This window comes from Eriocheir sinensis, chromosome 53 (assembly GCF_024679095.1).
Source record: "Eriocheir sinensis breed Jianghai 21 chromosome 53, ASM2467909v1, whole genome shotgun sequence".
In the NCBI taxonomy this organism is placed as follows: Eukaryota; Metazoa; Arthropoda; class Malacostraca; order Decapoda; family Varunidae; genus Eriocheir; species Eriocheir sinensis.
The window spans coordinates 1,480,542-1,584,708 of NC_066561.1; the positions used below are offsets into that span (position 1 = coordinate 1,480,542).

The 104,167-nt window shown below is 45.6% G+C and overlaps 1 protein-coding gene, 1 long non-coding RNA gene and 1 other non-coding gene across 4 annotated transcripts; 2 read left to right on the top strand and 1 right to left on the bottom strand.

Moving 5' to 3' along the window:
* The first annotated feature begins 10,221 nt into the window (after nucleotides 1-10,221).
* Nucleotides 10,222-59,014, top strand: LOC126983106 (uncharacterized). The gene is made up of 6 exons (XM_050835605.1): nucleotides 10,222-10,265; nucleotides 17,027-17,456; nucleotides 43,955-44,332; nucleotides 50,528-50,889; nucleotides 57,105-58,099; nucleotides 58,965-59,014. Exons 1-6 carry the CDS (start codon nucleotides 10,222-10,224, stop codon nucleotides 59,012-59,014), a joined length of 2,259 nt encoding a protein of 752 aa, XP_050691562.1.
* Nucleotides 26,443-26,516, top strand: Trnav-uac (transfer RNA valine (anticodon UAC)). Its single transcript has one exon. It is a non-coding gene; the product is annotated as a tRNA-Val (tRNA).
* A 786-nt stretch (nucleotides 59,015-59,800) lies between the features above and the next one.
* On the bottom strand, nucleotides 59,801-65,224 carry LOC126983154 (uncharacterized). 2 transcript variants are annotated; one of them, XR_007735559.1, is made up of 3 exons: nucleotides 64,924-65,224; nucleotides 62,130-62,303; nucleotides 59,801-60,135 (listed from the first exon to the last, which is right to left on the bottom strand). It is a non-coding gene; the product is annotated as an uncharacterized LOC126983154 (long non-coding RNA). The 2 variants fall into 2 exon arrangements; XR_007735558.1 differs by lacking the exon at nucleotides 59,801-60,135 and adding an exon at nucleotides 61,515-61,907.
* Between the last annotated feature and the right edge of the window lie 38,943 nt (nucleotides 65,225-104,167).

The window sequence follows — 104,167 nt, forward strand, 5'->3', positions numbered from 1 at the left end:
CCTCTGATAGCCTTTCCATCTCCTGCTCGAAGGTCTGGCCAAAGACAATCACGTCGTCGAGGTAGATGAGTGCCGTCTTCCAGTGAAGACCCTCCAGCACCCTCTCCATCAGCCGCTGTCCGGCGCGTTGCACAGGCCAAAGGACCTTAAACTGCCACAGGCCTTGACCGTAGGAGAAGGCTGTTTTCTCTTTGTCCTGTTCCGCCATTTTGAATTGGTGATACCCAGACTTCATATCCAGTGTTTAAAAACACTTGAGCCCACCAAGGCGTCGAGCGTGTCGTCGATCCGTGGGAGTGGGTATGAATCCTTGATGGTGAGATCGTTGAGGGCTCGGTAGTCCACGCAGCACCTGAGGGAACCGTCCTTTTTCCTGACGAGCACTACAGCAGACGCCCACGGGCTGCTGGACCGCTCGATTAACCCCTGTTGCCGGAGATCATCCATTACCTCATTCATCTCCTTGCGACGGGCTGGTGCCATCCTTCGAGGAGCTTGTTTCACTGGGCGGTGGCTACCTGTGTCGATGTGGTGCTCTACCAGGTCCGTACACCCCAAGTCCAGGTCTCCTGTGGAAAACACATCTGCATTTCTCACGAGAAGCTCCCTGAGCTGTTCCACTTGGGGTTCCTTCTAGACACTTGAGCTCCTGTCAAACAGGTCGCGCAGGTAGTCAGGCAGCTCCTCCTGGGGCTTCGTCAGGTTCTCCTGCAGACACAAGTTCTTGGTTTCTGGTCGATCTCTTGGCACAACCCCACCATGGTCCCTTGTTTTATTTTCTTTGGGCTGAAGGAGACATTGGCCACGACGACAGGCACTTCCGCTGCAGCAGGGTCTACCAAAGTACTACCTACAATCACCCTGTTTTCTACCGGGCATCGACTTCCACTCTCTACCACACACAGGCTAGCTGGGGGCACCTGTAATTTGACAGGGTAACAGCATCTCCGACCTCGGAGGAATAATGGTGGTGCGCTTGACCGTCACTGGCAGGTCTTCCTTGTTCACAGTCGTCAGTGGCACCTCCTTCCTTACAGTCAGCTGCTTAGCGCGGAAGTCCAGCTCGCACCTGTGGGAGACAAGATAATCCATACCTAGGATGCAGGGGTCATCCATGTCGGCCACGTACACAGAGAGGAACTCTTCCTTTCCTCCGAGCTCAAACTTCACGTCCACTGGGCCTCTGAGCTCTGCGTAGTGTCCTGTGACTCCGCACAGTCGATGCGGCGTCTTAGGAAGCCGACGATGACTCACCACGTCAGGCCGCACCAATGTGCGTTCCGAGCCTGTGTCGACGACCACAGGCCACAACACTCCGTCAACCTTGCCCTCCACTTGGCAGCTTGTCATGGTGGTTCTCCTGCACACTGATATCTTCGGGGCATGTACAGGACAGACTGGTCGTTGCCCCCGTGAACCAGTCCTTCTTAGTTTCCCGAGTGGTGGTCCCTTGTTAGCACATTTTTCCGACACTAATTCTTACAGTGCCCATTTTATCAACAGTTCCAGCACTTGTGTCCTTACCTGGGCTTCTTCTTAGCTGCAACTTCATATTCCTTCTTCCTCTTATAGCATTCGTTCTCCTTGTGCCCAACCTTCTCGCAGTACCAGCACGTTCCTTGGAACCTGTCTGTGTCGCTGACAGCGCCCTTCCTTGCCCTAAGGCCAGAAGTCGAGTCGTCCCTGAAGCTTGACAAGCTAGACCTAACAAAGGACTCAAACACCATGGCACGTGCCAGAGCTTCCTGCATTGATGTTGGCTTAGCTTGGTTCACTTGTATCTTCAGCTGAGGGCTGTCCAGGGCATCGATGAATTGATCACGCAGCAAAACCGTCAGCAGGTCAGGGGTGGCACCTGGGTATGCCTTGTGCGCCATGCTCTCAAGGTCCTGAGCGAGTTCCTGAAGAGACTCGCCGTGCCTCCTGTTGTGGGTTCTGAACCTAACCCTGAAGAGCTCGTTCTGGTGCTTGGTCCCATATCGTTGCTCCAGCGCCTGTGCCAGCTAGCCCTCTGTAGCTGCCCTTTGTCATATTGTCGAGCTGAGCAAGGACCTCCAACGCCGCCCCTTTCAGGTTAGTGGCCAGCTGTACCGCGCACTCTTGGTCATCCCATCCGTTCCGAGCTGCCAACAGCTCAAACTGAGCGCGGTAAGCCTCCCAGGAGACCTTGCCATCAAACTCCTGAGGCTTCTTTCCAACAGGCGAACCCAGCAGACTCATGGGGCTGGCGGAACTTCTTGCGGGGATAAACTCAGGCGAAACAGGGCTCAAACTACCCCGGACTTGCGTAGGAGAAGCATTTTGGGTCCAACTAGCCCCTGCAGGCACTGGCTGTCCGTTTCCAGCCAAGCAGTCTTCAAGGGCCTTCACTCTGTCACTTACTTCTAATATTTCTTTGTGTGTCGTTTCACGTACCCCCTCCATCTCTTGTTGAAGATTTGTGTGTTCTTTCTCCACTTCTATCATGCGTTGTCCCAAGTTCGTGGTCACATCAGTTCTCTTCGCACTGACTCACTTCCATCTTGTACTGCTTTTAGCTGTAGCTGTAATCCTGTGAAGCGATCTTCTAGCTGTTCTTTGAGTTCTTTGAGTGTTCCTTCTTGTTGTTGTTGTGCTCTTTCTTGTTGTTCTTGAGTTCTTGGAGTGTTCCTTCTTGTTGTTCTTGAGTTCTTGGAGTGTTCTTTCTTGTTGTTGCTGTGCTCTTCTTGTTGTTCTTGGTGTGCTTTTTCTTGTTGTTCTTTGAGTTCTTGGAGTGTTCTTCTTGTTGTTGCTGTGCTCTTCTTGTTGTTCTTGAGTTCTTGGAGTGTTCTTCTTGTTGTTGCTGTGCTCTTCTTGTTTCTCCCCTGTAGTCTCAAGGCTTCCAAAGTTCAGTCAACATGTCGTCCCTCTGGGCAGCTTGGGAACGAGTCTCCATGGCGAAAAAAACAAATGGCTACACTCCTGACACCAGTGTTATGCCGGACGTGTTACTTGGGTTCCGTGTCGCCGTCAGGAGACTCCGTGGGAGGGAGATATGTAAACACTTGGCACAGCTTCTGTAGTTTAATATTCTTCTTTAGTAGTACGCTTCACTCGGACTCTTCACTTACCACTAGCTTTCTATGACTGGGACTGGCCCTCTCTCGCCCTCTTCTCCTATATATTATCCAGAACAGTACAGTCTAGAATATTACAGTATATTTCAGATCATACAAGAACATAGCAAAATATATACGAGTTGGCAACACTTCCCGCCTGGCGCCTGGCCGCGCCCGGGAGCCTTCTAGAGGCCTATGGTCGCCGGGGGAAGCTTCCAGCACAACATGTATATTAATATGTTAACACAAGGGAAAGAGCGAGAATTCACTGATATTAAGGGGAGGCAAGATGAACAATAGGACACACATCTTACCTAGCAGGCTGGCGAGAGAAGACTGGCCCCAAAGAAACTACATACAAAGAGATAGTGGTATGTAGTAATTCCTCGGGCGTGCGGAAGTAGCGCCTGTCTGTTGGGGCCCACCAAAAACGTAACTTATCAGGGGTTGCTTTACTATTTTTAAAGTACCTGTCAAGGCATCATATCCTGCCTTTACTTGTTCTTTTCATTATTGTAAAACTATTTACTTATGGGGTAAAGAAAACTATATTTGTTCTTATGTTTTATTAGGTATTATCTACACTATATCAATTTCTTATTTTAGAAAAAAAATAAGGTGTAGAAAGCAATTTCCTAAGGATATATATATATATATATATATATATATATATATATATATATATATATATATATATATATATATATATATATATATATATATATATATATATATATATGTGTGTGTGTGTGTGTGTGTGTGTAGCAAACGTATCCAGTGCTTTAAATACAAGCAAAGCATACAGCATTCTATGCATGCTAGATTACTATAATGCCTTTGCAACTGTGGTAACCCGGATGTCACACTGTTCCTGTGTCCCAGGGTAATGGGCTCCCCAACACCACAGGCTCAAGGGCCAATGTTACGGAGATGAGCACCGAGGCCACACGCTGCTACAGCGTATCCCCCCAACCGTACCTTTACCTTTTGCAACATGCTCTTAGCTGAGTAAAAATATCATACTAACTGTACAAGTGTCAGATAATGCCAAGCATTGCATACTGTTTGACAGGGCAGAGAACAAAGGCTTCTAAGCATTACAACTGAAATAAACAATGGGAGACACTCAAAGCTTGTTAACTGAACATGACCCGATTTATAACAGGCAAAACCAACAATGGTGCGTTATATACAATAAGAACTGTATAAAAATGTTGCAAGGCACATCAATATAAGAGCAAAGCATCATAAAACATGCTGAAATACATGACGGAGGACATCAAGAAGGTAACACATGAGTTGTCTTAAATGGAATGCAATAACTTGGTGGTCCTGGGAGACAGCCGAGCCTGGAGGTGAAAATGGGATGTAGGACACGGTATTATCTCACAAGCTCTGACCTTGGTGTTAGGGTCATGAAGATATTAAGCTCAGTAGGCACAACTATGCAGCGGAGGCACATATGATAAAAGCAAATGAGACAAAATAAGGCAACTCATAGTGTAAGAAAATAGCAGGAAAGTTATGCTGCAGTATGTGACACACCAAATTACAGGGCAGAGAGTGATATGTATTTCATAGGCTACATCAGTAAACATGTAGCATTTATTTCAGGAACCACACATTAAAGTTGGATGTAATAAAACATATGTTTTTAGCACACATTAAAGTTGGATGTAATAAAATCATTTGATATGAAACTCCTTGAACTGGCCAACCAAACAAACCACTCTCTGTCCACCCCCCCCCCCCCTCTCAAAAAAGCATTGTTTTTCACAAGGTTTATGAGGCATTAGTCAAGAATATCAACTGCCATTACATTTTGTCAAAAAAAATCAAACCTACGTGATTATGTATATCTTATAAAGCAGAAAAAAATTTGCAAGCTGTAATTCAAAGAAGATTACTCCTGGAATCCACATTAATGATGCCAGACACGTGATGATAGACACTTAGTGTGATGAAATTACTTGCTGTATTTCACATTATGAAACCAAGCCAAGTGTCACTGCAGCACATATTAGGTAAGGCAGACACCAAAAGCTTGTTACCTGAACAAGTTTAATATAACAGGCAAAATCCACAATAAAGTATTGCATACTGTTGGGTAGGGAAGAGAACAAATGCTTCCAAGCATTACACCTGAAATAAACAATGGCAGATATTCAAAGCTTGTGAGCTGAACAAGATCTGATTTATAACAGGCAAAACCAACAATAGTGCATTACATGCGATATCTGGCAGGGATTCTTGCACTACAACTGGAAAATGGCAGACACCTAAAGCTTGTTAACTGAACAAGATCTGATTTATTACAGGCAAAACCAACAATAGTGCATTACATGTGATATCTGGCAAGGAGATAAAAGATTCCGTGCATAACATCTGGAAAGTGGCAGACACCCAAAGCTTGTTAATTGAACAAGATCTGATTTATAACAGGCAAGACCAACAATAGTGCATTACATGTGATATCTGGCAGGGAAGATAAATGATTCCTTGCATTACAACTGGAAAGTGGCAGACACCCAAGACTTGTTAATTGAACAAGATCTGATTTATAACAGGCAAGCCCAACAATGGTGCATTACTTGCAATATTTGGCAAAGTATATGGAAAAAAAATTCTTGGCGTAACAAGAGTAATACTAAATGATGGCAAATCCCACAAAGTTTCTCTTCTTTTGACAAAGCCTGTGCTCTTTGCTGCAGGGCTGTCAGAGTCTGTTTGCTCCAGCCAACATGTACTGAAATACCCCTGAGTGATGAGTGAAGTGTTGAAACTGAGGGCAAGTGAAATACTGTGCTTAGAAATTTATTAGCATTTGGACTTTGGTAGTATAAGGCCAGAGCAAACCTCCTCTTGTAACCCATATCTCCTACTAGGCTTAGATCTTGGCATCTTGCAGCATGTTGAACCTGACCTTGGAAAAATCCATCCCTATTGATCTAAAAAACTGCTGGCTCTGGGCAAAAACTGCCCAGGAGTTGTAACAGCCTGGGCTTTGAGCTAACTTGCCTCCCGGCGTAGACGGCAGACTGTTGTGTGCAGCAATTTTCACTTTTCATGTCTGAAAATACATGCAAAAATATTTAATCACAATTCTAAATAATAAAATATGTGCATGTTATTGCATTATTTTCAGTGCTATAAGGACAGTGAATCTAAGCATTGACATTATGTCTGCACGCCAGCTTCGATGGAAGGCTTCACTTAGATTGCCTGACAAGAGTAATATTTTCAGGAGATGGGGGAGAGGATACAACTGGAGACTCTTGACGGATATAATGTCAAGATCTACAAGCACCCATTTACCATATATATCTTTGATGTTCAGCTCATACTAAAACATTTGTCAATGTGTTGCCACACTAAAAATCTAAAAATTCCCAGTTTCTGCAATGTTAGTCATACCTAAGCCCTGCTAAACCATCCAAGTGAATCAAGAATGAGTTCCGGAGGGCAGCATGAGGCAATACTAAATGGCGCCACTTTAAAAAAAAATGCCTGCATCATGACGGGTCTGGGCCGACCGCCAGGCGCCTGAAAAAAACCTACCGGCGCTATAGGCAGGTGGGAGAAAAAAAAAGAAGGATCACATCAGAAGAATGGACAAAGGTTTGTTAGTGGCACTTCAAGGTTATGCTACCTCTTCAAAGATTGGCCAGTCATGGTTTAAAGTGGAACAGGATAAACAAGAAACAGGCAGGTATCTGTGGACACTACTGTTACTATCAATTGCCAGCCTATGGCAAAATTTGAACCTATGCTATCAAAAACATAAGACCCATATGCTGATCACTCGACTAATCGTAACGGTACTACAGCCATAGAAACATAATAGAGTTTAAATATATCATTCAAAATGTCAACCTTTTTACATACCTTTTTTTTAAGATATGAAGCCTACTGGTGTAACAGTTAAATATTGAACTCAATTTGTATGCAGAGATGTGAGGTATGTTATTAAGCTGTAATGTTTCCAACACATTAGTTGTGATTAAAGCAACACGGAATAGTAACTAAAGAGGATAAATTATCACTGAGAACAAGAGGTTCCTTACTATATTGTGGTGAGCTTGATGGCCAAGTCGAGTTTCCTCCAACCCCATCAAGTTCACACCTGTTGAGAGGCAATTTTCTAATCAAAGTGAAAAATGGATGCAAATGGTCACTAAAATTAGTTATTATACTTGGTGTCACAAATTCGGGGAAAGAATTTAGGGAAGGACTCCCGGACTTGGCGTCACGGTTCCCGGACATTTCACCGACGGACATTTGGCCGACGGACATTTCACCGACGCACATTTGGCCGAAATGATATTTGGCCGATTGACATTTGGCCGAACGGACATTTGGCCGAACTGACATTTGGCCGACAGACATTTGGCCGAAGAGAAATGGAATTATTTTTTGTTTCTTTAATACATCTCTTGATTCAGCGCCACTAGGTTTTCAACTGTATACAATATTATATGTTATGCTAGATGAGAGCCATACTATTACCTTAGTGTACTGCATTGCCAAGAACAAAAAACAAACAACTTATGACTTGATTTTTAACACCCTGAAACAAGTGAGATTAGGTCTTGATCCTGTGTCAGTCACCATTGATTATGAAAGGCGGCTCTTAATATCATTTCTGTATGTTTCCCAAACACAAACATTTAGTTACTAAGGTTACTATCAGTGGCTAGGTTACTATCGGCGCTTAATGATCTTTAGTTTCGTTTGTAGAAATTCCTATGGCTGTGGTGCTGTGTGCCGCTGGCTTATCATGAGGACGAGAACTATTTGATTTTGTCTATTTAAGGGTTTTTTATTGATTAGGTGAATAGTAGATGCAAAGACAAGATTACCACTAGGACAACAACATTACAGCAACAATTAGTACAATTAATTACCATTGTTATTCATCCAGGTCTCACAAAATTACACGCAGTATTGTTGAACGTGGAATTGGACAACTCAAACACCGATTTCTTGCATGGTGAGGTACGATTGAACCCCCCTCAAGTGTGCAAAATCATTCATGTGTGTGGAATGCTGCACAATATTTTGGATAGGAATCTTCCCTCTCTCCTCTGGATGATGAGCAACCAATGGGTGCAGAAGGCACAAGTCCCAGTGCCATTAAATGATGCTGCAGAAGAACTGTAATGCGCCCAGTGGTCACCGTAATGAGGGTCGTGCCTATCGGGATGCATTCTGCACCTTGCATTTCAAGTAAGTTGAATCTTTGCAAAGAGAAACTGGTATTATGTTCTAATTTAATTAATTACTTATTGGAAGATCACTAATGAGATGAAGGTGGTAGTGGAGTGGGACGGATGGGTGAACAGGTGAGAGATGGAAAAATAGATATGATCGATAAAAATAGATAAATAAGTATACTTGCTTCACATTGATTGATTTATACATTTCTCTTAATGTCATCATTTCTCTTCTCAGCAATGAGGACTGATGGAACGATCCTCAACAGGCCCTCCTGGATACCTACCTTGGTAATGTTTCCTACCCTTTAATGCATTATGATAAATTTAAATTCCCATTAGCATAGTCTCTCATCTCTAACCACAATTTCCTGATTGGCCTTCTTATGTTTCTAAAAAGGAGACTTGAAAGCTTCACCATAGTATATCTTTCCACAGTCAAAATTCTAATTGTATAGTCAGAAACTATGCAAAAAAAGCAGTGTCGTGTATAAGTACAAATTACAGTACATATGAGAACTAAGCTTATAATAGTTTAATAATGTTAGAAATAACAGAAGTAGTATTTGGTTGTATGTTTAATTGTATTTTCTAGTTTAAATTTATAGTATTCATTTAAGCCTCATGGCCTCAATTTTCTTGGCAGCCTGTTCCTTTGGCCCCGCATAGCTGCCTCCTTGGCCCTCACCAGCGGACTCCTTGGCCCTCGCAGCAGACTCCTTGGCTCTCAGCGGACTCCTGTGCTCAGGGCAGCTGCCTCTTGGGCCCGTGCAGCAGATGCCACTGCCTGAGCAGCTGCCTTGAGTTCCTGGGCAGCCAGACTCTCTGCAGCTTCCCATTTGTCCCGTGGTGGGATCTTCTGAGGGGTGGATGAAGGGGAAGCACTTCTTCTGCAGATGCATCAACATATATTACAGTTGGTGCATCTGCAGATTCGTCAACTATTGATAACCACGGATCTGCTGTTAACCTGCCTGCTCACGTCCTCCCCTTTCTGCAAGCAATGGATTTAATCATTACATGGTGTACAAGCTTGGAAGATGCAAGGACACACCTGCCAGCATAGTGAAATCCTCTAGAATAGTCCTAGAATACTACTATTATATAATCTATACACTATATTACCTTACGATGAACACAATCTATCTTATATTCTTTACTAATTTTGCTGTGCCTTTGGCCGGCGCCTTGTAAAAAAAATTCAATTAATGAATGATATAAACTAAACTGACTGACAGTAATTTCCTTTCTTTTTTATTGAATGAAGCCTTAATCACAATGAATAGAAATATGAATATGGAAGTAATATTTTACCCAAAATGGTTATTTTAATAACATTGCTTTGATTGAAAAATAAGCATAAATTAGAATCTATGTTCTAGTATTTGGAATTAAAATTAAGAGGTTCAGAAATTAGGAGTTGAGCAAGAGAGGTAAAGCTGCAGAATGAGTATAGAATATAGAAGGGAAAAAGAGACAAAGAGGTAGGTGTCGTTGAGGTGGAGTGGAGTCAGTTTAAGGAAGCGGTAAAAGGGTAGAGCAGGGGAGTGATTCATATAAAATGAACACAGGAAAATAACTACTCACATGTCAGCACGCATCGCATGTCAGCACGCATGTGATCTTTTCAAGTTTTCCTATAAAATACCATTAAGCAATATTTTAATACCTTCAAAGCCTTACCTGGTATTGGCAGGACAGGAGAGATCTGGTAGAGTTGGAACACACAACGCCGAAGGCAGGTTGTACAGAGAATGGGGTCCAGGAGAGGAGAACCATGATGGTGTTTGGGGTCGCTGGAGGTATCACCAAGTGGGGAGCGAGCCGTTTGATGGAAAGGTGGCAGAGTCCATCTGTTCCATGACAGGTGAAGGTGGGGGCCTGGAGACGTCGGGGGAGGTCTCCAAGCTGGGAGGTTGAGGTGAGCGGAGATGGCCTCGCAGCCTTCTCCCGGATCTGACGACAGCATCCAGGGGTAGGCTGGGGTGTCGTGCAAGCTTACAGGGTTGTATGGGAAGCACTGTGCCGGGGCCCGGTGATAGTGATAGTGGTAAATTGGTAGAGTGCAGACGCTAGAACAAGGGTCTTGTTCCAAGATGGCTACCGTTATCTGATATAGGACGTGAGGCTGGTGACTGAGCTGGTGACTGTTTGTTTACAAATCAATTCTCGTTTCCAACGGAATGTATTTAATATTTTTTTCAAGAAATACTGTCATTCATTCCGTGTTATTTGGTCAAAAATTGTATTGTAAAATTATTAAATAAAAACAAAGAAAATGTAGAGTATAACTATGTTTTATTTAACTCATGATTCATGTCGAAATTTTGCTCGCTGTGCGTTCTAGCGAGACGAGCGACATCAACAGAGAATGGTCTAAGCACGATAAGTTACGACGGCCCTAACTCGTTGACCATAAGCTATGTATGATTTTGTGCTTAAGTAGCATCGGCCTTAGACACTTTCGTGCACTCATTGGGCTAAATGTACATTGTTATAATGTGTATTATTGTCTTCTTGTTCCTATATATTACCTACTGATAATGGAATTACATGTCAGGATTAATCATCAAATTACAAGGAAAAAAAGAATCATGTATGGAAATTGTGAACATTTAAGTTCATTAACAAACAAGGTTGTTATTCACAAAAAGGTTGGATACTTCAAATGTCAAAGATTTTTGGATATAACATCACCCCCTTCCTCCATATTGGTTCTTTAAAGCAAGGGTTGACTATACCTGATTATTATTTGCGACAGGTTTCATGACACTTTTTTTAAGTGCAAAGCATCTGGAAATCAATGATCATTATGGAATACTTATCATGAGTAGCTACTAAAACTTGACAACCTAGAAGGATGCACCATCAGACTGTATAGGATAGATATATTATAAGACATAGCTACATTGGTGGATCCATGGGGGGGCCCAGGGGGCCCGGGCCCCCCCAATGGTCCTGAGTGATACAGGAAAACTAGCTCAAAAGCGCTGTGGCTAAAATAATGCTTTGGCACAAAGTCCAGGCCGTTATACCCATTGATTTAGGTCACTCCACCAGTTTTTCAAGACCAGGACTGCCGAGAATGGCTAATCGGTAATGCTAATGCTCCTTCCACCCGCAAAAAGTCTGACGTCCTCCCAAAAACTCATTTCCTGGATCTGCACCCAAAGACATACCGTAACATGGTTCAGTGATCATGGACAAAAAAATGTTAAGACAATCAATATCCAATCATTTCAGGATACATAAATCAGCATCCATATGAAGGAATTCTACAACTTAAAAGTGATGTTGAGCAGGGCATGTGTTAAGTGACTTGCACAGTCTATTTTGTGAAGTCATAATTAGATTAATAACACAACAATCAACAAACACTAGATGAAGTATTCATACCAAAATCAGTACATGGAGCTGGTGCACTGCAATGGGGAGCACATTCCTGCAGCTCAGCAAGAGGGTTGGATGCTGCCATGTACTTCAGGGGGGGTGGCTAAATGTCTTCACCCTTGGCCCTTCAGCTGCCACATTCTCTTGGATGATATCGGATGTGTTCGGATCTGTTGGGATGTGGTTGTGTTAGATGTGGAATAACATACGACAGTGGAACATGGAAGGAAAAATGTCCACACGGTAAAATACAGAGATGAGGATTGCACTGCATTAGTTAAGTGATTACAAGATGTAAATTGAAATTCTTTGGATACTGAAAGGATGTACGGGGACAACTGGGTGAGAAGGGAGAGAGATGCAGATTTTGATGTTATATAGCTAGTTACACCAATGAAGACTTAGGACATACACATTCAGAAAGACCACAATTTTGGCTGCTAGACGGAAAAGCACTAGATGTCAAAGTGCCAGGACATTGAAGGAAGTAATAATAAGAAAAGCAATAATAATTAATGAGTATAAATATATTTCTGATATTTTTGTTTATCTTAATACTAGTATTGGAATTTTCAAACACTAATAATATAATAAATAAATATTGATAAATTAATGAAAATAAATACATTAATTGTACTAATACTACCACTAACAATATTAACAGCACTGCACCTAATAGACTGAGCAATAAACTGAGTCTGAAATATAACCATAATTAAACTGTCTCTGTCTGAGTGTTATGTGAAGCTTGCTCCATGCACCGTGATAGGAATGGCATAGATGCATGCAGGTTGCTGAGATACTTACAGTCACCAGCCACTTGTAGATATGGCACCAAAATGTGTTGGAAGCATTGGCGGCCAACTTCTATTTATTTAATTATTATTTTCTTTAAACAATGGAGACAGCTCAAGGGCAACAAAGCGTACTAGAAAAAAAGACCCACTACTCAGCGCTCCCAAACAGACAAAAGTAGAGTCTTGATACACTCTTCTTGAAGGTCAAATTATAGGCAGGAGGAAATGCAGACGATGGAAGGCTGTTCCAGAGTTTATCAGTGTAAGGGATGAAAGAGTGGAGATGCTGGTTAACTTTTGCATAAGATGTTTGGCAAGATAGAACATGCAGTAATTGACTTAAATTAGAAAAGTATAGATTTAGGAGGGAAATGGGCAGGCATTGGTTTAGTAATAGGGTGGTGGGGGAATGGAATAGACTCAGCAATCACATAGTGAGTGCAGGGACGATAGCTTGTTTTAAGAGTAGACTGGATAGCTACATGGACGAGGCTGACAGGTGGTAATGGGGAGGAATCTGGAGCTGCCGTGTGAAGGCCATTCGGCCTCTTGCAGTCTCCCCATGTTCATGTGTTTAAATCAAGTGCAGCGGCCAGCGGGGCCGCGGGAGGAGGGGAGTCATGCGGTTAGCAAGTTCAGAACAGCAGTCAGAGTGAAAATGATTAGAAATTTACTATATATATATATATATATATATATATATATATATATATATATATATATATATATATATATATATATATATATATATATATATATATATATATATATATTTTTTTTTTTAAACAAAGGAGACAGCTCAAGGACAAAAAAAAGTAAACAATAATAAAAAAAAAAAACCCAGCTACTCGCTGCTCACAAAAAGAATCTAAAGAGGTGGCCGAAAGAAAGGTCAATTTCGGGAGGAAAGGTGTCCTGATACCCTCCTCTTGAAAGAGTTCAAGTCGTAGGCAGGAGGAAAGACAGAAGAAGTAAGATTGTTCCAGAGTTTACCAGCGTGAGGGATGAAAGAGTGAAGATGCTGGTTAACTCTTGCATAAAGGGTTTGGACAGTATAGGGATAAGCATGAGTAGAAAGTCACGTGCAGCGGGGCCGCGGGAGGGGGTAAGGCATGCAGTTAGCAATTTCAGAAGAGCAGTCAGCATGAAAATATCGATAGAAGATAGAAAGAGAGGCAACATGGCGGCGGAAATTAAGAGGTAGAAGACTATCAGTAAGAGGAGGAGAACTGATGAGACTGATAGCCTTACGGCCGTACCATAAGGCAGCCCCTAAACCTTCCTCTTCCTCTTCCCTTAAACGGTGTCCCCTTTCTGCCGGATACTATAAAGTGATCTCGGCCCCTTCCTCCGTTAGGGCTTCTTCCGAGTTGGGTTGGTAGCCTCTGTAAACATCTCTACACGGAAATATTGATAATTGAACCATTTTACATATATTAGTGTAATCATACATATTTTTCAATGTATAATCACGAAGAAAATGGTTGATTGAAAGGCAAATATAGGTATAATTGGGAACATAGCGTGAGTGATAGGGTTGGCTTCCCTGCGCGGCCCGTATTTCCACTAGGCCTACGAGAGGGGCGGCCCAGGGGATTGGAAGTGACGTCAGCACCCCTTGGTTTCCACCTCTCTCCACGCACACAGCCAGGAGTCCACATGTGCCCGGCGTTATCACTTCTCTGCCCCTCGCTACCATCGCGTCAAGCAAGGAGCCGTTAGATATAAGTGCTCGAGCCCCATCGGAGCTATAGGAAAAGACTACCTAGCTCCTTGAGTTGACCAAGGAGGCTGTTGACACGGCAACTCGGCAAGGGTTAAAAATCATGATACAACCCTAAAGTCTTAAACAACATTTTAAATCATTTATTTAAAAAACTTTTGCAGATTCATATTAGATTAAATACGTTTTATTATAATTCCTGGATCATTTATTACTATATTAATGAGAGAAATGCAGAATTGACGCATAAAATATGCGAAGGGGCTCACGAAGATGTGCCCATCTCGACCCCTTGCCAGATTCCAACAATTTCGCCCCTCAACACCTTTCCTTCGCTTGCGGAGCGGGCCCCTCGAAGATTATGGTATGAGAAATTGGCCGAAGAGCTTCTATAGTCGAGGAGGCTGCCTTATGGTACAGCCGTTAGACTCCACTCTGTCCAAGAGAGCTGTGTGAGTGGAGCCCCCCCACAAGTGAGACGCATACTCCATACGAGGGCGGACAATGCCCCTGTATATGGATAGCAACTGTGCGGGGGAGAAGAACTGGCAGAGACGATACAGAACGCCCAACCTCGAGGAAGCTGATTTAGTGAGAGAGGAGATGTGAAGTTTCTAGTTAAGATTTTGAGTTAAGGATAGACCGAGGATGTTTAGTGTTGAAGATGGTGACAGCTGAGTGTTGTCGAAGAATAGGGGATAGGTGTTTGGAAGATTGTCGAGTTGATAGGTGGAGAAATTGAGTTTTTGAGGCATTGAAGGACACAAGGTTCCTTTTACCCCAATCGGAAATGATAGTAAGGTCTGAGGTTAAGCGTTCTGCAGCCTCCATCCTGGAGTCATGTAATTCCTGTTGAGAGGGTCTTCTGTTGAAAGAAGTTGAATAATGCAGAGTAGAGTCATCAGCCTATGAGTGGATAGGACAGTTTGTTATGGAAAGAAGATCATTGATGAATAACAGGAACAGAGTGGGTGATAGGACAGAGCCCTGTGGAACACCACTGTTAATAGGTTTATGAGAGGAACAGTGACCGTCTACCACCGCAGAGATAGAACGGCCGGAAAGGAAACTCGAAATAAAGGAACAGAAAGAAGGATAGAATCTGAAAGAGGGCAGTTTAGAAAGCAAAGACTTGTGCCAGACTCTATCGAAGGCTTTCGATATGTCTAGCGCAACTGAGAAAGTTTCACCGAAACGGCTAAGAGAGGATGACCAAGAATCAGTTAAGAGAGCAAGAAGATCGCCAGTAGAACGCCCCTTACGGAACCCATACTGGCGGTCAGATAGAAGATTAAAAGTGGAAAGGTGCTTTTGAATCTTCCGGTTAAGGATTGATTCAAAAGCTTTAGATAGACAGGAAAGTAAAGCTATAGGGCGGTAGTTTGAGGGATTGGAACGGTCACCCTTCTTAGGCACAGGCTGTACGAAGGCGTACTTCCAGCAGGAAGGAAAGGTAGATGTTGATAGGCAGAAGTGAAAGAATTTGACCAGGCAGGGTGTCAGCACGGAAGCACAGTTTTTAAGGACAAAAGGAGGCACTCCATCAGGTCCATAAGCCTTCTGAGAGTTGAGGCCAGAGAGGGCATAGAAGACATCATTAGGAAGAATCTTAATAACAATCATAAAGGAGTCGGAGGGGGGATGAGTAGGAGGAATATGCCCAGAATCGTCCAGAGTGGAGTTGTTACAGAAAATTTGAGCGAAGAGTTCAGCCTTAGAGATAGAAGAGACGGCAGTGCTGCCGTCTGAGTTAAGAAGAGGCGGGAAAGAGGAAGAAGTGAAATTGGAGGAAATATTTTTGGCTAAGTGCCAGAAGTCTCTGGAAGTATTAGAGAAAACAAGATGTTGACATTTGCTATGGATAAAGGAGTTTTTGGTAAGTCGAAGAATATATTTGGCACGATTCCGGGCTGAAATGTAAAGGTCATGGTTAGCAGGAGTTCGAAGGCTCTGGTACCTTTTGTGAGCTGCCTCTCTATCTTTGACAGCACGAGAACAAGCGTGATTAAACCAAGGCTTTTTAGCATTTTACACCACAGTTTTTTCACACTCTGCGAGTTTCGCCTCGCTAACTTGTCTAATACGCGTATCAAGCGGGTACTGAACAAGGGGGAGAGAAAGGCTCTCAGAGCTGCGACTGGTCGCTATTGATGTACAAAGACTACCTCTTAATAAATGATCCAGCTCTGGGCCAGGATGATTTACATGATTATGTCACTGAATTGAGAATGTGGAGATCCATTGGTCTTCTGTACCTAAAAGTTCCTTGCCAAATGATGTACTTGATACATATGAGCAGTGCTCACAAAATCATCCTGTTACAAAGAAATTATTACTTATTTATGCCACTTTGCCCATTCATCTGTGGTGCCGGACACACAGTGCCTCACCACCGTCTCCCAAGTGATTTTAACATACACTCCATGACTCCCTCTTCCTCGCCTCATGTGTAAGCCCCACAGCCCTGCCTCCTCTCCTTCCGTGTGGTGTCAGCCATACAGCCTCCCGTTCCTTCTCAGGATATGTCAGCTTCACATGCAGCTATTACCTCACTCCTATAATGTGTCAGCCTCACAGTCCCCTCCTCCCCCATAGCCCCTAAGGTAGCGTTAGCCCCACAGTCCATAGGGTGGTGTCAGCCCCATATACCATAAGGTGGTGTCAGCCCCATACATCATTGGGTGGTGTCAGCCCTATTCACCAAAAGGCGGTGTCAGCCTGAAGTCCAGTGGCCCCACAATTCTTAGGTTAGTGTCAGCCCCACAGTCGTAGGGTAGTGTCAGTCCCACTGTTCCCGCCCTCTCCCGTGGTGTGTCAGCCCCACAGCCCCCAACTCCATCCCGAGGTGTGTCAGCGAAACAGACCCACTCCCTCCCGCGTTGTGTCAGCCCCACAGCCCAGCTCCCTCCCGCGCTGTGTCAACCCCACAGCCCATCCCCTCCCGCGGTGTGTCAGCCTCACGGCGCCTCTTCCTCCCCAGTCTTCCGCGTCGCCGGAGAAGCTGCATGACCAGCTGCTTGGCCTCATCATCGAAAGGGACAACGTGAAGGAGGCGTCCCGCCTGCTGTGTAAGGGAGCCCCCATCGAGTCCGTCGCCAGTGGTGGCAACTCACCTCTCAGACTGGCCGTGATACTTGACCGCTGCCGCACGACCAACCTGCTGCTGGCGTGCGGCGCAATGCTTCCTGCCAACTTGCTGCAGGATGCCTGGCAGAGCCCTGACGTGACCTCCGGGGTGCTGGCCGCCCTCACCGCCGTGAGTACTTCCCTCGCTGTCCTGCTGGAGAGAGAGAGAGAGAGAGAGAGAGAGAGAGAGAGAGAGAGAGAGAGAGAGAGAGAGAGAGAGAGAGAGAGAGAGAGAGAGAGAGAGAGAGAGAGATTTGCACAGATTTATACAGAAATGCAGACCACAGAGACCCTATGGTCCAGACTAGGTCCTCTGTCCTTAAACCCAAGTGATTCTACATTAATCAGATGGCTCCAAAACTTTGCATTTCTACTTCAGTTAATATTAAGTTGAAGGAAGTGTCGGTCGAGCTTGTTTTTAAAGGAGTCGATCGTGTTACACCGGACCACTAAAGGTGGGAGCTTATTCCATTCTCGCATTACAACGTTGGTGAAGAAAAATTTGGTGCAGTCTGAATTTACTTGTTTACATTTCAGTTTTGTGCCATTATTCCTCGTTCGCAGTGTCATCGATCATACACAATTTTAATATGTCCACATTCGTAGACATTAAGTATTTAAAAAAAATCGATCAATTTTACACATAAACGAAGTTTCTCAAGAGAGAACATATTAAGGGTTTAGGACCTCTCGTCGTAAGATTTGTTGCGCAAGGAGGGGATCCTTTTTGTTGCCCGAAGTTGAACATCTTTTAATTTAGCAATGTCCTTTGCATGGTAGGGAGACCAAAACTATACCGCATATTCTAAATGGGGTCTGACTAAACTATTGTAAAGCGAGAGTATTATTTCTTTATTTTTTAATAAAAAGTTTATTTTAATGTCCTGTTCGCTTTATTTGCTGCATCAATGAATGCATTCACCAGTCATTCAGTGGGGGCATACGCCGGGGGGCGCGTCGCCTCACCAACCTTACGACGCCAAGCTCCATGCATGCTCCCTTCCCATCCTGAGTACATCCTGGCACAATATATCGACTTGCTCAAGCCACGATCTCCGTGGGCGTCCCCTTGGCCTCCTTCACTCAGGATTGTCTCATATAAAGACAACCCGATGACCACGTGCCCGTATAGTCGGAGCTGGCGTTGACGGACTAAAGAGGTAATTTATGTCGAATCAATCTCACGGAGTCGCCGGTTTGACACAAAGCCATTCCATCGATATCCTATGATTCTGCAAGACGCTTGTTCTCGTGCTGTCAAAGATAGAGAGGCAGCTCACAAAAGGTACCAGAGCCTTTGAACTAATGCTAACCATGAACTTTACATTTCTGCCCGGAAACGTGCCAAATCTATTCTACGACTAACCAAAAACTCTTTCATTAATAGAAAATGTCAAAACCTTGCTTTCTCTAGCTCTTCCCGTGACTTCTGGCATCTAGCCAAAAACATCTCCAACTTTTCTTCTTCATCTTTCCCTCCACTCCTCAGTCCTGACGGCAACACTGCCGTCTCATCTATCTCTAAGGCTGAACTCTTCTCTCAAACTTTTTCTAAAAACTTCACTCTGGACGATTCTGGACATATTCCTCCTAATCATCCCCCCTCTGACTCTTTTATGCCTGTTATTAAGATTCTTCAAAATTATGTTTTCTATGCCCTCTCTGTCCTCAATCCTCAGAAGGCTTAGGGACCTGATGGAGTGCCTCCTATTGTCCTTAAAAACTGTCCATACGTGCTGTCACCCTGCCTGGTCAAACTCTTTCGCCTTTGCCTGTCAACATCTACCTTTCCTTCCTGCTGGGAGTATGCCTTCATACAGCCTGTGCCTAAGAAGGGTGACTGCTCCAACCCCTCAAACTACCGTAATATAGCTTTACTTTCTTGTCTATCTAAAGCTTTTGAATCAATCCTTAACCGGAAGATTCAAAAGCACCTTTCCACTTCTGACCTTCTATCTGATCACCAGTACGGGTTCCGCAAAGGGCGTTCTACTGGTGATCTCCTTGCCTTCCGAACTGACTCTTGGACATTCTCTCTTAGCCGTTTCGGTGAAACCTTTGCTATTGCGCTGGACATATCAAAAGCTTTTGATAGGGTCTGACACAAATCTTTGCTTTCCAAACTACCCTCCTACGGTTTCTATCCTTCTCTCTGTACCTTTATCTCCAGTTTCCTTTCTGACCGTTCTATTTCTGCTGTGGTAGACGGTCACTGTTCTTCCCCTAAATCTATTAATAGTGGTGTCCCACAGGGTTCTGTCCTATCTCCTAATCTCTTTCTGTTGTTCATTGATGATCTTCTTTCCAAAACGAACTGTCCTATCCATTCTTACGCCGATGACTCCACTCTGCATTACTCAACAGGAACAACATCACAACAGGAACTTAACGATTCAAGGCTGGAGGCAACAGAAAGCATAGCCTCAGACCTTACTATTATTTCCTATTGGGGCAAGAGGAACCTGGTGTTCTTCAACGCCTCAAAAACACAGTTTCTCCACCTATCCACTCGACACAATCTTCCAAACAACTATCCCCTATTCTTTGACAACACTCAGCTATCACCTTCAACACTAAATATCCTCGGTCTATCCTTAACTCAAAATCTCAACTGGAAACTTCATATCTCATCTCTTACTAAATCAGCTTCCTCGAGGCTGGGCGTTCTGTACCGTCTCCGCCAGTTCTTCTCCCCCGCACAGTTGCTATCCATTTACAGGGGCCTTGTCCGCCCTCGTATGGAGTATGCATCTCACGTGTGGGGGGGCTCCACTCACACAGCTCTCCTTGACAGAGTGGAGCCAAAGGCTCTTCGTCTCATCAGCTCTCCTCCTCATACTGACAGTCTTCTACCTCTTAAATTCCGTCGCCATGTTGCCTCTCTTCTATCTTCTATCGATATGTTCATGCTGACTGCTCTTCTGAACTTGCTAACTGCATGCCTCCCCCCCTCCCGCGGCCCCGCTGCACACGACTTTCTACTCATGCTCATCCCTATACTGTCCAAACCCCTTATGCAAGAGTCAACCAGCATCTTCACTCTTTCATCCCTCACGCTGGTAAACTCTGGAACAATCTTCCTTCATCTGTATTTCCTCCTGCCTACGACTTAAACTCTTTCAAGAGGAGGATATCAGGACACCTCTCCTCCCGAAATTGACCTCTCTTTTTGGACACTCCTTTGACCTCCATTCAGGAGCAGTGAGTAGCGGGCTTTTTTTTTTCTTTACGCCCTTGAACTGTCTCCTTAGCTGTAAAAAAAAAAAAGGCATCAATCCGCCTCTCCAAGTCCCCATTTAGCGTCCATGTCTCACACCCATAGAGTAAGACAGGGAGCACCAGGGACTTGAAGATCCGGTCTTTGTCCTTCTGCACATGTTTCGACAACGTTATATACTCGTGTTGAGCGAGTCCATAACACCGTGGACCAAGCCAATCCGCCGTAAGACTTCCTGGTGAGACTCACCGTTGTTATGAACTACGCTACCAAGATACGTGGTTATGAACTACGCTACCAAGATACGTGAAACTTTATGAGATCTCAATGTCCTCGCCACACGTATTCACAGACTGCTCTGTTTCATCCAGCAAGCCTTCAAACACCTGTACCTTGGTCTTGGCCCAGGAGACCTGAAGTCCCAAGGTCTTCGCCTCCTCGTGCAGTGCATCGAGAGCCATCACCAAAACCTCCAGTGACTCCGCCAGGATAACTGCATCATCGGCAAAAACAAGATTTGTGACCCTGGTATTGCCAATGGATGCGGTGAAGGTTAATTGTATTTTATGGTAACAAGGGTTCTTACTGTGTTGGTTGCTGGGTTTGTAACTAGAACTCCATTCAAGGCGAGGCATTGAGATTAGAGATACTTGATCAAGTTGGCAGTAGGGTGCCGGCCTCCATGGCACTTACCTGGGAATAAAGCACTTCTTCGAGACGCCGTTTTGCTCGACCGTGACTGGTGGCAGCGGGAAACTACGGTATTACGGACTCTACGCCCGCACCCCGCCTACAAGAGGTGCCCCTGACGCTAACCTTCGGCGACGACACATCCCCGGCAGCATTCCGGGCGTTTCATGCTCACTACACCCTTGTTGAGGATGCCAACGTCTTGCAAGGGGTGAAAGTGTGGGATAAGCCGGACTACGGGGCTGTCATGCTACGCCTTCGTCCACGGGGACGGACGGCTGCCTACGTAGAGCAACAAGTGCAGCTGAACACAGAATGGGGGAAGGACGACGCCAACATACTGGACCGCCTGTCGTCGAGGTTCATTACCGCTGACGCTATCGAAATCAGGATTCTGCACTTCGACCTCCTCGATAGGCTCGGGACGGCTCGTTTCTTCTCCGTACTCAATGCAAATTCAGGGTACCACCCATGGACAAGAGGGACAGTGCTGTGTCTGCGTTCGTGGTGCCTCGGGGGCATTACGAGTGGGCAGGGAGGAACCCGTTCGGGTTAACAGTGGCTGGGTGTTCGTTCCAGCGGATGATGTTTACCATACATGGGGAAATGTGACTACATCGATGCCCTCTGCTACCTAGACGACATCCTGATCTGGGGCGAGATATGGACCAAACACAACGATGGACTACGTAAAGTCCTGGCCAAGATAAGGAATGCCGGGCTCAAGTTAGCACCTAGAAAGTGCCGTTTCGGAGTCCGTAGGGTAGAATATATTGGCGCAGTTATGGGTGATGGGATGCTTAGTATGAGTAAACAAAGAGTGAACGATCTGAAAACAGTTCCGAGGCCAACAACAATACGTGACCTCAGGAGGGCTCTCGGTGGGTTCTCATACGTGCAGCGCTGGTTACCAGGCATAGCAGAGACAGTTAAGCCGCTCTATAAAGCCCTGGACAAGAACCCTCACCAAAGACTGGTTTGGACTAAGGAGATGGGCACTTATTTCAGAATCTCAAGTCGTAGGTAGCACATGCAGCTTCTTTAAACCTCACGGAATACAAGAAGCGCTTCGTGCTTGTAACAGACGCAAGCGATGTTGGGACAGGTGCGATGCTTGCAAACAGATGGACGATTGCTTCCGGTTGCATTTTTCCACCATACCCTCACCCCGGCGGAGAGACGTTATTCAGCGACCGAAAAGGAATTTTTGGCGGTGATCGTTGCAATAAAAGGATTAAGGATTTACCTGTACTCCTCCCAGGTTTTTTTTTTTTTTTTTATTCACTGCGTATTGCGCCGGTAGGCTCTCTCACCGATGGGTCCTGATGGTCGGCCCAGCCCATTGTGGCGCAGGCGAGTGTTTATAGTGGCGTCGTCTTGTTTTGGCTCATACTGCCCCCCGTAGCTCATCTTTGAGCCTCTTTTTGGAGAGGTTGTCTAGAGTCCGGGTTGATAGATGGTCTTCAGGGCAGCATGTGAGTAGTCTTAGGCCACTCGGCGGTGACTGAAAAATCCCAGCTGTGTGGCGGCTAGGATTCAAACCCGCGTCCCTCCTGGATCTTCTGGACGCGGCGCGGGCACGCTAACCACTCAGCCACCGCCTCCCCATCTGATCACAGATTACCGGGCTCTCCGCTGGTTCAACTCTCTCGATGTAAGTGAAGAACGGGGTAGAAGAGGGAGATGTATCGATTTTCTACAACAGTTCGACATCACCCCGATACACAAGGCTGGCCGTAGTCCACCCATGTCTATAGCGGATTACCTGTGCAGAATAGCTTCAGGCGAAGAAAGAGAAGGAACTTCGGCTGGGGCGGTCAGCACTACAACTTGTCTCGACAGCATGTTCTGGGACGTGACAGATATTCTATATTTGATAGATGGATATGCATATTCGGGCTACCGTGCACTCTCTCCTCTGACAGAGGTATGCATTTTACCTCCGAGATGTTCCAGGCAGTTTGTCGCGAAGCACGTATCCAGCAGCGGCTTGGCTCACCCTACCACCCCAGCAGCCGGGCTCAGGTGGAGAGGCAGAACCAGTTGATGGATAACCTTCGGTGCCTATGTACGAACAACATCGACCAGTGGCCTGAAATGGTGCCCCATCTGCAGTTCAACCACAACTCCTCGACGGAAGAGTCACAACACCAGCTAGTGGGATGTGTTACGAGTGGGGTCCCACAAGGTTCGGTATTAGGTCCACTTTTGTTTATTATTTATATCAATGACTTAGATACAGGAATTAGTAGTGATGTTAGTAAATTTGCAGATGATACCAAGATCGGTAGAGTAATTGAGTCGGATCAGGACGCTAGTATTCTCCAAGGTGAACTCAACAGATTATATGACTGGGCGGATAAATGGCAGATGGAGTTCAATGTAGGGAAGTGCAGTATTCTGAGTGTAGGTAGGAACAACCCCTCACATAACTATTGCTTAAATGACACTCTCATAAGTAGGTCTGGGTGCGAGAGGGATTTAGGGGTCTTAGTGAGCTCTGATCTCCGTCCAAGGGCACAATGCATTCAAGCTAGAAATCGAGCTAATAGGGTACTGGGATTTATTTCAAGGAGCGTAAGCAACAGAAGCCCCGAAGTCTTCCTCAAACTATATTTAGCATTAGTTAGACCTCATCTTGACTATGCGGTTCAGTTCTGGTCACCTTACTATAGAATGGATATCAAAATGTTAGAATCGGTGCAGAGGAGAATGACTAAGATGATTCAGGGGTTGAGAAACTTGCCATACGAGGGAAGACTCAAACAGTTAAACTTGCATTCTCTTGAAAGGCGAAGGGTGCGTGGAGACATGATCGAGGTTTATAAATGGATGAAGGGCTTTAATAAGGGAGACATTCATAAGGTTTTGTTGGTAAGAGAACCGGGTAGGACACGAAGTAACGGGTTTAAACTGGATAAATTCAGATTCAACAGGGACATAGGCAAAAATTGGTTTACTAACAGGGTGGTGGATGAGTGGAATAGGCTTAGCAGTCATGTGGTGAGTGCCAATACAATTGTCACATTCAAAAATAGACTAGATAAATTCATGGAAAGCGATATTAGGTGGGGTTAGATACACGGGAGCTTAGGGTCAAAGGAGCTGCCACGTACAGGCCTACCGGCCTCTTGTAGACTCCTGCGTTCTTATGTTCTTATGTTCTAGTGTTTGGTATCCCCGCCAGATGACCGGAAGATGTAATCGATCGTGAAGTATGTCATGGTGACCCCGATTGTTACGTTCCAGACCGGAGTAATGCAGAGGCAGCGCGAAGACTAGTGCAAGAGAAAACGAGGAAAATCCAGAGGGCGGTGCGGACAGCGAAGGAAAGGATTGCCCTGGCACAAAGGAAGGTGGGAAAGCTCGTACGCCTCAAGCTCTCCAATGCAGAGCGACGCTTCAAGGGGGTAAGAAAATCGCCCCTTACCTGTCTTGCCGTTACCGCGTCATCAAGGTGTCGAGGGGAGGATGGTCTTATCAGGTCATCCCCGAGGACGAACCAAAGGGCCGAGTGAAAGTGTGTCACTACGACACAAAACCCTACTCCTGGGAGGCGCCATACGCCAAGACGCAACCTCCCCTCAGGGACGCTGGGGACGGCACACGCCCACCTCTTCGACGGTCGACACGAAACAGACAGCCTCCGGGAAGATTACAAGTCGATCCCCGCCGAACTGCGTATGGGTTCGAGCGGGAGGAACACTACGACGACGAGACTGATGAAGACGACGATGGGTATGACGTACATTATGTCAGCGATTGTGATAACTGAAGATTTTTGAGACGTGGGGAGTGAGGGTTGAATATTATGGTAACAAGGGTTCTTACTGTGTTGTTTGCTGGGTTTGTAACTTGAACTCCATTCGATCCGAGGCATTGAGATTAGAGATACTTGATCAAGTTGGCAGTAGGGTGCCGGCCTCAGGGTGCCGGCCTCCATAGTACTTACTTGGGAATAAAGCACTTCTTCGAGATATCGTTTTGCTCGACCTTGATTATGCCCCGCAATGACTCTGCCTAGTACCCAGTCCATACAAGTGTTGAAAAGTGATGGGAGAAGGACACAGCCCTGTCTCACTCCCGCATTCCCGGGACAGAAGGTCGACAAGCCTCCACCCCCACCCCCCCGCACACACACACACACACACACACACACACACACACACACACACACACACACACACACACACACACTTCACAGTACTCTCTGTCCCAGAATACAGACCAGATAGAATCCAATAGTCCTCGCTGATATCCCACGAAGTCGCAGGAGTTACCAGAGTGCCTCGCGATGCACTGAATCAAACGCATTCTTGAGATCGACCTAGGCTGCAAACATCGTCGGCCGAAACTCACGTCGGAGCTCCACCAGTACGCGAAGAGCTAGGATACGGTCAGTTGTTGACTTCCCAGGCGTGAAGTCGGACTGTTCAGGTAACTGCAGATTCAACCGCTGGCTGCGAATTCCTATCAGCAATAGATGGGCAAACACCTTGTCTGGCACTCAGAGCAGTGTACGTCCTGTCGGTCCCCTTTCCCTTTCCAGATAGGGGCGACCAACCCCCTCTTCCAGTTAGAGGAATGGTATCAGAGTGCCATACGGCAGTAAAGACCGCATGCAACCCGCGGATCATGGCTTACCTCCAGCTATGAGCAGCTCCGCACTAATGATACAGGTGCCAGGGGCCTTTCCACCCCTCATCTTTGCCACAGGCTCTCTGACCTCGGCCAGAGAGGGGTGGGTTTTCGTCGATGGGTGGATCAGCATTCGCCACCTGCAACCCAGCAACTGGAAGCTGCCCACGTGGAGGGTCCGCCGTGTACAACTGCTCAAAGTACTCAGCCAACGAGCCCTCTCCCCATCCATGTCCAACACGAGGTAGCCATCAGGTGTTCAGATAGCGCTCACCTGAGAAGAAGACTTGGAGCGGAGCTTCTTCAGGGCTCAGTAATCAGGTCAGAGGTCATTCGACCAAGCAGGGTGTCAGCACGGAGGCACGGACGCCCGCCAATGCACTCCTTGGCAGCTTGCAGAGTCTCACGTTTGAAGGTATCCCACAGTTCTACAGGGTCCTCCAGGGTGCTGAGCACATCGAACCGATATGGGACAGTCACTGCATACTCCTGAGCACATGCCAGATCCTTCAGCCTCTCGAGATGGAACACAGTCGTGTTGCATCTCGAGATTCTTCTTGACCTGACATGGGGCTTCGTGGTGCAGTGGTTAGCACACTCGGCTTACAACCGAGAGAGCCCGGGTTCGATTCCCGGGCGGAGTGGAAATTTGGGCGGCTTTTCCGATACCCTACGCCCCTGTCCACCCAGCAGTGAATGGGTACCAGGTATTAATCGAGGGTTGTGTCCCGTCTCCTGGGATCTGTTCCCTTCTCCTATAATTCCTTCCCCTCCTGTCTCTCTCCGGCATATGACCACAGATGTTGCGCCGACTAAACGTAACATTCCAAACATTCCATGGACCTGACATGAAGCTTGAATGTTGAAACAACAACCCTATGGTCAGTTGCAAAGAACTCAGCACTCCGGTAAACCGTGCAGTTTTGAAGGATCATCTAACAAGTACTTACGAGGATGTGGTGAATCTCCTTAGCCACCCCTCCGGCAACGCTATACCAAGTGCAGCGGTGCAGCTCTGGTCTCTGGTACCAGGAACCCGCAATTCTCAACATCCTGAATCTTGCAAGATTCAGGAGGAGAGATCTGTCAGTGCCAGTAGTAGCATTGAAGTCGATCAGGACAATGAGTGTGTCCCGGGGAGGGCACTGGTCTAATACGGAGTCGAGTTTGGCGTAGAAGACCTCCTTCTCTTCAGTTTCACGCATCTCAGTAGGAGCGTACACTGCACACCTACACACCTCGAACCTCTTTCTTCTCAATTTCTGCAACATTCGCGATCTTCGCTCTAATTTTCATTCTGTGGAACATCATCTCTCCTCCTCTAAACCTCACCTTCTCTTCCTTACCGAAACACAGGTTTCTGAGGCTTCTGACAGCAATCTCTACTCTGTTCCCTTCTACTATCTCTATCCTAAATTTCAATCCAAAGCTGGATGTTGCGCCTACGTGCGCAACGACATCACTTGCTCTCGTGCCCACAACCTTGACTCTTCTGAATTTTCTACCATCTGACTAAGACTTCATTGTCATTCTATTACTAAATACATCTGTGCTGTTTATCTCTCACCTAACTCTACCAACTATGTAAAATTCTTTGACTATTTGAATTCTAAAGTGGAGCACATCTTGATCCACTCTCCCTTCGCTGAAATCTCCATCCTAGGAGATTTCAATGTTCACCACCAGCTTTGGCTTTCATCCTCTTTCACTGACCATCCTGGTGAACAAGCCTACAACTTTGCTATCCTCAACGACCTAGAGCAGTTGGTCCAGCACCCTACACATATTCCCGACCGTCTTGGAGACCGGCCCAACATTCTAGACCTCTTCCTTACCTCAAACCCTTCTGCTTATTCTGTCAAACTGTTCTCTTCGTTGGGCTCCTCCGATCACAATCTTATTTCTGTATCCTGTCCTATCGCTCCTGTACACCCTCTGGACCCACCGAAGAGGCGATGCTTCTGGCATTTTGCTTCAGCTCGGTGGAACGACCTGAGGATGTACTTTTCCGATTTCCCTTGGAATGATTATTGCTTCCAGGATAGAGACCCCTCTGTGTGTGCTCAGCGCATCACAGAGGTGATTGTCTCTGGAATGGAGGCATACATTCCTCGTTCTTTCTCTACTCCTCACGCTAAAAAGCCTTGGTTTAATCATGCTTGTTCTCGTGCTGTCAATGATAGAGAGGTAGCTCACAAAAGGTACCAGAGCCTTCAAACTAATGCTAATTATGAACTTTACATTTCTGCCCGAAATCGTGCCAAATCTATTCTCCGACTAACCAAAAATTCTTTCATTAATAGAAAATGCCAAAACCTTGCTTTCTCTAACTCTTCCCGTGACTTCTGGCATCTAGCCAAAAACATCTCCTCCAACTTCACTTCTTCATCTTTCCCTGCATTCCTCAGTCCTGACGGCAACACTGCCGTGTCATCTATCTCTAAGGCTGAACTCTTCTCTCAAACTTTTTCTAAAAACTCCACTCTGGACGATTCTGGGCATATTCCTCCTACTCATCCCCCCTCTGACTCTTTTATGCCTGTTATAAAGATTCTTCAAAATGATGTTTTCTATGCCCTCTCTGGCCTCAATCCTCAGAAGGCTTATGGACCTGATGGAGTGCCTCCTATTGTCCTTAAAAACTGTGCCTCCGTGCTGTCACCCTGCCTGGTCAAACTCTTTCGACTCTGCCTGTCAACATCTACCTTTCCTTCTTGCTGGAAGTATGCCTTCATACAGCCTGTGCCTAAGAAGGGTGACCGCTCCAATCCCTCAAACTACCGTCCTATAGCTTTACTTTCTTGTCTATCTAAAGCTTTTGAATCAATCCTTAACCGGAAGATTCAAAAGCACCTTTCCACTTCTGACCTCCCATCTGATCGCCAGTATGGGTTCCGCAAGGGGCGTTCTATTGGTGATCTCCTAGCCTTCTTAACTGACTCTTGGTCATCCTCTCTTAGCCGTTTCGGTGAAACCTTTGCTATTGCGCTGGACATATCAAAAGCTTTTGATATGGTCTGGCACAAATCTTTGCTTTCCAAACTACCCTCCTACGGTTTCTATCCTTCTCTCTGTACCTTTATCTCCAGTTTCCTTTCTGACCGTTCTATTTCTGCCGTGGTAGACGGTCACTGTTCATCCCCTAAATCTATTAACAGTGGTGTCCCACAGGGTTCTGTCCTATCTCCCACTCTTTTTCTGTTGTTCATTGATGATCTTCTTTCCAAAACGAACAGTCCTATCCATTCCTACGCCGATGATTCCACTCTGCATTACTCAACTTCTTTTAATAGAAGACCCACCCTACAGGAACTTAACGACTCAAGGCTGGAGGCTGCAGAACGCTTAGCCTCAGACCTTACTATTATTTCGGATTGGGGCAAGAGGAACCTGGTGTCCTTCAACGCCTCAGAAACACAGTTTCTCCACCTATCCACTCGACACAATCTTCCAAACAACTATCCCCTATTCTTTGACAACACCCAGCTATCACCTTCCTCAACACTAAACATCCTCGGTCTATCCTTAACTCAAACTCTCAACTGGAAACTTCATATCTCATCTCTTACTAAATCAGCTTCCTCGAGGCTGGGCGTTCTGTACCGTCTCCGCCAGTTCTTCTCCCCTGCACAGTTGCTGTCCATATACAGGGGCCTTGTCCGCCCTCGTATGTACTATGCATCTCATGTGTGGGGGGGTCCACTCACACAGCTCTTCTGGACAGAGTGGAGGCTAAGGCTCTTCGTCTCATCAGCTCTCCTCCTCATACTGATAGTCTTCTACCTCTTAAATTCCGCCGCAATGTTGCCTCTCTTTCTATCTTCTATCGATATTTCCACGCTGACTGCTCTTCTGAACTTGCTAACTGCATGCCTCCCCCCCTCCCGCGGCCCCGCTGCACTCGACTTTCTACTCATGCTTATCCCTATACTGTCCAAGCAAGAGTTAACCAGCATCTTCACTCTTTCATCCCTCACGCTGGTAAACTCTGGAACAATCTTCCTTCATCTGTATTTCCTCCTGCCTACGACTTGAACTCTTTCAAGAGGAGGGTATCAGGACATCTCTCCTCCCGTATTTGATCTTGCTTTCGGCCACCTCTTTTGTTTCTTTTTTAGGAGCAGCGAGTAGCGGACTTTTTTTTATTATTGTTCTCTTATTTTGTGTGTGCCCTTGAGCTGTTTCCTTTGTTGTAAAAGCAAGAAACATGTAGCCCAATGTGTGCTTCAGCCTCACTCTCATTATTCGCTCATCAACCGGAGCAACCTCGACCAAAAATGGCAGCAGGACCGGGACTTTTATTTGTTTTAAAACATTGGAGAGCATTTAGGATTTCATCGGTACTTATTACAAAATTATCATATCGATGCATTGCGGTGAGAATTTGAGGTTCGACGCGACTTTGACGTCAAGGTCCTTGACGCATTGAACACTTCTGAGTTTAACGCCACGCATTTCGTAATCGAACCTCTTACTTCTTGTTCCAACTTGGAGGACCTGGCACTTATCTACATTAAGGGCATCTCCCAAGCTGAAATTTTATGCAAATCTTCTTGGAGGCTTTGTCTATCTTCGTCAGTGAGAACCGAGTTGCCAATATTTGTGTCGTCTGCAAATTTACTAATGAGATTATTGATTCAACGTCCACATCGTTGATGTAAATAATGAAGAGCACTTGACCAAGAGCCGAGCTCTGAGGGACGCCACGAGTGGCTGGCGGCCACTCTGAGTAAAATCCATCGAACACCACTCTTTGTTGTCTGTTGCTCAACCGATTCGCGATCCCTCTTTTTTACGGCAAAGGAGATGGTTCAAGGGCATACAAAAAAAACAATAATGAAAAAAATGCCGCCACTTATTGCTCCTAAAAATAGTACAGAGGAGTGGCCGAAAGACAGGTTAATTTCGGGAGGAGAGGTGTCCTAATACCCTCATCTTGAAAGAGTTCAAGTCGTAGGCAGGAGGAAATACAGATGAAGGGAGATTGTTCCAGAGTTTACCAGCGTGAGGGATGAAAGAGTGAAGATGCTGGGTAACTCTTGCATAAGGGGTTTGGACAGTATAGGGATGAGCTTGAGTAGAAAGTCGTGTGTGGCGGGGCCGCGGGAGGGGGGGTGGTATGCAGTTAGCAAGTTCAGAAGAGCAGTCAGCGTGAAAATATTGATAGAAGATAGAAAGAGAGGGAACATGGCGGCGGAATTAAGAGGTAGAAGACTATCAGTAAGAGGAGGAGAGCTGATGAGACGAAGAACCTTAGACTCCACTCTGTTCAGAAGAGCTGTGTGCGTGGAGTCCCCCCACTCGTGAGATGCATACTCCATACGAGGGCGAACAAGACCCCTGTATATGGATAGCAACTGTGAGGGGGAGAAGAACTGGCGGAGACGATACATAACGCCCAACCTCGAGGAAGCTGATTTAGTGAGAGAGGAGATGTGAAGTTTCCAGTTGAGATTTTGAGTTAAGGATAGACCGACGATATTTAATGTTTAAGAAGGTGACAGCTGAGTGTTGTCAAAGAATAGTGGATAGGTGTTTGGAAGATTGTGTCGAGTTGCTAGGTGGAGAAGTTGAGTTTTTGAAGCATTGAAGGACACAAGGTTCCTTTTACCCCTATCAGAAATTATAGCAAGGTCTTGGGTTAAGCGTTCTACAGCCTCCAGTCTGGAGTCAAGTAATTCCTGTTGAGAGGGTCTTCTATTGAAAGAAGTTGAATAATGCAGAGTGGAGTCGTCAGCGTATGAGTGGAAAGGACAGTTTGTTATGGAAAGATCATTGATGAATAACAGGAAGAGAGTGGGTGATAGGACAGAGCCCTGTGAAACACCACTGTTGATGATAGGTTTAGGGAAAAAAGCCGGAAAGGAAACTGGAGATAAAGGAACAGAGAGAGGAATATAATCCGAAAGAGGGCAGTTTAGAAAGTAGAGTTGTGCCATACTTTATCGAAAGCTTTCGATATGTCTAACGCTAATGAGAAAGTTTCACCGAAACGGCTAAGAGAGGATGACCAATAATCAGTTAAGAGAGTAAGAAGATCGCCAGTAGAACGCCCCTTGCGGAACCCATACTGGTGATCAGATAGAAGGTTAGAAGTGGAAAGGTGCTTTTGAATCTTCCGGTTAAGGATTGATTCAAAAGCTTTAAATAGACGGGAAAGTTAAGCTATATGGCGGTAGTTTAGGGTAGGCGGTGGCTGAGTGGTAGCGTGCTGGGCCCACATTCACCGCGTGATGGACGACGCGAGTTCGAATCCCCACGCTACCACCTCGGATTTTTCAATCACCGCCGAGTGGCTTAAAACTACCCACATGCTGTCCTGAAGACCACCCATCAACCCGGACTCTAGAGGAAACCGTCCAAGCGAATCAAGAACGAGTTCCGGGGGGCAGCATGAGCCAAGAGAAGATGGCGCCACTATAAACAATTGCCTGCGACATGACGAGCTGGGGGCGACTACCATCTAGGCCCCTCAAGAAAAGCCTACCGGCGCTATAGGTGTACACGTAAAAAAAGAAAAAAAAAGTTTGAGGGATTGGAACGGTCACCCTTCTTAGGCAGAGGCTGTATGAAAGCATACTTCCAGCAGGAAGGAAAGGTAGATGTTGACTGGCAAAGGTGAAGAGTCTGATCAAGCAGGGTGTCAGCACGGAGGCACAGTTTTTTTAAGGACAATAGGAGGCACTCCATCAGACCCAAAAGCCTTCTGAGGATTAAGGCCAGAGAGGGCATAGAAAACATCATTCGGAAGAATCTTATTAACAGGCATAAAGGAGTTAGAGGGGGGATGAGTAGGAGGAATATGCCCAGAATCGTCCAGAGTGGAATTTTTAGAGAAAGTTTGAGCGAGGCGTTCAGCCTTAGAGATAGATGAGACGACGGTGCTGCCGTCAGGGTAAGGAGAGAAGGGAAAGAGGAAGAAGTGATATTGAAGGAGATATTTTGGCTAGGTACCAGAAGTCCCGAGAAGAAATAGAAAAAACAAAGTTTTGACATTTGCTATGGATGAAAGAGGTTTTGGTAAGTCGAAGAATAAATTTGGCACGATTGCGGGCGGAAATGTAAAGATCATGGTTAGCGGGAGTTCGAAGGCTCTGGTACCTTTTGTGAACTGCCTCTCTATCTTTGACAGCACGAGAACAAGCGTGATTAAACTAAGGCTTTTTAGCATGAGGAGTAGAGAAAGTACGTGGTGTACTTGAGCGTCAATACCTAGTTGCTTTAATTTGTAAAATAATTTGTGATGTGGAACTTTGTCAAACGCTTTCTGGAAATCAAGATAGACTACGTCCAGTGACTTGGTTACGTCATAAACTGACAAGAGATCAATATAAAATTTCAATAGGTTTGATAGGCAGGGTCTCTTGTTACGGAGCCCATGTTGTGAATCATTAATTAATGAGTGTCTTTCAAGATAACTCACAATTTTGTCTCTAATTATGCTCTCGAGTAGCTTACCTACAACTAAAGTTAGACTAATGGACCTGTAATTCCGAGGTATTTTTTATCTCCTTTCTTAAAAATCGGTTTTACGTTAGTCTTTATACCATCCGAAGGGACGATGCCTTGTCACAAGAACATATTGAATACGGTTGTGAGAGAGGAGAGTCTTCGCTCTTTGTTTCTTTACGTAGTATGGGATATACTTTGTCAGTTCCGGGACTTTTATTTTTTTAAGGGATTTATTTTTTTTATTTTTTTTTACAACAAAGGAGGTAGCTCAAGAGCTCAATCGCTGCTCCCATAAAAGAATCAGAAGAGGTGGTCAAAAGCAAGGTCAAATTCGGGAGGAGAGGTGTCCTGATACCCTCCTCTTGAAAGAGTTCAGGTCGTAGGCAGGAGGAAATACAGATGAAGGAAGATTGTTCCAGAGTTTACCAGCGTGAAGGATGAAAGAGTGAAGATGCTGGTTAACTCTTGCATAAGGGGTTTGGACAGTATAGGGATGAGCATGAGTAGAAAGTCGTGTGCAGCGGGGCCGCGGGAGGGGGGGAGACATGCAGTTAGCAAGTTCAGAAGAGCAGTCAGCGTGGAAATATCGATAGAAGATAGAAAGAGAGGCAACATCGCGGCGGAATTTAAGAGGTAGAAGACTATCAGTAGGAGGAGGAGAGCTGATGAGACGAAGATCCTTATCCTCCACTCTGTCCAGAAGAGCTGTGTGGGTGGAGCCCCCCCACACGTGAGATGCATACTCCATACGAGGGCGGACAAGGCCCCTGTATATGGATAGCAACTGCGCGGGGGAGAAGAACTGGCGGAGTTACTGTACTGCTGTAACTGCTGTACTGTGTGAGGAACCTGTCATTAAACTAGAAATTAGTGTTGAACGTGTATCCTTTGTGCCCTGCCTCGAACCTCCCCTCGGTGTTCTGTGTGGGCCGTTGTCAGTGACTGGTGCCCGTGTGGTTGTTCTGGGGATCACGCCGCCTGCTTGCCAGTGGATGGTGTGTGGTGGGGGGTGGCGTAACACTTGGTGTCAGGAGTGGGATAAGTGAACAGTGGAGCGCGCCGAGTCGTCATGGCGTCCCCCAATGGTCGCCGTGAGGGTGAGGAGACGGGCAAGGCCGAGGCTGACGCGGGTGAGGTGAAGCCGGGCCAGATGGACTTGTTCGCTGCCATGCTGGTCGAGATGGAAAAGAGGGCAGAAGAGAAAGCACGCGAGCAGGCTCAGAGGGCAGAAGAGAGGGCACGCGAGCAGGCTCAGAGGGCAGACGAGAGAACACACGAGCAGGCTGAACAGGCATGCGAAGAGGCCCGCCATCTTGCCGAGGTCCTCCAGAGCAGTCTCTCGTCCCTGAAGGCGGAAATCCAGCAGTACACCGACAAGGCCTGCAACAGCGTGAAGAGTGAACTGCTGGGAGAGGTGCAGACTCTGAAAGGCGAGGTCCAGGGCCTGAGGGAGGAGGTGGAGGCGGAGAGGCAGCGGCGAGAGTTGGCAACGTCACGCGGGGAGGAACAAGAAGCGTCACGCGTGCTGGCGGCGGGTGCCTGGGTGGTGGACTGGCGGGGCTCCGCGTGGGGCCCATGGGAAGGGCCCCTGAAGCCTGGTGGCATCGTGGCGGAGCCGGTGGAGGCTGCAGGAGGCTGGGGAGCCGTCGGAGCCGCTCCCTTGGGTCCAGCTGGTGCTGGGGTCGGACCCATTAATCCTGCCTCGTTGCCTCTCTCACCGCCTCCCTCTCCGCCATGTCGGCCGGCTTGCAGCCCACGTGGTCCGCCCGCTCCCCTCTGCGGCCCCTCAGCCTCCTGGCGCTCAGGGAGGCTTAAGCCAGCGGAGCACGACGGGAAGGTGGCATGGGAGTCCCATGTTGCCCAGGTCGAAATGCCAGCTGCTGCCCAGGGATGGAGCGAGTCTGAGGAGGCGTTGCTGTTGGCAACAATGCTGCGGGGCTCAGTGGACGAGCCAGGCCGCTTGGCGGTGGGCGCCGCGGCCTAGAGGACCTTGGGGCGGCCTTACATGTTGGCCGCCACACGACTCCAGGAAGCGCCACAGAGGCTGTGTGGCGTCACGTGGCACTTTGTGCAGTCTGAGGACCCAGTGGAGGCTCGTATCGGCGGAGACAGCGCTGTGGAGCGCCGGCCGACGGACGTCGCCGATCGAGACGAGCCGTGCGTGCTGGGCCTCGACTACCTGCCGCAGGGCGAGGCCTGTGCCGACCTTGGACGGGAGCTGGAGAGGCTGCACGGACAGGCGCCTTTGCTCCCGAAGGTCGGCTGTGCAGAGGTAGTCGCGGCGGAGCGACTGCAGGGGGGGAGTCAGTCACGGTGCTGGTGGCTAACTCCTCCGACGAGGCTCGGAAAGTACCCGCTGGTGCCAAGCTGGGCACCTGTGAAGAGGTGGAACAACAAGAGGAGGCGTCGGGGAGCGCGGAGTCGGCCGCTGTGAGGCCGCTGCCCGACTTCCTGGAGGATTCGGCGCACCGGAGCCCCGCTCACCTGACGGAGGCGCAGACGAAGGTGCGCCACACCCTGGCTCGGTGCGCGGACGTGTTCAGCGGGGGTGGATTGGACCTGCTGTGCTGCACGGGGTTGGTGAATCACAATATCAGCACGGGAAATGGTGTGCCCACCAGGAGCCCGCCCCGACGTGTCGTGCCGGCCTGGCGGGAGGAACTGCAGCGCGCCGTCAACGAGCTGGCGGCGCAGGGGGTGATGGAGCGGACAGACAGTCCGTGGCCCTCAACAGTCGTCCTGGATATGAAGAAGGACGGCATGCAGCGCTTCTGTGCGGACTGCCGGGCGCTGAGGGACGAGACTGGCGAGGACTCTCACCACCTGCCGTGGACTGATGACGCGCTGACGAGGGCCTTAGAGTTCGGGGCCTTGACGACGACCAACGGCCTGGAGGCGGCCGCCCCGCCCTGCCATGACTTCCGGGGCCGGATGGTGAAGGTGAAGATGAAGGCAGCGTCGAGGAAGGCGAGCCCAGAGGGTCTCCATGGCTCGTGCGGGCACAGGCGTAGTCGGTGCCCGGGGGAGCGAAGGACGCGTTCCCTTGACCGGCTGAGCCCTGACTGAGTAAGCTGCCGCCGCCCGACCAGCGTGCTGCCAGTGGGAGGCTTAGCGGTTGTAGCCACGACGCGTGACAGTGGACACCGGGGGCTGAGGAGTGCTCGGCGCGGCCTGACCCGGGGTAGTGTGTGCTGCTGGAGGGGCCAGTGGAGGCTCGTATCGGCGTAGGCAGCGCTGTGGAGCGCCGGCCGATGGACGTCGCCGATCGAGACGAGCCATGCTTGCTGGGCCTACCTGGCGCAGGCCAGTAAGGCTTGTGGTGGCCTCGGACGGGAGCTGGAGAGGGTGACCGGAGAGGTGCCCTTTGCTTCCAGGAGGTTTTCGAGCATGGCTGCGTGGGGAGGTAGTCACAGCCGGGCGAGGGCACCTTGCCCCGAGGGTGGAGGCCAGGTGTCGACTGTCCCGAGCGTCACGTGGAGCGGATGGCGTGGAAGAGCCCACTGAGGACTGGCGGCTGGTCGACGGCGTGGCTGACAGGCGGAGCCCTTGGGGGCGCGAGAAGATACTGTGGAGGACGTGGTGGACAGACTAACTTATGAGTATTGCATGTATTTTTCTGTGTTCAATATTCGGCCGGGAGCTCAGGCTACCGGTGGATTTGGCCACGGGGCGGCCTCCCGACGGGAGCTTGCCCACCGTCACCTCTGGCTTCGCAGCGGCACTGCAGGAAAGCCTGGCTGAGGTGCACCGACGCGTGCGGGGCAAGCTCAAGGTGGCAGGCCAGGCCATGAAGGAGACATACGACCGGCACATGAGGGACGTGAGGTACTCCGTGGGTGACAGAGTGTGGCTGCATAACCCCCGCCGTAAACGAGGGCTCTCGCCGAGGCTACAGAGCCCCTGGGAGGGGCCGTATACGGTGGTGGCAGCCCTCTCTGACGTCACCTACCGGATTCGACGGGGACGAAAGCGCCCGTCTGTTGTCCACGTGGACCGGCTGTGGCGTTACCACGGTCCAGGGCGCTACTCCTGGGGCCACGGCGGGGAAGGAGAGGACGTAAACCCCAGCAGCAGCGACGACGACGTGTCAGAGGTCGACCAAGGGGCGAACGAGAACATGGGCGGTGCGGGCGAAGCGGCAGACGTCAGTGATGACCCTGAGCAAGGACTTGGGGCCGACGACGCCGCTCTGGGTGCCACCGCCTGCCTACCGCCGCCCGCATCTCCCCAGCGGCGCCCTCGGCGAGAGAGGCGACGGCCGGGATGGTTAAGAGACTTTAGTGATGTCCCAGGGGACTGATTAATTTGATTTATTTCATGTGTTTTCTTTTTGAATGTTGGGGCAGCCGGGTCGACTGCCTTTATAGGGAGGGGATAGTGTTACGAATGTGTATGATTGTATGTGTAATGTGATGAAATTGTAGCTAGATGCAATGTTAACTCAGCATGGTGCAACTCTACTTGTTGGGGCAGCAGAGTTGCTGAGGGGCAGTTGAGGGTGGCGAGCGGAAGCGAGTGTGAGCAAGACGCGTGTCTGGGCTGGCGGGGGTTCAGCTGAATGCCCCGTTCGTGAGCCGTGTGCGAGTCTGTCGTGCCTCTGTGTGCCTGATTAACTGTTCTGTGCCCTTGAGAGTTGCTGTACTGTGTGAGGAACCTGTCATTAAACTAGAAATTAGTGTTGAACGTGTATCCTTTGTGCCCTGCCTCGCGCCGCCTCCCCTCGGTGTTCTGTGTGGGCCGTTGTCAGTGACTGGTGCCCGTGTGGTTGTTCTGGGGATCACGCCGCCTGCTTGCCAGTGGATGGTGTGTGGTGGGGGGTGGCGTAACAGTACTGTTGTCGTCGTTGGTGTTGGTGGTATTGGCGAGAAGACTGTTAGTATCTAATACCGAGGAAAAATAATTATTTAACAAGTTCACAACGTGTTGGCTTTCAGTCACTAATTCCCGTCACTGTTTGTTAAGAGGTCCAATTCAACTTCAACTCGCCTTTCTGTTGTTTATATAACTGAAGAAGGATTTCGGATTATTTTTACAGTTGGCTGCAATGTTTTCTTCATATCTACGCTTTGCCTGACATCCTAATCTTTTTACTCGCCGACTGACTTCAAGATAAAGTGCAGTTTTCGGGAGTGTTTTGCTTTTTCTTTATCCTGCTTACTTTCGCCATTAAAACAAGGTGGACTTTCATTGGTGTTACTTCGCTTCTCGCACAGTGGGACAAATGTGTTCTGCTGAGTGAGTAAATTATTTTTAAAGTTTAGACAGGCTTCCTCTACGTTGCCATCATCTGATAGTTGAATTTTCGTTAGTTTTTGTCGGATTTCTACTATATTTGCTCTTTTGAAATTGGGTACTATTACTTTATTTTCAGCCACTGTTGTTTGAGTTCTAATGACGACGCGCAGTAATTTACGATCGCAAGAACCGAGATGTTCTCCCACCGTTACATTACTGACTAGGACAATGTCTAGTATGTTGTTTTCTCGAGTTGGTTCAGTAATCATTTGGCTTAGGTAATTATCTTCTAAAATTTCGATAATTCTATGTGACTCGCCTCCTGTACCCGTCAGTGTCGCCCAGTCAGTATGAGGGAGATTAAAGTCTCTTAATATCAGTGAGTCGCTGTTATTAAGTGACTGCCTTAAGACACTGTACATTTCAACATTATCATCGATTGATTGCCCTGGAGGCCTGTAAAGAGAGAGAGAGAGAGAGAGAGAGAGAGAGAGAGAGAGAGAGAGAGAGAGAGAGAGAGAGAGAGAGTGTTAAAAAAACGTTGCCTGGCAGCTGCACCAACCCTCACAGCTGCACAATCCATCACACTTTGGGGCGGGCGGTCCACCACTAGCCCCCCACGCCCTCCCAGTCCCTCAGTCTCCTTGGCCCGTCATCACGCCCGGTCACAACATTCATTATGGCGCCGGGACACACCAACACCCAGCGTTACAAGCCGCCCAAAGGTGAATTAAAAATCATTTCGGCCAACATTAGAGGTTTCCACACAAATATTGGTGAGCTAACTCACAGTGTAATAAACAGGGAACGGGCAGACAGTGTTTGTGAGCGAAACCTTCCTGAACGATAAGGTACAGCCGAATTATGCCCGCATCCGTGGGTACTCAACCTGGATAAGGAAGGTTTATGGAACGACTTACTGGTGACTCGGCCGAACCTTAGAGGAGTCACTCTCCAACGTTTTAAAACAGCGGTGAATGGCTGGTTGCTTAGCCGCAGATAATAAATATGTGCAGAGTTAGGCTTTAAGATAGGTAACACTAACTATGTAACCTTTAGCCTACTAAATTTTACTTTTTAAACCTATGTTATGTAGGGTGCAATTTTCTCTGTAAAATTTGTATGTATTCTAGTATAAGAGAGAGAGAGAGAGAGAGAGAGAGAGAGAGAGAGAGAGAGAGAGAGAGAGAGAGAGAGAGACTTGTTAGCTCATATTCTGGCTGTGAACCAAGGACTTGAGCCTGTGGCCGTGCCAGCCTAACAGGAAACTCTTGAAACCAACTTGGGGAGCTGACTCGCCAATCTAGTAAAGCAGGACGCTGACGCCGATGTTAATTACTCTTCAGGATGAGGAACACTCTTCAGCATGAGGAAGTTGAATCAACACTTGTCAAGATCCGTGGGACCACCCGCTGCCTGGGACGGGATCGCTAGCGTGAGGGAGGAAGAAAAGCGGTGCACCTCAAACCGTGCCTCCTGCCTCAACCACGAGATGTTCCACAGGGTGGTGTTCGCCCCGGGGGAGTGCACCGCTCCTGTGTGCACACCACCGCCCACCGCTGCGTGGACGAGCCACTGTGACTTATTAGACACGCTGCAGGTCTTTGGCCTGACGACTTCACTTCTGCAGAAGAATATGCAACACTGCTGCTGCAGCAGGTCCATAGTGTTGCTCACGGGAGTCGATTGTGCCCGTCTGTTGCGGAAAGGAACATTTGGAGCTTCATAAATCTGGGGCAGAGTTGGCATCTGTCACGTCTGCCGCCAACACAACCCGACGCTCGTCGACTGTGGTCAGACGCGTTAAGACGTCACGCCGCCACAAGTGTTATGGAGCAGCTGGATATTTTTTTGTTTGTTTGTTTTTATAACATACGAATAAAGCACTCCAGAAGCTACTGATTGACAACGCTGCCAATGTTCGTAGTTCATTCACCAGTCGCTGGTGAATATCAGTCAGTTATCGTTTTGCCATCGTTTCTTCGGGTAACGAAATATCTTAAAGCTGCCACAGAACAATGATAACGGCACTGACGAGGAAAGGCTGCTGTGTGGCCGAGCCAATTTGCCGCTGTAACGAGAAGCCGTTAGTTAACGACTCCGCATCCGCCCCTGCCGGCCAGGTGTTCAGGTACGAGGTCAGGCTGCTTGGTACTGACAGAGTGGCACAGCGAGGTCAGCCGGCGGACGATGAGCATCGTTTCAGTGTTGAAGACCTTGTACGGATCCGCCACCCTAGTAGGCGCTGCATTTCTCAAAATTTTGTTGACAGAATTGTAACACCTAGAATTCAACTCTCCTGTACATCCACATGGCTCTTGCATGTATGTAAACACACAAGATACTGGTCCAGACTCAGAAAATGGTAAACGACCATTATCGACGCCAGGGATTGAACCCTTGACCAGTTTGACGGGAAGCCACTCCTCTACCATTGAGCTGAAGAGGTACCCTCTCAATTCTGTCCAAGAGAGCTGTGTGTGTGGAGGGAAGAGGAAAATACGTGACGGAGACAATACTTTCCTGAATTTCTAAAGCTTATGAAACAATCGTTAACAGGAAATTTCTTAGTTCTCTATCAACTTCTGACCTTCAATCTGAATGCCAGTATGGGTTCTGCAAGGGGCGTTCTACCGGTGTGGGGGGTGGGGTGGGGGGGGTAACAATAAATATAATAATGTATTCTTTTGCTCAGACCTCACAAAAAAGTATGGAGCACAACCCCTCATTAATGTTGATGTAGTATTCAGAAGTGCTGCGTGACCTATACTGTGTCACCAAACCTTTCAGCAGAAGATTTCTCTGCTGTTATCTACCTAAAGTCTCGAAACTTTTTTTTTACAGCAGAGGAGACAGTGCAAGGGCGTAAAAATATACAATAATGAAAAAAAAGCCCGCTATTTACTGCTCCTAAATAGAGTTGAGTGGCCAAAAAGAGAGGGAGGAGAGGTGTCCTGATACCCTCCTCTTGAAAGAGTTCAAGTCGTAGGCAGGAGGAAATACAGATGAGCCGATATTCAATAGATTTACATTTCAACTCTGCATTAGTGTAGTGAATTTAAGTTGATTTGGGCTTACTTTATATAGCCAGGGATGAACCTGCTCCTTAGCTGAATAATAGCCTGGTTCTGGCACTGAGACGAAGCATGGCATTCATCAGCTGTCTGGCCATCGTTACAATTATCACAATAACGTTCCTCCCTTCTATTACCGCGATATCTGTCACTGACTCACTACTGACCGTAATTGATTATTTCCTGTGTGAAATGTTCTTAGGTAAAGGCGATCAGTTTTAGCTAGTTTTACAAAGTATTCTTCCATTCCAAACTTTTTTCAAAAGTTCTATAATTACTGCAAATGTTATTTTTTGTTGTTATTGTTACGTTCCAATAAGTTGTTACCAAAAGATATTTTAACCACCGTTCAAAACCTCTTTAACCCCTGTAGGTATATGTGTAGTTTGAGACAGCCACACATCCGACATTCCACATTTTATGCATATTCTCCTTATATAATCCAACCCTGGCAATGGATCCACCTGAGACTTGTGTAACTGTAACAAACAAGTAACAAAACTCAATATGACATTTTCCCTACAATTAGTCTGGACCAGTTGCTCATCATCCTACACTTGGCATAAGTTTCCCTGGGTACACCCCAAGCTCTCAGTATGCCACGCCCGTGCTTGTGTCTCATGTACATACAAAACATGCTTGAAAAGCTTCACCTTTTTCCGGGAGTAAGAATTAAGACACCTCCATAAACGCGTAAGCCACTCCCAGTGAGACATATACTGGAAGCAAGGTGGGTGCTGCAAGCCCACCAAAGTCCCTTCCCGTGTCCTCACTTTCTGTTTTCCTATTGTCCCATTAACACCAGAGAGTAGTTCAGCATGTTCTCTAAAGAGAGTCTCTTACTTTCCACACCACACTACACACACACACACACACACACACACACACACACACACACACACACACACACACACACACACACACACACACCACTTCCCCAAAATTAATTAACATAAAATAGAACTAGTCGACGTACTGCCTCGGAGTCCCCGTCTGGGAGGGGAACCACAAATACCCAAGAGCGGCCCCCACTTTCGGTTCCCGACCTGAGAGGTGCCGCGATAGATTTTCAACCTTTTTCTTTATTAACTTCTGCAACGCTCGCGGTCTTTGCTTTAACTTCCATTCTGTGGAAAACCACTTCTCCTCTTCTGAACCTCACCTTTTCTTCCTCACCGTTTACTGACAGCGATCTCTACTCTGTTCACTCATGTGGACAATGCTAGTTCGGAATATAGGCACCTTGCCTTGGGCAACACTAATCCCGCGGTGTCAGCAGTTTGACCATTGGCGCCCTTCAGAGGCTCGGCGCCTCAGGGGCTAGTTCACTGTTAGAACCTTCTTCTTGGTTCGAGGTGTGTTATGAATAGTCTGTTCGTGAGCGACTTTCTAGGTAACTAACAGTTCTCTCTCATCGTAAACTCTAGTTATTTGCCAACCGTTTAATTATAGGCTGTAAAATCCGCATAATTAAGAAAATGACTTCCGAGAAAATAAATACTCCTCTATCATTTATCCATAATCTGTGAAAGCTGCAGGTGTCTAAAACGAAATTTTCCCTGTCAATAAGAAATGTTATCATTGGTATCAATGAGTAGTCCTCCCTCTGCATAATCCATTTTTTTTCTATTTTACGGCATTATTCACACCATTGCACACACTATATAAGGTTTTGTTTGCTTCATTTTGTGATATTTCTGAAGAAATACATCATTGTACCTGACACAGCACCATCTCTTAGCTTATCTTGTGGCTCCCCCCTCGTACTACCGAGAAAACGGTCGTTTTCGCAAAACTAAGTTTTTTTGGTATTTGAAAACAGGTATAAAAAAAACATTTTGAGGAGCCGAAAAAAAAAGTTCGCGGTCAAGAGTAACAGGCGGAGGGTTCCTTAAGGGGACTGCAATCACCTACCTGGCACCATCTCTGAAATTAGTGACGTTCGTCATCTTCCATTAGAAAGGCTGGTCCCATTCTGTTGTGTCACAATGTAAACATAGAGATGCGAGACCTGATTATCTGTTTTTTGTTGTTGTTGTTGAATTAGTTTATGATGTAATTTTTCTGGTCAGTGAGTTTTATCACGTAGTCACTTAGAACAGAGCACAATATTTTTATCGGCAGTTCTGCCAACGTTATGCAGGACATGGATGTGACTATATAATAAGATTGTCACCATTACCATTCCTGACGACTTGCACCAGTGAAGGAAGGTGATGGCAGGCTGAGGAAAGGTTTTGGGGGAGAAGTTTCTTGTACCGTTCACCGCTGCCACAACACTCACCAGCACGTGTCCGTGACCCACACTCTCTCTCCCCACAGACTTACTTGTGTCGGCTGCGGGCGGAACGGGGCCGTGTCAAGGCGCTTGTAAAGGGCATTGCCGCTCTCATGAAGACTATCGAGGGAGATACCCCTTGGCGTGCTGCGTGGCCCGAGGACGAGCCACAGGCACTCAGCGCCCTCATGGTGGAGGCTGTGCGCGCCAGATGTCCCGTGAGCGCGGCCTTCCTGCACCAAGCCGGAGCGTGGTCCTTCCTCAGCGGGGAGTGGGGGACCAGTGCCTTGGCCACCGCGCTGGAAGAGGGCCACACGGACATGGCCGAGCTGCTCGTGAGGCACCTGGGAAGCAGCATCTTTGCCGACGTTCGTCTTTTGAGCGGAGCGATGCCGGAGGCGGAGCGGCGACGACTGGGGCAGGTGAGTCGAAGTCTCTCGTCACCCGACTGTATTTTGTTTTTAGATGCTGTCTCTAGCACCGGTAGGCTCTCTTGATGTGCCTCTTCGACGACCCTAGTCCGTTAGTGGCGCAGACAGGCAGGCAGGTATTATACATAGTGTCTGCCGGGATAAATGACTCTTGTTTGGCACCTGCCGCCCCCCAGTGCTACATTAAAAGGAAGTCGTTGAAGTTTGTGTTGATTGAAGATCTGGGCAGCACGTGGGTAACCCTCCGTCACCCGGCGATGGTTTAAAGCTGTCAGTGTCGTTCGGTGTGACTCGAACCTAGCTCACGATGACCGCAAGCTGACCACTCCGCCACCGCCTGGCAAACTGTTAGGCAAATGTTTCCGCTACCGCCTGGCAAACTGTTAGGCAAATGTTTCCGCCACCGCCTGGCAAACTGTTAGGCAAATGTTCCCGCCACCGCCTGGCAAACTGTTAGGCAAATGTTCCCGCCACCGCCTGGCAAACTGTTAGGCAAATGTTCCCGTCACCGCCTGGCAAACTGTTAGGCAAATGTTTCCGCCACCGCCTGGCAAACTGTTAGGCAAATGTTCCCGTCACCGCCTGGCAAACTGTTAGGCAAATGTTCCCGCCACCGCCTGGCAAACTGTTAGGCAAATGTTTCCTCCACCGCCTGGCAAACTGTTAGGCAAATGTTTCCGCCACCGCCTGGCAAACTGTTAGGCAAATGTTCCCGCCACCGCCTGGCAAACTGTTAGGCAAATGTTCCCGCCACCGCCTGGCAAACTGTTAGGCAAATGTTTCCTCCACCGCCTGGCAAACTGTTAGGCAAATGTTCCCGCCACCGCCTGGCAAACTGTTAGGCAAATGTTTCCTCCACCGCCTGGCAAACTGTTAGGCAAATGTTCCCGTCACCGCCTGGCAAACTGTTAGGCAAATGTTCCCGCCACCGCCTGGCAAACTGTTAGGCAAATGTTCCCGTCACCGCCTGGCAAACTGTTAGGCAAATGTTCCCGTCACCGCCTGGCAAACTGTTAGGCAAATGTTCCCGCCACCGCCTGGCAAACTGTTAGGCAAATGTTCCCGCCACCGCCTGGCAAACTGTTAGGCAAATGTTCCCGCCACCGCCTGGCAAACTGTTAGGCAAATGTTCCCGCCACCGCCTGGCAAACTGTTAGGCAAATGTTTCCGCCACCGCCGTCACAAACCTCGTCCAGGGAACCGACCGTGACGTTCGTTCACATCCTTGGCGAGGCGTTCACACCAAACTAATAACACCCCTCCGACAACTGGCATAGAGTTGAAATACGCTCCGTCTTTTATGTTTTTAGGTTAAATGTGCTTTTCGCTGTGGAATAAAGTCCTCCAAGATGTCTTCCGTAAACACCCGGCCAGGCTGCTCTAACCCTATTGGTGACGTTTGACCTGTAAAACACCACGATGCTAAAACTAGTCATATGACCCAAACACCTAACTTAACCCTCGACACTTAAACCAAGATAAAGCGTCAGTTGACGACGCCCGAACTAAATCGTCTTTTACTAGACAAACAACATGAACCACTGGATAATACATTGCTAACCATTTCGTAGAAGGAATTCGAATATAATCATTTTAACCAAAAGCGGCTGCAAGTTCGTAAGCAATGATTACATATATACTAGAGAGTGCATATTACACATACACGGTTCAAACACCACAATGAAGCAATGACTTTCTTTCACTCAACATATTTACCTCCCAGGCAGCCACAGCCGTGCATTGTTCGCAGCCATAAACACTGGCGAGCAACACACGAGGCATACCACCTTCGTTCTTTCAAGTCTCAAAGCCTCAGCCAGTGACATCTCAATTAAATTAAGCCGCGAATTTTGGAAAATCAACCGCTTTGGTGCGAATCGCCATAACTCCCTTATTTCTGGGGCTACATAAATGCTTTTGGTATCAATGGACGGCAAAATGAAAGGGCTATATTTCTTAATAAGCGAATGGGCTCAAAAACTGACTCGAAAGGGTAAACAATCGAATAAATTCGCAAAGAACGACTCTGAAAAAAAAAACTTTTTGAGTTCCCAACCTTGAAACCCACTCATTCTTTGAGAATTTCAAAGAACTTATTTAATACATAATCTTGCCCTACCAATGTGTCTTCCAATATGATGCATATAATTTCCCTACTCCCTGTAGTTTCGTCGCTAGAGCTCGAAACGTAAACCCTTTTAAGCTTTCATTTGCCACCAAGCACGCCTTCCTAGCCTCAGTGGTTTTTGCTCGAGCTTGACCAGAGGTCGCGACGAAAATTCGCCGAATCTGACTCATTTCACGCGCCGCGATGAAATACCTTTCTGACGCCACAAAAATTAATATATCTGCATAAAAATTCATATATGAACACTTCAATATGTTTACTATTTTGTATTAAAAGCATTTTAATATATATATATATATATATATATATATATATATATATATATATATATATATATATATATATATATATATATATATATATATATATATATATAAGAAGATACTTCGTTTTACTATATAACTCGCCTTATTATACATGTGATTTTTTTTATTTAGTATTCAACCCTATTTCTTCCCATTTATGAATAATACATTTAATTTGAGTCAGATTCGGCAAATTTTCGTCGCGAGTTCTGGTCAACCTCGAGCAAAAACTACTGAAGCTAGGAAGGCGTGCTTGGTGGCAAATGAAAGCTCTAGTAATACAGATTAATAATCAGAAACAAAAAATTTGAAAGCACTAATAAATAATTAAAAGTTATAAGCAAAAAAGTAGGACGTGTCCAAATCGCGGCAAAAAAACCGAAAAACAGGCTATATTGTGACGGCTCTACGATAAACTTGGAATCGAGCTATCACAAAATCCTTCGAGCTGGTCAAACTACATTGCCAAGAAGGGCTACATGTCAAATTACAGCCTTCTAGAGGCAATAGCAATGCCACACTAGACAAAAACGACAAAGTGTCTGGAGTTCGTCAAAATCGCTTTCAAAAGGGTTTACGTTTCGAGCTCTAGAGACGAAACTACTGGGAGTAGGGAAATGTTATGCATCATATTGGAAAGCACATTGGTAGGGCTAAAGTATTTGTTAAATAAGTTCTTTGAAATTCTCAAAACATGAGTGGGTTTCAAGGTTAGGAACTCAAAAATAGGGTTATTTTTTCAGAGTCGTTTTTTGCCGTCGATTGAAACCAAAAACATTTATTTAGCCCCAGAAATAAGGGAGTTCGCACAGGCGTCGGTGCTGGTACGCTGAGGTGCCGCCGCGGAGGCTCCAAGCAGTGCTGCGCGACAACTTGTTTCGCAAGTTCCTTCACCCGACCACCCTTCCAGAACGTGTTTCTTAATATCAAAAGACCTTCACAACCTAAACAGACGACAATACATACGACCCCATAAAACGTAACACAATGTTCATGTAATACTCGTATAATATCAACACAAAAAACTACCGTTATAATATTACTCAAGACAAGAAAACTGCTGCTCAGTACGGTATCCTGAGCTGATGGAACCCGTTCACACTCTCCCCGTCCTACTCGCCGTCTCTGAGGTTCCGTAACATTTATACCATTTGGACAATCGCCACAGTCTTATGATCCAGCCGACCCAGCTCAACACAGGTACAAAGTTACCTCGACTTAGGTAAGCAATTGATAATCGTGTTGTTGACAAAAATAATCACGTGGAAGTCGTTCACTAAGTTAATTTTATGTTTGGCCTTTCGTTCATAGGTTTACGAGAACTCTGTAGCCACAGCGACGAGTCCAGCGGAAGGCAGGAAGCTGCTGCAAAAGATCATTTGGCTCGTATGGAGCATGCATCTCACGTGTGGGGGGCTCCACTCACACAGCTCTTCTGGACAGAGTGGAGTCTAAGGCTCTTCGTCTCATCAGCTCTCCTCCTCTTACTGATAGTCTTCTACCTCTTAAATTCCGCCGCGATGTTGCCTCTCTTTCTATCTTTTATCGATATTTTCACGCTGACTGCTCTTCTGAACTTGCTAACTGCATGCCCCCTCCCCCCTCCTGCGGCCTCGCCTCACATGACTTTCTGATCAAGCTCATCCCTATACTGTCCAAACCTCTTATGCAAGAGTTAACCAGCATCTTCACTCTTTCATCCCTCACGCTTGTGAACTCTGGAACGATCTTCCCTCATCTGTATTTCCTTCTGCCTACGACTTGAACTCTTTCAAGAGAAGGGTATCAGGACACCTCTCCTCCCGAAATTGACTTCTCTTTTTGGCCACTCTTCTCTATTCAGGAGTAGTAAGTAGCGGGCTTTTTTTCATTATTGTTTTCTTTTTTTTACGCCTTGCACTGTCTCCATTGATGTAAAAAAAAGCATCGTCTTGAAATTGTTTCAGGTTGGATTTGCTTTTTTGTTTTGTTTTACAGTAAACAGATCAAGGGCCCAAAAAATAATGAAATAAAGCCCTCTAATCACTGCTCCTATAAAAAAGAGTTAGGAGGGGTGGACAAGAGAGAGGTCAATTTCGGGGGGAGAGGTGTCCTGATACTCTCCTATTGAAAGAGTTCAAGTCGTAGATAGGAGGAAATACAGATGAAGGAAGATTGTTCCAGAATTTACCAACGTGAGGGATGAAAGAGTAAAGATGCCGTTTAACTGTTGCATAATAGGGGTGAGCTTGAGTAAAAAGTCGTGTGCAGCGGAGCTTTGTACTCACGTATCATTTCCGGACTTAATGGCAGACAGTCCCTGTTCTTTCCGTAAACCTATCGGCAGTAGGACAATAGGAACTTTAAGTTCCTCAACTCCTCAAAAACTCAATTTCTCCACCTGTCAACTCGACACAATCATTCAAACACCTATCCCCTATTTTCCGATAACACTCAGCTATCATTTCCTTCTTCACTTCACATCATCAGTCTATCCTTAACTCAAAATATCAACTGGAAACCTCATATCTCATCTCCTACTAAATCATAATTATGAACTTTACTTCCATTATGTATTGAATTTTGGAGATATCGACACCCTCACAACATGCATGGACAGACTGAACTGTGTCATCCAGCAAGCCTCCAAACGACTGGACCTTAATTTTGGCCCAGAGGAGCATCAATCCCAAAGGCTTCGCCTCCTTAGGCAGCATTTAGGGAGTAATCACTAGGACTCCCAGTGATTCCGCGAAAAATACACCGTCAACACCAAAAGCAGGGTCAGTGACCTAAATGTCGTCAACATGCCTCGCAGCGACTTTGATCAACAACTTCGCAACATAACTAGCCCACGCAGGTGTTGAAAAGTGATGGAGCAAGGACGCACGCCTGCCTCACTCCTGAATTAACAGGGAAAAAGCCGGAAACGCCTCCACCAAACTTTACAGCACTCACACTCCCAGAGTAAAGGCCAGTCGTCAGGTAAATAGTCTTTCCAGCAAACTCACGGATCCGCAGAATGCCCCAGAGTGCCTCATGATGCATCGAGTCAAAAAAAACTTTTAAAGATCGATACAGGATACGAGTAGACACTGTCGGAACTCACATCAGCGTTCCACAAGGACGTTAAGTGCTGGATCCAGTCAATTTTTGACTTGCCGAGCGTGAACAAAGATTGCTCAGATCTCTTAAACTTTTTTTTTTTTACATGTGGCCAATAGCGCCGGTAGGCTATTTCATGGGGCCTGATGGTCGGCCCGAGCCCATCATGGCGCAGGCAGTTGTTTATAGTGGCGCCATTATTATTGGCTCATGCTGCCCCCCGGAGCTCATTCTTGATTTCATTTGCGCTGTACAGCTACTTCTAGAGTCCGGGTTGATAGGTGGTCTTCAGGACAGCATGTGGATAGTCTTAGGCCACTCGGCGGTGACTGAAAAATTCCAGGTGGTTAGCGGCGGATTCGAACCCACATCATGGACAGCGCATGCATCCCACAGCCTGGCAGGCAGAGGTTCAAGCCCTGTCCAGGTCGGGATATTTCCACGGACAAGGAGTGGTTACTGTCCCCCCTTGAGCAAGGGGGATGGGGTGTGTGGTGTGAAGGTCGCGGCAGTACCCAGGGATCGACCATAATGCGCCTTGCTCTAATTTGGAACGTACTTGATGGTGATGACGGGTCCAGCTCGTGATCAAACCATGGTGAATTACACACACACACACACACACACACACACACACAACCACTAATAAGTTGTTATCTCCCCCTACAGTATCAGTACCAGAGGGAGTTGGTGATGCTGGAGGACTTGGTAATTCGCCAGAAGTCGGAGCGCGGGAAGGAAGCGGCGCGTCTGGCACTGCAGCTGCAGGAGAAGCTGCACGACAGCCATGTGGCAGGCCGTCGCTACGAAGGCCTCCCGCGTGCTGCCGGACGCAGCGTCCTGCAGCTGTCTGTCAGGAAAGGCCTCGTGCAGCTCACGTACCTGGTGGTGCAGGTGGGCCGCCTCCCGGTTGACGTGACTCTTGACGACATTTGCGGCACCACCGCTCTCCACGAGGCCGCCTCCCACGGCAAGGATTCTTGCGTCGCGCTGCTGCTCGGCGTCGGTGCAGACCCGCTTCGACGTGACAGGTACGTTGATTTAGAGATAAAGGTCAGTAAACGTCAGGCCCTTACGTCCCTCCCTGTGCGGCGGCAGTCACTGACAAGATATTTATTTTTCCTTAATATTTCTCCTCTTTCTTCTGTGTACTAGTTTTGTGCATTAATGAAAACTAAACCTTTCAGTAAGCCATTATTTTAACAATTAAAAGGTAGGAGACTGTTAGTAAGCTGAGGGGACGAAGAGACTTACGGCGGTATCATCAGTCAAGCTCTTCCCTCTTCGTCGAAGCGTCGCTTAGAGAAAGTGTTTCCGTCAAGAGGTATTATCAAACGCTATTTTCTCTTCCCCCTTCGAAGCTATCTTTCCGTGTAGTGTTGGTACTACTGCAAATCAAACAAACGTTGAAAACCGAAACATTAATGCATTTTAGGTACATTTCTATAATGGAAAATATTGTGTGGCAAATACTTTTGTAAGCAGTGCTTGATACAGTGACATACACTATATATAGCAGAAAATTTACATTGATGCTTTTAATTGGTTGGTACCCGTGGCAATGTTTGCTTCAGGCTCATCTCGTCCCGTCACCTGTGGGCGGAGCTTAGGAGACCTCGTTAGAATAAACTGCTTTTATTTTCTTTATTCTCCTCCTGTTCCATGAGACATCTTTTTCTCCCATCGTTATTTCTCCCTTGTAAATATAATTTTAACTAGCTTTAGAGCTCCTACCAGTGGGTGGAAAATGGTATCATCTATATTGCTGAGCTTTGCTAAGCTCCACCCACAGGTGACGTCACGAGTTTGGAGATTGGCTGTGGGAAGCCCAGCACGGAGTATCACATACCACCACATATTCATACAGACTTGGGAAACATGCGCCCGGAGGCCGAAGCCTGTCAGTCCGTCACTTTAAAATTCATCCCAGCAATCTTCATGCTTATGGTTCGAAGTGCCAGCCCTACAAACGCTCAAAAAAGAGAACTGTTGTGAATAGTTGAGATTGAAGGGCGGGGCGTGCTGGATGGGAGGTGTGTTCCAGTGTTGGCTTAAATTAACATAGGAACCGTGAAGTCTTGAATTCAGAAAAATAGTGTTTCTCGCATTGTATGACTTTTTATATAAGGTCTAGAAAATTTAAATTGTTCTTATGCCCAATTAATAATACAGCAACATTGAATAATGTTGTAATAAAGCATTAAATGTGCGAAGATATTACCGATAGATCCTCTTCGTTCATATCAAGAGGAAATTAGTTACCCTTCGTGCGCTGCATCAAAGACACTCCTCGTCACTGAATATACCCGTTTGGTGGGAAGAGACAGATTGAGAATCCCAGTTTTAGACTCTACTATGTACAAGAGAGCTGTGTGTGTGTGTGGAGCTCCCCACACATGAGATGCCTGCTCCACATCGAGGAAGCTGATTTAGTAGGAGAGAAGTGAAGTTTCTGAGTTAAGGATAGACTGGATATGTTTAGTGTGGAAGAAGGGGTCGGCTGAGTGTTGTCGAAGAATAGCAGATTAAAGTGCAGTACAGACAAAAGTACAGCAAAAGGGATAGAATATGTCTGAATGGTAGTTTAGATAGCAAAGACTTGTGCCAGACTGTATCAAAAGCTTTTTATATGTTTAAAGCAACCGCAAAAGTTTCACCGAAACGGCTAAAAGAGAATGATCAGGAGTCAGTCAGGAAGGTAAGGTCACCACTAGAACGCACCTTGTGGAACCAACACTGATGATCAGATTTAAGATCAGAGGTGCATAGATGTCGCCACTATAACACTCGCTAGCGCCAGAACTGCCGCTGGAGACCATCAGGCCGGACTGGAAGGAAGCTGCTCTGGGCCATCAGGCCCATCAAGAACCCTTACCAAACGCAAAACAAAAAAAATAGGTGCTATACGATTTCCCGGTTAAGGACCGATTCAAAAGCTTTAGAGAGTTAGGAAAGTATATTCCGCCGCCATGTTGCTTCTCTTTCCATCTTATATCGATATTTTCATGCTGACTGCTCTTCTGAACCTGCTAACTGCATGCCTCCCTCCCCCTCCCGCGGCCCCGCTGCACACGACTTTATCCTCATGCTCTTCCCTATACTGTCCAAACCCCTTATGCAAGAGTTAACCAGCATCTCTATTCTTTCATCCCCTTCACTGGTAAACTCTGGAACAGTCTTCCTTCGTCTGTATTTCCTCCTGCCTTTGACTTGACCTCTTTCAAGAAGAGTGTATCAAGACACTTCTCCACCCGAAATTGACCTCTCTTTTGGCTACTCTTTACTTTTTACTTTTGTGGGAGCGGCGAGTAGCGGGATTTTATTTTATTTTTTATTTTTATTTTTTATACTTTTTTTGTTGCCCTTGAGCCGCATCCTTTGATGTAAAAAATAATAGGACGGTAGTTTGAGAGGTTGGAAGGGTCACAATTCTTAGGTACACACTGTATGTAGACAGACTCCTAGCGGAGAGGAAAGGTAGATGTTGAAAGGCAGAAACGTGTGAGCGAGAGATCTTGTTGACTGGTAGTTGCCAGGGGGGGCCATGGAGTCTCGCGGTTTGAAGCCACTAAACTGTCAGTCGGCCATATTGTTCAAGCCGGGGAGGAGTGGCCAAATGGATGTAAGTACTTCCTTGAGCGGCCGGCCAGACCACGTGTCCGCGTGTGACATTTCATGAGGGTTCGTGTGGCAGACTGGCAGTACATGCTTGGTGCTTACAATTTTCTAACTTGTATTTGTTAAGGAGACCACACATCTTGGTGATGAATTGTCCTCACCGCATTTCTTGATGATCATGAATACATTACAGCGCTTCTTGGATATCTTATACAGTACTACTTTCTTACCTGTTACAGTATACTTACAGTAATAAATTACAAAATTATTTTTATTTCATACACCTGCATGTTCAAGTGCTGGAAAACAGTAAGAACTTTTTTTTTTTTGTTTTTTTTTTTTTACGTCTTCTTCCCGGTGGGGCCTGATGGTCTGCCCAAGGCTTCTTCCCGGTGGGTCCTGATGGTCAGCCCACCCCGTTCTGGGGCAGGCGAATGTTTATAGTGGCGCCATCTTGCATTGGCTCATGCTGCCCTCCCGGAGCTCATCTTTAATCCTAGAATCTAGAGTCCGATAGGTGGTCTTTGGACAGCATGTGGATAGTTTTAAGCCATTCGGCGGCGGCTGAAAATCCCAGCAAGCGTCCTCCATGTTAGGCGCTCCACCCTCGTATTCGTACCTCACGGCTTGAACAATGTGGCGCCCGATTTGACGGCTGAGACCACGAAAACTGGCTTCACGCGCTCGGCGCTGTGGGCCTCTCCACCCTTAATACCTCCGTGGTAGTAGCGAGCAAGACCTGAGTCTGAGGCTATGGATATAAGCAGCTTTATTTCCAATAGAAAGGGGACCAAGGCAATGAGTTGCAGCCTGCAGGGCAAGAGCAGGCGGAGGAAGAGTTACTCCCTGCTGTTGCTGTAACTGCAGATGAGTCATGACGGGAGACTGCCGCTGCCTTTACATTGTCTGTTAGCTCATGTTGGTGAAGCAGAGGGCTCTTTAGCCAACTAGCAAGGATCCATAGTCTAGCTGAGTGGTTGTCAAACGTTTTTGTCACACAAGGCATACTAACGCCTTAAAAATGTGACGTATACTGTAATGATGGGAAATGTGCACACTGCACCAAATTGCTCCAGCATTCAGCAGTTCGAAGTGGAACGAGTGACCGTATTTTTTCCGATTTCCAAAGGATCCAGTTATTATTTAACAAATTTCAAGAGGCAATTAATTGACAAGACCCTGTGGTCATCATTTTGTTACGTGACACTTACGCGAGATCGAACTTCGTTGATATAAAAATAAGTTAAAAGCATAACAGTGAAAGAAGCTTTCAATACATATTTAACCCTGTATCTAATAAACTTGCAGCTTGCAGGAACTGATGACATGGCAGGAGTGTTACTACTGAATACAATAACACATAAATTGGCACTAATGTTTGTCAGAGAGGCCTCAGAATTATCCAAAAAACTCGCGCTTCTCTCGCCACCGACCACCCAGCATTTTGAGCTGGGCTAAGCCCCCAATGTTTGAAGATCCTAAGTACGCCCCTGAGGACACTCCTGATCGAAAGTGTCTGGGGGCGGAGCAAGCGCCGGCCGCGGGCTGGGAGCTTGATCATGATGTCACAAGTGACTCGCTTAATATAATGCCTCCCGAACGTCGATCCTGCTCACAGAGTTCTTTTTGTACGCGACAACCCTGAACGACGAGACCAAGGTGACGCCCACCTAAGTCGTGGCTGGGGCATGTCGACTGATCCTGCCGTAAAGGACTTAGGATGAATAGGGCGGCTGCGTAGAGCTTGCTTGGGAAAACCGTCGGGTGTGGAGGCGGCGGGTAAGTGAAGTGACGCGCCCCCGGACGTATGCCCCTACTGGTTCGTATGTCCCTTCTCTCCCCTTCCTCATTCACACCAATCACATTCACACATGCCACCCGAAGGTGCTCCTCCCTCCTCCTCCTCCCCTCCCTGGGACAGATGGGAACCCCTCCTCCCGTTGCCACTTTTCGTCCATCCCGGAGGGACCACTGGCAGCTGGCAGGGCTCATTCCCTGAGGGACGCAGGGCAACAGATCGTCCGGAATTACCAACATCCTACAATAAAAAAAATTCACATAAGATAAAATCAATGTCACCTAAAAACACAGCACCAAAGCTTCCCGCCGTCCTCTTTAGTTTCACCACAAAAAAAAAAAAAAATACTGCACACCATGAACAAATACTAAAATCAAATTGTCGTGTAATACCGAGTTCACCTCGTGAAGGCGGGGTGGAGCTAGGTTATCACAGACGTGGCTGTGGTAGTCCAGCGAGGTGCTGCTAGTTCATAACAGCCTGGTGCTTAGCTTCGCACACTGACACCTCCAGTCTCATTGGTTACGATCCTGACTCTGCGCAAAGCCTAACATGATCAGTCAAAATTTTCCTTGGCTTCTGCTTCTGAAGGCAGTGTTTGGTTATGACCTAGTTTCGTTTTGCCCTGTGCGCATGAATGGAGAGTTGAGTGAGTCTTGGTTTTGGTGTGGGTGTGAGACGAGTGTGTGATGCCGCCATGGCTTTTTAATGTGTACATGGATGGTTATACGTATGAAAGAAGTGAAAGCCAGAGTGGGGGAGCTAGGTCCAAGGCTGAAAGTGTGAGGACAGAGGAGTCATCGGTGGCAGGCCAGTTTGCAGATGATACATTAATGTTGGCAGAAAATGTGGGGACGCTACAGAGGATAGTGGATGCGTTTGACAGGGTGTTTAAGAGGAGAAAGCTGAGAGTGAATGCTGGAAAGAGTAAGGTTATGGTATTTGAGCGAGCGAGAGAGCAGACCATTAATTTTGCAAATCAATGCAGAGTTAGAGCAGAGAGCACAACGAAGTGTAGGACAAGGCTGGGGGAGGAGAGAATGGAGCTGACTGACTTTTAAAACTTGAGGACAATTTTATGTAAGCATGGAAGTATGGAAGGTAAGGTGATGGAAAGAGCAGGGAAGGGCAGACAGGTACTGATTGCACTGGAAGGAGTTATGAGAGAAAGAAGTGTGAGCATGGGGGTAAACAGGGAAATAAGGAACATTATTATCCTGCTAACCCTGTCGTATGCATCAGAGACGTGGACATAAAGTGCAGAACAGCAATCGCAAATACGTCTAGCGGAAATGAGTTATATAAAAGGTGCTTGTGGTGTTTCAGGACGAGATGGAGAAAGTAATGAAAGCGTGTATGAGGGGTTTGGTATGGCTGTCACGGCGGAAGGAGTGAGGTGTGGAGTAGTCGAATGGGTGAAGCGTGGTGCGCTGAGATGGTTTGGACACGTGATGGGAATGACGGAGAATGAATTTGTGGAGAGTGTCTGAGGAAAGGATTGAGGGAGGGTGTGTCAGGGGAAGACCACCTGTGAAGTGGATCAATAGAGTGAGCGAGTATCGGACCGAGAGAATAGGAGGTAGCAGGATTGGCTATGCTGAGAGGGAGGGCCAGAACAGGGAGAGATGGATACAGTTCTTCTGCGGCCACCTCCTGAGGGAAGTTCTCGTGATGGAACAGGGCGTCGGAGACATAGTTAGACTGAGCTGCCTCCTTTGATGTATATTTGCTGCCAATAATAACTTGTCTCGTTAACATGTGTGGAGTCATGGCACGGTGCATCGTGGTGACCGGTGAGCTGTCCCATCATTTGTTTTTACTCCCTGACAGGTACGACCAGACGCCCCGTCTCCTGGCCGCCATGTTCGGCCACAAGAGCACCGAGCAGCTGCTGGCACTACACGAGCCGCGTGACCCCCCCTGCCGTGCGGGCACCACCGCCGAGCAGGCAAACCACAACTATGACGCCTACCTCCGGAGATACGAAAAGCTTGGCAGCGAGAAACGGGAGTCCCTAACGCCCATTGACCGTCACTACCCAGAGCGAGTCACGTGCAGGCTCATGGAGGCCATCGGAGTCCAGGAGCTGTGGGAGAGGGCTGGTGATGCTCTTGTGGATTTTTCCCGTGGTGAGGCCCGCGAGGTGAAGGACGCAGTGATGAAGGAGCTGCATTCCATTATAGAGAAGATTGCGCAGGAAGACAGTCTGTACAACGGCAAGCTAAGGCTGGTGGGCAGCTCAGAAGATGGGTCAAAAATATACTGCCCCGACGAAATGGACGTCAACCTTCTGATTACGCCGAAGAACGTCAAGGTCGAGGTGGAAGAGACCCCAAAGGGACTGGCGCCAGCCAAGGGAAATTATAAGATGTCCATTGTGGCCGACGCGCCCGGTCTCCAGGGAAACAAGCTGATGTATAACCTGTTCCTTCTGTTACACAAGTGCCTCGCGAAGTACACACTGCAGGATGAAAGGCTGAGCTTCGTGCCGCCCGGCCTGAGCAGCACGCAGGTGGGCGCTGCCCTCACCCTGGCCTGGCAGGGGAAGGAATATCCCCTCCTCCTGGTCGGTGTGGATCTCGTGCCGGTGCTGGAGCTGCCGTGGCACGAGAAAATATCAAAACCAAAGCTCATCAAGGACACTGCCAAGACATTCCACGTCAGCAACACAGCTGACGGCTATTGGCGTTGCAGTTTTGCCTTGACAGAGGCAACGGTGCTGAAAAAATTGTCCCCCATCAGACGACGTGTCATGGTAATGGGAAAGGTTCTGCTTTCCTGCCTCAAGACCGAGCCGTGGATGCCACAGCACATGAAGCACCTCTGCGAGAGAGAGAGAGAGAGACCTATACCAAATGAAGATGATGCAATAACAGGAGGAGGAGAAACTATGCTAAAAAAAAAGAAATATGAGAGAGAGGAAAAATGAAGAGAAAATGTGATGATCAGAGAAAGAGAGAATAAAGGAGGAGGAAGGAAGGAGAAGGAAGGAAGGGAAATAACCAAATGGAGGGAGGATGAAAATGTGATGATCCGAGGAAGAGAAAGAAGAGGAAGGAAGGAAGGAAGGAAGGAAGGGAGAGAACTAAATGGAAGGAGGTAAGGAAGAGAAAATGTGATGATCCGAGGAAGAGAAAGAAGAGGAAGGAAGGAAGGAAGGAAGGGAGAGAACTAAATGGAAGGAGGTAAGGAAGAGGAAGGAAGGAAGGGAGAGAACTAAATGGAAGGAGGTAAGGAAGAGGAAGGAGGTAAGTGAAGGAAAATGGAGAAGAAATTAGAAATAGAAGGGAGAGGAAAGAGAGAGAGACCAAATGAGGAAAAAAGAGGAAGAAGAGGAAAAAAGGGACCAAATGGAGGGAGGAAGAAGGGAAGGAAGAGAAAATGTAATGAGCAGAGGAAGAGAAAGAAAAGAGGAGGAAGGAAGGAAGGGAGAGAGATAACCAAATGGAGGGAGGGAGGAAGGAGGTAAGGAAGAGGAAGAAGGTAAGTGGAGGAAAAGGGAGAAGAAATTATAAGTAGAAGGGGGAGAGAGAGAGAGAGAGAGAGAGAACATATAATATTACATAGAAAAACCACACACACACACACACACACACACACACACACGGGACTTAAATTTCCCTGCCTACCTAGATATTGACAATGTAATATATTTGTACTGAGTGACTCCACAACACCATGGTCTGCCAGGCCTGTTGAGACCCACCACTGTTATGCACTACACTACCAAGGTACAGTAGACCCTGGATATAATGGGCTAATTTGGGGGGGGGGACTCAGTCCGTTACAAGCGGCAGAAATTTAAAGATACAGTCAGTTTATGAGTTTAACCCCTTCACTACGGCCAGGCCAAAACAGCGCCCCGCGCCGTATCCAGGATCGCCACGCGCGGCGTGCTGTTTTGGCCCGGCCGTAGTGAGTTTCTTTATGTGCACCATTTAATGGACCGCATTGGCTATACAGGCATATGGCCACTCAACTCCAAGCTGTACTTTCCATAGATTTCAAGTTATAGAATAGTGTGTGTCTGAAGCTGTCTCCGAGATACATACACGGCCATGGTGTCGCCATCGCTCCAAGCCGATGACATTGCACACGCTTCACTCCTGCCCGATTTCAGTTTTTCTCCAGGTCAAATAGTAGTGTCAGGAAATCGAGTAGAGGTAATAAGTGAGCGGTCGTAGGCTCGGAGCAGTGACTCTGCCAAGGCCTTTTATCCTGGAGGCAACCTCAGATCCACTCTAGTACATAACTTGAATTCTATGGAAAGTACTGCTTTGACAGTTCACCAAGTGGCCACGTGTGGCACTGCATGTATAGCCAATACGGCCCATCCTGCATGTTTTCATATATAATACATGATGATTATGTTGAGCGTATGGCTGAAAACTTGTTATATTCAATAGCAACATTTGAAATTTGGCGCGCGTGGCGATCCCGGATATGGCATGGGGCGCTGTTATGGCCCGGCCGTAGTGAAGGGGTTAAGAGTGAAGATACAGGCCAACTCTTGCATTAATAAGTTGGACAGCACAAGACAGCTGATAGGTCCAGGCACCCAACAGGAACAAAAAACACCATGACTCCTGCATTGGTTTTTTAATCAGACTCTCTAAAAAGATGATTGTGAAAACACCAGTAAACTCTCACAACATTAAGTTGGACAGCACAGGACATAGGGAAAGCATGAGAGAGTGAAGGTATACCGGATAACTCTTGCAACATTAAGTGGGACAGACTCACCGAGGAGGGTTGGGTCAGCTGGGCGTCCTTCACAGGGGTGGTGAGGGCGCAGGCATCAGGAGTAGCTCACAGTAGGAGTTTGAGTACACTCTCTGCCACGACCTTCACTACAGCCAATCTGAGGGTGTCAGTACATCAGTCGGGAACTTGAAATGGCTGAGAGTAAAGCTACAGGTTGCCAAGTCAATCATCCACTCCATCAGGAAGTTATTTACTTAGGGTCGTATTAGAAGACATTTCGCCGCCCAAGAACACCTATTTGACAAGGCTTTCGCAGGAGTTGTGGGCATTTCCAGGAGTAGTTTTATGACCCTGGTGGTAGTTTAACCCTTCTTCTGTACCATGAGCCTGAAAAACACTCATTAGAACCTGACTGATATCCCCCTTTGACCTTTAGAAGTAGCTGATGTGAGAAGGGAAAGTGTCTTGTAATACCAGCCTTAATCGCAGTTATTCATTCATCAGTCAGTCAATCTTACACACACACACACACACACACACACACACACACACACACACACACACACACACACACACACACACATGCAGAGGCAGTGTGGTCTCCCCATAAGAAGAAACACATCAAGAAACTAGAAAGAATACAAAAGATGGCAACAAAAATGGTTCCAGGGATTGACATACGAGGAGAGACTAAAGGAAATGGACTTACCAACACTAGAACAAAGAAGAGAAACGGGAGACCTAATACAAATCTACAAATTATTGAGCAAAATGGAAGAAGTAGACAACGAGGAGTTACCACTAAAAGAAGAAATTACCGCCAAGAACACAAGAGGACACAGTAAAAAATTGAGGAAGGGAAGATGCTTGAGAGACATAAAGAAATATAGCTTCCCGCAAAGAAATATAGAGGTTTGGAACAGACTAAGTGAGGATGTAGTATCAGAAAGGAGTGTGCAAAGCTTCAAGGAAAAGTTGGATAAATGTAGATACGGAAACGGGACCACACCAGCCCAGGCCCTGTAAAACTACAACTAGGTAAACACACACACACACACACACACACACACACACACACACACACACACACACACACACACACACACACACCTGATGTGATAGCCTGTTGATGCAGTGGGTTAAAGGAGAAACAAGGCTAAGAGGGGATGACCAACCATCAAGACTTGACCTAATTTTCACAAAAAATGTTGAGTTAGATGAAGGAGTCAGTCATGAGTGCCCCTTAGGAAAGAATGGCCATCAACTATGACAGATGAAAACTATGGAAGGATTTAAATACCAAGATGAGGCATATAAGGAAAAAAGGAAAAACCATGCAAAGGAAGATTATTATGTTGGACTCAAGACAGAGAATTGCAACAAACTGGTCCCAGAACTCTCGAATATGACGTATGAAGACATTGAGGGAGATGGACTTGACGACACTGGAACAAAGAAGAGAGAGAGGAGATCTGATCGCACTGTACAAGTTGGTAAATAAGTTTGATGAGGAAAAAGTTGGAAAGTTTTGTTTTGTTTAGTGGGCAGCGCAACATCTGTGGTCATATGCCGGAGAGACAGAAGGGGAAGGAATTATAGGAGAAGGGAACAGTTGGAAAGTTTGGTTTAGTGGGTGCAACATCTGTGGTCACATGCCAGAGAGAGACAGAAGGGGAAGGAATTATAGGAGAAGGGAACAGACCCCAGGAGACGGGACACAACCCCCTATTAATACCTGGTACCCATTCACTGCTGGGTGGACAGGGGCGTAGGGTATCGGAAAAGCCCCCCAAATTTTTCAACTCCGCCCGGGAATCGAACCTGGGCTCTCTCGGATGTGAGCCGAGTGTGCTAACCACTGCACCACGAAGCCCCCTGTTTGATGAGGAAGATAGGGATGATCTCTTCTTATCAGCAGTAACGCAGGGGCTGTGAGGACACGAAAAGAAACTTAATAAAGGAACCTGTTTGAGTGACTGGAAAAAATAAAGTTTTTCACATAGAAGTGTTAACACATGGAACAGCTTGCGGGAAGAAGTGGTGGAGTATGTGGAGTTGGAAAGGATACAGAGAACTGCAACTAAAATGGTCCCAGAACAGATTGAGGGAGATGGACTTGACGACATGGACACTAAACCCTTCATAGAGCACCCTGGTGGTGGTGGTGTGATCTGGTTTCAATGGTGGTGGTGAATGGTGTTGATGTCCTCGCTGGTGGTGGTGGTGGTGGTGTTGAGCCTTGGGAATGGTGCGTGTGGTCAACTCCACCACCTGGTTGGCGTTCTGGAAGGTGCGCCGACCGCGTCACGACCTGACATCTTCACGCTGAAATAATAATAATAATAATAATAATAATAATAATAATAATAATAATAATAATAACAAATATGATAAAGGTAATTTCCTATACCAGTGTAAGCTATGAAGAAATAAAAATTGAAGTAGAAATAATAATAATAATAATAATAATAATAATAATAATAATAATAATAATAATAATAACAAATATGATAAAAGTAATTTCCTATACCAGTGTAAGCTATGAAGAAATAAAAATTGTAGTAGAAATAATAATAATAATAATAATAATAATAATAATAATAATAATAATAATAATAATAATAATAATAACAAATATGATAAAAGTAATTTCCTATACCAGTGTAAGAGCTCTATGAAGAAATAAAAATTGTAGTAGAAATAATAATAATAATAATAATAATAATAATAATAATAATAATAATAATAATAATAATAATAATAATAATGTGTATTGTTGAGGAAGGGGTAGCCTATTATTTTTGAGACCCTGACTATTTATTTCTGTGCAAGACATGATGATATTTACTATGGAGGCAATGTTACTTTCTATGTACCACTAAAGTTGGAAAGTTTGGTTTAGTGGGCACAACATCTATGGTCATATGCCGGAGAGAGACAGAAGGGGAAGGAATTATAGGAGAAGGGAACAGTTGGAAAGTTTGGTTTAGTGGGCACAACATCTGTGGTCATATGCCGGAGAGAGACAGAAGGGGAAGGAATTATAGAAGGGAACAGTTGGAAAGTTTGTTTTAGTGGGCACAACATCTGTGGTCATATGCCGGAGAGAGACAGAAGGGGAAGGAATTATAGGAGAAGGGAACAGTTGGAAAGTTTGGTTTAGTGGGCACAACATCTATGGTCATATGCCGGAGAGAGACAGAAGGGGAAGGAATTATAGGAGAAGGGAACAGTTGGAAAGTTTGGTTTAGTGGGCACAACATCTGTGGTCATATGCCGGAGAGAGACAGAAGGGGAAGGAATTATAGGAGAAGGGAACAGTTGGAAAGTTTGGTTTATTGGGCGCAACATCTATGGTCATATGCCGGAGAGAGACAGAAGGGGAAGGAATTATAGAAGAAGGGAACAGTTGGAAAGTTTGGTTTAGTCGGCACAACATCTATGGTCATATGCCGGAGAGAGACAGAAGGGGAAGGAATTATAGAAGAAGGGAACAGTTGGAAAGTTTGGTTTAGTCGGCACAACATCTATGGTCATATGCCGGAGAGAGACAGAAGGGGAAGGAATTATAGGAGAAGGGAACAGTTGGAAAGTTTGGTTTAGTCGGCACAACATCTGTGGTCATATGCCGGAGAGAGACAGAAGGGGAAGGAATTATAGGAGAAGGGAACAGTTGGAAAGTTTGGTTTATTGGGCGCAACATCTATGGTCATGTGCTGGAGAGAGACAGAAGGGGAAGGAATTATAGAAGAAGGGAACAGTTGGAAAGTTTGGTTTAGTCGGCACAACATCTATGGTCATATGCCGGAGAGACACAGAAGAGGAAGGAATTATAGAAGAAGGGAACAGTTGGAAAGTTTGGTTTAGTCGGCACAACATCTGTGGTCATATGCCGGAGAGAGACAGAAGGGGAAGGAATTATAGGAGAAGGGAACAGTTGGAAAGTTTGGTTTAGTCGACACAACATCTATGGTCATATGCCGGAGAGAGACAGAAGGGGAAGGAATTATAGAAGAAGGGAACAGTTGGAAAGTTTGGTTTAGTGGGCACAACATCTGTGGTCATATGCCGGAGAGAGACAGAAGGGGAAGGAATTATAGAAGAAGGGAACAGACCCCAGGAGACGGGACACAACCCCCGATTAATACCTGGTACCCATTCACTGCTGGGTGGACAGGGGCGTAGGGTATCAGAAAAGCCGCCCAAATTTTTCCACTCCGCCCGGGAATCAAACCTGGGCTCTCTCAGTCGTGAGCCGAGTGTGCTAACCACTGCACCACGAAGCACCCTATGTACCACTAAATGAGTGACTTTTCAGCGCCTGGGGCCAGCACACGATATCCCTGTTGTGGACCACATGAAACGCCCTGAATTTTCTCTTTTCTACACTCTCACACGAGCACAGTCTGTAACTTAACACACGAGAAATTAATCCAGACAAGGGAAGGTTTTGCCGGCCCTGGGGATTAAATCGGCGCCCACCAAGGCGGGAGAGCCGCGTAGTACTCCTTAACCAGTCTGTCTGAGGCTGGCCCATCTGAGCTATGGGAGGCTCGTACTACACACAGCTCTAACCTATCTCAATGCTGTGCCCCCCTCAACTCCCTCTATTTTCCCATGTTGTGACCAAACAATGGTAACTCTAGCTTAATATTGAAGGATTTTGTCAACACATTTGTTATAGGCCTTTGCCGGAAGCAATTACCTAACCCACTGGGGGTCCTCGGCACATCAACAGTAGGCCTCTTCCTCCACTTGTCTAGTAGTGATTTGTTTCTAATACTCAGTTATCCATGCATAGGCCTACCCTGAAAACCTACCAGTAAACTAACTTCAAACATACCTATCTAAAACATCTTTTTCAATAACAACATTTTCCTTCTTCAATGTAGGAAATGAAGATGGCACGTCACATCAGTAAGTAAATTGTATCGTACTGAGATACCTTAGTGTGGTGATTTGGTGGTGGTGGTGGTAGTGGTGGTGGTGGTGTAGTGGTGGTGTTAGTGGTGGTGGTTGTGGTAGTGGTGGTGTGGTGGAAGGGCACTTTCGTCACATGAAGGCTTCTCTGCGGTGTTCCTTCCTTTCCCTGGCCGTCCCTGTCCTCTCCACCTTCTTCTCACAGGCTGTGGATCTTCTCGTCATTGTAGTTTGAAGGAAAACACGAGAAAAAGTAAGGTTTATGGCGCTACGCAGGCCGGCCCTTGCCCCTACTCCTCTTATTCTTCTTTTGGGCATGGCGCCAGCTAGGGGTGGGCAGGTACCGGTACCGGTACTAACGGTACTTGAGTTTTCGGTACCGGTACTACCGGTACTCAAATTAACGGTACTTGCCCATCCCTAGCGCCAGCCGGTGAGCCGGACCAAATTGTTGTGCCGCAATGTTAAAATTATGGAATTTGCCTATAAATTATGGCATATTCTGTGTATGAATTATGGCAGTAATATGGCAACGTGATTAAGTCAATTTATCAAAGCTAAGATGGACACCCAAGTATTTGTAACAGTGGACACGATCGAGTTTGACGTCATTGATGCCCGACACACACTATCTGGCAATTGATTGAAATTTAGTTTTGGATTAATTAACAACTAGACCCATAGAAGTGCACAAGTCTTCAAGCTGGTGGAGGGCTGAGGTAGGCGTCCGTGGAGCATTACACTGAAGAAGTATATCATCAGCATCTATAAAAACTTCTGTACCCTAAGGAAAGGCCGGGGTACTGTGCAATTTTGTCCATGAGAATATTAAAGAGCAAATGACTCAGGACCCCTCCCTGTGGAGTGCCCAATTCAAAACTCCCTTCAGCAGAGCATGGAGCCACACCGCAGCCTTCCTATCATGCAAATAGTCTTTGAGCCACCCCAGTAATTTCCCTTTAACGCCCTTTAAAATAAGTTGTTCCAATATAACCTCTTTATTGGCTCGGTCAAAGGCACCTTTGAGGTCAATGAAAGCACGACAAACAGCACCTGCAGAACTTAAGCACTGAATCAAGCAGCCACCATGCAGTCCCTTCATAAAGCCATACAGATTCTGTGACGTGGTATCTCCCACTTATACAGTCAAGCGCCTAAGTAGTATCCTTTCCATCATCTTTCACAGACTAGCAGCTAGTTAAGGAAATAGGTCTAAAGTTACCATCACCTTTAGGAATGGAAATGATCGCGGCAGTTTTCCAGGCAGATGGTAGGTAGGCTTTGTGAGTTGTAAGACATGTTAAACAAATCTAAGACAGGTTATCTTTTATGACCAGTAAGGCATTGATAACATCATGAGTGAGCCCATCAGGAGCTGTAGACTTGCCCGATATGACTGCACAAAGCAGTTCGTCACGGGTTATGGGTACACAGGTATACCATCAAGAAGTGACAAGTTGTATTGAACGCTGGCTAGTCTGCGTCGCCTGTGGCAGCCTAGGGCACCTCTGTGAGCAGCAGGTAAGCTAGCAAGTGCCGAGGCTGTTAACAATGCACGCGCCTTCCCAGCTGGGTCAGGATCACTGGCGAGGGGCCGGCCCCGACCTCTCACCCGATTTACATGGCGCCAAATTCCTGTTATGGATTTTGGGGCACGTCCATCATTTAAAAAAGGCACCCCAATATTCTTTCCTCACTTGTTGACGGAGTTCAGTCAAATGGCAGCGCGAGCATCTAGATTGGTGGCATCTTGCTGCCAGCGCTGGTATATGGCAAGCGTCCGCTGACAGGAAGTTATGACTGGGTCCCTGCCATAGATATTACTACGGGTACACACCGGTGACCTGGAAAGAATCCCGCTGTGCCCAATAAAGTCCTCAATTGTACTAACAAGTCCCTGATACCTGCATCAGGAAAGGCGCCCTTTGTGCCGGCATACCAGGCACTGACCCAGGTGACAAGATGAGGCACACTGAGCCTTCGTCTCTGAACAAAAGGAGCCGAGACAATTGCCTCTCTTTCTATCTTCTATCGATATTTTCATGCTGACTGCTCTTTTGAACTTGCTAACTGCATGCCTCCCCCCCTCCCGCGGCCCCGCTGCACACGTCTTTCTACTCATGCTCATCCCTATACTGTCCAAACCCCTTATGCAAGAGTCAACCAGCATCTTCACTCTTTCATCCTTCACGCTGGTAAACTCTGGAACAATCTTCCCTCATCTGTATTTCCTCCTCCCTACGACTTGAACTCTTTCAAGAGGAGGGTATCAGGACACCTCTCCTCCCGAAATTGACCTCTTTTTTTGGACACTCCTTTGATCTCTGATCTCTATCCAGAAGCAGTGAGTAGTGGGCTTTTTTATATATATTTTTATTGATGCCCTTCAACTGTCTCCTTAGCTGTAAAAAAAAAAAAAAAAAGATTACACCTAGAAACAAAAAGAATCATACGTCTTAATAAAAAGAAACCTAGAGCTTCATATTGCAAGCGCCAGCAAAACAAATCATAAAGATTTTTTTTGCCTACTTAAGAAATAAAAAAAAGTTATCACCCCCAGTATTGGCCCAATAACAACTGTAAATGGCGAATCCACGAATGATGATAAAGAAATCGCTAACATATTGAATAACTTTTTTGCCTCCGTTTTTACAGAAGAAATATTATGCGAAAGGCAACTGAAAGCCCCTAGATATATTGATGACATCCTTGAGTAGTATTAGCGACATTGTAGAAAGTGATATAGTTCAAATTATCGAAAATATTAAAGTAAACAAAACGCCCGGCCCAGATAATATATTCCCGCGAATTCTTAAAGAGGCAAAACATCAGATCAGCAAGCCCCTCTTGAGCATATTCTCAAAGTCACTAAACACAGGAAATGTACCACTAGAATGGAAACTGGCTAACGTAACTCCCATCTTTAAAAAAGGCGACAAGTCCCAACCAGGTATTTTCGACCGACCAGTCTAACGTCAATCGTGTGCAAAATTTTTGAGACGATCATTCGCGGAAAAATGGTAGTCTTTTTTTAAGATAACAGACTAATTGAGGATTCGCAACATAGTTTTCGAAACAAACGTTCCTATTTGACTAACTTTCTCGATTTCTTGAACTACATCCTTAATGTATACGATGAAAGTCAATCAGTAGATATTGTATATTTGGACTTTCAGAAAGCATTTGACAAAGTCCCTCACGACTGCCTCCTTAGTAAATTGCAAGCTCACAGTATAACTGGTAATATTCATAAGTGGCTCAAAGACTGTCTTACCGACCGTAGACAGAGTTGTTATGAGTGGTATATCATCTGACTGGCAAGATGCCAAAAGCGGTGTTCCACAGGGGTCGGTGTTGGAACCTGTTCTGTTTTTAGTGCACGTAAATTACATTGACGAGGGGATATCGTGTAAATTATGGAAATTTGCCGACGACACAAAAATAGCCAGCAGAGTCACTACGACAACGGATAAAGAACACTTCCAAGCTGACCTCGAACATTTAAGCAGTTGGGCACGAATATGGCAAATGAATTTCAATACTGAAAATTGCAAGGTTATGCATATCGGAATCAACAACGATCGTATTCATTATCAAATTAACGGAGTGCAACTTTCTGTAGCCAGCAAATAAAAAGATATTGGACTAATAATTTCGAACGATCTTAAACCGAGTCAACATTGCACAGAAGTAGTAAAAACTGCCAACAAACTGAACGGATTAATTGGTCGTAAATTTGAACACAAATCAGAAAAAAAATAATATTGACACTATAATTCGTTAGATCGCCCACATCTCGAGCATTCCGTTTAGTTTTGGTCTCCCTATTACAGAAAAGATAAAGATCAACTCGAGAGGGTGCAGCGTCGAGCTACTAAAATGATCCCTAGACTGCGAAACAAACCGTACGGAGACAAACTTAAAGAACTGAACTTATTCAGTTTATCAAAGCGCAGGCTAAGAGGTGACTTTATAGAAGCGTTTAAAATTTTCAAGTGATTCTATAACGATACTGTTCATGATTATTTTGCAGTTCTCAATCAAGTGTAACATGAAACAATGAATACAAAATAACGAGGAGGCGTTTCAACTCAAATGAATCAAAACACTTCTTCAACCGTGTCATCAATGTATGGAATGTTTTGCCTCAAAACGTCGTCGAAAGAGAAACTCTTTGCACGTCCAAAAACCGACTAGACAAATATTTAGATGCTAACCCGAACATCCGCTATTTTGTTCCGGTCTAACAGAAAGTAGAGTTAGCTTAGTTGTCGTGTATGATCTTCCTTCTGTCCATGTAAAATTCCATTGTAGTTTTTCTGTACTACATGGTATTCTTCCTTTTCGTGCCAACCTTTGCAAGAGGGACTGGTGGGAGGGGAGGAGCCTTCACCTTTGCTGCCCTGTGTCTCTGACTCGTAGATTAGAGTAATTGGTAGCAACAATAAACAGCCTAATTAGGACCAAAAGGTCTGTTGCCTCCTTCGCCTCCTCCACCTCCGCCTCCGCCTCCTCATCCTCCTGCGCCTTCGCTTCTTGCCTCCTCCGCCTCCTCCTCCTCCTCCGCCTTCGCTTCTTGCCTCCTCCGCCTCCTCCACCTCCTCCTCCTCCTCCGCCTTCGCTTCTTGCCTCCGCCTCCTCCGCCTTCGCTTCCTGTCTCCTCCTCCTCCTCCACCTCCGCCTCCTCCGCCTTCGCCTCTCTCACGGCAACCCTCATAGCGACCGGACGTGTGTTTGTGGTCGCTCTGTCAATACAATTCGACTATCTACTGTTATTAACTGGCCCACAATGGATCCTACCGTCCTGAAAACACTGCTAGCAGCACAGGAACAAGCCTATCGTGGTACCATGGAAATCTTCATAAAGGGAGTCAGGGAGGAGGCAATTACAGGGCCCGGATCCACAAAGGCTTACTGCGTAGTTTTGGGCCCTTAGTTCGTAGTTTTGAGAACATCGAGATTCACAAAGCTCGCGCGCCAATAACTACCAACTAATCGATAACGTCACGGGTTTACGCGCGGATCTACAAACGTTTACCGCGCTCTGTGTGACGCTAAATTTGTTGTTAAATAACTACTGCCTCGGAGCTGACGGTAACGCTAACAATATTATCAGATTTACGTATAAATGCTTATGAATCCGGTTTTTCAACTTGAAATATAACTTTGCGAGTAGAGGAAGCCCATTTCTTTATAAAATGATGAGATATGCACCCTTTGAGAGGCATATGATAAGTGTGGGCGGTATGGCATCACCCGGCCGGGGGATTGCCAGAACTCCCACCTCTGCCTGCTGCTGGAGGATGGCTTGGCGACGAGGAAAAGTTGCCGAACTTTATGTAATTTCTAATTTACTATGGAGAATTTTGCGTTTTCCTTCTATATGTAGATGCAGAAAGCGTTAATTTACCCATACATGTTAACAGAACGATCTTACAATATATAATAGCGAAGAAATCTGAGGCATATAGATGCCCAGGCTTAATTCTGCCCTAGGCTCAATTTTGTCGATGACAGGGGCCTATATTTTTCCTTCCCCTGTCATTATTAATGAATCTCAGGTGTCGCAACTTGATGTGAACATGCCCTAAGTATTCACCTGTGGATTTATATTGTTGTATATGTGATTGGTATCCTATTTTCTGAGAAAAATGAATGTGCGATCATGGGTGTCGGAGCGCTGCTCTGGAGGATGGCTTGACGACGAGGAAAAGCTGCCGAACTTTATGTACTTTCTTATTTAATGAGGCAAATTTTGACATGGTCTTTGTCATCATAATAAAGAATGATGATCATGCTAGTTCTAGACGCCATAGCAGTCGAAAAGAACCCCACATACACGAGCTTGAGATAAGATAACAGAGGCATGTGGATGCCCGGGCTTAATTTTGCCCGAGGCACAATTTTGCCCGTGACACCGCCCCCATCCGTGGAGGGACCATGGACCTTTGTCGGGTGACAGCTATCCCATGAGTTGGGCTGTAGATATGGCAAGACAGTCTTAATTTTCCCTATTCCTTCCTTCCGTCCTTGGTTCTGTCTGCCTCGATATCTGTCCCATATTTCTATTTGCTTTCTTCCTGGCTCAATCTCCTCCGTATCTTCTTTTTCTTCATCTTAAGCTTGTTCGTAGGTAACAAGACATCGAACAGCAGAGTTACTTTGACGTGAATGTGCAGCAAACAACGAAATAATTGAATTCGTAGATTACGATTCAGTACAGTTTGCCTTGAAAGGAGGAAAAATGGGAAAAGAGAATGGGTTTCTTGAACCAGCAGCTGGAGGGGGCTCCCTAGGATTGGCTGACGGTTCTGTAAACGTGCTTGCGATTCGCTGCAAGGCCAATGACGTCATCAACCAATCAGCAGCCTCGCTGACTTAGCGCGCCTCTAACTACAATCTAAGGTTTGCTTCGTGAATCTGACGCTAACGTCGGTAGCTAAATCAATAGTGCGTAGTTATGTTAGTTCGTAGTTATTGAGTCTGTTTGTGAATTCGGGCCCAGACGTCGGTGCAAGACCTGAAAACTAGCTTGAAGTTTTCCCAGAGAGAAGTGGATTACCTGAAACATCAACTGAACCAATTGAAGCAAGATAGCAAGAGTTACTCATCAACAAGTTATCAGAAGATCTCCAAGTATGTCTACAGTCCATTGATAAGTTAAACGACCGTTGTAACTACCAGGAGGACTATAACAGACGCAACAACCTTCAGTTTGTGGGAATGGAAGAAGATCCATGTGAAACATGCGAGCAGGCAGCCAAGAAAGTTTGTCACCTGATAGAGAATAAACTAGAGTTACCGAATGTTCAGCTCGAAAGAGCTCATCGAGTTGGTCAACATTACCCAAACCGTCTTCGTCCCATCATTGCCAGATTCACTAGATTCAGCGACCAAGAAGCAGTCAAGCGAAACGTTTCAAAAACCTCGAGGATCACGAATTTACGTCAATGAAGACCTGTGTCCAGCCTCGCAAGAAATCAAGCGAGCTCAACTCCCTCAGCTCAAACAAGCCAAAAGTGAAGGCAAAATAGGGTACTTTCGCCGTACAAAATTGATAATTAAAGACAAGACAACCAACGCCATCACAAATGCTGGAATGGGTGGTTTGAGAAGTAACGAGGACTCCGGTGAACCATTGGCTGCTGACGTCGGCGCTGGTGGTGCTGCCTACACTAGGAGGGATGGGGCCCGTGGTTCCTCTTCTTTCGTCAGTGGTGAATCAGCTGCTGCGGTTGGCGCCCAGAGTCCTGCTGGAGCTGTGGGAAACGCTAGTGGCGTCACTGGAGCCCCGAGGAAAGCGTAGTTCGCGGAAATAATAACCCACTCTCGGTAAGACAAGTAACACGAATCTAGTTAACCAATATTATCCTTTAGTAGTATGGATCAAGATGTTTTCCCTTTTTCTAATTTAACTGATTCTAATCTCATATCTTTTGAATGACAGTGTACCGCACCAATTCCCATTCACATAATTGATAACCTTATATACAAGCCTTTTGAATATTATGATTGTGATAATGCAACCAACAACTTAACTATTGAGTGCAGTATATTTGAACCAACTTGTAATTACCTATTTTGTGATGACCCTGAAATAATCAGTAATGAATCCCCTTTGTCTAAATTTATTAGCTTTTATTATCAGTAGCATACCCCTTCATCTAGATAGCTGCATTGAATTATGCATTAATGTAACAAATAGGAGATATGATGTTATAGGTTTTTGTGAAACGCGCCTCAATGACACCATCTGTAAACTTTTTTCCATCGAAGGATGTGATAAATACTTTAACAACAAGAACACACACGGTGGAGGTGTTGCTATTTACTTATGCAAATCATTTCTGACTCGTATACTTAGTAACTTAGCCGCACAAGTTCATAATAGGTATGATATATCGACCCCCTAACTCCAATGTTGATGATTTCTTGTAACTATGAGTGATATTATCACTTTTATATCCAGATTTAGAATACCTATTTATGTCTTGGGAGACTTCAACATAAATATTCTTAATCACTTCGAAAAAAATGCTCAAGACTTAGTAAATATGTTCCATAGTTACTCCTTATTTTCTACTATAAATAAACCAACACGTGCAACTCATCATTCAGCAACAATCATTGATCACATCTGGACCAATAATACTGATAATTATTTAACAAGCGAGATAATATACAACTCAATTAGTGACCATTTTCCTATTTCTAGCTCATTTTCAATAGTCAACAATAATAATGCTATAAATACGGTGACATTTACAAGTAGGAAATTTACTAATGAAGAAATAAATGCCTTTAAAGCTGACTTACTAAATTTTGATTGGAATATGATTGCATTAAATAATGATGTAAATGATCTTTTTAACAAACAAAGATAAATTTTCAGAGCTTTACAATAAACATTTTACAGTAACAACAACTATAATTAAAGAAAAACATCTGGGTAAGCCATACATTACACCGGCTATCAAGCAGCTAATACGACAACGCAATAAATTACAAAAACTATACGCCAAATGGCCTTTAACGTATGAAGCTACATTTAAGTCTCTTAGAAATAAAGTAACGTCAACTATAAGATCAGCTAAAGAAAATTATTATAAATTAAGTTAACAAATTATGCTGGAGATGCAAAACAGACCTGGAAAACCATTAACAGTCTACTGGGAAAGAATAAGCCTAAACTACCATCATCGTTTGTTTTCGATGGGAATATCATTACTACAACCCGTAATCAGTGGCGTGCCACAAGGATCGGTCCTGGGCCCAACACACTTCATTATTTACGTGAACGATTTTGAGACTAATATCCTATCAAAAGTTGCCAAATTCGCCGACGACACCAAATTAGGAGGTACGGTAAGGAACAGTGAAAAATGCGAGGTTATTCATTCAGATTTAACAAGACTTGCCGATTGGAGTGACAAGTGGCAAATGTGTTTCAACTTAGATAAATGTAAAGTAATGCACATAGGTGAAAAGAACCCTAACTTTCGCCTCTGCCTGTCAACATCTACCTTTCCTTCTTGCTGGAAGTATGCCTTCACACAGCCTGTACCTAAGAAGGGTGACCGCTCCAATCCCTCAAACTACCGTCCTATTGCTTTACTTTCTTGTCTATCTAAAGCTTTTGAATCAATCCTTAACCGTAAGATTCAAAAGCACCTTTCCACTTCTGACCTTCTATCTGATCGCCAGTATGGGTTCCGCAAGGGGCGTTCTACTGGTGATCTCCTAGCCTTCTTAACTGACTCTTGGTCATCCTCTCTTAGCCGTTTCGGTGAAACTTTTGCTATTGCGCTGGACATATCAAAAGCTTTTGATAGGGTCTGGCACAAATCTTTGCTTTCTAAACTACCCTCCTACGGTTTCTATCCTTCTCTCTGTACCTTTATCTCCAGTTTCCTTTCTGACCGTTCTATTTCTGCCGTGGTAGACGGTCACTGTTCTTCGCCTAAATCTATTAACAGTGGTGTCCCACAGGGTTCTGTCCTATCTCCACTCTTTTCTGTTGTTCATTGATGATCTTCTTTCCAAAACGAACTGTCCTATCCATTCCTACGCCGATGATTCCACTCTGCATTATTCAACTTCTTTTAATAGAAGACCCACCCTTCAGGAACTTAACGACTCAAGGCTGGAGGCTGCAGAACGCTTAGCCTCAGACCTTACTATTATTTCCGATTGGGGCTAGAAGAACCTGGTGTCCTTCAACGCCTCAAAAACACAGTTTCTCCACCTATCCACTCGACACAATCTTCCAAACAACTATCCCTTATTCTTTGACAACACCCAGCTATCACCTTCCTCAACACTAAACATCCTCGGTCTATCCTTAACTCAAAATCTCAACTGGAAACTTCATATCTCATCTCTTACTAAATCAGCTTCCTCGAGGCTGGGCGTTCTGTACCGTCTCCGCCAGTTCTTCTCCCCTGCACAGTTGCTGTCCATATACAGGGGCCTTGTCCGCCCTCGTATGGAGTATGCATCTCATGTGTGGGGGGGCTCCACTCACACAGCTCTTCTGGACAGAGTGGAGGCAAAGGCTCTTCGTCTCATCAGCTCTCCTCCTCATACTGATAGTCTTCTACCTCTTAAATTCCGCCGCAATGTTGCCTCTCTTTCTATCTTCTATCGATATTTCCACGCTGACTGCTCTTCTGAACTTCCTAACTGCATGCCTCCCCCCCTCCCGCGGCCCCGCTGCACTCGACTTTCTACTCATGCTCATCCCTATACTGTCGAAACCCCTTATGCAAGAGTTAACCAGCATCTTCACTCTTTCATCCCTCACGCTGGTAAACTCTGGAACAATCTTCCTTCATCTGTATTTCCTCCTGCCTACGACTTGAACTCTTTCAAGAGGAGGGTATCAGGACACCTCTCCTCCCGAAACTGACTTATCTTTCGGCCACCTCTTTGGATTCTTTTTAGGAGCAGCGAGTAGCGGGCTTTTTTTTATTTATTAATGTTTACTTTTTTGTGCCCTTGAGCTGTCTCCTTTGCTGTAAAAAAAAAAAAAAAAAAAAAAATTATCATATTCAAGGTCAAGAGCTCAGCGAAGTAAAACAAGAAAATATCTTGGTGTCATTATCAGTAACACTCTTAAAATGAGCGATCAATGTACAGCGGCGAGTAAAAAAGCCAATATGATGTTAGGGCTAATCTCAAGAAACTTTAATTATAAAAAAAAATTATCACCCGAACTTATGAAGAGATTATATTCAGGGTTAGTAAGACCACATCTAGAATACGCCGTCCAGTTCTGGTCACCGAAATATATCAAAGAGCAAATTTTGCTAGAAAAGAAACAAAGACGAGCAACCCCAAAATATCCAGCGTTCCGTAACTTGCCGTATGACGAGCGTTTAAAGCGTTTAGATATGTTTTCCTTAAAAAAGCGAAGGGTAAGAGGGGACTTAATCGAAGTGTTCAAAATCCTTAATAGATTCGAAAACATTAACCCAGAAAGTCTATTTCAGAGAGACCCCAACACTAACACGCAGCAACAGTATGAAGTTAAAGGGAACCAGATGTAACACATTGGCGCGCATAAGTTATTTCAATAATAGAGTCGTCGATCACTGGAATAGACTCCCACCATCAGTAGTTAGTGCACAGAGTATCAATAGCTTCAAGTCTTCATTGGATAAGTACTTCAGGGATATAAGATTTTACTGACCCTTTTCGTATGTTTCAGGCACACTGCAGCACGGCGCCAACCTGACGACTTAATAATTTCCCCCACAGCTTAGGTCACCAGTAGCGTAAGTTAAGGGTAGTAATTTCCTTTTATATCTTTAATGCAAACTTTCCATGTAACTTTATTCATTAAATTCACATGTTTTTCTTTTCTAAATATTTACTGCCTGCACGTTGCCGTAGGGAGAGGTGGGGAGGAGCCTTCATCCATTATATACTGTCCTACCACACGTAGATTACTAGTAGTAGCAGTAGTAAACAGACACCCTCGCCATAGACCGCCAGGTCTTCTGGTGTCTGTTCTTCCTGTGTATTCCTATGTATCTATACTGTTCTAACCCCTTATGCAAGAGTTTACCAGCATCTCCATTCTTTCATTCCCTTCACTGTTAATTAAACTCTGGAATAGCCTTCCTTGTATTTCCTCCTGCCTAGGACTTCTTTCAAAAACAGTGTATCAATACACCTCCCCATCCGAAATTGACCTCTCTTTTCGCTATTCTTTACTTATGCCCTCTATGGGAGCGGCTTTTTTTGCACTCTTTTTGTTGGCCTTGAGCCATTTTCTCTGACGTAAAATTTTTTTTGGGGGGTCCCGGACAAGCATGGTAATGTGCAAATCTGTTACAGTCCGGTTAGACAATTATGCTTTTTTTCTGCAAAGTAATTATACACTTTGCAGTTTGATAAACCCTCGCTATAACATACTATTGGGGAGAAGGTGACGTATCCGAAAATTCATTAAGTCCGAGTGGTTCGAACGTTTTCATATATAACAAACTTTGCTCGGTATATTATGTGCTTAAAGTTCTCTTTTGATGTTAATTATTGTAACTTAAAATGTCTTTGCATGACTCCAGATCATAGGACAAGAATGAAAGTGTTTACATCAGGGCGGACAAATTCTGCCGGCCTACAAAGGAACCAAACCCCTCAGCTGCCAAACTTTATCAGGGATTTCCCGCAGATACAGAACTGTTTGTCGAGTTCCGTAAGAGCGAGGGTTAATTTATTTTTCAGTATGTTAATAAACTAAACAGGTAACCCGAGAAATAGCATCAACAATACGATCTTAAGTGGTGAAGTAGTCCATTCCTTTCATCCTCGTAGCTGACGGTCAGTAGGGGAGAAGCAGATGGCTCAGTGACAAGGATCTTCATTTAGTCGATCGTGGCAGCCACCTAACACCACATTACCGCTCCCCTGGATGTCAACGACTAGGCTGTCCGGCTGCGAGATAGGAGGAGGAGCCGGAACACCACCTAAAATTAAGATGCAATATGTCATTGTAATAACGTCAACAATGAAAATACAAACATGTGAATTATTTTAAAATGGCTCTAAAAGTTCGTACACTTTTAGAAGAACAACTTGCACTCTGGCATTCATTATGAATTCAAGTCTATCAAGATGCTGGCATTCATTATGAATTCAAGTCTATCAAGATGCATGTTCATGCTGTCATTGAAACTTTTACAGATTCACATTAAATACTGATAGTTTTCAAATTATAACAATATGAAATACTTGTTACACCAGTGTTAATCATTGTAAATGATAAGCAGAGGATCAATTTTTTTCTACGAGGTTAATGATCTTTCTTCAAAGGGAATATGTAAGTTACATGCCTTAACAACCATTTTCATATGAAAATATATAATTTTGTACAGGAACATTTTTAAAACATTTACTGATATAATGTGGGTGACACTTCTCTACACCCATCAACCACACGTTCCAGCAGAGGCAGCCACAACCTTAATTAAATACCACACGTACTCTACAATATTTGAAAAACAAATATCAAATGAATTACATTTCACTTACTTTTACCTTATGCAACCTATTTACTTATAATGATTTATAGGTAGTACTGTGAAGGTCTATGCTAGTAGTAGCGTAGTACTCTGACAGGGGGAGGTTCAGTTTGTGCGAGTTATATGGGTTTTATACTGACCTTCAGTTTTGGTTTGCAGCTGTGTCCATGAGTCTCATTGAAATGAATATCATGTATTATAAAAATACTGTGTCAGTAATACTGCAGGGTAAACTTGGGACAGGAAAATGTCTAAGGATGAATAAGGGGAAATTGTCAAACACATACTAATATTTACATGATCATGTTACTGGTAGGTATTGTCGGGCCCGACTATTATTTATGTTTGTCTGCTAGATAAAGTAGTATACGTCTCACCTCTTGCCTGCCACTGTTTTTTTTCTAAAGTTGAAGCTACCGTAGTGTAGAGTTTGACTAATAAATTTATGTCCACGTGTCACGGCAAGCACCACTTGTTGGGAATCAGCAAATTTACTCCACCCAACAGTGAGGTCACTCGCAAAGAGAATAACACACCCGTCAGACAATCCCAAAGAAACAAGTGCATACCAGCCAGTAGGAGGTGAAGGCGTCCAACAAGCACCTCCAGACAGCCGAACAAATAATAATCCTAACGGATCCGTATAGTAAAATCTATCTGTCTCAAATAACTGCTGGGGGCACTTAGCTGAGAAGCGGGTTTCAAAAGATATTGTTGTCTCTGAAGTATCGTTGCCGGGTGTAGTATCCCTCGAGTCAGGTAATAGAAGGCACACTGCGTCCGAGTTAATGGGTGGGCTGCAGTGCCTTGGTCTTTACTTTGTGAAGGCCGGTGGTGGAGTGAGTGAATACCATCACGTGGGTCCGAAGCGATATTTTGAATTTCTCTCGCCAGATGGCGTGGCTTTCTTCTCTGTTTCCATCGGTTAAATTATCCTTGCTCTTTAATTATAATTCAGCAAGGGCAATTAGTTATTATATCATGAAAGGAAACACTTCACCATTGTTATGCCTTTCATGGTAAATGTGGTTAGTCTTAAGGCAGTGAATAAGTTGATTCTGTCTCGGTTTGGGAGCCGATGACTGAAGTATTTAAGTACCATCCAAGGCTTGTTTGAGCTCAGACGATACTCATAGTTGGCTTGAACTCTCGGCCAGAGACTAGTTCCATAAGGGAAATAGTTAATTTGTCTAATCCCCCCGTTAACTGGCCTAATTCCTAACACACTGCTGGAAAAGGAACAACACTCGATGAGTATAATTTTATTTTTATTTTTTAACACTCACATTTGCAACTATTTCATTATTATTGTGTGAGATCATTCCTAATTCAGGACTTTTCAGAACAAATATTAAAACCTTGTTATATTCTGTATGCATTACCATTCGTAAGTGACTCGTATGTTTAAACAATTAGCATATAGCGGAGACACAATGCGCATGCACCTTTTATCGTAAATGAAACCTGTATATCTAGAGTAGGTACAAAATAGGGAGTAAGCCACTCCTGGTGAGGTATATACGGGAGGGTGCTGTAAGCTCACCAAAGACCCGTCCCGTGTCCTTACTTCCCGTGTCCCTATATATTGTCTCATCAACACAGGAGCATGGTCACTAAAGACAGTTCTGGTCACCTTACTATAGAATGGAAATCAAAATGTTAGAATCGGTGCAGAGGAGGATGACTAAGATGATTCAGGGGTTGAGAAACTTGCCATACGAGGAAAGACTCAAACAGTTAAACTTGCATTCTTTAGAAAGGCGAAGGGTGCGTGGAGACATGATCGAGGTTTATAAATGGATGAAGGGGTTTAATAAGGGAGACATTCATAAGGTTTTGTTGGTAAGAGAACCGGGTAGGACACGAAGTAATGGGTTTAAACTGGATAAATTCAGATTCAACAGGGACACAGGCAAAAATTGGTTTACAAACAGGGTGGTGGATGAGTGGAATAGGCTTAGCAGTCACGTGGTGAGTGCCAATACAATTGTCACATTCAAAAATAGACTAGATAAATTCATGGACAGCGATATTAGGTGGGGCTAGATACACGGGAGCTTAGGGTCACAGGAGCTGCCTCGTGCAGGCCTACCGGCCTCTTGCAGACTCCTGCGTTCTTATGTTCTTATGACAGATCCTCCATCTTTCGACACCACACTAAATGACTCTACACACACACCTTATCCTCCAAATTTTCAAATTGAAAATGGTTTATTATAACATGCCTCGGAAACCCTGACTGTGTGTGTTGAGGGGGGGGGGGAATTTCCCCAGAGAGGACCTCCCATTCGGCTCATAACCCAAGAAGCGTTTTGATAAATCCTCAAACTTCTTTTTTATCAACTTCTGCAACATTCACGGTCTTCGTTTTAATATCCCTTATGTGGAACACCATCTCTCCTCCACTAAACCTCACCTTTTCCTCATCGAAACACAGGTCTCGGGAATTTATGACAACAGTCTCTACTCTGTTCCCTCCTACTATCTCTATCCTAAGCTCCATCCCAAAGCTGGATGTTGGGTCGACGTACGCAACTGCATCACTTGCTCTCGTGCCCACGACCTTGACTCTTCAGAATTTTCCACCATCTGGCTAACACTTCATTATCACTCTTATTAAAAAATATCTGTGATGTTTATCTCTCACCAAATTCTATCAACTATGTAAAATTATTTGGCTATTTGAATTCCGAAGAGGAGCACATTTTGACTCACTCTCCCTTCGCTGAAGTCTCCATCCTATAGAGATTCCAGTGTTCACAACCAACTTTAGCTTTCATCTCCTTTCAGTGACCAGCCTGTGAGTAAGCCTACAACTCTGCTCTTCTCAACGATCTAGAGCAGTTTGTTCATCACCCTTCACGTATTCCAGACCGTCTTGGAGACACGCCCAACATTCTAGACCTCTTCCTAACGTGTAATCCTTCAGCTTATTCTATTAGACTGTTATCTCCGTTGGGCTACTCTGATCACAACCTTAACTTAATATTCTGTCCTATCGCTCCTGTACAGCCTCTTGACCCACCGATGAGGCGATGCTTCTTGCATTTTGCTTCCGCTTGGTGGAAGGACCTGAGGATATGCTATTACCATTTCCCGTGGAATGATTACTGCTTCCAGGAGATACACCTATTGGGACCTATCAGACGAGGGAATAAGACGAATGACAATAATAAGACAGAGAAAAGCGACCCCAGCTTTAGGTACAAACCAGATGTAGACTTGGACACAAACGCCATACACCGGGAGAGGAAACCGAAGAAGAAAAGCAATACGCCAAATGTAAACAGTTGAGGAGATATGCAAAACAAAAGGACAAGGATTATAACGAAAACAGATGCCCAATGGAGGTGTGGCTCCAAAAGTGTGGGAAAAGGCGATACCCATTCAGAGAGACTGAACGGTGATGTTTGTGGTGGTGACACATGTTGTAAGCAAGTAGCTGGTCAGAAAGAAAAAAAACACTGTCTTTAGCGAGTTTCAAGAATACCAAGCAAAGTAAATAACATAACAGAATGAGTGTGCTAATATTTATGGAGAAGAAATAATAGGGATTGGTTGTGTAGAAAAAATAGGCGTAACATGTATTATTAGACCAGCCCAAACGGAATAGAGTTAACCTGTGTGAGGGATGAAAGAATGAAACTGCTGGCTAACTCGTGCGTAAAGAATTTGGACAGCATGTTTAGAAAGTCGTGTGCAGCGAGGCCGCGGGAGGGGTGGGGGGGCATGCTGTTAACAAGTTCAGTATCGATAGAAGATAGAAATAGAGGCAACATGGCGGTGAAATTTAAGAGGAAATACACTTTCAGTAAGGTGAGAATACCTGATGAGGCGGAGAGCCTTAGACTTCACTCTGTCCAAGAGAGCTGTGAGAGTGGAGCCCCTCAATAAGTGGGATCCATACGAGGGCGGACAAGGCCCCTGTATGTGGATAGCAACTGTGCGGGGGAGAACATGCAGAGCGGAGAAATACAGAACGCCCAAACTCGAGGAAACTGATTTAGTGAGAGAAGAGATGTAAATTTTTCAGTTAAGATTTTGATGAGGATAGACCGAGGATGTTTAGTGTTGAAGAAGGTGACAGCTAATTGTTGTTAAAGAATAGAAGATAGGTGTTTGGAAGATTGTGTCGAGTTGATAGGTGGAGAAACTGGGTTTTTGAGGCATTTAAAGGACGCAAGGTGCCTTTTACCCCAATCGGAAATGATAGCAAGGTCTCAGGTTAAGCGTTCTGCAGCCTCCAGTCTGGAGTCTTCAAAGATGTGTATGATTTTTAAGAAAGGCGACATTAATGAGACTAATAATTACAGAGGTATCAGTATTATTAATTGTATAACAAAGCTCTACGACATGATACTGTGTGAAAGGCTGAGTCGCTGGTTCGTGCCATACAGGGAACAGGCCGGAGCGCAAAGGAAACGGAGTTGTCTCGAACATATTGTGACGCTTCGTCTACTCACAGATACGGCACGGCGTAGAAAACACACTTTATTCGTGACCCTTGTGGACTTTTCTAAGGCATATGACTTAGTGAGCAGGCAAAAGTTATTTCAAGTTTTAAAAAGGATGGGATGTGGTTTAGTGATGTTGGGAGCGTTGATGAGCATGTATCAGGTAACTGAGAGTATTATCGGGAGTGCTATTGTTGTTACCACACTGGGTTTGAGGCAAGGCTCCCCTACTTCTTGTCTGCTTTTTATTATATACATTAATTACCTGTTTAAATCACTGAAGGAAAACTGTCCGAATGATGGATTTTTGAAATGGTTACACTGCCTGGTATTAATGGACGATACTGTATTACTAGCCACTACCCGGGATAGTATGTTAAAAAAGGTGAAACTTTTGCAAGACTACTGCAACCAATATAATATGAAAATTAATGCCGACAAAACTAAGTTTTTCGTCATTAATGGCTCAGAGATAGACCGACAACCATTGCGTGTGAACACTCTGGCGATCAATCACTGTAAACAATATACTTACCTGGGTTCAGTGTTTACCAGCGACGGGTCGGTGTCGTCGGCGGTCAAGCTTCACACCAAGGCCAAGATGGGTCATGCTTTGAAGTATGTCTCCTTTGTTGATAAAAACAACGACATTCCTTTCACGATGAAGCGACGGGTGCTTGACGTGGCTTTGATGTCATCTTTATTTTACAGTTGTGAGTCGTGGCTGTGCGCGGACTTAAGGCCTATCACAAAAGTTTACAACTGGGTAATCAAACAGATGCTAGGCGTGCGTAAAAGCACCGCCAGTGATATATGCTACGCCGAGGCAGGCTACCCGTTGCTTCCCGACTTGATGAGGCACAAACAACACAAATTCCTTTTTAATATGTGGAAAGAGCGCAATAGCATGATTGATGACCCGTTACATTTCGCAATGGTAACTACAATTCAGAGCAACAGCCCGGTTGGAAAACTAGTCAGTGAGTTTATTACCACGCCCGTACCTATTTGGGACACATTCATGGTAAATTTACATAATAAAATCAACAGAACACAATCCACTAGGTATAACACATATAAAGACTTAAATCCCTTACTAGAAGTATACGAAATATACAAACATGGACATACAGCTAAAGAACACTATCGCAAGGCATTTACGCAATTCCGGGTGTCTGGCCATAACCTGTGCATCTAGACCGGCCGATGGAACAGGCGCGGGCGAGGGAGACTCCTGCCCGAGGACAGGCTGTGTGGCTGGGGCCTCGTTCAGACAGAGCGTCACGTGGCCCAGCACTGCCCACTCTCCCAGCGCTACCAATTCAATAACTTGGAAGAAGTTTTTTTTTCAGAAAAATACAGTAGTCGGGTGCAATGTAAAATAATATTTGATCTACTTGAAATATATAGGTAAAATAGCTGTTGAATATACACTTTTATGTTACGAGTTTTACGTAGCTTAGTTTCGTGGTGTATTTGTTTTCTTTTTTTTGGTATAATTTTTCCTAGCTTTCGAATGTTTTAGTATTCTTCTGTCGAATAACTATGTGTTTTATGCTTTTCTTAAATGTCTCTAGTACTTGTGTTTTAACGTTCCAATATCGTGTATGCTCGATTCAGATTTGAGTTTTAGTATTCTTTTTTCTTTTGTTTTTAGATTTTATTGTGTGCTATTGTTTTAACGTTCCAATGTCGTGCATGCTAGATTCACATTTGGGTTTTAGTATTCATAGTTATTTTGTTTTTAAATTTTATTGTGTGTAATTATTTATATTTTGGACTGCAATGACTGTCTTCCGTGGGCTGTATGAACGGCCTCACCACGCCGGCTGTCCTACCTGTCTCCCGTGGGCTGTGTGAGCGGCCTTACCACACCGGCCGTCCTACCTGTCTCCCGTGGGCTGTGCGAGCTGAAGTGCATATTAAAGACGGAGTTAACATCTTGCGTATCGCTTCTCCTGACTACACTGTGAAAGGGGGGGGGAGCAAAACACCTGGCTCAGAAGGAAAACTGTTAGCCCGGAACAGCCTTGGGCCCCTGCAGTTTCGTTTCCTTCACAAGTGGCGACCTCGCCAGGATTCCCCCTCCCCTCATCGCTGGTCAGGAGACCATCGCTGCCAGCCAGTCACCACCGACGGTCAGGATTAACCTACCGGCACTTGCTGTTCAGGGCGAAAGTGAGTGTTTGGCGATTGGATTGTGCTGAGGTCCATTCCACCGCCCAGGCCAGGTGCGTCTTAAGAGACTCTGGTCCGGATCTCACGGAAGTCAGGTGCGAGCTCATCTCCTCTGATATAGTGTCTCCCGTTCCCGGATACGTGCTGTGTTCGTGGTGTTTCACACGGGGATACGGTTATGGGTATTTTCATGTGCGTTTGTGCACAGTGCTACTTTCACCCCACTCGTGCCACTTGTGGGCGTCAGGCCGTGTGCGCCTCTTTAGTGTCAATTGGAAGTTAAGTCTTCCGCGGTTTTTTGTCGTCTATTTGCTTTGGGTCTGGTTTCTTCATCGCCTAGGTGTTTGTTAGATTCAGTGTTAGGATTTTGTATTTGACCAGTGGTTTGGTCTCTTCATCGCTTAGGGTTTTGTTAGATTCAATGTTCGGATTTTGTATTTAATCTGTGTATCTTTCTATTTTGTTTCCCATTCGGCATGTCTTCCATCCAGGAACTAGTTAAGCTCGGTCGCGAGCTTGGGTACGACGGCGACGAGTTGAAATCCTTTGTGTCCGATGAGCAGGCACGCCTTCGGGACGAACGCGAGTTGGAGAGACGAAACAGAAAAGAAAAGGAGGAACGGGAACGCGAGGAACGTGAACGTGAACGGGAACGCGAGGAACGTGAACGTGAACGGGAACGCGAGGAACGTGAACGTGAACGGGAACGCGAGGAACGTGAACGTGAACGCGAGGAACGTGAACGTGAACGGGAACGCGAGGAACGTGAACGTGAACGGGAACGCGAGGAACGTGAACGTGAACGGGAACGCGAGGAACGTGAACGTGAACGGGAACGTGAGGAACGTGAACGTGAACGGGAACGCGAGGAACGTGAACGTGACCGGGAACGCGAGGAACGTGAACGTGAACGGGAACGCGAGGAACGTGAACGTGAACGGGGAACGCGAGGAACGTGAACGTGAACGGGAACGCGAGGAACGTGAACGTGAACGGGAACGCGAGGAACGTGAACGTGAACGGGAACGCGAGGAACGTGAACGTGAACGGGAACGCGAGGAACGTGAACGTGAACGGGAACGCGAGGAACGTGAACGGGAACGCGAGGAACGTGAACGGGAACGCGAGGAACGTGAACGGGAACGGGAACGCGAGGAACGTGAACGGGAACGGGAACGCGAGGACCGTGAACGGGAGAGAGCATGCTCTCGCCCTCGAACGGCTGAAGCTCCAAGTTGCTGGCGGTTCGGCGGCCTTAGGCGTCCCTAGTGTCGACTTTGCTGCTCGTCCCAAGTTACCATCTTATCGCGAAGGTGAGGACATTGCCTCTTATTTTACCCGGTTTGAGCGAGTTGCTACCCTCCTCAACATTGCTAAGAGCAGTTATGCAGTCCACTTGGGAAGCCTACTCACAGGTAAGCTGGCTGAATTCTATACCACCTTGTCGGAAGAGGTCACAGGCGACTACAGTCAGCTAAAAGAAGCCATTCTGAAGCACTCCCATAGGACGAGTGATCACTACCGCACCGCCTTCCGCTCAACCAAGATCAACGTTGGTGACACGTTCCAGCAATTCTCCACCCATTTGACTCGCCTTTTCGACCACTGGCTCAGCGCGAGCGAGGTAGACCACTCTTTTGCTTCGCTGAAGTCCTTAATGATCCTCGATCAATTTCTAGCCTCTGTTTCCACATAACTGCGGTTGTTCCTGAAAGAAAACAACGTTCAGACCTTAGAGGAGGCAGTAAAACGAGCCGATGTTTGGGCTTCAGCACACCACTCTTACCCACGCAACCCTGCGTCGGAACGCGGCAAACGACCATCCCTCACCAAAGCCGCCTCACTAAAGGATTCGCCACCTACGCCACGAAAGACACCCTCGGTGGTTCGTTGCCATAACTGCGGTCAGAGTGGCCACATTAGACCTAACTGCCCTCAGAATCCTTATCTTTTTAAACAGAAGTCCAAGCCAGAACCAACCAAGGAGTCTCCCAAAATTGGCTTCTGCCGTTCCGGATCACCGTCTCGTCAGTATTACACCTCGGGCACCATCAACGGCTCTAGGGTATCCACCATTGTTCGCGATACGGGTTGTTCAAGTGTCCTGGTATCCGAGGAGGCATTGCCGGACGCGGATATTTCTAACGGTAAAAAGGTTCGCTGCAGCGACTACTTGGGTCGTGCCGACTACTTCCCTGTGGTAAGATGCTACCTCCGGTGCCCCTATTTTGACCGTTGGGTTGATGCCATCAGGGCCCCACTTAAGTTTTGCACAGTGCTGGTAGGTAACATTGAGGGAGTACGTGCACCTGACGACCTAGACGTGACAAAGGCATGTGACGAACCTACACCCTTTCCGGTTCCTTCCGACCAGGTTCCCGGGAAAAGAATTCAAGCTGTCCAGACCCGGGCCGCCGCCGCTCGTAAGATTCACCCCCTTGTACTTCCTCATCTGGAGCCCCTGGCTATTACTCCTCAGGACTTCTCTAAATTGCAGAGTTCGTGCCCTACTCTAGCGTCACATCGTAACAAGGCCACTACGGGAGAAGAAGTAGTCACTCGCACCGGCTCCACCTTCGGCTACGAGTTCTCGGACGAACTGCTCTACAGGGTTTGTCGGTCTTCACATCCCAGTAACCAGCTGGGGAAGAAGTATCTAGTAGTCCCTGCGGAGTGCCGACGGTCAGTGTTGACCGTCGCCCATGAGAGTCCCCTGGCAGGACATCTCTCCCATCGGAAGACTGGCATGAAGATTGGAGAGCACTTTTACTGGCTAGATATGTGGTCTGATATACGAACCTTCTGTAGGTCTTGTGACAAGTGCCAGCGTATGTCTGTTAAGGGACGCCTTAGGCCGGTCCCTCTTAGACAGCTTCCCATAATTACTGAACCGTTTGCCAGAGTAGCAGTTGATATTGTTGGCCCATTGTCTCCTCCCACATCAGAAGGACACCGTTACATCCTTACCTTGATTGATTTTTCTACCGGTTTCCCCGAGGCTGTTCCCCTTAAGGACATCACTTCCATCTCTACCGCCGAAGCCTTGTTGACCATATTTTCCAGAGTGGGTATTCCCCGTGAGATCCTGTCTGATCGGGGCACACAGTTCACGTCTCAAATGATGGCCGAACTGCACAGGCTTCTTGGAGTGAAGCCGCTCTTCACTACCCCTTACCATCCGAGTGGGAATGGAAGAATAGAACGTTTCCACTCTACCCTGAAGTCCTCCCTCCGGAAGCTGTGCTCTGACAAGCCTCGAGAGTGGCATCGTTATCTACCGGTCGTATTGTTTGTTTTGCGGGAGATGCCTAGTGACAGAACAGGATTCTCTGCCTTTGAACTCTTGTATGGAAGGGCTGTAAGGGGACCAATTTCAGTTCTACGGGATCTATGGGAAGACAGTAAGCTTTCAGAGGATGAAAGGTCTTGCTTCCAGTATGTCATAGATTTGAAGGACAAGCTGGCCGACTGTTCCAAGATCGCTGCCCAAAATTCCACCATTGTGCCACCCGATACAAGACCTACTTCGATTTGAACTCGCAAGATCGTCAGTTCAAGCCTGGTGATGAAGTTCTCGTCCTTCTCCCTGACACTTCCAGTAAGCTATTAATGGCTTGGAGTGGCCCCTACAAGGTTCTAGAGCGTAAAAACAGGGTGAATTATCTGATCGATGAGAAGGGTAAAGAAAAGTTATATCACGCTAACCTCTTGAAGCTGTATCACAGACGCGCCCACATAAACCAAGCTACTATCCTAGATGAGCCTTCCATCCCTAGTGACGGACAAGATATCTGTGAAATAGCCTTCTCTCTGTCCCAGGGTGACTGTCTTGACCCGGCCAAGGACTTTCCGATAACCCCGGATGGCCGTGCAGACCGCGACGTCTCTGATCCCCTGCCTGCAGTAGGAGAACAACTCACTCCTGATCAGCAGAACGATCTCCTCTACCTCACGGACAAATTTAGCGATGTCTTATCAGAAATTCCAGGCTGTACCTCCACTATCGAGCACGACGTCAACCTTTGCTCCTCCGAGCGAATCAAGCCTAAACTCTATCCCATTCCTTTTCATATCAGGCCTTTCTTCCAACAGGAAGTGGAACAACTTCTTAGTCAGGGAATCATCAAACCCTCAAGGTCACCTCATTGTTCCCCGGTCGTTATGGTAAAGAAGACCTCTGGCAGCTACCGCCTTGCCGTGGACTACAGGGTATTGAATTCCATGACTATATTTGACGCGAAGCCAATCAACACCATCACGGAGGACCTTCACAAGTTTTACGGTAGTAAGTACTTCTCTGAACTAGACTTAACTAAAGCCTATTACCAGGTACCTCTGACGGACCGAGCCATGGCACTGACGGCCTTCCCTACACACTTGGGACTAATGGAGTTCTGTCGCCTCCCTTTTGGACTCGTCACAGCATGTGCAACCTACATTAGGCTCATGTGAATCGTCCTCGCCGGTCTGGAGGGAGTCCCCTTCTACTTCGACAACATCTTCATATCAGGTTCAACTTGGGAAACACACCTGGACGCCCTCCACGCTGTCCTCCTCCGTCTCAGACAACATGGACTGACGGCCCGACCTTCAAAATGCCGATTCAGGTTTACATCCATCCAATATCTAGGCTTCATTGTGGACGGTAACACACTACGGCCTCAGGAAAGTAAAGTATCTGCCATATCTTCAGTCACACCTCCTACAACTAAAAAGTTGCTTCGCTCCTTTCTAGGCATGATCTCCTTTTACCGAGTCTTCATACCTCAGGCATCCTCCTACACCAGTGGACTCTCCGACCTCCTGCGGAAAGAGAACTCCGAACCACTGGTATGGTCAAATGAGCTGCGGACCTGTTTCGAACAACTCAAGTCAGCACTGCACTCTCAGCCAGTCCTCAAGTTGCCTGACCCGTCACGTCCCTTCGTTTTACGGACCGATGCATCAAATCAAGGTTTGGGCGCTGTGTTGTTGCAGTACGTTCAGGATTACCCGCACCCAGTAGCTTACGCTAGCAGGAAGCTCCTAGACAGAGAACGCAGGTACGCTACAATTGAAAAGGAATGCTTAGCAGTCATCTTTGGCATTTTGACTACTATCTGCGGGGCAAGGAGTTTGTGCTTGAAGTTGACCATAAACCTCTCGTCTACTTGACCCACTTCAAGGGGAATAATGATCGTCTCCCTAGATGGGCACTTTGTCTTCAAGGGTATCGATTCAGGGTTGTACACATTCCTGGGAAGGATAATATTGGAGCAGATTTCTTAAGCAGATGTTAGTTATTGTGGGATGCTACATAAATCATTGGGTTTCTTTTACTGTTGAATCTCTTGGTTTGGTTCTATGGTTTCTCTTGTGTCGGTTTGGTTTAGGTATTATTCATTCATATGAGCTAGGGTATATTTGTCTTCCGATTTCTAGCTCGATACTCTGTATCGAGTCTTGTCGGCGGAGATGTGTAAAGGGAAGACAACTATTAACTCTTCGACTCCAACATAGCTCCGGAACACCTCACTCGACCTACACTCATCCCGAGCGAGGCTTCACACTACCCGCAGCGGAACGCCTCGAACGCCCTGCCCGAGCTCCACCGGCGCGAGTGGGGGCCCTGACGTCAGCAGCCGAAGCAACCTCGGACGTTGGTGCGCTGAGGACGGGAGACGACTCCAGGACTCGGTCGAGCCAGCTCGCTAGGCACTGGCTCCCCTTCACCACCTAACGAGTCCTCCACCTGACGAGGCTGCCGCATTACGCCCGGCCCGGCACTGCCCTCCATCACTCAGCCGTAGCACCGCCGCGGTCTACCCGGGGAAGACACTGTTGGCCCCGAGACCGAAAGCCGGGCCGCCCTTGCTGGCCTTACCACGCCGGCCTGCCTACCTGTCTTCCGTGGGCTGTATGAGCGGCCTCACCACGTCGGCCGTCCTACCTGTCTCCCGTGGGCTGTGTGAGCGGCCTTACCACACCGGCCGTCCTACCTGTCTCCCGTGGGCTGTGCGAGCTGAAGTGCATATTAAAGACGGAGTTAACATCTTGCGTATCGCTTCTCCTGACTACACTGTGAAAAGGGGGGGGGAGCAAAACACCTGGCTCAGAAGGAAAACTGTTAGCCCGGAACAGCCTTGGGCCCCTGCAGTTTCGTTTCCTTCACAGTGTGTGTGTGCGTGTGTGTGTGTGTGTGTGTGTGTATTTGTTTCTTGCAATGTGTGTGTGTGTGTGTGTGTGTGTGTGTGTGTGTGTGTGTGTGTGTGTGTGTGTGTGTATGATGAGCTTGCGAATGATTTTATCCGATTCTTTGAAGCTAAGATTGTTAGGCACTTTTGTTAGTTGCTATAAGTGTTTTTTTACTTTTTAAGGTAGTTGGTGTTAAGTGTTAGTTTTTAAGGCGCGAACTGTTATTCACTCGTCACAGGGCCGGTGTTACCGTGGCTTGCTTCACAAGTTGATTGTAGTAAGTGAGATAACACAATAGCCTTTTAGTTAAGTGATGTGTGGCCGAGCGGTTGCCGTTATAAGTTCACTTTAGTTTTCTCTCTCACAGGGTAAGTACAAATACAAAATGTATTTTAACTATATTAACAGTTGTACACAAAGTTTACAGTTTTCGTGAGCGAGTCGCACGAAATGAGAGACAGCCACACCACAGGGCGCAGGGCGGCGGAGCACCGCTCGCCTGCCCTTCACCCGTCTTCTCTCGTCTTCTCCGCGTTGTTCGCTCGTTTTACTTGTTTGTAGTTCGTCCGGAAGGGTGTGGGTTCCAGTTGATGACTGATGATGAAAGTCATCAGTTGCTGATCCTAGTGTCAGTTCATCACAGCTTCCCACGGCCAAAAGTACGACGTGTTGTTAAACATCATGTTGTGCGACACCGACCGGGTGTCGCCACACGTACAGTCATACATTCATATACATATGACGATATATATATTACATCGCTCGATCCCCTAGAAGTCGCGACCCCGCGACTTACCCCACCTTTACAAATTTCTGTACCTACCCATGTTACAGTCGCCCAAAGTGTACTAGCTAAGCGTGGTCTTGTTACACTTGCTTTAAAGATTATCACACAAGTCAGAGCCCGCCTAACGATACAACATCGGGAAATGCCAATGATAATAAAAAATAATCATGGAAGTAACAAGAAATGGGTAATGTACATACAGGTTGAGGTAAATAGGGCTAGAGTCATGGACGTGGGAGCTGAGTTCTATTCCGAGAAAACTAAACAATAGCTCGAAAAATCATTTACATGATACATCCTAGAAAAATTAAATTGACTAAACTGTCATTAGGATACATGGTAATGGAGCTATTTGGAATAATAAAAAGAAAAAGGAACAATCCTTGGAGAAGATCTGCTACACACTGAACCTTCGAGTCACTTCTTGACACAAAACTGTCGCAGAGAAACACTCATCCGTTGCGGGACAATTAATTGCCAGTGTCGTTACCCTCGGCACGCCTTTGAGACGGGTGGGGTTTACAACAATAGATAAGGTTGTGTGAAAAGAGGTAATGTTATCCGTAGAGTATCCTAATAGTTACAATGTGATAACAAGGACAAGTCTGGAGAACCTTAGAAGCATCGGCAGTCAGCACCACTAACTCCTAATACTCCGTTTTTCAGGTCTACAGTACTATAAAAGAAAATCCTGTCACCAAGTTGTAAAATCACTGTTGTAACAAATCTCACTGAAATACATAATTCCAGCATTATTGATTAAAGTAATTCCAGCATTAATAAACATCAAATGAAAAAGACAAATGTCCACCTATCCCCCGATCGTAACGAACGTGGATGACTGACATCTGTGACGCCAAAAATAATTCCCGTAACGGGTAACAGTGGTATGTCAAGCAAAGGGTACGTAAGAATTGTCTGCATACTTCCAAAGCTTACAGGTATTCCTGTAAGCTTTACAATAAAAGTTAGGGACAGCATCTGCTCAAGTTTAATTAAGTCTGTCTTTGCAAAGAAAAATGTATGTTTCAAGCATAAGCACATGAGGTTCAAGGTTAAAAAGTACCTATCCCTATGTTAGTCTACACTCGGTTATAAAAAAAAAAAAAAAAAAAAAAAAAAAAAAGGCTGACTGCCTTGCATCAACTCAGCAATAAAAGAAAATAGTGGGTTAGAGTGAAAAGTATTACTCAAGCACTCCCCTTCTCGCATGAAAAAGATGCAGGCAAAAGCTCAGCAACCAAACATATGTAAACGCGAGGATGCAGGGTATAGTCGTTTGGTGGAAAGATAGACAAAGCAGCGTCAGGCTGAACCTCAAGCCGGCGCTAGTCTTTGGAGACGGTCACTATGCACCATTCTGTGCCGAAAAAAAAAGAAAAGAAAAAGATCGTAAAGCTCAACTTTCCATCCACCTATTTATCTGACTATTTTATGCCTAAACCACGGGTAAAAGAACACACCAAGGAATTTTTTTTATTACCGCTGGTGACACCCAAAAAGGTTTAGGTCAGAGGGTCGAAGGCCCCCCTCCCCGACGAACGTGTCGACGGCAAAAGAAGCTTCAAAAAGGACCCAAAATTACTTTAAGTGCCATCAAAGTTGGCTGACAAAATCGTGCAGGTTGTCAGTGGGGCTGTAGTCAAGGGATACTGCACTCCTTCGAAGAGGAACTTTAAGGACAATCATGTACACAAGGAACTCTAGTAATAATCTGGCATTAGCTACAAAAATGGTTTCTCCATCTGTCCAGTTTCTGTGTTTAAAACACGAGATCAAATCAGTAGATAGCCTATAGGCGTCCACTGGCCTGTTAAAAAGACCACTCGTTTGCACAGTGTCCACAGCAAAATATACACCCGTTACGAGGTTGTGTTGCCCATCTTCCCCAAATGTTTCAAGAAAAAGTGACCGAAACGCATCATAATCCTTCCGTCCTGTGAACGCGCTCCTGTTTATGAGGGCCGTGCTCCCGTTCCCGGGATTGACTTTGGAGCGGCTGAGAGATATTTAATCTCCCGGATCTGACACGAATGAAATGTTCATGACAATCTCACTTTGAAACAATAAGTCCCTGACCGACTAATCCGCCTCCCTTGCTACCTGCGAAAGGCCTAACTGCTGTTGCTGTTAGCGGGTGATTAGGGGCAGAAGCCATTGTGGGATTAGTAAGGTAAGTAAATACCTCTTGGTTGCTCATGCAGCGTAGAAAAAGGAGGAGCCACCCTTTGAAGACTGCCACAACTCCTTACATGACAGTTACCGTTATCCTTGACGGCACTGCTCTTTTTCCTTTACCCACTCCTTCTAGTCCTCAGTGAGAGCTTGTAACTTCGGATCAGGTTTCTCTGCCATTAAAAGAGTTACCAGTAAAATGAGGAGTAAAATGGTAAAAGAAAAAAAAAATATCGCTGCAAAAAATAAGTAAAGTAAAAATCATTCACTGCTAAGTATGTGCTCACTTCTCCCCGATGCTTCTAAAATGCATAAAAAAAGGAAAAACAATAATGAGTGAGGCTTAACAAGATAAAACTTATCCACTGTGCAATAAAATACACAAAAGAAAGGAGAAAATAAAATGAATGATTATACATAAAATGCGTAACAATGTTACTCAAGAAAAATATTAAACATCCACACGCCAGAAAAATCAACAACTGAAAAATCTAATAGATTAGATGCGGCCCCACACGCCTTAACACGTGAACATAATAATAGTAATTCACCTGAAATCCTGTTATAAGTGCTGGAATTACTGAAACCGTATCAATGAGGTGTCAGCTAAAATGTGTTAAAAACCTCGAAGACAGCAACTCGATACCCCACTACTCAGCACGCTCGCGTCCTTCGCCTCGCCGGTGACAAGGGCAGGGCTGCAGGGGTGGCAGGGTCTGCCGTCCCCCGTCTGGTAGCGGGGAGGGTTTGGCGGCGGGCAGACTATATATGCCCACCAGTCACCCTCAAGGTCCGAGTTGTCTGGCGAAGATAAGTGTGCACCTACGACAGGCTGGGTCGTAGGTACACGATGGGGTGTCACGAACGGTAATAGGTAACGAGACCCCTAGTGGAGAATATTGGCTGTGTGGAGTTGCGGGGCGGTCAGCATATGCTTGCTGTGTCCGATACCGTTCACTGCCCGCACACACTGTCACTGAATTTATGTTTGAGAGAGAGATATAACACCTATTTAACACTTCGGAGAGGTCCGTAAATCGTTACCACCACTTATGTTAGGTACTTTTGTTAGTTGTTTTTAAGTATTTTTTACTTTTTAAGGTAGTTGGTGTCAAGTGTTAAGTTTTTAAGGCACGAACTGTTATTCACTCGTCACAGGGCCGGTGTTACCGTGGCTTGCTTCACAAGTTGATTGTAGTAAGTGAAATAACACAATAGCCTTTTAGTTAAGTGATGTGTGGCCGAGCGGTAGCCGTTATAAGTTCACTTTAGTTCACTTTAGTTCTCTCTCTCACAGGGTAGGAAGGGTGGTATTATAAGAACTTTTAGAGGAGATTCACAGGATGATCTGTTGCTGGAGGCTCCAGTTCCTGGGTATAGACTAACTTCATTTAGACCCATAACCTCAGCGTCTCTGAAATCGATAATAAAAAGGATGAAGCCAACTTTTTGTGCCAATGATCCATTGCCCATTGGTGAGTTAATTCATAGTGATAACATTGACTTATTAATTGAAATCTTGGTTGACCTTGTGAACATCAGCATTGTTAGTCATACTTTCCCTGACATGGAGAAAAGGGCGATTGTGAAGCTGATACTTAAGGGTGCGTTGGATCCGCAGTGCTTGAACTCATTTCGTCCGGTGTCGAATTTAACTTTTCTTTCCAAGATCATGGATAATGTAATTCTAGAACAATTAAGTGAACACTTGCAGTTAGTGGAGGCTCTACCGGATATCCAGTTGGCATATCGACGTTTGTATTCTACGGAAACCGCATTGTGCTCGGTGGTAAATGATATGCATGAGTTGATGGATGAAGGGAATTGTGGGATTCCTGTACTACTAGATTTGAGTGCGGCTTTTGACAACGTTGTGCACGATATCTTGTTGCGTGATTGTGAAAAAATAGGGATAGAAGGAGCGGCATTAGCGTATCTTAAGGGCCGCTTTTACAGTCACTTCGTTTGTTTTGATCGTTACCAATGGCGGCGATCGACGCAATAGTTTTCCACGTGAAACTGGCCTATGGGGTTGCGGCGGCTGCAGAGAAAGCGAAAGGTGTTGAGAGTGTGTAGCAAGGTGCGGGGCTAGGCTAACCCCGCAGCCGCCACTATCCCATTGGCCAGTTTTATGTGGAAATACTATAGCGGCGATAACAACCATTGATAACGATCAAACCAAACAAAACGACTGTGAAAGCGGCCCGATGAGTTATCTTGAAAACCGAACTTATTGTGTACAGATTGGTGGAACCTTTTCTGAAGTGAAGACATTGGAACGGGGTGTTCCACAGGGAAGTATTTTGGGTCCTGTCCTGTTCTGTATTTACACCATTGAGCTGTCTTACCTGCTTGCCAAGCATGGAGTTGCTTTTAAGTTGTTGGCGGATGACACGCAGTTTTATTTGTCATTAAGGGATGTACAGGACACTGAAGCAAAATTATCGGCTATAATGGTTGACATTGGGCGCTGGATGGACTGCAAACAATTAAAACTTAATGAGAACAAGACGGAGTGTTTGTTATTGGTAGAAATTTTGATATCAACCGATGTGACGTTCGTCACTTACAAGTGAATGGGGGAGTTATGAGTGTGAGTGACGGTGTGAGGGACTTGGGTGTGTTTTTAGACAGTAATCTATCATTCAAAACTCAAATTCAACACACAGTACGTATAGCAAATTATCATATGAAAAATTGATCTTTTGTGAAGAAATACCTTGACGAAAATCAAATGCTGATGCTCATTCACTACCATGTTAAAAGCAGATTAGATTATTGCAACTCTCTATACTATGGTGTGCCTGACTATCTATTAAGAAAACTGCAACTAGTCATGAATCGGGCGGCTAGATTGATAAAAGGACTCTCACGCCGGGACAGGATCACTCCTGCTCTTATAGACTTACACTGGTTACCGATAAAAGCAAGAATAGTGTTTAAGAGATGTGTTATGGTGTATCAGTCTTTGAAATCGGGGAGGCCTAGATACATTAGGGAGTTGTTCAGTGATTTTCATGTCGATGCCAATGTGACCTTGCGACATAGTACAGAAGAGTACAGACTTGCAGAGCCTAGGTTCAATACTGAATCTGGACGTAGGGCGTTTAACAGAAATGTCCCCCGCCGATATAATATGCTACCACTTAGTGTCAAGCAAGTGGATAATGTTGACATATTCAAGAAAAAATTGAAGACTTTTCTGTTCGGTCAGTGCTATGATCTGGAAAGTAAGACTGTGAGAGAGCCCTACAGATGTTGAAAGGAAGATTGAGGGTGGGAGTATGGAGCGTCTACAAAGATGAAATACTCCCATGAAGGACTACAATCAAGTAATCAAGTAAGTGTGTGTGTGTGTGTGTGTGTGTGTGTGTGTGTGTGTGTGTGTGTGTGTGTGTGTGTGTGTGTGTGTGTGTGTGTGTGTGTGTCTATTTCTTGCAGTGTGTGTGTGTGTGTGTGTGTGTGTGTGTGTGTGTCTATTTCTTGCAGTGTGTGTGTGTGTGTGTGTGTGTGTGTGTGTGTGTGTGTGTGTGTGTGTCTATTTCTTGCAGTGTGTGTGTGTGTGTGTGTGTGTGTGTGTGTGTGTGTGTGTGTGTGTGTGTGTGTGTGTGTGTGTCTATTTCTTGCAGTGTGTGTGTGTGTGTGTGTGTGTGTATTTGTTTCTTGCAATGTGTGTGTATCAGGGCCCGAATTCACAAACAGACTCAATAACTACGAACTAACATAACTACGTACTATTGATTTAGCTACCGACGTTAGCGTCAGATTCACGAAGCAAACCTTAGATGGTAGTTAGAGGCGCTAAGTCAGCGAGGCCGCTGATTGGTTGATGACGTCATTGGCCTTGCAGCGAATCGCAAGCACGTTTACAGAACCGTCAGCCAATCCTAGGGAGCCCCCTCCAGCTGCTGGTTCAAGAAACACATTCTCTTTTCCCATTTTTCCTCCTTTCAAGGCAAACTGTACTGAATCGTAATCTACGAATTCAATTATTTCGTTGTTTGCTGCACATTTACGTCAAGGTAACTTTGCCGTTCGATGTCTTGTTACCTACGAACATGCTTAAGATGAAGAAAAAGAAGATACGGAGGAGATTGAGGCAGGAAGAAAGCAAATAGAAATATGGGACAGATATCAAGGCAGACAGCATGAAGGACGGAAGGAAGGAACGGGGGAAAATGACTGTCTTGCCATATCTGCAGCCCAACTCATGGGATAGCTGTCACCCGACAAAGGTCCATGGTCCCTCCACGGAGGGACAAATCTAAGATGGATGGATGAATGGATGAGGAGGTAGGAAGATGAAGGAGGAGGGAGGTCTGGCAATCCCCCGGCCGGGTGATGCCATACCGCCCACACTTATCATATGCCTCTCAAAGGCTGCATATCTCATCATTTTATAAAGAAATGGGCCTCCTCTACTCGCAAAGTTATATTTCAAGTTGAAAAACGCGATTTATAAGTATTTATACGTAAATCTGATAATATTGTTAGCGTTACCGTCAGCTCCGAGGCAGTAGTTATTTAACAACAAATTTAGAGTCACACAGAGCGCGGTAAACGTTTGTAGATCCGCGCGTTAACCCGTGACGTCATCGATTAGTTGGTAGTTATTGGCGCGCTAGCTTTGTGAATCTCGATGTTCTCAAAACTACGAACTAAGGGCCCAAAACTACGCACTAAGCCTTTGTGGATCCGGGCCGTGTTTATTGCAATGGGTTTGTATGTGTGGGTATTTATTTATTGCAATATGTGTGCGTGTGTGTGTGTGTGTGTGTGTGTTCATTTTTTGCAATGTTCACATATGTTTGTGTGTGTGTGTGTGTGTGTGTGTGTGTGTGTGTGTGTGTGTGTGTGTGTGTGTGTGTATTTATTTCTTGCAATATGTGTGTGTATTTATTTCTTGCAATGTGCATGTGTGTTGGTGTGGGTGTATGTGTGGGTGTGTGAGTGGGTGTGGGTGTCTATTTCTTGTACAAACGCATTAACAGTGGTGTTCCACAGAGCTCTGTTCTATCACTCACTCTTCCTGTTATTCATCAATGATCTTTCCATAACAAACTGTCCTACCCACTCATACACTGATGACTCCACTCTTCATTATTCAACTTCTCTCAACAGAAGACCCTCTCAACAATAATTACAAGACTCGAGACAGGAGGCTGCAGAACGCTGAACCTCAGACCTTGCTATAATTTTCGATTGGGGTAAAAATAATCTTATGTCCTTCAGTGCCTCAAAAACCCAGTTTCTCCACCTATCAACTCGACACAATCTTCCAAACACCTATCCCTATTCTTTGACAACACCCTGCTGTCACCTTCAACACTAAATATCCTCGGTCTATCCTTAACTCAAAATCTCAACTGGAAACTTTACATCTCTCTCACTAAATCAGCTTCCTCGAGGTTGGGCGTTCTGTATCGTATCCGCCAGTTCTTCCCCCCCAGCACAGATGCTTTCCATATACAGGAGCCTTGTCCGCCCTCGTATGGATTATGCATCTCACGTGTGGAGGGGTTCCACTCACACAGCTCTTATGGACAGAGTGGAGTCTAAGGCTTTTCGTCTCATCATGTCTCCTCCTCTTACTGGCAACCTTCTACCTCTTAGACTCCGTCGCCATGTTGCTTATCTTTCTATCTTCTATCGACATTTTCATGCTGACTGCTCTTCTGAACTTGCTAAATGCATGCCTCCCCCCCTCCCGCGGCTCCGCTCCACACGCCTTTCTACTCATGCTCATCCCTATACTGTCCAAACCCCTTATGCAAGAGTTAACCGGCATCTCCACTCTTTCATCCCCTTCGCTGGTAAACTCTGGAACAGTCTTCCTTCGTCTGTATTTCCTCCTGCTTATGACTTGACCTCTTTCAAGAAGAGTGTATCGAGACACCTCTCCACCCGAAACTCTTTTGGCTACTCTACTTTTTACTTTTGTGGGAGCGGCGAGTCGCGGGCTTATTTTTTGTGTACTCTTTTTGTTGCCCTTGAGCCGCATCCTTTGATGTAAAAAAAAAAAGACGGAATCACGCTCCCCTTGTATTCAGCTCACGCCCTCACAGGAGGGCGTACCCCCAAGTTTGGAAAACAATGGCAAAAAGTAACACAGCCCGAGGAGCAAGCGACGGTGTTCCGTCAGTGTTCCCAGATAACTTAGCTCGTCACAGTTATCACTTATGTGTTCCAGCTCTGTGTTATAATGTGTCAGACATCAATAACATCACTATAAACATCTCAACTGTTGAAAATAAAGTAACACAGCCCGAGGAGCAAGGGACGATGTTACGTCAGTTTTCCCGAAGCAACCTCAACCACAAATGGCGGCAGTTGCCTGAAGATGCCCAGAGCTACCCCCTTGACATGGAAGCCATTGCTCATGCCGGACCAGTAGAAGGTGTACCCTCCCTCACTTATCTCGCCACTGCCAGGCCTTCTTGTCTCAGAGAGTGCCACTATGTCCACCCTCAGCCTTTTGAGCTCATTTGATTGATAGGGCAGTCGATCATCGTCCGAGAGGCTCAGGACGTTCCAGGAGCCCACACGCAGAGCCCTCCGTAGGTTAACCCCGGCCTGGTTCTGCTGGCGGGCGCAGCCTCTGCATGGTGATACATTCAACATTCTTGACTCGGTCAGTCATTGCTCAGAGGTAGTACCTCTTTCGCCTAACATTCAGCCTCCTACTCCCACTTTAATGCATGGCCTTGGGGGGTTCCCGTGTGCATGAGATGTACCCTAAGTTACTCTGTTGTGTTGTATAGAAGACATCTTGAATTATCAGATAAATCAGGGTAGCCTTTCTGAAACCTGGCAGCAAGTGAGAAATTTAGGCTCAATTTCACTATATCGGGTGAAAATTTTGACCCGTAAAGTCGGGGACGTTGAACGTGAAATTCCCATATCTCCCTGAAAATTTAACTTAGAGAGATCATTTACCACTCAAAATGTTATTTTTAATGACCCCTTTCCAGTGATATATATGATTTTTACCTTCATAATATTATTAGATCATAAATCTTACCAGAAATAGAGAAAACAATAATTTACCTTCCTAAGGAAAAACTGTCAGAATCATACAATATTAAAGAAAACATTTTTTTTATATTAAATATAATCAACACAGCAACAATGTACTAATAAAATTATAGGCCATTTTTGACATTTTATACATATAGGAGCTTACAGTAACTTTTGATAGAAACACTCCATGGCCATTACTATCAAGGTGGCCCTTTGTCATTGTATCGAGATTGATATTTGATGATTATTTACTTTGCAAATAAAATATTGGAAAGTTTCTGGATTGTACAATTTCCTTATATAATTATTGATTTTCTTTTTAAATTCTGGCTATAGCAAATTAATTTTTATGAACCTTTGAAGTGATTTCAGCAATAGCGTTGAAAAAGTACCATGCGAGGGCAAATAAAAAAAAATGTAATCATTAAATCAAACTTATTATAAGATTCATAATAACCATTTTAACGAAATTAATCCATTTAAAGTCTCATTAGGGATGCCAGACAACTTTTTAGGTAATTCATCACATACATAAGTTATAGCGCATACAGTATTATTGCGAGTTTCTTCCTCCATTCTAAGAAGTCTAAAATGACCTGTAAAAACTTAGTTTACATTCTTTTATGCCAAAAGATAATTTAAAACCAAGTGAATAATTAATGATTTAAATACAAGTATATAATTCGGATTTTCATTTTAATTTATAATGTTTACTAAACCTTATGGCCAAATCTTCTGATAAGTTTGAACTTAGCCAGATTTAGACAAGTTGTAATGGAGGAAGGACAGTAATTATTTCTCATTATCGTGCTTCTAACAAAATTCCTCATCGCATACCCAAGGATTGTTACAGATTACATAACTTACAACCATGCCACTACGACATTTACAAAAAGTGCAGCGAGGAACATTATTGCTGCGACACGAGCAGTGGTATGTATTGCACATCACAGTAAATTCCTCTGGTATTTTTTTTCATCCGTTAGCACCAATAGATAATAACTACTTTGTAACCATATAGAGTTGGATCAAGGGGCTCCCATTGAGGTTTAGATAAAACAGAAATCATATTATATGTGGCAAAATATGCTCTTTCTTTATGCTGTTTTGTTGCGTAGCTAGTAGGTGGCAGGTTCTTCAAACATGACCTCTTGGAATAAAGATACATGTAGCTTCTCAGGTGATCTGTTGTTTTACACATTGTTGTCCGCTTCTGTCCTTTTGGCAGATACTCTTCAGCCATGACAACCTGACCTTCCACTCCTTCCCCACCTGACACTAGCTCCTCTTCCTACAGACAGAAGGTGAGGTCTGCTAGTCGTCTTCCTTAATTCTTTTATCATTGTCACTATTACTACTACTACTACTACTACTACTACTACTATTATTACTACCACTACTACCAATACTAATACTAATATTCATACTAATAATAATGTTACATAATACTATTTTTACGAATACCACTAGTAATTGTACTACTATTTTTACTACTACTTTTACTACTACTACCACTACTACTGCTACTACTACTTCTACTACTACTACTGCTATTACTACTACTACTACTACTACTACTACTACTACTACTTCTAACACTACCACTAACACTACTACTTCTACTCCTCCCACTACCACTACCTCTACTACTACTACTGCTACTAGTACTGTTACTACTACTACTACTACTACTACTACTTTTACTGCTACTACTTGTTACCGCCGATCAGAGAGAGAGAGAGAGAGAGAGAGAGAGAGAGAGAGAGAGAGAGAGAGAGAGAGTGTCGGGTTAGAAGTAGGGGTTGTCGTTTTGGACCTTTTTCTTTGTCCCGGGATTCCCGGATAAAATCAGCCCTAATCCCGGGATCCCGGGAATTCCCGGGATTTTCAATTGTCTAAAATTGCACATTATACCTAGTTTGCCTTTCAGGCTTTTGATGTGCTGAACATTAATAAATATGCAGAAATATTACTGTAGATTGACTTAATGTTTAATTCCAAATTTCCAGCAAACACTTTGTTTCTCAACAAAGTAAAAGGAATAAGAATAAGAGCTAAAATATGCTTCGTTTACTACTTTATTTTTGTTCTGCTTCCGAATTCCACTGCGAATGACAATGTAAATTTTAGTTCATTATCGCTCATGAAAAAAAAAAATATATATATATATATATATATATATATATATATATATATATATATATATATATATATATATATATATATATATATATATATATATATATATATATATTTGTTTCCATTTATACTCAGTGAAATGAAGAGAGTACTTAATGACAGAAAATGTAGTAAAACTAAATGAAGAAAAATTAAACGTATGCATTCTTTATTTATAGTAACATGAAGTAAATGAAGGGGAAAGTGTGCTGCTTTTTTTTGTAATTTTGTTAAGTTGTCACGCTCATCTCAATGCCTCATACATACAGCAACGTAGAATATGCAGACATGGTGTTCATTATACGAGCTCTGTTACGGGTAACGGGAGTGCCATGGCTGCTTTATAATACTCAAGAGAATACCTAAACAGTAAGTCCTTCCTTCACACACACAAAACATTCCTCACGGGACACCCTGTATATAAATATAAATAGAACCACAAGTCCACAACCATCCTGCAGTCAAATTTGCCCCTATTTTTGTACTTAATTTCATCCCGGGATTTCCCGGGATGTGCAAAAATATCCCGGGATTATTAAACCTTGAAAACTGTCCGGGATCCCAGGATCCGGGAAATAAACCCTAGTTAGAAGTCATTGGTTGATGTTTAGCCTTCGCCGGTCTTATCACGTAGGGTTAATGTAGGGTTAATGAGAGAATGCTTACATAATGCCCGGAGGGTGACTCATGTAAGGGGTGTCAGAGGCCCTGAGGGTGAGCTACAAGGGAGAGAAAGAAGCAGACGGTGTCAAGAATTGGTACTATCCACACGGATGTCCTTTATGTCCGAGTTTGTCAGAATCCGAGAGCCCAAAACACGTACGTTATCCCGCTCTCGTGTCGTATATGTAAATACGTCGCCCGCTCTTTTGTCATTATAATGCCTTATTAGTTGACTTGTTCTTTGTTCTAGTAGTTACAAATTATGTCCCAGGTTTAGACCGAACAGGATCACAATAAAGGTTCGTGTCGACGTGCGGGTGTCTCACTCTCCAGGTAAATCACCGCAGTTGCGGTAACACTACTACTACTATATATACTTCTAACACTAACACTGACACTAGCACTACTACTTCTTCTAATACTGCCACTACCACTAACACTACTGCTACTTCTACTACTACTATTGCTTCTACTACTACCACTCCTACCACTACTACGGGCCTCCATCTATTAGATTCCGTTGTGAGCGATATATTCTCTCATATCCTTTAACAAAGCAATTCATTGGCCCCACCCCACCATTGACTGTGGCCGACAACCATCTTTATTTAG

Excerpts from the sequence above, each read along its gene's own strand:
- LOC126983106 (XM_050835605.1), top strand. The coding sequence starts at position 10,222 with ATGGCCTCGCAGCCTTCTCCCGGATCTGACGACAGCATCCAGGG. Across the intron at positions 17,457-43,954 it reads TGCTGGCCGCCCTCACCGCC|ACTTACTTGTGTCGGCTGCG; the intron begins GTGAGTACTTCC and ends CTCTCCCCACAG. Across the intron at positions 44,333-50,527 it reads AGCGGCGACGACTGGGGCAG|TATCAGTACCAGAGGGAGTT; the intron begins GTGAGTCGAAGT and ends CTCCCCCTACAG.